Source organism: Carcharhinus amblyrhynchos, chromosome 16 (assembly GCF_965287045.1).
Source record: "Carcharhinus amblyrhynchos chromosome 16, sCarAmb.v2.hapA, whole genome shotgun sequence".
In the NCBI taxonomy this organism is placed as follows: domain Eukaryota; kingdom Metazoa; phylum Chordata; class Chondrichthyes; order Carcharhiniformes; family Carcharhinidae; genus Carcharhinus; species Carcharhinus amblyrhynchos.
In genome coordinates, this window is record NC_137339.1 from 54924836 (window position 1) to 55069014 (window position 144179).

Genomic DNA, 144179 nt, shown 5'->3' on the forward strand with positions numbered 1-144179 from the left:
TAAAGTCACATCTTCAACATCAGTACACTGTGTTTTGAGTCTTAGTATTAGCTTTAGTAGCTATACATAGCCTTGAGATGAAGCCCATATCTACAATTTGGCGCTGTGAGCAGGGTGATGTCACTGGCTTCAGATGGCAGTAAGAAGCCTCACAACACCAGGTTAAAGTCCAACAGGTTTATTTGGTAGCAAAAGCCACTAGCTTTCAGGGAGATCTTCAGGGATCAATGCTGGGACCTTTACTGTTTGTAATATATAAATAAATGATTTGGAGGAAAATGTAACTAGTTTCATTAGTAAGTTTGCGGATGACACAAAGTTTGGTGGATTTGCAGAGCCTTTGACAAAGTTCCATATGGGAGACTTATTAAGAAAGCTAATGCACATGGAATACAGGGTGATCTAGCAAGATGGCTTAGGGGTGGTGACAGGTGACTAATTTAGTGACTGGAGGCCAGTGACCGGTGGTGTAACACAGGAATCCATGCTGGGCGCCCTATTGTTTGCCAGTTGTATAAATGATATAGATGACTATGTGGAGAGGGCAGGATCAGTAAGTTTGCCAATGACACAATCATTGGCCGGATAGCAGTGAGGTTGAGTGTCTTGGGTTACAGGAAGATATAAACGAGATGGTCAAATGGGTGGATAAGTGGCAGATGGAATTTAACCCTGAAAAGTGTGAGGTGATACACTTTGGAAGAAGTAATTTGACAAGAAGTATAGTATGAAAGTCTGAAGTTCCGAAGAACAAAGAGACAATGGCTTGTTTGTCCATAGATTTCTGAAGGCGGAAAGGCAGGTAAATAGGGTGGTGAAAAATGTATAGGACTTTAGTGAGGACACAGCTGGAGTACTGTGTGCAGTTATGGTCACCACATCATAGGACGGATGTGAAAGCACTGGAATGGGTGCAGAGGAAATTCACCAGGATGTTGCCTGAGATGGAACATTTAAGTTATGAAGAAAGGTTGGACAGATTGTTTTCTCTGGAGCAGAGAAAACTGAGGGATGACCTAATTGGGGTGTTCAAGATTATGAGGGGCATAGACAGGGTGGATAGGGAGCAGTAGTTCTCCTGAATTAAAGGGTCAGTTATGAGGGGACACAAGTTAAAAGTGCGTGGGTGGAAGGTTTAGGGGGATTTGAGGAAAAACATTTTTACTCAGAGGGTGATGATGGTCTGGAATGCACTATCTGGGAGGGTGGTGAAGGCAGGATGCGTCACATCCTTTAAAAAGTACCTGGGTGAGTAGTTGGTTGGGCAGCACAGTAACAGTCGTTAACATTTCTGCCTCACAGCACCAGGGACCTGGGTTGAAATTCCAGCCTCGGTTCACTGTCTGTGCAGAGTCTGCACGTTCTCCCCGCTTAGGTTTCCTCTGGGTGCTCCAATATCCTCCCACAGTCCTAAGATTAGGTTGATTGGCCATGATAAATTGCCCCATAGTGACAGGGGGATTAGCAGGGTAAATACGTAGGGTTATGGGATAGGGTCTGCGTGGAATTGTTGTCGGTGTAGGCTAGGTTGGCCAAATGGCCTCTTTCTGCACTGTAGATTCTATGATTCTATGATAACGTTCAAGGTTATTGGGCAAGTGCTGGCTAGTGGGGTTAAGTGGGCAGATCAGGGCCTTTCAGGTCAGGGCTGAATGGCCTCTTCTGCACTGTGGTATTTTATGATTCTCCGTTGAATTCCAGGCCACAAGAAATCCCAGCATAGTAAAAAAATAACTTTAACGAAAAAATCAGGTTTGCTTGATTGAAGATCTTTCAGCATATTAAAAGTTAAAATTCTGCAGACTATTTAGCCACACTCACCTGCATTCCGGGGGCTCCATAACACTCACCTCTTGCTCCTCTTCAGAGCTGCTACGCAGATCCCGACTTTTATAGAGCAGTTATAAATGCTGCCAGCGTGACATCATGCCAGGGAAGAGGGAGACGCTGGTGGGGGGGGCGGGCAGAATTTGGTCACGAGCCCATTAATCATATGTAAAGATATGGTGAAGCATGTAAATAGCCACCACACTGATTTTCAATGCAATTCCGTTCACGCAAAAAGAAATTTGGCAGGCAGATGTGCGGAGGTCCAGCCACCCAGTGGAAAGCCCGTGAAACGGTCGCCACTGTTACCTCTTGGTCCGCTGCTCTAGCAGCGAGCTGGGAGAATCAACCCTATATTTTTTAGAACCATAGAACCCTACAGTGCAGAAAGAGGCCATTCGGCCCATCGAGTCTGCACTGACCACAATCTCACCCAGGTCCTACCCCCATGTCGCTACATGCTTATGGTATGCTAGCCTTTATAGGTAGGGGTATAGAGTACAAGAACTGGCGTCTAATGCTACAGTTGTACAGAGCGTTGGTTAGACCGCATTTGGAGTACTGTGTCCAGTTCTAGTCACCTTACTACTGGAAGGATGTAGAGACCTTGGAGAGAGTGCAGAGGAAGTTTACCAGGATGCTGCCTGGTATGGAAGGACTGCGTTATGAGGAAAGATTGAGTAAACTGGGGCTCTTTTCCTTAGAAAGATGGAGATTAAGGTGGGATTTGATAGAGGTGTATAAAATAATGAAGGGTATAGATAGAGTAAACAGTGGCAGGCTTTTTTCTAGATTGGAGACAAATATCACGAGGGGCCACGAGCTTAGGGTGAGGGGGGAGAGGTATAATTTGGATGCTAGAGGGAGGTTTTTCACACAGTGGGTCGTGGGGGTATGGAATACACTACCAAGTAAGGTGGTGGAGGCAGGCACGCTGGACTTGTTTAAGGTTTACTTAGATAGGCACATGAGTGAAACAGGGATGGAGGGTTCTGGGAGACGGTTTTAAATAAGGATCAGAGCCTCAGGACGTTCCTGGAAATCTAATGCTACATGCGTTGATGTTTTGTCTCTTTTACTCCGCAGGTGCATCAGTCCACCTTGTTGTCTAACGAGGGGCATGCACTCGGTGGGTTGTGCGTGGGCTGCTCTTGGATGTTTCGAGAGTGGCCTAGTACTTCACGTCATTTGCGTATGCTTAAAACTGGACCAGCAGATGGGCACCACAACAGCTCAGTGACTATCACTGCTAGCTGTGCAGATACATGGATTTGGGCCAGTGTCTGTGGGAGTTTGTGCATTCTCCCTGTGGTTGCGTGGGTTTCCTCCGGGTGCTCCGGTTTCCTCCCACACCCCAAAGATGTGCTCTTAGGCTGATTGGTGTAACAATTTGTCCCTAAATTATTCTCCCCTGAATCTGGTTCCAATGGGGGTACCATAAGCATAGACACAGGTCAAGGGTGGTGTAGGAAAAATACATTGTTAAGATGGTGGCACAGGCTCATTGGACTGAATGCCCTGTTTCCTGTGCTGTGTTGTTCTTTGTCCTATATTTACCCACTAATCCCTCTAACCTACGCATCCTGGGACACACTAAGGGGCAATTTTAGCATGGCCAATCAACCTAACCTACACATCTTTGGACTGTGGGAGGAAACCGGAGCACCTGGAGGAAACCCACACAGACACAAGGAGAACATGCAAACTCCACACAGACAGTGACCCGTGCCAGGAATCGAACCCAGGTCCCTGGAGCTGTGAAGCAGCAGTGCTAACCACTGTGCTACCGTATTTTTTCTTTTTCATTTTTTCCATTTTTCCTTTCTCTTTCTCTCCACTCCTACTCCATTCATTCAATCACTGGTCCTGTCATTGCTGTGCTCTTAGACTTCCCCTTCGAGAACAATTTCATAGACAATCAAATGTCTATTTGGTACTGAGTGTGTTTTTCAATGAAATGAATGGTGCAGCATCAGAGCTAATTCACTATTAGTCTCTGCTGTGCTGATGACACAGCCCCATGACATCTCTGTGATATAAATAATCCTTACCAGTGTCAGAGGACATGGTTTTTTGTTTGTAAAGAATACTCATGTTGAAAATTTATTCTTTGAATGATTGTCAAGTTTTATTTTAAGCTGACAGGACAATAAATTAGTTAGGTGTTAGCTGTCCACTCTATTGCGGCTGAAAGAAGATAATAAATGGTTTCTCTTACAGCAAGAAGAGGAGGTCATGACCATACGCAGGGGGTTGCAGTCCTTCTTTCTACCTGAAGCCACACCATTTTGAAAAGCATAAATCACAGGCGCATTTTTAAAAATTCAAGTTTCAAGCCATGTGTAATGCCAAGTTATGATATTCAGTGTTTCTTTGTTTCATTAACTATTAATTCATGAGTAGACTCATCTATTACATTGGACCAACCACCATTCTGCATGAATAATGTGCCCATTCAGCTAAGGGCTTGTTTAGTGATTTTGTTATTCAACTATCCTGAATGTGTGTCCTGATTATTTTGATATTTTCATTGTTGAAGGAAATATTACTTATTTTATTCCCTGATACATTTTGCCAGTTTCAGAGTACACATGCGATGTATTCTGATCTCTCACTTAATTTCACTTATGTTCAGGGCCAATAGGCAAAAAAAAAATTTGTGAACTGAATGAAGGGTATTGGTTAACACAAAATCAACCATTTCCGTCAACAAGTGCAAGTTACATAACGAGTGCTTAGTAGTTACCAAGCTTCTATATATGAGCTAGGTGAAGACATGTTACTCTATTATATGAAGACATTAGTCAGTGCAGTATAACTTCCAAAATTGTTCATTTTTTGAAAATTAAAATTTGGATTGAGCTTATTGGTTGGGAATCGTGTGCTTATTGCGCCTGTACTGCATGTGAATGTGTTCTGATCATGACCATTTCTTGCATACCGCAAAGAACTAGTTCTCTATTATTCACACAAAATACAACATCACTGTGTTCTTAGAACATAGAACATAGAACATAGAACATTACAGCGCAGAACAGGCCCTTCGGCCCACGATGTTGCGCCGACCAGTTAAAAAAAAAACAACAACAATGACCCACTAACCTAAACCAATCCCTTTTCGTCCATAAACCTGTCCACAGACCTCTTAAACGCCCCCAAACTAGGCGCATTTACAACTGCAGCAGGCAGGGCATTCCAATCCCTCACCACCCTCTGGGTAAAGAACCTACCCCTGACATCTGTCCTATAACTACCCCCCCTTAGTTTAAAGCCATGCCCCCTCGTGCTAGATTTTTCCATCAGAGGAAAAAGGCTATCACTATCCACCCTATCTAAACCTCTAATCATCTTATATGTTCATCTTATATCTTCATCTTAGATGCAATCCAAGTCCATTCCAAGTCTACAATGACAAGCCACCAAGTCTACGTAGACAGATGTTTCAGCCAGAACTTGTGTTTTGAAGTTTGGTGGCAGGTGCAGAAGTGAGGTGAGCTCCATTGTGGGGTGGAGAGAGGTTGGGATGACTGACCATTGCAATCTTGCATATGGATTCACAAGGAGCTCATAAATTCGAGCAGCAGGGATGGGCAGAAATTCACCAGCTTTAAAAGTTTATTTATTAGTGTCACAAGCAGGTTTACATTAACACTGTAATGAAGTTACTGTGAAAATCCCCGAGTCGCCACACTCCAGCGCCTGTTTGAGTACACTGAGGGAGAATTTAGCATCGCCAAATGAAGGTCCGGATCAAAGGTCTTGATCAGAGTGCTGAGTTGACAGGTGTGTTCTTTGGTCGGATCTACAGGTAACTGTCTGTAGTGAGAGATTTTGCCGTTGCACCTCTCTCAGACTACTCAACCACCTCATACACCAGTTTCTACAGCAAAAGCTGCATCCTGGAAACCACGATAGAATTCATATTCTCAACTTGCGCTCAGGACGCAGACCAGCTGCGGAACTCTGCCAAGCAGATGAAACAAAGAAACTTCACCATCTACATGCACACCAAGAACAGGAAACTTGAGAAACTCAGCATCACCACCAGCAACAACCAAGACTCCCCTGGCACCTCAGTAAATAACATTACCACCGCAGGGAAGTCTATTGGACTACACACTTCAACCAGATGAAGTCGAAGTTCTCAGCTGAGGGCTCATTTTTTGACCCCCCACCAAAATGGACCCCATCAGTCTTGCAGCGGACACAGAGGAATTCATCAAGCACATGAGGCTGCGGGAGTTCTTCCACAAACCCCAAGAGGCCAACAGCGAACACAATGAGACAGCCAAAGAACCGGAACAGCCAACAGAGGGATCCACAGTGCAGCAACCGAAGAGAAAAGAGTCCAATTGGACTCCTCTGGAAGGCTGCTGCCCTCAACTGGACATGTATGCCCAAGCCATCAGGAGGTGCGTCAACACCAGATTCATCAACTGCACTCAGAAGACAGCCTCGAGCATCACCCAAGCACAACGCAAGGCCATCCATGCTCTCAAGACTAACTGCAACATTGTCATCAAACTAGCAGAGAAAGGAGGGGCCATTGTCATACTGAACAGAATGGATTATGGCAAAGAAATGTACCAACAACTGAACAACGAGGGACAGTACAGACAGTTACCCGCAGATCCAACAAAGAACACACCCATCAATTCAACAATCTGACCAAGACCTTTGATCCGGACCTTCAGAGCACCCTCCATGCTCTCATCCCATGTATTCTCCGCGTTGGAGATCTCTACTGCCTCCCAAAGATACACAAGGCAAACACACTCGGCCATCCCATCGTATTGGGCAATGGGACTCTGTGTGAGAACCTCTCCAGTTACGTCGAGGGCATCTTGAAACCCATTATACAAAGAACCCCCAGCTTTTGTCACAACACTACGGACTTCTTACAGAAACTCAGCACACATGAAGCAGTTGAACCAGGGGCACTCCTCGTCACAATGGATGTCTCAGCACTCTATGCCAGCATCCCCCACGATGATGGCATTACTGCAACTGCCTCAGTACTCAACATTGACAACTGCCATTTTCCAGATGCAATTTTACAACTCATCCGCTTCATCCTGGACCCCAATGTCTTCACCTTCAACAACCAGTTCTTCATCCAGACGCATGGAACAGCCATGGGGACCAAATTCACACCTCAATATGCCAACATCTTCATGCACAGGCTCGAACAAGACTTCTTCACCACACAGGACCTTCAACTGATGCTATACACTAGATACATCAATGACATTTTCTTCCTTTGGACTCATGGTGAATCACTGAAACGACCATATGATGACATCAACAAGTTCCATCCCACCATCAGACTCACCATGGACTATTCTCCAGAATCAGTTGCATTCTTGGACACACACATCTCCATCAAGAATGGTCACCTCAGCACCTCCTATACCACAAGCCCAGAGATAACCTCACGATGCTCCACTTCTCGAGCTTCCACCCTAAACATGTTAAAGAAGCCATCCCCTAAGGACAAGCCCTCCGTATACACAGGATCTGCTCAGATGAGGAGGATCGCAACAGACACCTCCAGACACTGAAAGATAAGAACAGGATATGGCGCTCAACTCATCGATCGACAGTTCCGACGTGCCACAGCAAAAAACCATACCGACCTCCTCAGAAGACAAACACGGGACACAGTGGACAGAGTACCCTTCGTCGTCCAGTACTTCCCTGGAGCAGAGAAGCTACAACATCTTCTTTGGAGTCTTCAACATGTCATTGATGAAGATGAACATCTCGCCAGGGCCATCCCCACACCCCTACTTCTTGCCTTCAAACAACCGCACAAGCAGACCATTGTCTGCAGGAAACTGATATGGATATGCCGGCGTTGGACTGGGGTAAACACAGTAAAAAGTCTGACAACACCAGGTTTCAGTCCAACCGATGTTCACCTGATGAAGGGGCTAACCCGAAAGCTAGTGAGTTTACTATCAAATAAATTGGTTGGACTGAAACCTGGTGTTGTCAGACTTTTTACTGCAGGAAACTGCCCAGCCTTCAGGGGAACTGAGACCACAACACTACACAACCCTGCCACAGCAACCTCTGCAAGACATGCCGGATCATCGACACGGATGCCACCATCTCACGTGAAAACACCATCCAACAGGTACATAGCACATACTCTTGCAACTCGGCCAACATTGTCTACCTGATGCGCTGCAAAAAAGGATGTCCTGAGGCATGGTAATTTGGGACACCATGCAGACGCTATGACAACGGATGAATGAACACCGCTCGACAATCACCAAGCAAGACTGTTCCCTTCATGTTAGCAAGCACTTCAGCAGTCACGGGCATTCGGCCTCTGATCTTCAGGTAAACGTTCTCCAAGACGGCCTTCACGACATACGACAGCGCAAAGTCGCTGAGCAGAAACTGATAGCCAAGTTCTGCACACATGAGGATGGCTTCAACCGGGATCTTGGGTTCATGTCACACTATCTGTAACCCCCGTGACTTGCCTGGCCTTGCAACATCACACTTACTGTCCTGTCTGGAGACAATACACATTTCTTTAACCTATGCTTAATGCTATCTCCACTCACATTGTCTGCATCTTTAAGAATTGATTAGCTGTAAAGACTCGCATGCTAATCAGTATTCTGTAAACTGTTGTGCCTTTATATGTTCTGTTTGTGACCAGAACTCTCCACTCACCTGACAAAGGGGCAAACCGCAAAAGCTAGTGGGTTTACTATCAAACAAACTTCTTGGACTTTAACCTGGTGTTGTGAGACTTCTTACTGTGCTTACCCCAGTCCAATGCTGGCATCTCCACATCATAAAGAGAACCCAGACAGCCATTCACTCACTGCTGACTGGGAGCTCTGGATTCTCCGTATTACTGGCAGTATGTCCCAGAGAAGATAACACTCGGCCTCATGATTCAATGACACCTGCAGGCTCTCCTTTAGATTGTCCAGTGAAGGCACGAAGTACGTATCCTAAGGATAACAACAAAAAGCCCTGACCATGGCAGCCTGGACAGGAAGGTTAACGAAAGTTAGTGCCCATGGGCCTGGCAGGAGAACCGCCCAGCATCGTGGAAAACATTTGAACAGTCCACCACACACTGCCAGAGAAAGTTGCACCATTTTATCATTTGAAAGTGACACTGACAGGGACATCAGACAGTGTCAGTGTGCAAGTGCACAGGGATATCAGGCAGGTATTGCAAACTCAGCAGCACTTCATGCTCTCACTGGTCTATCAATGCAGGGCATCCTACTTCTAATCACAGAGTGGAGAGAGCTCAAGAATTGGCATAATGGGCAGTAATTTACTATCACGTTTTGCCCATTTTCAGCTGTGAAAAATTGATAAAGTTAGGCTTGAGGCGATTAGCATGATCTGAGTCCATTTTTGCTCTAGTTCCTACTTTCCAAGACCAAGAAACCAGCGCGATCGGGAACCCATCCAAAATATGCATGATGTCAATTTAAATACTTTTGCACGTATCTCAATTCAATTAGCGAGTTTCATGGCCCAACTTACCAGCACGCCTCCCTTTGTCACTGTGTCAGCCCTAGCCAGATCGGTCTGGAATAGACATGCTCGATAGAAGTCAGATTCCAGTGCTCTATCACTGAGGGTCATTGAGGAGGTAAGTGCCTACTGTTGGATGGCTCTGTGCTGCTCACAAGGAGTCGTTTTGTTGTGGCCAAGTTGTGTTTTGGGTAGGGAGGGCTCTGCAATTGTGTGGGGGCTGGGGGGTGGGTGGGGGTAGGGGTTTGCTAAGGGGTCTGTGCTGATCATCCTGTCCGATGTCCGATTTGTAGCACAGAACCCGGTCTCAGCACTGACCACGGTCTTGGGGATGAAGCTGGGTCCTAGTGCATGCTGCTCTTACAGGTAGGGAGGGGATGTGTATTTCAAAATGGCAGTGTTGCAGCCGCAGGACTTCTCAAGCAGCTATGTTTATGGTCACTACTGCCTGAATTCTGGGTGTGTGTTATTGTGGGGGTGGAGAATGGGGGGCTGTGTTTCTGTGGAGTGTGGGGGGCTGTGCTGCAGGAGGGCTGTGGGGGGTGGGTGGCTGTGTTGCTGGGGGGCTGTGGGGAGAGTGGGCAGGCAGCTTGGGGGGATCAGCATTAAGGTAGTCTGTGTTGCTGGATTAGGGGCAAGCAGCATTCCTTAATCTGTCCATCTGTCTCTCCCCTTCTCCAAATCCCCCCTTTTGAGATTGATGATGGTTTTTGTGATGATTGATTTGCTGTTCTTTTGGTAGCTGCTGGAGCTGAGGAGGAGGAACTGGATGATGAATTGTGGGCAGAGGAGGTCCAAGCTTTACACTCACAAGGCTAGAGGGAGACGGGCACCGGAGGCAGGATGTGGCTGCCATTTGCCCAGAGGGGAGGCACAGGATAAGGAGGGAGTGGAGACCCTGGCAATTCTGCACACGAGTGTTGTTTGAACAAATGTTGGACACTGTGTTCTGCCGACAACTCTGAAAGGAGACAGTGCAACACCTGTGCCATTTGTTGCAGGATCTGGCACTTCGGGGTGGGGGGGTGGGCGGGCGGAGGTGGGTGGGGGGGATGCGGGGGGGGTTTGGAGGGCGGCACCCATTCTCAGTGGCTGTGAAATTGACGGCCACTTTAAACTTTTATGCCACTGGCTCCTTCCAGACCCTCAGTGGAGATGTATGTGGCATTCCCAATCAGCTGCGCGTACCTGTGTGAAGGAAGTCACAGACGCCCTGTATGCACAGGCTGGCCAGTATATCAAATTTGACCTGGATCAGGCCCAGCAGGAAGCCTGGACTGCAGGATTCACAGCCATTGCAGGGATGTATAATGTGCAGGGGCTATAGACTGCACTCTCATCACCTTCAAGGCCCTGCTTTAGAATCCATGAAGACTGTCAAAAGAAAAGGTTTCCATTCCCTAAATGTGCAATTGGCTTGTGACCATAAGATGAACATCATGCATGTCTGCGCCAGATATCCCAGCAGTGTGCATAACAGTTTTATACTGAGAAGTTCTGACATACCGGAGGAGCCCAAAGTGCAGGGATAGCTCATGGGTGACATCAGGTACCTGCTATGGACTTGGTTGATGATCCCTGTGCAGAGGCCTTAAACTGATGTGGAGACCCAGTATAATGAAGCTCGATAGTGGAGAGGTAATCGAGATCCTAAAAACACAGTTCAGGTGCCTGGACCACTCTGGTGGGGCTCTGCAGTATACTCCCCTGATTTCCTCTAATATTGTGGTCGTGTGCTCTTCACAACCTGGCACAGCAGTGAGGAGACATTTTGGAGGAGGAGGACATGGAGGCTGACCAGCTGGGTATCGCTGGGGAAGAGGCTGCCCAATAGGAGGAGGAGGAAGAAGAGGACAACATTGAGCAACACCACCCAGGTGCAGACTGGCAGTAAGAATCAGGCATTCGAGGGCAGGGAGGGAGGTCCTAATCACCAGGCGCTTTGCTCACTAGGGGCCTGTGTTTCTCTAAGTGGATTCCATGTACCACCTCACTTCTCTGGAAAGTCCTACAATCTGCAATATTGTAACACCAGAGTGAAGGGCCTGGGTGCACTGTGTTAGCGAGTTTCTTTGGTAAGCAGAAGAATGATGACGACTTGCTAAGCACCATTATGATGATGCCATGGTGCAATATAGTCTGACTCCTACCCGAGCTCTGCATGTATGCTGGCACCTCAGCCTACATCTGTGTAATGGGTAAGGCATCTGTAAAACTCCATACAGGGTGGAGTGGGGGAGGGGTGGGGAGGGAAAATCTCATGGATTTGAGGAATCAAGTGTTTCATTTTCTCAGTGACACTGCTTTGGGGGGCCTCCCCAAATTATATCAACGTGAAGGATGCCTCTAGTGACCCTCAGGATTCTTCTAAGAGGTAAATCTGAGACAAATTAGTCACAGGTGGGTGGTGAAAAAACATTAATTGATGACAATAAAAGTGTCTAAATAATAAGTGCTAACATAAAAACAATGAACAAAAAAAGGTTAAGTGCTTAAAAATCTATAACTAGTGCAATTCCTTCACCTGTGCAATCTTAGTGCAACTACAACTTCCTAACCTTACATAGAACCAGAGAACCATAGAAAATTACAGCTCAGAAACAGGCCTTTTGGCCCTTTTTGTCTGTGCCGAACCATTTTTTGCTTAGTCCCACTGACCTGCACTTGAACCATATCCCTCCACACCCCTCTCATCCATGAATCCATCCAAATTTTTCATAAATGTTACAAATTTACCACTTTATCCGGCAGCTCATTCCACACTCCCACCACTCTCTGTGTGAAGAAGCCCCGCCTAATATTCCCTTTAAACTTTTCTCCTTTCACACTTAACCCATGCCCTATGTTTTTTTGCTCCCCTAGCCTCAGTGGAAAAAGCCTGCTTGCATTCATTCTATCTACACCCATCAAAATCTTATACACCTCTATCAAATCTCCCCTCGTTCTTCTACGCTCCAGGGAATAAAGTCCAAACCTATTCAATCTCTCTCTGTAACTCAGCTTCTCAAGTCCCGGCAACATCCTTGTGAACCTTCTCTGCACTCTTTCAACCTTATTTACATCCTTCCTGTAACTTGGTGACCAAAACTCAATACTCTAAGTTCGGCCTCACCAATGCCTTATGTAACCTTACCATAACCCTCCAACTTTTATACTTGATACTCCGATTTATAAAGGCCAATGTACCAAAAGCACTCTTTACAACCCTATCCACCTGTGACGTCACTTTTAGAGAATTCTTACCCATATTCCCAGATCCCTCTGTTCAACTGCACTCTTCAGAGTCCTACCATTTAGCCTGTATGTTTTACTTTGGTTTGTCCTTCCAAAGTGCAATACCTCACACTTGGTGCGTTAAATTCCATTTGCCATTTCTCAGCCCATTTTTCTAGTTGGTCCAAGTCCCTCTGCAAGCTTTGAAAACCTTCCTCATTGTCCACTACACCTCCAATCTTTGTATCATCAGCAAATTTGCTGATTCAATTTACCACATTATCATCCAGATCATTGATATAGATGACAAACAACAATGGACCCAACACCGATCCCTGCGGCACTCCAGTAGTCACAGGCCTCCACGCAGAGAAGCAATCCTCCATAAACACTGTCTGGCTTCTTCCATTGAGCCAGTGTCTAATCCAATTTACAACTTCCCCATCTATACCTAGCATGGCCTACCACTATGTGTCTCACCAAAATGTACGTCCGAGACGGAGGGGGCCAGCTGCCCACGTCATCCTGTGGCACTTGGCAAGTATGGGCCTGGACCTTGAGGGCCTTGACAGCTTCCAATTGGCTGAGATGTATCAATGGCACCCTCTTCATCCTGCTGCCCCTGAGATGTCAGGAAGGGGGGAATCAGAAGGTGTAGCCACAGCTGGAAAATTCCGGCATGGGCTGGAACCCTTATTCCTCCCTTGCGCTCCTGTGGGCCCCTGGATCACTCCATGGCAGGGTAGTGCTTCTGCAATGAGCTTCAGAAGCTCCACCATCACTGGCCCTGCCAGTCCTGAAGGACCACCTGTGTTCTACCCATGGTGGCTGAGCCCTTTGCAATGGCTACCTGAGTCAGGAGCCAGCTGTCAATGGCCACAGCAAGTACCTTCTGAGACTGTGCCATGCTCTGCAGTCCTTCAGTCATGGCCCTCAATGACTGAGTCACATTCTCAAGGGCTGCTGCTGTAGCATGCTGCTTCTCAATGCTGTCCCATTGTGTCTTGTACAAGCTCTCAAACCTCTGTGCCATTGGCCGCAGAACCTGAAGAATCGTGTTAAGTCCCTCAGCTATGGTCCGCTGAAACTCAGCCATGCCCTCTGGGACTCCGCTGTGGCCTGCTGTGATTTGGTCATCACTTGGAGCCTGGCACTCATGATGAGGATTCCCTGCCCCAGGGCTTTCCATTGAAGATGCCACCCTTCCAATGTTGGCCTGGGAACCATACAAGGTAGGCAACAGCTGGTCCACCTGAAAGCTTTGAGGCTCCTTCCAACAGTTTCACAGACAGTTCAGTGTGGCTGTCAGCATCTCTTGCATTCCCTGGCTCTGTTGCTGCACCTCCAGCAGCTGAGGGAAAAGTGATCACAGAGGGCCCTTCTGAAAGACCACTCTGGTCACCCCAACAGCGTCCAACTGGCCCTCGACTGTTAGTCGGACCTGGTGCTGCTGATCTGATCCACACAGGCCTGCTCATGGGCGGCACTCGGCCTGAATCAAAAAGAGCAGTGCCAGTTGCAAGGATTCCTTACTGGACTCATGGGGGAGTGGACAGGTGCGTCTTGCACCATCACTCCCTCAAATAATTAGATAAGTGGTGAATGGTGGCAGGAACACTAAGCTGCTGATATGAAGGTGCCCATAGCCAGCCTCAACATCAACGACAACAGTGAGCCACTCCGCAGGATCCAGAACTTCTTGATCCTCCAGGAAGGGAAGTCCAATGGATACTGGGGGGTGCGTGGTCATTCACTTCCTGCACTGCAGCAAACGACTTTCTACCAGAAAGTGTCCACCAATCTCAGCACCATCAAAAGGGGCAAATGCATCATCCATGGGGTGGACAGTGTTAGCCTTTTTCCTCGGATGGAGAAAGCTAGCACGAGGGGGCATAGCTTCAAATTAAGGGGTGGTAGTTATAGGACAGATGTCAGAGGTAGGTTCTTTACCCAGAGGGTGGTGAGGGATTGGAATGCCCTGCCTGCTGCAGTTATAAATGCGCCTAGTTTGGGGGCGTTTAAGAGATCCGTGGATAGGTTTATGGATGGAAAGGGATTGGTTTAGGTTAGAGGGTCATTGCTTTTTTAATTGGTCGGCGCAACATCGTGGGCCGAAGGGCCTGTTCTGCGCTGTAATGTTCTATGTTCTATGGGGAGGATTTCAACTACACCCTCAAGGCTCAGTACTGCACTGGCCCTGGCTGTGCACCCTGACAGTGGTGAAGTTGTTGGACCTGCTCGGGACCCACGACTTGGTGGATGTCTGGAGACATCTCCATCCTAGTTCCAAACCTTTACTTACGTGAGGCATGGAGCCGGAGCGTCCAGATTCAACCGCCTCTACATTTTGAGGGCATATGCAGCCGACATCCCGTTGGCTTCTGTGCAGCGGGTGCCATGCTAGACCACCATCCGGTGTGGGTGGGATTGTTCCGTTAGAGTTGGGGAGGTAGGGGGGTCCATGTACTGGCACTTTAACAAAAAATGTTGCTGGAGGATAGGCAGTTCCTGGACATGAGTGGGTTGGAGATGGGTGGATATAGGAGATTGTTTTAAATAAGGGTCATTAGCATTGGGGCATCCCTGGTAAGGTAAATGGGTATGGTACAATAATAATGTTTTCTTTTTTCTCTTTTTCATTCACAGGTTTTAAGTCGGTCCGCCTTGTGTCCAACGAGGGGCATACACGCGATGGGTCGTACTTGGGCTGCTCTTGGTTGTTCGAGATTGGCCGAGTGCTTCAGGTCATTAGTGTGTGCTTAAACTGGACCAGATACTGGGCAAGACGACAGCTCACTGACTATCACTGATTGCTGTGCAGACACATGGATTTGGGCCAGCGTCTGTGGGAGTTTGCGCAGTCTCCCCGTGCTTGCGTGGGTTTTCTCCGGGTGCTCCGGTTTCCTCCCACACCCCAAAGATGTGCTATTAGGCTGATTGGCAGTAATAAATTGTCCCTAAATTAGTTTCCCTCAATGTGGATGGCCATAAAACATTAGATAAGGGTCATGGGTGGAGGGGGGGACTGGTGGTGTTAAGACGGCGGCGCGGGCTCATTGGGCCGAAGGCCCTGTTTCCCGGGCTGTTTTTTTTTGTTCTTTGTTTCCCTTCCTTGAGGCTATGGTGGCATGTGGGAAAGAGACACATCCGTACCTTCTGTCAGGAACACATGAAGGGACAAAGAGGTGGAAATCTAGGGCTGAGGAGTTAGAGAGGTAGGTTTTCGACCTGGAGTCACACCTCAGTCAGCCTCATGTGGACCCGGCCCTGCGGCTGGGGTACAGGGAGAAGGGTATGCTGAGGGACCTGCAACTTGTCGGGTCTCGCAGCACGTTTGTGAGGTCGCGACTCCAGTTCTGCATGGACCTGGACCACGGCGCCCCCTTCTTTTACTTGCTGGAAAAAAGGCAGGCGACTCATCAGCAGCTCCTTATTGTGCTGGCTAACGATGGATCCCCCGTCTTGGATTTGGAGAGCATCAGGGCCATTGACTGAGATTACTACAATGCCCTTTTCTCTCCCAATCCATCCAGTGAGGATGCCCACAGACTTTTGTGAGAAGACCTGCTGTAGGTTGGCCCAGAGGGTGCTGGCAGGCTTGAGGCCACGGTAAGCCTGGATGAGCTGACTGGAGCCCTCAACAACTTCCAATGGGGCAAAGCCCTGGGCAGGACGAGCTTACCGTGGAGTTCCTCAGGGTGTTCTGGGATGTCATGGGGAACAACCAAGCGGGGGTCCTGAGGGAGAGTCTTGCAACCAGGAAGATGCCCCTGTTTTGGTGCAGGGCTATCATTGCCCTGTTGCCCAAAAGGAAGATCTTCGCCTCCTAACAAGCTGGCGTCCAGTCTCCCTCCTCAGCACGGACTATAAAATCTCCACCAGGGCACCTCAATGTGCCTTGGTTCTGTGCTGGACCAAGTGATTCACCCTGACCAGTCCTGGATGGTTCTGGGTCGTTTGATCCACAATAATCTCCATCTGGTCCAGGATCTGATCCACCATTCCCAGAAGGCTGGTCTGTCGAGCACCCTACTGTCTATTGATCAGGAGAAGGTGTTTGACAGGGTGGATCACGAGTATCTACTTGGAACTCTGCGGGCATTCGAGTTCAGGACACATTTTGTCGCCCAGATCTGATTACTGTACTCTGCCGCAGAGTGTCTCATTAAAGTTAACTGGTCCCTGATGGCACCCCTTCGCTTTGGGAGAGGAGTGCAACAGGGCTTGGGGGAGGAGAACAACAGGGCTGCCCCTCGTTCCAGCCAACTATATTTGATTTGTGTGAGGCCATTCCTGCTCCTTTTGTGGAGCAGGTTGTCGGATTTGATTCTGCATGGGCCGGACATAAGTGTGGTCCTGTTGGCTTACGCTGATGACGTGCTTCTCATGTTCGTGGACCTGGCTGACCTTTGGAAGGTGCAGAGTGTCAGGCGGTGTACTCTGCTGTGTCCTCTGCCAGGATCAACTGGGCCAAGGCATCCTGAGGCACACTGCTGGTTACAGGCCTCACTCTGGTTGCGCCGACCCGTGAAACCAATCTAAAGCCCATCTAACCTACACTATTTCAATATCATCCATGTGTTTATCCAATGACCATTTAAAGAGAGAGTGAATACAATGTCCGCAGTGAATCAGAGTGAGTGAATCAAATCTGCAGTGTGTTGCAGACAGAATGAATCAAATTTCCACAATGTACCATAGAGGTAGTGAATCTCATCAACACAGTGTATCATAGAGCGAGTGAATCCAATCTACACAGCATATCACAGAGTGAGTGAATCCAATCTACATAGTGCATCACAGAGAGAGTGAATCAAATCGAAACAGTGTATTACAGAGAGAATGAAATCTACACAGAGTATCACAGAGAGGGTGAATCAACTCTACACTGTGCATCACAGAGAGAGGTAATCAAATCCACATAGCGTATCACATGCAGAATGAATCCAATCTACACACTGTATCAAAGAGAGAGCGAATCTAATTTGCACAATGTATCATAGAAACAGTGAATCCAATCTACACAGTGTAGCACACAGCGAGTGAACCAAATCTACACAGCCTATCACAGAGACAATGAATCACATTTTTACAGTGTGTCACAGAGCGATGAATCCAATCAATACAGTGTACCAACGATTGCAGTGAATCCAATCTACACAACGTATCACAGAGACAGTGAATACAATCTGCAGAGTGTATCAGTGAGAATGAATCCAATGCACACTGCATATCACAGAATGAGTGTATCCAATCTACACAGAATCTAATCTAAAAAGTGCAAAATAGAGAGTGATTCAAACTATACAGTGCATCACAGAGAGAATGAATCAAATTTACATAGTGTATCACAGAGAGAGAATCCAATCTACACATTGTATCACAGAGAAAATGAAATCTACACAGCATTTCACAGATAGACCGAATCCAATCTACACAGCTCATCACATATAGAATGAATCCAATCTACACAGTGTATTGCAGAGAGAGTGAATCAACTCTATACAATGCATCACAGAGACAGTGAATCAAATCGACACAATGTATCACAAAGCGAGTGAACCAAACCTGCACAGGTTATCACAGAGACAGTGAATCCAAACTGCACAGTGCATCACAGATAGAGGGAATCTATCTGTTACCTACATGGACTTTAGCAAGACTTTTGACAAGGGGCCACATGGTAGGTTGTTGCATAAAGTTAAATCTCTTGGTATCCACAGTAGGGTAGCTAAATGGATACAAAACTGGCTTGATGACAGAAGCCAGAGGGTGGTTATAGAAGGTTGTCTTTCAAACTGGTGACCTGTGACCAGCGGTGTGCCTCAGGGATCGGTGCTGTGTTCACTGATATTTGTCATTTATATTCATGATTTCAATGAGAATATGGGAAACTGGTTAGTAAGTTTGCAGACGACATCAAAGATTGGAGACCTAGTGGACAGTGAAGAAGGCTATCTCAGATTGCAACAGGATCTTAATCAATTGGTTGACAAATGGCAGATGGAATTTAATTTAGATAAATATGAGGTGATGCATTTTGGTAGACTGAAACAGGGCAGGACTTACTCAGTTAATGGTGGAGCATTGAGGAGAGTTACCGAACAAAGAGATCTCAAGGCACAAGTTCATAGCTCCTTGAAAGTGGAGTCACAGGAGGACAGAGTGATGAAGAAGGCATTCAGCATGCTTGGTATCATTGGTCAGAACATTGAACGCAGAAGTTGAGACATCTTGTTGAAGTTGTACAAGACATTAGTAAGGCCACCTAATGTCTACTCTGGTCACCCAATTATAAAAAAAAATTATTAAACTGGAAAGAGTGCAGAAAAGATTAACTCAGTTGCTATCAGGACTTGATGGTTTGAGTTATAAGGAGAGGGTTGATAGACTGGGACTTTTTTCTCTGGAGCATAGAAGGCTGAGGGGTGATCTTATAGAGATCTATAAAATAATGAGGGGTATAGATCAGCTAGATAGTCAATATCATTTCCCAAAGGTAGGGAGTCTAAAACTAGAGGGCATAAGTTTAAGGGGAGAGATACAGAAGTGTCCAGAGGGGCAACTTTTTCACACAGAGGGTGGTGAGTGTCTGGAAGAAACTGTCAGAGATAGTAGTAGAGATGAGTGCAATACTGTCCTTTAAAAAGCATTTAGACAGTCACATGGGTAAGATGGGTAGAGAGGGATATGAGCCAAATGTGGGCAATTGGGATTAGCTTCGGGGTTTTAAAAAAAAAGGGCGCATGGACAAGTTGGGCCGAAGGGCTTGTTTCCATGCTGCAAACCTCCATGACTCTATGACTCTAATCCTACACAGTGTAGTACAGAGCAAGTGACTCCAATCTACGCCTTATTTCACAGATGGAGTGGGTCCAATCTGCACAGTACATTACAGAGAGAGTGAATCCAATTTACACTGTGTATCACACAGAGAATGAATCAAATCTACACAGCGTTGCACAGAGAGAGTAAATCTAATCTACACAGTGTATCAAGGAGACAGTGAATCCAATCCAATTCTAGAGTAGCTTCACCCTTTCTGTGAAACGTTGTGGAGATTTAAAACACTCTCTGCATTACTAAGAACAAAGAACAACCCAGCACGGGAAACAGGCCCTTCGGCCCAACGAGCCCGTGCCGCCAGTCCAACAAAGCATTTTCCTACACCTACCTTGCCCCGTGTGTACCCCTATTGTAACCAGTTTCAGGGGACAATAGTGTAGGGTCAATTTGGTACACCAATCAGCCTAAGAGCACATCTTTGGGGTGTGTGAGGAAACCAGAGCACCCGGAGGAAACCCACGCAACCACAGGGAGAATGCGCAAACTCCCACAGACACTGGCCCAAATCCATGTACCTGCACAGCTAGCAGTGATAGTCACTGAGCTGTTGTGGTGCCCATCTGCTGGTCCAGGTTTAAGCACACACAACAACACAAAGTACTAGGCCACTTTCGAAATATCCAAGAGCAGCCCATGCACGACCCACCGTGTGCATGCCCCTCGTTTGACAACAAGGTGGACCGACACCTGTGGATTAAAAGAGACAAAACATTAACATGTAGTATTACATTTCCAGTATCGTCCCGAGGCTCTGACCCTTTTTAAAACCGTCTTCTATAACCCTCCATCCCTGTTTCACTCATGTGCCTATCTAAGTAAACCTTAAACAAGCCCAGCGTGCCTGCCTCCACCACCTTACTTGGTAGCGCATTCCATACCCCCACGACCCTCTGTGTGAAAAATCTCCCTCTGGTATCTAAATTATACTTCTCCCCCCTCACCCTTAGATCGTGGCCTCTCGTGATAGTTGTCTCCAATCTAGGGAAAAGCCTGCCACTGTTGACTCTATCTATACCCTTCATTTTTTTTTCCACCTCTATCAGATCCCCCCTTAATCTCCGTCTTTCTAAGAAGAAGAGCCCCAGTTTTCCCAATCTTTCCTCATAACCCAGTCCTTCCATACCAGGCAGCATCCTGGTAAACCTCCTCTGCACTCTCTCCAAGGTCTCCACGTCCTTCCGGTAGTAAGGTGACCAGAACTGGACACAGTACTCCAAATGCGGCCTAACCAACGTTCTGTACAACTGAAGCATTAGACGCCAGCTCTTATACTCTATACTCCTTCCTATAAAGGCTAGCATTCCATAAGCTTTCTTCGCAACCTTCTCCACCTGGGTTGCCACCTTCAGAGACTTGTGCACTTGCACTCCCAGGTCCCTCTGCATTTCTGTATTCTTAATTGGTCTACCTTTTATCATGTAACTCCTCCCTGCATTATTCCTTCCAAAATGCATCACCTCGCATTTGTCAGGATTAAATTCCATCTGCCATCTATCTGCCCAGTATACCAGCCTATCTATATCCTGCTGTGTCACCTGGCAATCTTCCTCACTATCCGCCAATCCTGCCATCTTGGTGTCATCTGCAAACTTGCTGATCACACCACGTACGTCCTCTTCCAAGTCGTTTATATATATTACGACGAGAAGAGGTCCCAGTACTGAGCCCTGCGGCACACCACTGGTGACAGACTTCCAGCTAGAAAAGGAGCCTTCCACTACTACTCTCTATCTCCTGTTGCCTAGCCAGTTTTCAATCCATCTAGATACCTGTCCCTGTATACCCTGTGCCTAAACCTTTTCTACCAGCCTACCATGAGGGACTTTGTCAAATGCCTTACTGAAATCCATATAGATGACATCAACGGCTCGCCCATCGTCAACCGTTTTTGTCACCTCCTCAAAAAATTCTACCAGATTCGTAAGGCAAGACCTCCCCTGAACAAAGCCATGTTGCGTATCCCTAATCAGATTGCAACGCTCCAAATACATATACATCCTATCCCTAACAATTTTCTCCAACAATTTTCCTACCACCGATGTCAAACTCACTGGCCTATAATTACCAGGGTTATCCCTACTGCCCTTTTTAAATAGCGTACCACATTAGCTACCCTCCAGTCCTCTGGGACCTCACTTGTGTCCAAAGAAGAGACAAAGATTTGCGTCAGAGGCCTAGCAATTTCATCTTTCACCTCCCTAAGCAGCCTGGGATAAATGCCATCAGGCCCTGGAGCTTTATCCGTTTTTATGCTACCTAAAAACCCTAACACTTCCTCCCTTGTAATGGATATTTCCTTCAACTGATCTACAGCTCCCTCCAAGACATTACAAGACACCAAGCCCCTCTCCTTTGTGAATACCGATGCGAAGTATTCATTCAGGATCTCCCCCATTCCCTCAGACTCAATGCACAGTTCCCCTCCTTTGTCCCTAAGAGGACCTATTTTCCCTCTAACCACCCTCTTGTTCCTAATATAAGAGTAAAATGCCTTTGGATTTTCCTTAATCCTATCAGCCAAAGCCATTTCATGCCCCCTTTTCACCCTTCTTACTCCCCTTTTAAGCTCCCTCCTGCTCTCTCTATATTCCTCCAGCGCTCTCTCCGTTCCCAGTTGTTTAGACCTAACATCTGCTGCTCTCTTCTTCCTGACCAAGTCCTCAATATCCCCTGTAATCCCTGGCTCTCTGATCCTGCCTTTCCCATCCTTCCTCTTTACCGGCACATGTCTTTCTTGCAACATTATCAGTTTGCCCTTGAAAGCCTCCCACTTGCCAACCGCGGACTTGCCCGCTAACAACCTCTCCCAATCAGTGTCCTTCAGCTCCTTCCTAATCCGGCTATAGCTCGCCTTCCCCCAGTTCAGCACCCTCCCCTTCGGACAGCACTCATCCTTTTCCATTTTTATCCTAAAGTAGACAGACTTGTGGTCACTGTTAGCCACATGTTCACCTACTGCAACCTCAACCACCTGCCCCAGCTCATTACCCAAAACTAAATCCAGTATAGCCCCCTCCCTAGTTGGGCTAGTTACATACTGCTCCAAGGACCCTTCCAGCACACACTTTACAAATTCCTCCCCATCCGTACCCCCAGCTCTAGGCACCTTCCAATCCACTCCAGGAAGATTAAAGTCACCCACTACAACCACCCTATTCTTTCTGCACCTATCCAAAATGTCTTTACAAATACCTTCCTCCACTGCCCTCGGGCTGTTGGGTGGCCTATAGTACACCCCTAGCATAGTAATCGCTCCCTTCCTATTCCTCAACTCCACCCACAGTGACTCAATCCCTACCTCCTCCATTTTGTCCTCCCTCTGCACTGCTGTGATGTGCTCCTTAACTAACAGCGCCACCCCACCACCTCTCTTCAACCCTCCTCTGTCACACCTAAAACACTTATACCCTGGAACATTCAGCTGCCAATCCTGCCCTTCCTTTAACCACGTCTCCGTCACTGCCACCACATCTAAATTCCTCATGAACATCAAGGCCCTAAGCTCATCCGTATTACCCGTTACACTCCTCGCATTAAAACAGACGCAATCCAACCCTCCAGGCCCACTCGGATCCTCCTTTCCCCTGATATTATTCCTTTCACCCAAACCCACCCTGTCACCCAACTCGGTCCCGATCCCCAGTGTCTAATGAGCTATCAGTCTCATCCCCACCCCCCCTCCTCATTAGTTTAAACTCTGCCGAAACACTCCAGCTAACCTCCCAGCTAAGATATTTGTCCCCCTCCCATTCAAATGTTCCCCATCCCTCCTGTACATGTGCCCTTCTCTCACAAATGCCTCCCAGTCATCGACAAAAGTGAAGCCCTCTACCTTGCACCAATCCCTCAGCCACGCATTCAGCTGCATGATCTCATTATTCCTAGCCCTGCTGTTACTAGGCAGCAGCCAGAGAATGCCACCCTGGAGGCCCTGCTCTTCAGCTTGGCCCCCAACTCCCTAAATTGCCTCCGTATATCCCCCCTACTCTGCCTTCCTACGTCCTTTTCTCCTATGTGTATAATTACTTCAGCCTGGGTCCCCTCACCCTTCAAAGTTCCCTCTATCGTCTCTGACACGTCCTATACCCCTGCTCCAGGGAGGCAGACTACCATTCTGGAGTCACGCTTTTGCCCACAGAACCGCCTATCAATTCCTTTGGCCCTCCCATCCCCTACCACTATCTCATTGCCAGCCCCCTTCCTTCCCTCTGAGTCATTCTGGCCCTCCTGTCTTTCCTTTTGTACCCCTGTCGATGCCTTTTGGGGGGCCACTGGGGTGGTCTTTGGACCAGGACTATTCTTCTGCTTCTTCCTCCCCCTCCTAACAGTTACCCACCCATCCTGTCCCCCAGGCCCTGGGACCTCCACTTGTCCATGGTCCATAGCCATTATCTCCTCATTCGCCTTAACCAGAAATGCATCCTCTAAACGCAGCTCTAGTTGCCTGACCCGGGCCCTCAAACGCTGCAGCTCTAAACACTTGACGCAGATGTGGGCCTTCGGGAGACGTGATGCCTCCAAGAACTCCCACATGTGGCACCTAACACAGCTAAAGCATCTCCCCATAGCCCCTGCCATGTCCTGACCTCCCTTGGAATTATATATACCGAAATGGAACACAGGAAAGATGGAACCAGCAACTCACCTTGCCTAAGCCTGCTCTCGCCTAAGCCCAGCAAGCCAAAGCCCTTATAGCTCTCACTCTGCTCCCACTCACTCCGCTGCCAGCTCCCAACGCTGCCCGCTGTCTATTATTGCCTCCTTTTTATACCCCCCGCTTTCCCTTCCCGACTTGCCCCTCGCCTGACTTCCGCTACGGAAATAAGAAGTACTCACAAAAACCCCGTGAACCGGAAATGCAGTCAAAAGCTTCCAAAGTAAAGTATTCTTTCTGAGCGGGAAGAATCTCTCTACCTCTACCCTATCCATCCCCTTCATTATCTTATACGTCTCTATGAGATCCTCCCTCAGCCTTCTAAACTCCAACGAGTACAGACCTAGTCTATTTAGTCTCTCTTCATAGTCCAACCCCCTCATCTCCGGTATCAGCCTAGTGAACCTCCCCTGCACTCCCTCCAAGGCCAATATATCCTTCCACAAGTGTGGGGACCAAAACTGTACACCAGCTGCGGCCTCACCAGTACCTTATGCAGCTGCAGTAAGACCTCCCTGCTTTTATATTCTATCCCCCTCGCTATAAAGGCCAACATTCCCTTCACCTTCTTGATCACCTGCTACACCTGCAGACTCGGTTTTTGTGACTCGTGCACAAGGACTCCCAGGTCCCTCTGCACCGTAACATGTTGCAGCTTTTCGCCTTTTAAATAATAATCCCTCCTACGATTATTTCTGCCGAAGTGGACAACCTCACACTTGCCAACATTATACTCCATCTGCCAGGTCCTCGCCCACTCGCTCAGCCTATCCAGATCTCTCTGCACACTTTCCACACCCTCCACGCAATTTGCTTTTCCACTCATCTTCATGTCATCAGCAAATTTCGTCACCCTACGCTCACCCCCTCCTCCAGATCATCTATATAAATGGTAAACAATTGAGGCCCCAGCACTGATCCCTGTGGCACTCCACTAGTCACCAAATGCCAACCAGAAAAGCACCCATTGATACCAACTCTCTGCTCCCTGTTTGATAACTGATTCTCTATCCATGCTAACACCTTACCCTCAACTTCGTGCACCCTAACCTTCTGTAGCAACCTTTTATAAGGCACCATATCAAACGCCTTTTGGAAATCTAAAAACACCACATCCACCGGTTCCCCTCTGTCTACTGCACTAGTCACATCCTCATAGAAATCCAATAAATTCGTCAAACATGACTTCCCCTTAACAAATCCGTGCTGCGTCTGCTCGATCAAACCATTCTTTTCTAGGTGCCTCGCTATTTCTTCACTAAATCCAATCTACAGTGTATCACAGAGAGATTGAATCAAATCTACACACTGCATCACAGAGACAGTGAATCCAGTCGACCCAATGTATCACAGAAAGAGTGAATCCAATCTACACCTTCCATCACAGAGAGTGAACCAATCTTCGCAGCATATCACAGAGTGAATCCAATTTACACCGTGCAACATAGAGAGAGGGAATCCAATTTACAGAATGTATCACAAAGAGAATGAATCAAATCTACGCAGCGTATCACAGTCAGGAATCAAATCTAAATAATCAAATATACACAGTGTATCATGGAGTGAATCAAATTGACACAGTGTATCACAGAGACAGTGAATCCAATCCACACTGTGTATCACAGAAAGAGATAATGAAATCTACAGTGTATCACAGAGAGTGCAATTCCAATCTACAATGTTTCACAGTGAGTGTTGATCAAATCTACACAGTGTATCACAGAGTGAGTGAATCCAATTTACACTGCTTATCTCTGAGATGCTGAATCCAATCTGCACAGTTTATTGCAGAGACAGTGAATTGAACCTGCACAGTGTATCACAGACACAGTGAAGCCAATCTACACGTTGTAACACAAAGAGAGAGTAAACCAAATCTACACCATGTATCCCAGAAAGAGTGAATCAATTCTACACAGTATATCAAAACTGCACAGTGGATTGCAGTGTGAATCAAATTAACACTACCCCAGAAAGAGAGTGAATCAAATCAACACAGTGTATCACAAAGAGAGTGAATCCAATCTACCCAGTGAATCATAAGAGTCACTGTGTATCTGAGACACAGTTAATCCAATCTACACAGTATGTTACAGAGAGAGTGAATCAGATCTACATAGTGTATCACATAGTGAATCCAAACTACAGTGTATCACAAAGAGAGTGAATCCAATCTACACAGTGTATCATAAGAGTCAGTAAATCATATCTACACAGTGTATCGCTGAGAGAATAAATCAAATCTACACTTTATATCACAGAGTGAGTGAACCAAATCTACACATTGTATCACATAGAATGAAGCAATTCTACATAGTGTACCACAAAGAGGATAAATCAAATCTACACAGTGCGTCACAGAGAGAGTGAACCAAATTTACAGTGTATCACAGAGTGAGCGAATCCAATCGACAAAGTTTATCACAGTGACAGTGAATGAAATCTGCACAATGGGCGGCATGGTAGTACAGTGATTAGCACTGCTGCTTCACAGCTCCAGGACCTGGGTTCAATTCCCGGCTTGGGTCACTGTCTGTGTGGAGTTTGCACATTCTCCTTATGTCTGCATGGGTTTCCTCTGTGTGCTCCAGTTTCCTCCCACAGTCCAAAGATGTGCGGGTTAGGTTGATTGGCCATGCTAAAATTGTCCCTTAGTGTCCTGTGATGTTTAGGTTAGGGGGATTAGTAGGTAAAATATGTAGGGATATGAGGGTAGGGCCTGGGTGGGATTGTGGTCAGTGCAGACTTGATGGGCTGAATGGCGACTTTCTGTACTGTAGGGTTTCTATGGTTCTATGTATCACAGAGGGACTGTATCAAATCTACACAGTGTATCACAGAGAGAGTGAACCAAATCTACACTGTGTATCACAGAGGGAGTGAATCCAATCTACACAGTATGTTACAAAGTGAATCAGATCTCTCTCTGTAGTGTATCACAGAGTGAATCAAAATTACATCGTGGATCAGAAGGAGTGAATCCAATCTACTCAGTGTATCACAGAGAGAATGAATCAAATCTATATAGTGTATTGCTGAGAAAATGAATCAAATCTACACTCCATATCACAGAGAAAGGGAACCAAGTCTACACATTGTATCACAGACAGAGTGAATCAATTCTACACAGTGTAACACAAAGAGAGCAAACAAATCTGCAGAGTGCATCACAGTGTGAATCAAATTTACACAATGTAGCACACAGTGAATCCAATCTACATCATGTGTTACAGAGAGAGTGAACCAAACCTACACAGTGTATCACAGAGAGAGTGAATCCAATCTACACAGTGCAATGCAGAGAGCATTGAGCATAACATGGGAACAGAAACTGCCAGGGAAAGGTGGAGCTTGTTCAAAGAACAAATACTACATGTCCTTGATAAGTATGTCCCTGTCAGGCAGGGAAGAAATGGCCAAGTGAGAGAACCATGATTCACAAAAGAGGTTGAATGTCTTGTCAAGAGGAAAAAGGAAGCATATGTAAGGATGAGAAAACAAGGTTCAGTTGGGTCGCTTGAGGGTTACAAGATAGCAAGGAATCATAGAATCTCTACAGTGCAGAAATAAGCCATTTGGTCCATTGAGTCTGCACTGACAACATTCCCACACAGGTCCTACCCCTATATCCCTACATATTTGCCCACTAATCCCTCTAACCTACGTATCTCAGGACACTAAGGGGCAATTTTAACATGGCCAATCAACCTAACCCACACATCTTTGGACAGTGGGAGGAAACTGGAGCACCCGGAGGAAACCCACGCAGACACGAGAGAATGTGCAAACACCACACAGACAGTGACCCAAGCCGGGAATCGAACCCATGCCATGCCATGTGAATGAGCTAAAAAAAAGGGCTTAGGAGAGCTAGGAGGGGGCATGAGATGCCCTTGGTGGTTCGGATCAAGGAAAACCCCAAGGCTTTTTACTCTTATGTGAGAAATAAAAGAATGACCAGGGTGAGGTTAGGGCTGGTCAAGGACAGGAGTGAGAACTTCTGCATGGAGTCAGAAGAGATAGGAGAGGCGATGAATGAATACTTTACTTCAGTGTTCACCAAGGAGAGGGGCCATGTTTTTGAAGATGAGCTTGTGATACAGGCTGATAGGCTGGAGGAGGTAGATGTTCTGAGGGGAGATGTATTAGCAATTTTGAAAAACCTGAGGGTTGATAAGTCCCCTGGGCCAGATGGGGCGTATCCTCGGATTCTTTGGGAGGAAAAGGAGGAGATTGCAGAGCCTTTGGCTTTGATCTTTGGGTCCTCACTGTCAATGGGGATAGTCATGACGTGGAGATGCTGGTGTTGGACTGGGGTAAACACAGTAAGAAGTCTCACAACACCAAGTTAAATTCCAACAAGTTTATTTGATAGTGAACCCACAAGCCTTCAGAAAGCTGTTCCTTTGTCAGGTGAGTGGAAAGTTCTGATCAGAGAAGGGCTTATAAAGGCATTCACAGTTTACAGAATACTGATTAGAGTGCAAGTCTTTATAGCTAATCTGCTATTCAAGTCTTAAAGGTGCAGACAATGTGAATGGAAGTAGCATTAAGCATAGGTTAAAGAGATGTGTATTATCTCCAGACAGGACAGTAAGTGAGATGTTGCAAGTTCAGGCAAGTCATGGGGGTTACAGATAGTGTGACATGAACCCAAGGTCCCGGTTGAGGCCGTCCTCATGTGTGCGGAACTTGGCTATCAGTCTCTGCTCAGTGGTTCTGCGCAATCGCGTGTCATGAAGGCCGCCTTGGAGAATGCTTACCCGAAGATCAAAGGCCAAATGCCCATGACCGCTGAAGTGTTTGCCAACAGGAAGGGAACAGTCCTGCCTGGTGATTGTCAAGTGATGTTCATTCATCCGTTTCATTGCGACTGCATGGTCTCCCAAATGTACCATGCTTCAGGACATCCCTTCCTGCAGTGTATCAGGTAGACAACGTTGGCCAAATCGCAAGAGTATGTGCCGTGTACCTGGTGGATGGTGTTCTCACGTGAGATGATGGCACCCATATCGAGATCCAGCATGTCTTGAAGAGGTTGCTGTGGCAATGTTGTGTGGTGTTGTGGTCACTGCTCTCCTGAAGGCTGGGTAGTTTGCTGCGAACAATGGTCTGTTTGAGGTTGTGTAGTTGTTTGAAGGCAAGAAGTGGGGGTGTGGGGATGGCCCTGGCGAGATGTTCGTCTTCACCAATGACATGTTGAAGACTCCGGAGAAGATGTTTTAGCTTCTCCACTCCGGGGAAGTATTGGACGACGAAGGTTACTCTGTCCACTGTGTCCCATGTTTGTCTTCTGAGGAGGTCGGTGCGGTTTTTCGCTGTGGTGCATCGGAACTGTTGATCGATAAGTCAAGCGCCACATCCTGTTCTTATGAGGGCATCTTTCAGCGTCTGGAGATGTCCTCATCTGAGCAGATCCTGTGTATGTGGAGGGCTTCTGTAGGGGATGGCTTCTTTGACATGTTTAGGGTGGAAGCTCGAGAAGTGGAGCATCGTGAGGTTACCTGTGGGCTTGCAGTACAGTGAGGTGCTGAGATGACCATCCTTGATGGAGATGCGTGTCCAAGAATGCAACCAATTCCGGAGAATAGTCCACGGTGAATCTGATGGTGAGATGGAACTTGTTGATGTCATCATATAGTTGCTTCAGTGATTGTTCACCATGAGTCCAAAGGAAGAAAATGTCACCAATCTATTTAGTGCATAGCATCGGTTGAAAATCCTGTGCAATGAAGAAGTCTTGTTCGAGCCTGTGCATGAAGATGTTGGCATATTGAGGTGTGAATTTGGTCCCCAAGGCTGTTCCATGTGTCTGGATGAAGAACTGGTTGTTGAAGGTGAAGACATTGTGGTCCAGGATGAAGCAGATGAGTTGTAAAATTGCATCTGGAAACTGGCAGTTGTCAGCACTGAGGCAGTTGCAGCAATGCCATCGTCGTGGGGGATGCTGTGTGTGTATGCCTTTATAAGCCCTTCTCTGATCAGAACTTTCCACTCACCTGACGAAGGAACATTGTTCCAAAAACTTGTGGGTTTATCAAATAAACTTGTTGGACTTTAACCTGGTGTTGTGAGACTTCTTAATGGGGATAGTGCCAGAGGACTGGAGAGTGGTGAATGTTGTTCCTTTGTTCGAGAAAGGAAATAGGAATGACCCTGGTAACTATAGGCCAGTCAGTCTTACTTCGGTGGTTGGTAAGTTCATGGAAAGGGGCCTGAGGGATAGGATTTATGACCATTTGGGAAGATGCAGCTTAATCCGGGATAGTCAACACAGATTTGTGAAGGGTAAGTCTTGCCTCACAAATTTGATTGAATTCTTTGAAGAGGTAACTAAGTTTGTGAATGAAGGTAGAGCAGTTGATGTCATATACATGGATTTTAGTAAGGCGTTTGATAAGGTTCCCCATGGTCGGCTCCTGAAGAAAGGAAGGAAGTGTGGGATAGAGGGAAATTGGCCAATTGGATAAGTAACTGATTGTCTCATAGAAGACAGAGGGTGGTGGTGGATGGAAAATTTTCAGACTCGAGGCCAGTTACCAGTGGTGTACCACAGGGGTCAGTGCTGGGTCCTCTGCTATTTGTGATTTTTATCAATGATTTGGCGGAGAGGGCTGAAGGGTAGGTCAGTAAATTTGCTGACGACACTAAGATTGGTGGAGTAGTGGAGGGCTCTTGCAGGTTGCAAAGGGACATTGATAGGATGCAGAGCTGGACCAAAAAATGGCAGATGGCGTTTAACCCTGATAAGTATAAGGTGATTCATTTTGATAGGACAAACTTGAATGCAGATTACAGGATTAAAGGCAGGGTTCTAAGGAATGTAGAGGAACAGAGAGATCTTGGGGTTCATATCCACAGATCTCTGAAGGTTGCCACTCAAATGAATAAAGCCGTGAAGAAGGCCTATAGTGTGTTAGAACATAGAACATTACAGTGCAGTACAGGCCCTTTGGCCCTCAATGTTGTGCCGACCAGTGGAACGAATCTAATGACCCTCTAACCTAAACTATTCCAATGTTATCCATATGCCTATCCACTGACCATTTGAACGCCCTTAATGTTGGCGAGTCCACAACTGCTGCAGCCAGGGCATTCCACGCCCTTACTACCCTCTGAGTAAAGAACCTACCTCTGACATCCGTCCTATAATTACCACCCCTTAATTTAAAGCTATGTCCCCTCGTGTTAGCCATCACCATCCGAGGAAAAAGGCTCTCACTGTCCACCCTATCTAATCCTCTGATCATCTTGTGTGCCTCAATCAGGTCACCTCTTAACCTTCTTCTCTCCAAAGAAAATAACCTCAAGTCCCTCAGCCTTTCCTCATAAGACCTTCCCACCATACCAGGCAACATCCTGGTAAACCTCCTCTGCACCCTTTCCAATGCTTCCACATCTTTCTTATAATGCGCCGACCAGAACTGTATGCAATACTCCAAATGCGGCCGCACCAGAGTTTTGTACAGTTGCAACATGATCTCACGGCTTCAAAATTCAGTCCCTCTACCAATAAAAGCTAACACACCGTACGCCTTCTTAACAACCGTATCAACCTGGGTGCCAAATTTCAGGGATCTATGCACATGTACACCGAGATCTCTCTGCTCGTCGACACTTCCAAGAGTCCTTCCATTAGCCCTATATTCTGTACTCCTGTTACTTTCTCCAAAGTGAATCACCTCACACTTTTCCACATTAAACTCCATTTGCCACCTCTCAGCTCAGCTCTGCAGCTTATCTATGTCCCTCTGCAAACTATAACATCCATCCTCACTGTCTACAACTTCTCTGACTTTTGGGTCGTCAGCAAATTTACTACCCCATCCTTCTACACCCTCATCTAGGTCATTTATAAAAATGACAAATAGCAGTGGCCCCAAAGCAGATCCTTGAGGCACATCACTAGTAACTGAACTCCAGGTCGAATATTTCCCATCAACCATCACCTTCTATCAGCTAGCCAATTCCTGATCCAAACTGCTAAATCACCCTCAATCCCATGCATCTGCATCTTCTGCAGTAGCCTGCCATGGGGAACCTTATCAAACACTTTGCTAAAATCCACATACACCATGTCAACTGCCTTACCCTTATCCACCTCTTTGGTCACCTTCTCAAAGAACTTGATCAAGTTTGTGAGGCACAACCTACCCTTCACAAAACCATGCTGACTATCCCTATTCAATTTATTCCTCTCTCGATGATTATAAATCCTATTTCTTATCATTCTTTCCAAAACTTTGCCCACAACAGAAGTAAGGTTCACTGGTCTATAATTCCCAGGATGGTCCCCTTCTTGGACAAGGGGACAACATTTGCTATCCTCCAGTCTTCCGGCACTATACCTGTAGCCAATGACGACATGCAGATCAAAGCCAAAGGCTCTGCAATCTCCTCCCTAGCCTCCCAGAGAAGCCAAGGATAAATCCCATCTGGCCCAGGGGACTTGCTATTTTCATACTCTCAACAATTGCTAACACCTCCTCCTTATGTACCTCAATCCCGTCTAGTCTAAAAGCCTGTATCTCAGTATTCTCCTCAACTACATTGACTTTTTCCTGCATGAATACTGATGAAAAATATTTATTTAGTGCCTCTCCCATCTCTTCAGGCTCTACGCACAACTTCCCACTACTGTTCCTGACTAGCCCTAATCTTGCCCCAGCCAATCTTTTATTCTTGACATACCTATAGAAAGCTTTAGGATTTTCCTTGATCCTATCCACCAAAGACTTCTCATGTCCTCTTCTAGCTCTTCTTAAGCTCCTTCCTGGCTAATTTGTAACTCTCCAGTGCCCTAACTGAGCCTTCACGTCTCATCTTTACATAAGTCTCCTTCTTCCTCTTCACCAGAGATTCAACTTTAGTAAACCACGGTTCCCTCGCTCGACCACTTCCTCCCTGCCTGACAGTAGCTGCTCCTTGAACAAGCTCCACATTTCAGTTGTTCCCAGCCCCTGCAGTTTCCTACTCCAACCTATGCATCCTAAATCTCACCTAATAGCCTCATAATTACCTTTCCCCCAGCTATAACTTCTGCCCTTCAGTATATACCTATCCCTTTCTATCACTAAGGTAAACATAACCAAATTGTGGTCACTACCACCAAAGTGCTCACCTACCTCCAAGTCTAACACCTGGTCTGGTTCATTACCTAGTACCAAATCCAAGATGGCCTCACATCTTGTTGGCCTATCTACATACCGTGTCAGGAAACCTTCCTGCACACATTGGACAAAAACATGCTTGAACTATAGCTTTTCCAATCGATATTTGTCAAGTTAAAGTCCTCCATAACAACTACCCTGTTACTTTCGCTCCTATCCAGGATCATCTTTGCAATCCTTTCCTCTACATCTCTGGAACTTTTTGGAGGCCTATAAAAAACTCCCAGCAGGGTGACCTCTCCTTTCCTGTTTCTAATCTCAGCCCATACTACCTCAATAGACAGCTCCATATCAAACATCCTTTCTGCCACCGTAACACTGTCCTTGACTAACAATGCCACGCCTCCCCCTCTTCTACTGCCTTCTCTGCTCTGACTGAAACATCTGAACCCCGGCACCTGCAACAACCATTCCTGTCCCTGCTCTATCCATGTCTCTGTAATGGCCACAACATCGAAGTCCCAGGTACCAATCCAGGCTGCAAGTTCATCCACCTTATTCCGTATGCTCCTAGCATTAAAGTATACACACTTCAAACCACCCTCCCACCTGCCAATACACTGCTGCGACCTTGAAACCTTATCCATGACCTCCCTATTCTCAACCTCCTGTACATTGGAGCTACAATTCAGGTTCCCATCCCCCTTCTGAATCAGTTTAAACTCCCCCCGAATAGCATTGGCAAATTTTCCCCCAAGATATTGGTACCCCTGTGGTTCAGGTGCAGACCATCCCTTTTGTAGCGGTCCCACCTACCCCAGAATGAGCCCCAATTGTCCAGATATCTGAAACCCTCCCTCCTGCACCATCCCTTTAGCCACGAGTTCAAATGTTCTTTCTTTCTATTCTTCTCCACGCTATCCCGTGGCAGGGGTAACAAACCAGAGATAATAACTCTGTTTGTTTTAGCCCTAAGCTTCCACCCTAACTCCCTGAATTTCTGTCTTACATCCCTGTCCCTTTTCCTACCTATGTCTGGGGGCCTGCATGAACCACGACTTGGGGCTGGTTCCCCTCCCCCTTAAGGATCTCGAACACTCGATCAGAGACATCACGGACCCTGGCACCCGGGAGGCAACATACCAACTGCGAGTCTCACTCGTTCCCACAGACTCTCCTATCTGTCCCCTTAACTGTGGAATCCCCAATCACTAATCCTCTTCTTCCCCCTTCCCACCTGAGCATCAAGGACAGGCTCTACTCTTGAGACCTGTATCCCACGGCTTACCCCTGTTGAGTTGTTCCCCCCAACAGCATCCAAAACAGAGTACTTGTTAGCATTTATTAACAGGCGGTTAGTAGAGTTTAAGAGCTGTGGGGTTATGCTGCAACTGTGCAGGACCTTGGTGAGACCACATTGGAATATTGTGTGCAGTTCTGGTCACCTCACTATAAGAAGGATGTGGAAGCATTGGAGAGAGCGCAGAGGAGATTTACCAGGATGCTGCTTGGTTTGACAGGTAGATCTTATGAGGAAAGGTTGAGGGAGCTGGGGTTTTTCTCTTTAGAGTGGAGGAGGATGAGAGGCAACATAATAGAGGTTTATAAGATGATGAGGGGAATAGATAGAGTGGACAGTCAGAGATTATTTCCTTGGGTGGATGTAGCTGTTACTAGGAGGCATCACTATAAGGTTCATGATGGGAGATGGGAGGTCCGATGTAGATTCTTCACCCAGAGGGTGGTTGGGGTGTGGAATGCACTGCCTGCTGTGATAGTGGAGTCGGACACTTTAGGAACTTTCGAGCGGTTATTAAATAGGCACATGGGGCATACCAGAATGATAAAGAATGGGATAGTTCGATCTTGGTTTCGGACAAACTTGGCATAACCTTGAGGGCTGAAGGGCCTGTACTGTGCTGTACTATTCTATGCATTTTTTAGAGAGTAAATGAAAAATGCACAGTGCATCACAAATTGAGTGAAGCTAATCTACACAATGTATCACAGAGAGAGTGAATCCAATTTACACAGCATTATGTATCATATGTAGTCAGTGCCTCACATTGTGTAGAATATATCACTCATGAGTGAGTGAATCAACTCTACATATCGCATCACAGAGATAGTGAATCCAATCTACGTAGTGTATCACAGAAAGAGTGAATGAAATTTCAAAATGTATCACAGATAGAGGGAATAAAATCTGCGCAGTGCATCCCAGTGTGAATCAAACCTACGCTGTGTATCACAGAGAGACAGAATCTAATCTACATCGTATTTCACAGAGAAAGTGAACCAAATCTTCATGTGTATCACAGAGACAGTGAAACAAATCTACACACTGTATCACAGACAGAGTGAATCCAATTTACACAGTATATCACAGAGAGAATAAATCAAATTTACATAGTGTATCACAGAGAGAGCAAATGCAATTGACAAAGTTTATCACAGCGACAGTGAATGAAATCTGCACAGTGTTTCATGGACAGACTGTATCAAATCTACACAGTGTATAAAAGAGTGAGTGAAACAAATCTATACAGTATATCACAGAGAGAGTGAATGAAATCTACACTGTGTATCACAGAGGGAATCCAATTGACAGTGTATCATAGAGAGAGGGTAAGTCAATTCTACATAATGAATCACAGAGAGGGAATTAAATCTACACAATCTATCACAGAGACTGTGACTGACTTGTACTCAGTGCCTCGCAGAGAGAGTGAATCAAGTCAACACAGTGTATTATAGAGTGAACCAAACCGACAGATTGTATCACAGAGAGAATGAATCCAAACTACACAGTGTAGCACAGAGAGAGTGAATGAAATATGCACAGTGCATCACAGTCTGAGTGAATCCAATCTGCACAGTGTATCACAGAGAGAGTCCATCAAATATCCAGTGTATCACAGGGAGAGTGAACCAAATTTACACAGCATTTCACAGAGAAAATGAATCCAATCTATGCAGCATATCACACAGAGAGTAAATCAAATCTATACAATTTATCACAGAGTGTGAATCCAATGTACACATCGTATCACAGAGTGAGTGAATCAAATCTACATGTCATATAACAAAGAGAGTGAATCCAATCAACACAATATATCAAAGAGAGAGTGAACAAAATCTACAGCATGTATCACAGAGATAATCAAATCCACAATGTATCACAGAGTCAAATCTACACTGGGGTTGTGTCAGGGTATTGAGTTTAAAAATTGGCAAGTCATGTTGCAGCTTTATAGAATCTTAGTTAGGCCACACTTGGAATATAGTGTTCAATTCTGGTCACCACACTACCAGAAGGCTTTGGAGAGGGTACAGAAAAGATTTACCAGGATGTTGCCTGGTATGGAGGGCATTAGCTATGAGGAGAGGCTGGAGAAACTTGGTTTGTTCTCACTGGAGCGACAGAGGTTGAGGGGAGACCTGATGGAAGCCTACAAGATTATAAGAGGCATGACAGAGTGGATAGTCAGAAGCTTTTTCCCAGGGTGGAAGAGTCAATTACTTGTGGGCATAGGTTTAAGGTGCAAGGGGCAGGTTTAAAGGAGATGTATGAGGCAGGTTTTTTACACAGAGAGTAGTGAGTGCCTGGAACTCTTTGCCGGGGGAGGTAGTGGAAGTGGATGCGGTAGTGACTTTTAAGGGGAATCTTGACAACTACATGAATAGGATGTGAATAGAGGGATATGGTCCCCAGAAAGGCAGGGGATTTTAGTTCAGTCAGGCAGCATGGTCAGTTCAGGGTTGGAGGGACAAAGGGCCTGTTCCTGTGCTGTAATTTTCTTTGTTTTTGTTCTTACACAGTGTATCCAGGAACGAGTGAATCAAATCTACACTGTGTATCACAGAGACTGAATCCAATCTACACACGTATCACAGAATGAGTTAATAAAATCTACAAAGTGAATCGCAGAGAGAGTGAACCAAATCTACACTGTTTATCTCAAAGTGAGTGAATCAAATCTCCAGCATGTATCACAGAGAGAGTGAATCAATTTTACACTCTGTACCACAAAGAAATTGATTCAAATCTGCATAGTGTATCATAGAGAAAGTGAACCAAACCTATGTAGTGTATCACTGAGAGAGTAAAAAAAACTGCACAGTGTATCACAGAGGGAGTGTATCAAATCTACATAATGTCTAACAGAGTGAGTAAATCAAATCTCCATGGTGTATCACAGAGTTAATAAATCAAACCTACACAGTATATCACAGAGAGAGCGAATCCAATCTACACAGTGTATTGCAAAGAGAGTGTATGAATTCTGAACAGTGTATCACAGAGTGAATCAATTCTACACAGTGTATCACAGAAGGTGAATCAAATCTGCACAATGCATTATAACGTGAATCAAATTTACACAATGTATTACAGAGGGAGTGAAATAAATTTACACAGTGCAATACAAAAAGAGTGAATCCAATCTACACAGCATATCATGGAGAGAGTGTATCAAACCTAGACAGTGCATCACAGAGAGTGAATCAAATCTGCCCAGTGTATTGCAGAGTGAGTCAAACGTACACATCAAAATCTCATAAAATTCCACCCACTATCTCTTTGATGCACTGTGTAGATTTTATACTCTCTGGGTCGCGTTTTTGTGAATTTGATTCTCTGGGCGTGTGGTGTCTTGTTCGTTTTATTCTCTGGGTGTGTGTTCTTTTGGTAGTTTCATTCTCTGGGTAAGTTGTTTTTTGGTAGTTTAATTCTCTGGGTGTGTGGTGTTTTGGTAGTTTAATTCTCTGGGTGTGTGGTGTTTTGGTAGTTTAATTCTCTGGGTGTGTGGTGTTTTGGTAATTTCATTCTCTGGGTGTGTAGTGTTTTGGTAATTTCGTTCTCTGGGTGTGTGGTGTTTTGGTAGTTTCATCCTCTGAGTGTGTATGTGTTTTGGTAGTTTCATTCTCTGGGTGTGTGGTGTTTTGGTAGTTTCATTCTCTGGGTATGTGGTGTTTTGGTAATTTCATTCTCTGGGTGTGTGGTGTTTTGGTAATTTCATTCTCTGGGTGTGTGGTGTTTTGGTAATTTCATTCTCTGGGTGTGTGGTGTTTTGGTAATTTCATTCTCTGGGTGTGTGTAGTGTTTTGGTAATTTCATTCTCTGGCATGTGTGGTATTTTGGTCTGTTCGTTCTCTGGGTGTGTGTGGTGTTTTGGTAGTTTTATTTCAACACTGTTGATTGAAAACTTCTGTTTGTTTTGCTACTGTTTGGATAATGTTAATGATTTATACCTTGTTGTATCAATCTCGCAATATAAATGATTGATCCCAGTAAGATGCTCTTGAGTGTAGCTATTCTTTCTTCAATGTTGGAGCTATTTCATGCTGATTGGACATGCTGCTTTGCAATGATCTGTTTTTTAAACATCTGTTTTGTGAAGGAATATTTTCAGCTGCGATATTTTCTACCATGTCCTTTGGACACAGTTTGATGGCAAGGAGCCACCCATCAGCTCTTGTTGGAGACAAAGTTGACAGTTTAATTGAGTAATCTGTTGAAATGAAAGTTACTTTATCTTTGAACAGGTCTGAACAGTGTTAACTGTCAGCAAGTATCTTTGTCTGTTCCCTGGGGTGTTAACTCTGTCAGCAGCTGCTTGCATTATGAACTTCAAGAACAAGTTGAAAGCTTGAGGATTAATGAAGAGATGAGCAGTTTGTCAGTGACAGATGAGTCAGCTGATTGGCTAAGAGCTCTTTGTAAATGCAAATGGAATGTGCTACAGCAGAGTTACTGCTTCTCATCTACTGCACTATCCTGGCAGGATACTGAGGAAAAGTGAAGAAAACAAACCTGTGAACATGTCTCAATCACACCTTTCTTCTGCAGACAGAAGACAGGTTTACTGCCAAATCTTTGGATCTGATACTTGTGACCAAGAAAGAGAGAAGGGTGTGAGATTAGATAGATAAAACAGAATCACAGAAAACGAGGGATCATAAGGAGGGGAAATGAGAGGCAAGAAGCTTGGGGAGAGATAAGACTTAGAGGAGAGAGAGGAAAAAAGAGGCACTAAATTACATTGGAAATAATGGGGTTGAAGAGGAATGATGAGGAAGAAATGTTGAGAGAGGGCAAGACTTGCAGAGAGTAGTGCAATCCTTGGAGCCGACTGGATTTGGAGTGGGAACAGAGGATGTTGCTCCGAATTCTGTACTATGGTTAGAAAGAACAGGATGATGAGAGTTGGACATGGGTGGAGAATGGTGTGGTTCACCATGTAGGCAGATTAAGAAGGAGCAGGAGAAGAACATTAAAATAAGAACATAAGACCTAGGAGCAGGAATAGGCCATCTGGTCCCTCAAGCCTGCTCAACCCTTCAATAAGATCATGGCTGATCTTTTCGTGCACTCAGCTCCCGCCTGTTCGCTATAACCCTTAATTTACTGTTCAGAAGTGTCTCTATCCTTGCCTTAAAAACATTCAATGAGATAGTCTCAACCGCTTCAGTGGGCAGGGCATACACATTCACAACCCTCAGTCCTAAATCTGCTGCCTCTTATTTTGAGACTATGCCCCCTAAGTTCTAGTTTCACCCACCAGAGGAAACAACTTCCCTGATTTTATCTTATCTATTTCCTTTGTAATCTTACGTTTCTATAAGATCTCCCCTCATTCTTCTGAATTCCAATGAGTACACCCTCAGTTTATTCAGTCTCACCTCATTAGCCAAACCTCTCAAATCCGGAATCAACTGAGTGTATCTCCTCTGCACCCCCTCCAGTGCCAGTATAACCCTTCTCAAGTAAGGAGACCAAAGCTGTACACAGTACTCTAGTATCACAGCCTCACAGCTTTTTATTTCTGAATTTGATAAGAAGCCGAGGCAGAAATCTGATTGGAAGGAATGCTGGTATCAATGGGTGCTATTCTGATTGGCAGTTGGTGACTAGTGGAGTGCCACAGGGATCGATGCTGGGGCCTCAGCTATTTACCATTTATATAGATGATCTGGAGGAGGGAGCCGAGTGTAAGGTGTCGAAATTTGCCGATGACACAAAGATAAGTGGAACGGCAAATTGTGTGGAGGGTGTGGAAAGTCTGCAGAGCGATCTGGATAGGCTAAGCGAATGGGCGAGGACCTGGCAGATGGAGTATAATGTTAGCAAGTGTGAGGTTATCCACTTTGGTAGAAATAATAGTAGGAGGGATTACTATTTAAAGGGCGAAAAGCTGCAGCATGCTACGGTGCAGAGGGACCTGGGGGTCCTTGAGCATGAGTCGCAAAAACCCAATTTACAGGTGCAGCAGGTGATCAAGAAAGTGAATGGAATGTTGGCCTTTATAGCGAGGGGGATAGCACGCGACCTTTGTTTGAACAGAGGGGAGTACGGTAGGATGAGAGAAGAATTGGTGAATGTTGACTGGGGTAGCGTGTTGGAAGGTAGGTCTGCTGAGGAGCAGTGGAGGATCTTTAAGGAGATCTTTCTTGGTGCTCAGAAGAAATTTATTCCGATGGTTAAAAAGGACAGTAGGAGGAGAGGTAATAAGCCATGGATTATGAAGGAGGTGAAGGAAAGTGTTAAATTAAAAGCGGAGGCGTTTAGAGTAGCTAAGAGTAGTGGGCGAGAAGAGGATTGGGAGAGGTTTAAATGTCAACAAAGATTGACAAAGAAGTTGATAAAGAAGGGTAGGAGAAACTATGAAGCTGGGCTAGCGCGTAATATAAAAAAGGATAGCAAGAGTTTTTATAAATATATAAAAAGGAAGAGGCTGGCTAGGGTGAACGTTGGACCCTTACAGGACAAGAGGGGGGACTTAGTGGTAGGGGATGGGGATATGGCTGAGGTCTTGAATAACTTTTTTGTTTCGGTCTTCACGGAGGAGGACGTGAATAATTTGCCGGGTGTTAGCGATGGAAAGGTGGTAGGACTGGAGGGCCTGAATGACATTATTGTTACTAGAGAGGCGGTGCTCGACAGACTGGAGGGACTGATTGTGGACAAGTCCCCAGGACCGGATGGAATGCATCCGAGGGTTCTGAAAGAAATGGCGGAGGTGATAGTGGATACCTTGGTGGTTATTTTCCAAACGTCACTGGATTCCGGGGAAGTGCTGGAAGATTGGAAAACGGCTAATGTTACGCCGTTGTTTAAGAAGGGTGGCAGGCAAAAGGCGGGGAATTATAGGCCGGTTAGTTTAACGTCTGTTGTAGGTAAAATGTTAGAATCCGTCATCAAGGAGGAAATAGCGAGGCATCTTGAGGGGAATTGCTTGATAGAGCAGACGCAGCACGGTTTCGTTAAGGGGAAGTCGTGTCTGACAAATTTATTGGAGTTCTATGAGGATGTGTCTAGGGCGGTGGATAGAGAAGAGCCGGTGGATGTGGTCTTTCTTGATTTTCAGAAGGCGTTTGACAAGGTACCTCATAAGAGGTTATTGCAAAAGGTAAGGGGGCATGGAGTTGGGGGAAGGGTGTTAGCGTGGATAGAGGATTGGTTGTCAAATAGGAGACAGAGAGTAGGGGTTAATGGGTGCTATTCAGATTGGCGGTTGGTGACTAGTGGAGTGCCCCAGGGGTCGGTGCTGGGGCCTCAGCTATTTACCATTTATATAGATGATCTGGAGGAGGGAACTGAGTGTGTGGTGTTGAAATTTGCTGATGACACCAAGATTGGTGGAACGGCAAATTGCGCGGAGGGTGTGGAGAGTGTGCAGAAGGATCTAGATATGCTGGGTGAATGGGCCAGGAACTGGCAAATGGAATTCAATGTTAGCAAGTGCGAGGTGATCCACTTTGGTAGGAATAATGATAGGAAGGACTATTACTTATGTGGCGAAAAACTGCAGCAGGCGACGGTGCAGAGGGACCTCGGGGTCCTTGTGCATGAGTCGCAAAACCCAGCCTGCAGGTGCAGCAGGTGGTCAGGAAGGCGAATGGGATGCTGGCCTTCATAGCGAGGGGGATTGAATATAAAAGTAGGGAGGTCTTGCTGCAGCTGTATAGGGCATTGGTGAGGCCGCAGCTGGAGTACTGTGTGCAGTTTTGGTCGCTGCACTTCCGCAAGGATATTTTGGCCTTGGAGGGAGTTCAGAGGAGGTTTACTAGGCTGATACCGGAGTTGAGGGGGTTGAGCTATGAGGAGAGGCTGAATAAACTAGGCTTGTACTCGTTAGAGTTTAGAAGAATGAGGGGAGATCTCATTGAGACATATAAGATGATGAATGGGATGGATAGGATAGAGGTGGAGAGACTCTTCCTGCTCAGAAAGGACAGCAGGACTAGAGGGCACAGCCTCAAGATAAGGGGGAGAGCAGTTTAGAACGGAGTTGAGGAGGAACTTCTTCACTCAAAGGGTGGTGAATCTCTGGAATTCTCTGCCCGTTGAAGTGGTGGAGGCTACCTCGCTAAATATATTTAAGTCACGGGTAGATAGGTTTCTGATAGACATGGGAATTAAGGGTTATGGGGAGAAAGCGGGAAAGTGGAACTGATCCACTTCAGATCAGCCATGGTCTTATTGAATGGCAGGGCAGGCTCGAAGGGCTAGATGGCCTACTCCTGCTCCTATTTCTTGTGTTCTTATTTCCTTACGAATTGAACATGCAGTTCTGGGAAAGACAGCACTGAACTTGGACGTGACAACACACTCAGGGAATTTCAAAAGAAAACAGAGGTTGTGAATGTGGCAGTAGTAAGGTAAAAGGTGGGTTTTTGAAACAGGCAGTTGCTGATAAGGGCAGATTTGAAGGAAAGAGAGAGAGAGAGTATAGCTGAGCAAAGAAACCCTTCACAATATGGGCTAACCTGAGATCAGGAGCGGAGTTTGGGTGACCAGATTGAATGAAGAAGTTGAGCACTTAAGGGGGGAGAGTGGGATAGAGGGGAAACTCAAGGAAAAGAAATCACTTTAATTTCTTTCGCACCTTTAAACAAAGGGACAGCAAAGAGAACTCGAGGGAGACAGATTGCAGTGCAGAAAAGACAAACGTTCTTGATGCATTCCTGGATGAGTCTGGAAACATGGATAATTTTAGTAAACAGCAATGGGATCTGGAGACTGGAATTGGGGGTAACTTTTTGTAGAAGTGTATCCAGTAGAAAGTAGTTGGAGAGGGTTGTGGTCAAAGGGATAGCAGTACAGCAAGTGAGGAAGGGGCAGAGGAGAAGTGGGGAGGAGGGAGAGATCCCAGGTGACTATCTGCCTGCTGGAATTTGCATATTCTCCCTGTGTTTCCGTGGCTTTCCTTAATCGTGCTAAATTGCCCCTTAGTGTCAGACCATTAAGAAGATCATGGGAATCGGGCCTGGCTGGAATTGTTGATGGTACAGGCTCGATGGGCCGAATGGCATCCTTCTGTGTAGTGAGGATTTTATATGTCTATGTTTCTAGCTCAATGTTGTTCCTGTCATAGAAATCATAGAAACTCCACAGCACAGAAAGAGGCCATTTGGTCCATCGAGTCTGCACTGACCACAATCCCACCCAGGCCCTACCCCCATATCACTACATATTTACCATTAATCCCTCTAATCTATGCATCTCAGGACACCAAGGGGCAATTTTTTATAGCATGGCCAATCAACCCAACCCACACATCTTCGGACTGTGGGAGGATACCGGAGCACCCAGAGGAAACCCATGCAGACATGAGGAGACTGTGCAAACTCCACACAGACAGTGACCCAAGCCACGAATCAAACCTAGGTCCCTGGAGCTGTGAAGCAGCAGTGCTGACCATTGTGTTACCATGCCGCTGTCCTGGAAGTGTTTGATGGGGGACACTGTAGATGGAGTTTCATTCTGTATCTAATGTCAAGACTCAGGCCAGAAACTCCAAAGTGTTTTGTGAAGTTAGCCTAGACCCTCAGTTTTACATTTGATTTTGGCATGGGTGAGCATGAGGTATTTCACGCCAGGTTTGATTCAAGAGACCACTAGGAAGATTTTACAAACAAAGTTTATTAAGAACACTGTGTTCAAATTTGTTTGAGTTTTTTGAAGGGGTAACCAGCAGATAGATGAGAGCAATGCAGTTGATGTTTTCTGCATGGACTTCAGCAAGGCCTTTGACAAGGTACCACATGGTCGGTTATTGCATAAGGTTAAACCTCATAGGATCCCGGGTGAGGTAGCCAAATGGATACAAAATTGGCTTGAAGACAGAAGACAGAGGGTGGCTGTAGAGGGTTGTTTTTCAAACTGAAGCATTGATCCTGGTAAACCTCCTCTGCGCCCTTTCCAATGCTTCCACATCTTTCCTATAATGCGGCTACCAGAACTGTACGCAATACTCCAAGTGCGGACACACCAGAGTTTTGTACAACTGCAACGTGACCTCACAGCTCCGAAATTCAATCCCTTTGCCAATAAAAGCTAACACACCGTACGCCTTCTTAACAACGTTATCAACCTGGGTGCCAACTTTCAGGGATCTATACACATATACACCGAGATCTCGCTGCTCGTCGACAATACCAAGGGTCCTTCCATTAGCCCTATATTTTGTACTCCTGTTACTCTTTCCAAAGTGAATCACCTCACACTTTTCCACATTAAACTCCATTTGCCACCTCTCAGCCCAGCTCTGCAGCTTATCTATGTCCTTCTGCAAACTGTAACATCCATCCTCACTGTCTACAACTCCTCCGACTTTAGTATCATCCGCAAATTTACTAACCCATCCTTCTACACCCTCATCAAGGTCATTTATAAAAATGACAAACAGCAGTGGCCCCAAAACAGATCCCTGTGGTACACCACTAGTAACTGAACTCCAGGTTGAATATTTACCATCAATCACCACCCTCTGTCTTCTATCAGCTAGCCAATTCCTGATCCAAACTGCTAAATCACCCTCAATCCCATGCATCCATATCTTCTGCGGTAGCCTACCATGGGGAACATTATCAAATGCTTTACTGAAATCCATATACACCACATCAACTGCTTTACCCTTATCCACCTCTTTGGTCACCTTCTCAAAGAAACTAAAGTGTCTAACCCTGTACAGTACCTGTCTTGGGAGTGTTTGAGGGGGACAGTTTAGAGGGAACTTTATTCTATATCTAACTGTGTGCTGTATATGTTATGGGGTGTTTGATGGGGACAGTATAATGGGAGATTTATTCCCAATCTAACTCGTTGCTTTATCTGTCCTCGGAACAGTGTGGTGGAGTTTTATTCTATATCCAACACCATCATGCAGTTATCCTGGGAATGTTTGATAGGGACAGTATAGATGGAGCTTTATTCTTTATCTAATACTATGCAGTTCCTGTCCTGGGATTGTCTGCTATGTTCAGTGTAGGGGCAGATTTGCTCTGTACCTAGTTACGTGTTGTAACTGTCCTGGATCTTTTGACGGAGATAGTGTAGAGGAAGCTTTACTCTAAATCTAACCCCGTGCTTTACCTGTCCGGGAAGTGTTTGATGAAGACAATGTAGAAGGAGCTTTAGTTTGTATCTAACCCTGTAATGTACCTGACTTGGAAGTGTTTTATGGGAAGTTTTTTTGAGGAAGCTTCATTTGTGTGGATGAGGGAAGTACTGTTGATAGCTAATTTCAGTTTCAGCAAAGCCTTTGATAAGGTCCCAGATAGGAGAGATATGAAGAGGCAAATGCACTTGGGATTTAGGGTAATTTGATAAAGTGGATTCAAAATTGGCTCAGTTGTAGAAAACAGCAGATGATGACAGATGGCTTTAGTGACGAGAAGCCCAGTGTCTTGGGCTACAAGAAGATATGGTCAAATGGGCAGATAAATGGCAGATGAAAAGTGTGAGGTGAAACACTTTGGAAAGAGTAATTTGAGAAGGAAGTATTCAATGAATGGCATGACACGAGGAAATTCTGTGGCATGTTTGTCCATAGATCTCTGAAGATGGAAGGGAATTTTAGTAAGGTGGTGAAAAAGGCATATAAGACTCTTACCTTTATCAACTGAGGCACTGATTACAAAGGCAGTGAAGTCATGTTGGAGTTGTATAGAACTTTGCTGATGACACAGCCAGAGTACTGTGAGCAGTTCTGGTCACCATATTATGGGAAGGTTGTGATTGCACTGGAGAGGGTGCAAAGCAGATTCACCAGGATGCTGCCTGGGATGAAACATTTAAGCTATGAAGAAATGTTGGATAGACTTGGGTTGTTTTTGTTGGAGTAGAGAAGATGACCTGATTGACTTGTACAAGATCATGAGAGACATGGACAGAGTGGATAAGGAGCAGCTGTTCCCCTTATTGAGAGTCATGAGGTTCAAGGTGAGGAGCAGAAGGTTTAGGGGGAATGTGAGGAAAAACTATCGTACCCAGAAGGTGATAACAGTCTGGAATGCACTGCCTGGGAGGGTGGTAGAGGTGAGTTGCCTCACATACTTCCAAAAATATCTGATTGAGCACTTTGCACGTTGTAATGTTCAAGGCTATGGGCCAAGTGCTGATAAATGGGATTAGGTAGGTAGATCAGCTGTATCTCACTTGGAGGAGGAAACTCTGAACCTTCTGTACCGAATGATTTCATCGTTCTATGATGTAGTGGGAGCATTATTCTAAATTGAACCCGTGCTGTATCTGTGAATATTGATGGGGTAAACACAGTAAGAAGTCTCAGAACACTAGGTTAAAGTCCAACAGACTGTTTGTAACAGAACTCCCACTCACCTGATGAAGGGGCAGCGCTCCAAAAGCTAGTGCCGTTTGCTACCAAATAAACCTGTTGGACTTTAACCTGGTGTTGTGAGGCTTCTTATTGTGTTTACCCCAGTCCAATGTTGGCATCTCCACAAGATTGATGGGGACAGTGTAGAAAGAGCTTTATGCTGCATCTAACTCTGTGTAGTTCCCGTCCTGGGAGACAGGAACATGGGGACAGTGTAGAGGGGAGCTTTACTCTGCATCTAACACTGCGCTGAAGAAATGGTTGTGGATTGCCCAGTGATGATGTGGCAGGTTGAAGCTGGGTAAGTGGACTGTGGGATCTATGATGACAGAGTGGCTTTCAGTGTTGGTTACATTCTGCCATTGGGCTGGCGTGATGGGAGGCAAGCAGCAGGTGGATTGGTCAGGTCCTTTAATAATGGCAGACTTGGGTTGATGTGAACTGTTGGGACAGCGACAGGCATCATCAACAGATCTCCTGTGGACCTCATTGATTGTGAACTCCCCTACTAAATGAGTGAAGACTTGCCCAATAGGGAAGGAGCAGCAGGAGGGAGGATTTAAAACCAGTTGGCTCCACTCAGTCGACTTAGGGCTGAACTGTACACTGTAGCCGCTGAGCGGCACTTTGAGCACATAGAACATAAAACATTACAGCGCAGAACAGGCCCTTCGGCCCACGATGTTGCGCCGACCAGTTAAAAAGCAATGACCCTCTAACCTAAACCAATCCCTTTCCATCCATAAACCTATCCATGGATCTCTTAAACGCCCCCAAACTAGGCGCATTTACAACTGCAGCAGGCAGGGCATTCCAATCCCTCACCACCCTCTGGGTAAAGGACCTACCCCTGACATCCGTCCTATAACTACCCCCCCTTAATTTAAAGCTATGCCCCCTCGTGCTAGTTTTCTCCATCCGAGGAAAAAGGCTATCACTGTCCACCCTATCTAAACCTCTAATTATCTTATATGTTTCAATAAGATCCCCTCTTAGCCGCCTTCTTTCTAATGAAAACAACCCCAAATCCCTCAGTCTCTCCTCATAGGATCTCCCCTCCATACCAGGCAACATCCTGGTAAACCTCCTCTGCACCCTCTCCAAAGCCTCCACATCCTTCCTATAATGTGGGGACCAGAACTGCACACAGTACTCCAAGTGCGGCCGCACCAGAGTCTTGTACAGTTGCAACATGGCGCTGCGACTCCTAAATTCAATCCCCCTACCAATAAACGCCAAGATACCGTATGCCTTCCTAACAACCCTATCTACTTGATTCCCAACTTTCAGGGATCTATGTACACATACACCTAGATCCCTCTGTTCATCAACACTATTCAGAGTCCTACCGTTAGCCCTATACTCTACACATCTGTTATTCCTGCCAAAGTGAATTACCTCACACTTTTCCACATTAAATGTAGGGTGTTGGTGATGGAAGACTGGCCTCGGTGAGATTGTTACATTGGTGATGAGGAGTAGAGTGAATTTATTCTTCTCTCTGGACAAACTTTACCATCAAGATAAGTAATCCTCCATTCATGCCTCTTCTTGGTAAAGTTGAAACCTACGATGCAAGCATCGAAGACTGGGCCCAATATGCAGAGTGTGTGCGTTTTTCAAGCCAATAATATTGGGGGGGTTTAAATATTACAGAATCCCTCTACACTGTCCCCATCAAACACTCCCATACAGGTACAACACAGTGTTAGATACAGAGTAAAGCTCCCTCTATACTGTCCCCATCAAACACTCCCAGGACAGGTACAGCACAGGGTTAGATAGCAGTGGAGCCCAAGTCACATGACCAGGCAGTTAAAGAAAAGCAGGGGCAGCCTTCAGCCTCCTAGAAAGCATTTTCCAAAAATTTGTAGAAGCTAGACAGCAGACTACTGCAAGTGCTGAAGAAGACCACAATCCAGGCTAAGGTATGGGAATAGTCAAAGCATGAGCTATTTCAAAAATGGCCAAGACCTGTACCAGACCATTCCTCGCAGAAAAGCCCACAGTGCAGTTAAATGACATCTTCACAACAAAGATTGCCCCCATAATGGTGGAGTTGTTCAAAAATGGGCACCCATTATAACTGGAAGTGGATACAGAGGCAGTGGTCTTCTGTTCTTGGGCAGCAGACTTATAATCATTTTTGGGCTGGTATTCCTCTCCTGAACTTAGAAAGAACAAAGTCCAGGCTGGCCACCTACGTGAGGGAGTGGGGGGGTAGGAACCATTGCAGATAAAGAGCAACCATGGCGACCCTAGTGACTTACTGGCAGCTTGACTTCCACTCATTATCATATGGAGACAAGGGGACAGATTGGCTCCAACACATCAGACTGAACTGGCTGAAGATCTTCAGGTTGGACGTGGGAGTTGTGGGGTGGGGAGAGCCGGGGGCGGGGGGGTTGGTTAAAGGGGGAATGGCGCTGTACGAAGTCATCAATAAGTACCCTGAAATTTTCCAGGAAGGCCTTAGAAAACTAAGGGGATCCAAAGCTAAGATTTATATTGATTCTGATGCTATGCCTAAATTTTATGAGTGAGGCTAGTTCCATTTTCCCTATTGGAAAGTGTAGAGTCAGAGCTGGAATGCCTGGAAAAGCTGGGCATCATAAAACCCGTATAGTTTGCAGAGTGGACTGTACCTGATCTTCATGTCCTTAAAACAGATAAGTTGATCCAACTTTGTGGATGCCATAAGCTTATGGCCAATAGAGTTTCTAAGCTTGACAGATACCCCATGCCCCGGATCAAAGACCTGCACGCCAGGTTAACTGGGAGTCAAATATTTTTAAAGTTGGACATGAACCATATGTACCTCCAATTTGAAATGGATGAGCCTTCTCAAAAGCACATAACAATGAATATGTACAAAGGCTTAAATGAGTACACTGGGCTGTCCTGTGGAGTCCTGTCTGCATGTGCCAGTTTTCATGGAGAACATACTCCAAGGGTATGTGGTGTTAAGTAGTGGTGTACCTGAACAATGTCTTGGTCACAGAAACTTTGGAATGTGAACACCTAGCAAATCTGGAAGAGGTCTAGTGGCGATTTTTGGAGATTGGGGTGTGCATTGGAAGGGAATAATGTGTCTTCTAAGTAAGTGCCGTGATCTACCAGGTGGAAGGCAAAGACCCTCATTTGGTGGAGGATAAGGTGAAGACCATTAAGGAGACAGCAACTCCAGGGACTCCCACAGAATTTAAATCCTTTCTGGGGTTAGTGAATGGGTATGGGACATTTATTCCGAACATGGATTCTTTACTGGCTCCCTTGCATACTCTACTATGGAAACATCAGAAGTGGTCTTGGGGGCACCGCAGCTAGAGTATTTCAACAGAACTAAACAGAAACTTTGTCCTCTAATTTATTGGCCCATGTTGGCCCAAAATAGGACCTTGTTCTGATATATAATGCCTCTGCTAACAGGGGTTAGGACATTACAGCACACCATGGAAAGATAGGACAGAGAAGCCTATTGTGGATGCATCTAGTACCCTCTCAGATGCTGAATGGAGGTAACTCCCAGATCGCAGTTGTATAGAACGTTGGTTAGACTGCATTTGGACTGCGTCCAGTTCTGGTCGCCTTACTACCGGAAGGACGTGAAGACCCTGGAGAGAGTGCAGAGGAGGTTTACCAGGATGCTGCCTGGTATGGAAGGACTGGGCTATGAGGAAAGATTGGGCAAATTGGGGCTGTTTTCCTTAGAAAGACGGAGAATGAGGGGAAATCTAATAGAGGTGTATAAGATTATGAAGGGTATAGATAGAATAAATGGTGGTAAGCTTTTTCCTAGATTGGAAACAAATATTATGAGGGGCCATGGGCTTAGGGTAAGGGGGGGTGAGGTATAATTCAGATGTTAGAGGGAGGTTTTTCACACAGAGGGTTGGGAAAACCCATGTAACCACGGGGAGAATGCGCAAACTCCCACAGACACCGGCCCAAATCCATGTGTCTGCACAGCAAACAGTGATAGTCACTGAGCTGTCATGTTGCCCATCAGCTGGTCCAGATTAAGCACACACTAACGACGTGAAGCACTAGGCTACTCTCGAAACATCCAAGAGCAGCCCTCACACGACCCACCGCGTGTATGCCCCTTGTTGGACAACAAGGTGGACCGAATCACCTGTGAAGTAAAAGAAAAGACATCAATAAACATGCAAAACTTAGACAGACATTTACGGAATCCCCAGAAGCTCAGAAATAAAGCAAGTGAGCCATGAAATATATTGGAAGGTCCATAGGAATCAATTGATTCCCAGGGACATCCCAAGGCTTTTGATCTTTATTTAGAAAAGTCTCCTGTATCCTTCCATCTCTAGTCCGCTCATGTGCCTGTCTAAGTAAGCCTTAAACAACCCCAGCGTGCCTGCCTCCACCACCCTACTTGGCAGTGCATTCCAGGCCCCCACCACCCTCTGTGTGAAAAACCTCCCTTCTAACATCCGAGTTATACGTCGCTCCCCCGCCAAGCCCGTGGCCCCTCGTAATTATTGTATCCAACCTAGGAAAAAGCTTATCACTGTTCACCTTCTAAGGATGTCAGCCCCAATATACCCAATCTTTCCTCATGGCTCAGTCCTTCCATACCAGGCAGCATCCTGGTAAACCTCCTCTGCCTCTCTCCAGGGTCCCCACGTCCTTCCGGTAGTAAGGCGACCAGAACTGGACGCAGTCCTCTACATGCGGGCAAACCAATGTTCTATGCCAGCTTTTATACTCTATAGCCCTCTATAAAGGTAAGCATACCATAGGCCTTCTTCGTCACCTTCTCCACCTGTACTGCCACCCTCAAGGACTTGTGCACTTGAACCCCCAGGTCCCTCTGCGTGACTATACTCTTAATAGGCCGACCATTTATCATGCAACTCCCCCCTACATTATTTCTTCCAAAATGCATCACCTCGCATTTATCTGGATTAAATTCCATCTGCCATTCCTCTGCCCAGTATACCAGCCTATCTATATCCCGCTGTATTGCCTGACACTGCTCCTCACTACCAGCAAGTCCAGCCATCTTCGTGTCATCTGCAAACTTGCTGATCACACCACTTACTCCCTCTTCCAAGTCATTTATGTATATTACAAATAACAAAGGTCCCAGTACTGAGCCCTGCGGCACACCGCTAGTGACAGACCTCCAGCTAGAAAAGGACCCTTCCACTACTATTCTCTGTCTCCTATTACCAAGCCAGTTCTCAATCCATGTAGACACATGTCCTTGTATCCCATGAGCCTTAACCTTTTCCACCAATCTACCATGAGGGACTTTGTCAAACGCCTTACTGAAATCCATGTAGATGACATCCACGGCTCATCCTTCGTCGACCATTTTTGTCACCTCCTCAAAAAATTCTACCAGATTTGTAAGGCACGACCTCCCCTTTACAAATCCATGCTGCCTATCACTAATCAGATTGCCACAGTCTAAATGCTTATACATCCTATCCCTAAGAATCCTTTCCAACAACTTCCCTATCACTGACGTCAAACTCACTGGCCTATAATTACCCAGGTTATCCCTACTACCCTTTTTAAACAACGGTACCACGTTCGCTATCCTCCAGTCCTCTGGGACCTCACATGTGTCCAAAGAAGAGACAAAGCTTTGCGTCACAGGCCCAGCAATTTCAAAGAACAAAAGAAAGAACAAAGAACAAAATCAGCCCGGGAAACAGGCCCTTCGGCCCAACGAGCCCGCGCCGCCATCTCAACACCACCAGTCCACCTCCCTACCCACGACCCCTATCTAATGTTTTATGGCTATCCAGATTGAGGGAAACTAATTTAGGGACAATTTGTTCCTGCCAATCAGCCTAACAGCACATCTTTGGGGTGTGGGAGGAAACCGGAGCACCTGGAGAAAACCCACGCAAGCACGGGGAGAATGCGCAAACTCCCACAGACACCGGCCCAAATCCATGTGTCTGCACAGCAATCAGTGATAGTCACTGAGCTGTCGTCTTGCCCAGTATCTTGTCCAGTTTAGGCACACACTAACGACATGAAGCACAAGGCCAATCTCGAACAACCAAGAGCAGCCCCAGTACGACCCATCGCGTGTATGCCCCTCGTTGGACACGAGGTGGACCGACTTAAAACCTGTGAAAGAGAAAAAAAACATTATTATCATACTATACCCATTTACATTACCAGGGATGCCCCAATGCTAATGACCCTTATTTAAAACAATCTCCTATATCCACCCATCTCCAACTCAGTCATGTGCCTGTCTAAGTTACTCTTAAAGGACTCGAGCGTGTTTGCCTCCACCACCTTACTTGGCAGAGCATTCCATACCCCCACTACCCTCTGTGTGAAAAACCTCCCTCTAATATCTGTGTTGTACCGCCCCACCCCCCTCACCTTAAGTCCATGGCCCCTTGTCCTACGTGTCTCTATCATAGGAAATAGCTTACCTCTGTTTACTCTATCTATACCCTTCATAATCTTATATACCTCTATTAGATCCCCCCTCAGTCGGCGTCTTTCAAGGGAAAAGAGCCCCAATTTCTTCAATCTTTCCTCATACCCCAGTCCTTCCATACCAGGCAACATCCTGGTAAACCTCCTCTGCACTCTCCCCAGAGTCTCCACGTCCTTCTGGTAGTAAGGCAACCAGAACTGGACGCAGTACTCTAAATGTGGCCTAACCAACGTTCTGTACAACTGCAACATTAGACTCCAGCTCTTATATTCTAGACCCCTTCCTATAAAGGCTAACATACCATAGGCTTTCTTCACCACACTCTCCACTTGCACTGCCACCTTCAAAGACTTGTGCACTTGCACCCCCAGGTCTCGCTGCGACTCTATACTCCTTACGGGCTTACCCTTTATCATATAACTTCCCCCTGCATTATTCCGGCCAAAATGCATCACCTCACATTTATCCGGATTAAACTCCATTTGCCACGTATCTGCCCAATCAACCAGCCTATCAATATCCTGCTGTATTGCCAGACACTGCTCCTCACTGCCCACCAATCCAGCCATCTTGGTGTCATCAGCAAATTTGCTGATCACACCACCTACTCCCTCTTCCAAATCATTTATATACACTACAAAGAGAAGAGGTCCCAGTGCTGAGCCCTGCGGTACATCACTTGTGACAGACCTCCAGCTAGAAAAAGACCCCTCCACTACTACTCTCTGACTCCTCTTTGCAAGCCAGTTCTCTACCCATCTAGATACCTGACCACATATCCCATGAGCTTTAATCTTCAATTTAAATTTACATGTTCACCTACTGCAACCTCAACCACCTGACTTGGCTCATTTCCCAGAACTAAATCTAGTATAGCCCCCTCTTTGAAGATTAAATTTAAATTTAAATCTAATCTTCAACCCTCGTCTCCCTAAGCAGCATAGGATAAATGCCATCAGGCCCTGGAGATTTATCAGTTTTAATACTACCTAAAAACCCTAACACTTCCTCCCTGGTAATAGATATTTCCTCTAACGGGTCTACAACTCCCTCCAAGACAGTACCTGACAACAGGTCCCTCTCCTTCATGAATACTGATGCAAAGTATTCATTCAGGATCTCCTCCATTCCCTCGGACTCTAGGCATAGTTCCCCTCCTCTGTCCCTAAGAGGACCAATTTTCCCTCTGACCACCCTTTTATTCCTAACATAGAACATAGAACATTACAGCGCAGTACAGGCCCTTTAGCCCTCGATGTTGCGCTGACCAGTGGAACCAATCTAATGACCCTCTAACCTAAAATATTCCAATATTATCCATATGCCGATCCACTGACCATTTGAATGCCCTTAAGGTTGGCGAGTCCACAACTGCTGCAGGCAGGGCCTTCCACAACCTTACTACCCTCTGAGTAAAGAACCTACCTCTGACATCCGTCCTATAATTACCTAATTATAGGAGTAAAATGCTTTTGGATTTTCCTTAATCCTGTCCACCAAGACCATTTCATGCCCCCTTTTCGCCCTTCTAACTGCCCGTTTGAGATCCCTCCTACTCTCTCTGTATTCCTCCAATGCTCTCTCCGTTCCCAGTTGCTTAGACCTAACATACGCCTCTCTTTTCCTCCTAACCAAGTCCTCAATCTCTCTAGTTATTCACGGCTCTCTAATCCTACCTTTCCCATCCTTCCTCTTAATCGGCACATGTCTTTCCTGCAACCTTTTCAGTTTTCCCTTAAAAGACTCCCACACGCCGAATGTGGACTTACCCTCAAACAACCTCCCCCACTCAGTATCTATAAGTTTGTGCCTAATCCAGCTGTATCTAGCCTTCCCCCAGTTTAGCACCCTTCCCTTCGGACAGCACTCATGTTTTACCATTAGTATCCTAAAGTAGACGGAATTGTGGTCACTGTTAGCCACATGTTCACCTACTGCAACCTCAACCACCTGACCTGGCTCATTTCCCAGAACTAAATCCAGTGTAGCCCCCTCTCTAGTCAGGCTATCTATCTACATACTGCTCCAAGGACCCTTCCAGTACACATCTTACAAATTCCTTCCAGTCCGAACCCCCAGCTCTAGGCACCTACCAATCCACCCCAGGGAGATTAAAGTCTCCACTACAACAACCCTATTTTTTCTACAACTATCCAGAATTTCTTTACATATCCTTTCTTCCACTTCCTGCGGGCTATTGGGTGGCCTATAATATATCCCCAGCATAGTGATTGCTCCCTTCCTGTTTCTGAACTCCACCCACAGCAGCTCATTTCCTGACTTCTCTAAATTATCCTCGCTCTGCACTGCTGTGATGTGCTTCCTAACTAACAACGCCACTCCCCCTCCTCTTTTTGACCCTCCTCTGTCATGCCTGAAACCCAGGAATATTTAGCTGCCAGTGCTGCCCTTCCTTTAACCACGTCTCTGTCACTGCAACCACATCTAAATTCCTTGCGAACATTAAGGCCTTAGGCTCATCCATTTTACCCGTTACACTCCTCGCATTAAAACAGATGCACTCCAGACCTCCAGGCCCACTCGGATCCTCCTTCTCCCGGATGATTTTCCTCTCGTCCAATCTTACCCTGTCACCCAACTCGCTCCCAATCCCAGTGCCTACTGAGCTATCGGTCTCATCCCCAGTCCCCCTCCATATTAGTTTAAGCCCTGCTGAAACACCTCCCAGCTAACCTCCCAGCTAAGATACTCATGCCCTTGCCATTTAAATGTTCCCCATCCCTCCTTTACAGGTGCCCTTCCCTCACAAAGACTTCCCAATGACTAACAAATGTAAAACCCTCCGTCTTGCACCAATCCTCCAGCCACGCATTCAGTTGAAGGATCTCAGTATTCCTAGCCCCACCATCACTAGGCACTTGGTAGCAGCCCAGAGATTGCCACCCTGGAGGCGCTGCTCTTCAGCCTGGCCCCCAGCTCCCTAAACTGCCTACGCATTTCCCCCTGCTCTTCCTTCCTACGTCCTTCTCACCTATATGCACAATTACGTCAGCTTGGTTCCCTTCGCCCTTCAATATTCCTTCTACCCTCTCAGAAACTTCCTGTAGCCCTGCTCCAGGGAGGCAGACTATCATCCTGGAGTCTCGCTTTTGCCCACAGAACTGCCTATCAATTCCTTTAACCCTCTCATGCCCCACCACTATCTCGCCTCTAATCCCCTTCCTTCCCTCTGAGGATTTCCAGTCCTCCTGTCTTCCCTCTGGAAGATCACCTCCCCCATTTGTTACCCTTCCCTTGACGTCTTTGGAGACTACCACTGGGGTAGCCTTTGGACCATGACTTTTCTTCTTTATCCCCTTCCTATCCATTATTGCCTTGTTCTCCCTTACTAGAAATACATCCTCAAGCCCCAGCTCTAACTCCCTGACCCAGTCCCTCAGATGCTGCAGCTCCCAGTACCTAGCGCAGATGTGGACTTTCGGGAGATGAGTTGTCCCCAGAAACTCTCACATGTGACACCGAATGCAGTTAATTTGTCTCCCAGTTGAGTTTGCCATTTATCTGAGTACCTTTGGAGATCAAAACACAAACAGGGAAAAGAAGAAAGACAGCAACAGAAACACCCACCTCTCCCACGCCCGCTCTCGCCAAAGCCCGATGAGCCAAAGCCCTTACAGCTCTCACTCTGCTCCCAGCCCACTCCGCTGCCTGCTGTCTACTCTTCCCTTCATTTTATATTCTGCGCTACCTTCCCGACTACCCCCGCGCCTACTTCCGCTACGGAGAGAGAAAACAAAGTCAATGCAATACTCCCCATTGCCTCCACCCAGTTACGGCATTGGGCCTTGTTACTGGCATCTTATGAATGCCCCCTAGAGCACCGTCCTGGGACCTGGATAACTAACATGCATTGAGTCATCCACTGTTGCCCCAAACTCCAGCTTCATTACCAGCTGGGTGAGAAGTTGTGATGACTCTCAGTTTTTTGCCAGAGTCTGTAAGGCAAAGCAAGGCCTGGATACAAAAGGACCCAGTCCTATCTAAGTTAAAACATATGATACTACATATGGGATTTTCAAAGGACAGCCCTCAGATGAAATGAAACCCTACTGGACAAAGAAAAGTGAGCTCAGTGTTGAGAATGGCATCAGCCTCTGGGGTTCCCACACAGTTACCCCTCACCCAGGGAGATGACCAATACTTATACACAACAGCCGTCCTGGGATTTCAGAAATGAAAATGCTAGCCAGGAGCTACGTGTGGTGACCCGGCCTTGATGCAGATATCTGACTTGTTCAGACAGTGTGAGTCATATCAAGAGAACCAAACACTCCCTCAAACGCCCTACATCCATAGGAGTGGCCTGGCAGGCTCTGAATATGAGATTTTAACAAATAAACTTTATTTAAGAACACTATTAAAATCTTAACAAATTAGCATAGCTTTTACCAATAACAAGATTTAAACACAACACAGTATAAAACTTAACAGTTAGTTTTCTATCTAGTTCCAAGTCAAACACCATCCTGCAGACACGCACCCCTCTTTAGACTTGGCACAGAAACAAGTATGCTCATGTGATGCTGGGTTTTCAATTTTTTAACTCCTGCTGTAAGTTGGTCCTTTGGATGTTGGATTAAATCTCTGAGGTTTTCCAGTTGGGCCTGAAACCTGTGGGCCTCATAGAGTACTAACTCCCCTGGAACTTTCAGCGCACTTCTGGAGAGAGACAGAGGCAGGGATACTGCCTTCCTCCATCAGCTTCCAGCAGCAACTGAGAAAATGAACCGAAACCAGACTTTGCTGTGGAAAAAAATTGTTCCCAGGCATATCGCCTGACCTGTCAATCATCCTCAAATCAAGTTCCAAAGACCCATAAAACCCTAGAACCCTGCAATAGGCCAGATTAAAATCAACATGATATCAAATATACTGCTTCAACAGACACACATATCACAATGCCGATAACCTCCAGGGTCGACTAGAAACATCCTGCAAGTAACATGATTAAAATACATTACTTAAAGGCTTATCATCAGACTGTATCACAACTGTCAGCATCGACTCACGACGAGAAGTCGATCCTACCCTTGCCACTCTGGGTGACGAGGAATCGGACTCTGAAATAGAGACCAGCACCCCCTCTAAAGCGAGACCCCAAAAAGAGCGGCTGGATTTACAGCATTCCCTTCAGAAGTGAATGTCTCTAACCCACTTCATACCCTCTGACCAGGTCCTGCCTCCCATCAACCCCAGGCCTATCGTCAAGTGGCAGAAAAGACCCTTCCGTGGAGGGGATGCTGGGGAAGATATGGACTTGAGGGGGGATGGATATTGTATTGACCATGAGGGATCATCAATAAGATTTCCTTGTGAACCTCATAGAGTACCAAGTCCTCTACTCGGGAATAGAACATAGAACATAGAACATTACAGCGCAGTACAGGCCCTTCAGCCCTCGATGTTGCGCCGACCAGTGGAACCAATCTAATGACCCTCTAACCTAAACTATTCCAATGTTATCCATATGCCTATCCAATGACCATTTGAACGCCCTTAAAGTTGGCGAGTCCACAACTGCTGCAGGCAGGACATTCCACGACCTTACTACCCTCTGAGTAAAGAACCTACCTCTGAAATCCGTCCTATAATTATCACCCCTTAATTTAAAGCTATGTCCCCTCGTGTTAGCCATCACCATCCGAGGAAAAAGGCTCTCACTGTCCACCCTATCTAATCCTCTGATCATCTTGTATGCCTCAATTAGGTCACCTCGTAACCTTCTTCTTACTAATGAAAACAAATGAATGAAAAATTAAAAATGAAAACTAACGAATGGAGGCTCACATAATGATGTTGATGGAATACTAATGTTGTACCTGTTAATTTTCAGATACTTTTGACCAGTTTGCTTACTCCAAGGTTTTACCCCGGTGCCCTGATTTGCAAGATGGTCAAAGGACAAAAACAAGTAAAGGTTCAATAAGCTTACTGATAATAATACTATTAATCCTTAAATTACCCACATAAAACAAAAGGATACCCCAGATTCGAGTATACTACCCGCAAAGATGGTTTGGTTAAACTGCAGGCTCAATTCTGAGTCCCTCTGGTCTGTCATCATGAAAGTGAGTCTCGATGGCAGCTTCTTCCTTCCTTCCTTCTCTGGACAGTCTTCCAGATGGTCACGGTTGCCTCCCTCGTTGAGTCTTCGCTACTGGTGTATTTGAGATGTGTACCTTTATTCCCCCTGCCTGCTTGCCTTTCCAGAAACTTCTCTGGCTTCCGGCCAGTGAGGTCCCAGGAGGGGTTCCAATAGTCAGTGGGTTTCTTAATGTCTGCCTGACAGGACACCAGGGTCTGCCCTCAGGTGCCCATCTCCATGCTGTTGCTTACATGTAACCTGTTGTCAGATAAGGAACTCTTGATGACAGAAAGTCTGGCTTGATCTGGGCTTCTAACAATCGGTCTCTGCACTGATCTCCTGCTGGGTCTCAGTAGAGACATATTGGCCTGCTCGAGGTTTGTCTGTGTTTGATTTTAATATGCCCATTTCTTTAATTTAGGATATTCAATTTAATCAGCCTTAAAACTAGGCCCTGATTACATTACCACACTAGCTTTGGCGAGCTTTTTTGTTGCAATCTCCCACCTTATGTGAGCTCAGGATTGGGAGCCAGGGGAGTTTATCAGAGGATACCTGAGATGATACACTTCGTTATTTTGATATGGGTGTCTGTAAGATTGGTATGGAATGAGTTGCATCATACTGGTTATGTCAACTAGACGATGACTAGAGCAAAAATCCATCCTTATCATTCCAATGTCTAGCTGAACTCTGTTGTGTTTTAAAGCTTCGGAATGCAGATTCCCAAAATTGCTTACCATGTACTTCCCATCCCAGAGGACCGAGAAGTTCTGGAATCTGTGTTGTGCCTCTCTTCCTCTGTTGATGTTGAGACAGGTTATAAGAACATAAGAACTAGGAGCAGGCCCCTCTCACCCCTTCAGCCTGGCCCCTTGAGCCTGCTCTGCCATTCAATAAGATCATGGCTGATCTTTTTGTGGACTCAGCCCCACTTACCCGCCCACTCACCATAATCCTTAATTCCTTTACTGTTCAAAAATTCATCTATCCTTGCCTTGAAAACATTCAGTGAGGTAGCCTCAACTGCTTCACTGGGCAGGAAATTCCACAGATTCACAACCCTTCGTGGGACAATTCATATCCAGATGTCTCACTATTTTTTCCTTGATGATAGATTCAAGCATTTTCCTGACTACAGAAGTTAAGCTAACTGGCCTATAGTTACCTGCCTTTTGTCTGATTCCTATTTTAAACAGTGGTATCACATTTGCTCTTTTCCAATCTGGAGGAACCACCCCAGAGTCCAGCGAATTTTGGTAAATTACCACTAGTGCATTTGTTATTTCTCCCGCCATCGCTTTTAGTACCCTGGGATGCATTCCATCAGGACTAGGAGACTTGTCTACCTTTCTAGGTTTTCACCTGCCATAGCCCTTCTGTCATCAGTTTTAGGCATATTATTTGTGTCTTTCACTGTGAAGACTGACACAAAATACCTGTTCAATGCCTCAGCCATTTCCAGTCCCCCTTCTCGTCTTCCAAAGGACCAATGTTTACTTGCACCGCTCTTTTTCATTTTATATATTTGTAGAAACTTCTCCTATCTGTTTTTATATTCTGAGCTAATTTACTCTCAGAATCCATCAAACCTATCTTTATAGCTTTTTTCGTGGTTTTCTGTTGACCTTTAAAGATTTCCCAATCCTCTAGGTTCCCACTAATCTTTGCCACTTTGTATGCATTTTCTTTCAATTTGATATCTCCCTTTCTTTACATATATATATACAAGGTGTATTATCTCTTTTTCTACAGTTCTTCCTTATCACTAGCATATACTTTTGCTGAGCACTGTGAAAGATCATTTTGAAAGTCCTCCACTGTTCCTCAGTTGTCCCACTATAAAATTATGGACACCTTCATGTCAAAGGTATGGTGCTACCATCACCAATACCACACTTGAGTGCCCAGAGGGAGCAGGGAATGCAAGACACATTCTTCCATTCCCTCAAGAGTCCAGTGAGGAAACTTTGTAGCTGGTGCTGCTCATTACTGTCTGAATCCAGCACCACCTATGAGTAAGCACGCATGGGCCAGACCAGCAGCATCAGATCAACCAGCAGCTGAGGAATAGCTGGACTCTGTTCTGGCAATTGCAATGTGAGATTACAAAGTGTTTCATTTTCTTGACCTTTGCCTTGGGGCGCCTCGTGGTGGTGAGGAGCGGGGGAGAGGTGGTGGGGGGAGGGGGTGGTGGTGGGGACATGTTAGCAACTCTACGATCTGTGATGTCTTGCCCTCCCTTTGAGGGAAAGCGCTTTTTCTTGGGTGGGCACCTGGGCAGAGAAATCTGCACTCCGCCCCCTCCTCCCTGCTCTGAATGCCTTCTCAATGCTCTGCCCCGTAGATTTGGGTCTATTTTTAACATGACTACCAGCTCGCTGTTGCGTACCTCGCTGACACCGGACCCAGGGATTGTGCAGGGATGCCGCTGGGCCCAACTCAATGCTGAGGCATCCATGGGCCCAGTTTGCATAATGGTAATTGGCCTGGAGGCAATAAATTGTCCCTAAATTAGTCTTCCCTCAATGTGGAATGCCATAAGCATAGATAAGGGTCATGGATGGAGGGGGGGCTCGTAATGTTAAAATGGCGGCGCGGGCTCGTTGGGCCGAAGGGTCTGTTTCCCAGGCTGTTTTGTTCTTTGTTCTTTTGTTCTTTGTTCTTGGAGATGTTCGTATTCCCGAGGCGGTGATCAGTGTTTCAGGCATGTTGGGTATGGGTTTCACTCTTCTCCGCGCCTTCCGGCCACACAAACACTCTCCTTCCCGCCACCTCCAGCTAAGGTTATGGTTACTGCCAGCATGACCTCCCCTCAGGGGGAGGCAGTTGGAGTGACAATGGATGTGTGTGTAGCAGTGCCGGCTGTTGCCTCCCTGGTGTTGTCAGTGACCTCAGATATGGGGCAATTTTTGCGGATATGTCCCACTTCCTTACAGGCATGGCATTGCACACTGTCTGCAAACTATACAGTAAGTAGTCCCCCTCTTGGGGGATGTCAAAACATCCCTCCAGGCACTCCTACTGGCGTTGGAAGGAGTAGATGTGATGGAAGGAGGCTTCCCTTAGGCCCAGTGGGATCAGCACCACTCCGGACCTAACCTCCTCAAGTTGATGGAACATAAGAACACAAGAAATAGGAGCAGGAGTAGGCCATCTAGCCCTTCGAGCCTGCCCCGCCATTCAATAAGATCATGGCTGATCTGAAGTGGATCAGTTCCACTTTCCCTCTTTCTCCCCATAACCCTTAAACCCCTTGCCTATGAAAAACCTATCTACCCGCGTCTTAAATATATTTAGCGAGGTAGCCTCCACCACTTCAACGGGCAGAGAATTCCAGAGATTCACCACCCTTTGAGTGAAGAAGTTCCTCCTCAACTCCGTTCTAAACTGCCCCCCCTTATCTTGAGGCTGTGCCCTCTAGTCCTGCTGTCCTTTCTGAGCGGGAAGAATCTCTCTACCTCTACCCTATCCATCCCCTTCATTATCTTATACGTCTCTATAAGATCCCCCCTCATCCTTCTAAACTCCAATGAGTACAGACCCAGTCTATTTAGTTTCTCTTCATAGTCCAACCCCCTCATCTCCGGTATCAGCCTAGTGAACCTCCTCTGCACTCCCTCCAAGGCCAAGATATCCTTGCGCAAGTGCAGTGACCAAAACTGCACACAGTACTCCAGCTGCGGCCTCACCAGTACCCTGTACAGTTGCAGCAAGATCTCCCTGCTTTTATATTCTATCCCCCTCGCTATAAAGGCCAGCATCCCATTCGCCTTCCTGATCACCTGCTGCACCTGCAGACTGGGTTTTTGCGACTCATGCACAAGGACCCCCAGGTCTCTCTGCACCGTAGCATGCTGCAGCTTTTCGCCTTTTAAATAATAATCCCTCCTACTATTATTCCTGGAGGTGAGGGAGGAGGAGCTCAACAGGGATGAAAGGTGGAATATTGGATAAAAGATCCTCTGAGCGGTGGCCTTGAGAAGATCCATCAACAGGATGGTCCTGCCCACCATGAACCCCTTCAAACGGATCGGATGTACCCATAGGCCTTTAGAAAAACATGGCTTTGTCATACATTTTCAAGGCTGTGACAATGACCAAGGGGCCAACAAGCCTGGCCATTGCTTTGACGCAAGCCTCAATGGACAGTTTGTGATGGGTGGAGCACTTCATCCTTAGACGTTTCCAGAATAGTGACAAGGCCATGGGAGTTGGGAAGATGCCACTGTCACATAACAGGTCCAGGAAGGCCTTGCCACTGGCAAAGATGGTGATGCCACTATTTGGGCAGTGCTACACATTTCCCAGGTAAACGATGTTTTTCCAGTATTGTGGGACAGCAGAAAAGATCTCTTCCTCAGGTGTTACCACTGCTGCTGAGCAGAACAGGAGACACGGGAGGGGAAAGGAAGGGCAGGAAGAACAGGAGGGAAGGGGAAGGAAGGGCATGAGGGAGTGGGAAGGAAGGGCAGGAAGCAGAGGAGCGAGGGGGGAGGAAGAGCAGGAGGCATAGGAGTGAGGAGGAAGATGGACAGGAAGCACAGTAGAGAGGATGATGATCCAAAAACCAGGGCAGGCAGATGTTCCAAAGCTTAAAGTTTATTTCTTAGTGTCACGAATAGGCTTACATTAACACTGCAATGAAATTACTGTGAAAATCCCCTAGTCGCCATGCTCGCCTAGTCACCTGTTTGGGTACACTGAAGGAGAATTTAGCATGGTCAATGCACCTAACCAGCACATCTTTCAGACTGGAACACCCATAGGAAACCCACACAGACACGAGGAGAAAGTACAGATTGCACACAGACAGTGACCTGAGACTGGAATTGAACCGGGTTCCCTGGCGCTGAGGCAGCAGTGCTAATCACTGTGCCACCATGCCCCATATATGTCAGGTGACGAGGTTGGGGTATGGCGGGGGGGGGGGGGGGGGTGACCTGTAGAGTATTCCTTGGTCAGCAGGTGGGAAGACTTCAGGTCTTCAGACAAGAGAGGCCAGGCTAAAATATCCAAAGTTGTAACTTGGTCTAGTTGGTAGACAGTTGAAAAATGAAAAATCTTCTCCCTTCTTCCAAAAAGCAGTAATCTTCATGCCTTTGTTCAGCCTCTGTGGATATTTAGCTAGGGGCAGCAAGCCCAGATTCAGTTCTTTCCCTTCTCTCCCTCCTTGCAGCCTGTGAGGCCTCAGGCAGTTGCAGTCTCAGTCTCAGCCTCCCTCTCTCCACCCAGCAGCAGCAGTGCACACCCACTGCTCCAGCTGCAATCAATGAAGGTTTGGGCTCAGCAGTTCAAGTTGCAGGCAGTCTCTCCTCAGTAACTACTTTCCCTCTTCTTTCACCCAGGAAAAAAACAAATGAGACAAGACAATAATTTCTAGAAGCACACCACTCGAGTGCAAACACTCGAATCCTAATCAGGACAATAGTTTTACAGTCTTTTCCCAGTGTCTGCCTTATAAAGGGGAGATAGACAATGAAGCAGTCATCAAATCTCTCTCAGTTCTGCTGGGGAAACCAACTCCTTTAGATTTGCGTTGAGAAAACCCTACATACCCCACATAGTGTGATCTACAAAATACCCTCAATAATGTGATCTACAGACAACCCTCAAGAATGTGATCCACAGAACACACACAATAATGTGATCAATAGATTACCCCCAGTAGCATCACCTTAGAAAGCCCCCAATCGTGTGGTCTACAGAACATTCTCAATAGCATGATCGATAGATTACCCCCAATAGTATGATCTACAGAATATCCCCCACAGCAAGATCTATAGAATACCCCCAATAATGTGATCTACAGAATATATCCAATAGGGTGATCTATAGAATACCCCCACAAGTGTCACCTATAGATTACCCCCCAACAGTGTAATGGATAGATTAACCCCAATAATGTAATCTATAGAATATCGCTAATAGTGTGATCTATGGAATACTCACAATAATGTGATTATACAATACCCCCAGTAGTGTGATCTATAGATTACCCCCAATAATTCTGGTCGCCCTATTATAGAAAGGATATTATTGAACTAGAAAGACTGGAGAAAATATTTCCCAATAGTATGATCTATAGATTATCCCCAATTGTGTGATCTATAGAATACCTAGAATAGTGCGTCTATAGATTACCCCCAATAGTGTGATCTATAGAATACCCCCAATAGTGTGATCTATGGAATCCAAAAAAATGATGTGATCAATAGATTACCCCCAATAGTGTGATCTACAGATTACCCTCAATACTGTGATCTATAGAATACCTCCAATAGTGTGATCTATAGATGAGCCCAATAGAGGTTTATACCATATCTCCAGTAGTGCGATCTATAGCATCTCCCAATAGTGCAATCGATAGAATACTCCAGTACTGTGGTTTATAGCATACCCCTAATAGTGAGATCTATAGAATATCCCAATAGTGTGATCTATAGTATACCTTCAACAGTGTGATCTATAGAATACATCAATATGGCAATCTATAGAACACCTCATGTAGTGTGAATTATAGAACACCCCTGAATTGATCTTGATCAATTGGGCCAGTGGGCTGACAAATGGCAGATGGAGTTTAATTTCGACAAATGTGAGGTGATGCATTTTGGTAGATTGAGCCAGGGCAGGACGTACTCAGTTAATGGTAGAGTGTTGGGGAGAGTTACAGAACAAAGATCTCGGGGTACATGTTCATAGCTCCTTGAAAGTGAGTAACAGGTGGCATTCAGCATGCTTGGTTTCATTGGTCAGAACATTGAATACAGGAGTTGGGACATCTTGTTAAAGTTGCACAAGACATTGGTAAGGCCACACTTGGAATACTGTGTCAATTCTGATCACCGTATTATAGAAAGGATACTATTAAACTAGAAAGAGTGGAGAAAAGATTTACTAGGATGCTATCGGGACTTGATGGATTGTGTTATAAGGAGAGGCTGAATAGACTGGGACTTTTTTCTCTGGAGCATAGGAGGCTGTGGGGTGACCTTGTAGAGGTCAATAAAATAATGAAGGATACAGATCAGCTAGATAGTCAATATCTTTTCCGTAAGGTAGGGGAATCTAAAACTAGACGGCAAATGTTTGAGGTGAGAGGGGAGAGATAGGAAAGTGTGCAGAGGGGCAATTTTTTAACACTGACAGTGGTGAGTGTCTGGAATAAGCTGCCAGAAGTTGTATTAGATGCGAGTACAATTTTATCTTTTAAAAAGCATTTAGATAGTTACATGGGTACAATGGGTATAGAGAGATATGGGCCAAATGCAGGCAATTGGGATTAGTTTTTTAAAAAAAGGCAGCATGGACAAGTTGGGCCAAAGGGCCTATTTGAATGCTGTAAACATCTATGACTTTATGACACTAATTGTGATCTGAAGCATACCCTGACTAGTGCAATCTGTAGAATCCTCTCAACCATGTGCTCTATAGAATACCCCAATAGTGAGATCTTTAGATTACCTCCAATAGTGTGATGTATTAAATAACCCTAACAATGTGATCCATAGATGCCCTCAATTGTGTGACCTGTAAAATACACCTAACGGTGCAATCTACAGAATACTTCCAGTGGTGAAATCTCTAAAATACACCTAGTTGTGTGATTTGTAGAACACTTCCAGTATTGTAATCTATAGAATACCCTGAATAATGCGATCTATAGAATAGTCAAGCAGTGTGATATATTGTAAACTCTAAATACCATGATCAATAGAATAACTGCAACAGTTGATCTGGAATATAGCCTCACTGGTGTGATCTACAGAATACCGCCAATAGTGTGATCCATAGAATACCCCGAAAATTGTGATCTATAGCATTCCCCAGTTGTGCGGTCTATAGAATTCTCTTAATAGTGCAATCTAAAGAATGTCCCTAATAGAGCGATCTATAGTATACCCTCAACAGTGTAATTTATAGAATATCTCCAATATCGTGATTTATAGAATCTCCCCAATTAATGATGCATAGAATATCCCCAATAGAGTGATCTATAGAATCCCCCAACATTGTGATCTATAGCATACCGCCAATAGTATGAACTATAGAATACCCCCAGTATGTGATCTATAGAATACCTCAACAGTGAGATTGATAGAAACCTCCATATAGTGATATATAGAATCCCCCAATAATGTGATTTACAGCATACCTTCAATAGTGTGATCTATAGAATAGAACAAATAACATAGAACATAGAACAGTGCAGCACAGTACAGGCCCTTCGGCCCTCAATGTTGTGCTGAGCTATGTCCAGACCCAAGATCAAGCTATCCCACTCCCTATCATTCTGGTGTGCTCCATGTGCCTATCCAATAACCGCTTGAAAGTTCCTAAAGTGCCCGACTCCACTATCATATCAGGCAGTCCATTCCACACTCCAATTACTCTCTGAGTAAAGAATTTACTTCGGACATCCCTCCTATATTTCCCACTTATCACCTTATAGTTATGCCCCCTAGTAACAGCCACATCCACCTGAGGAAAAAGTCTCTGCATGTCCACTCTATCTATCACCATCATTATCTTATAAACCTCTATTAAATCACCTCTCATCCTTCTCTGTTCTAAAGAGAAAAGCCCCAGCTCCCTCAATCTTTCCTCATAAGAGCTACCCGCCAAACCAGGCAGCATCCGAGAAAATCTCCTCTGCGCTCTCTCCAATGCTTCCACATCCTTCTTATAGTGAGGTGACCAGAACTGCACACAATATTCCAAATGTGGTCTCACCAACGTCCGGTATAGTTACAGCATAACCCCACAGCTCTTAAACTCAAACCCCCTGTTAATAAACGCTAACACACTATAAACCTTCTTCACAGCTCTAGCCACTTGAGTGGCAACCTTCAGAGATCTGTGGATATGAACCCCAAGATCTCTCTGTTCCTCCACATTCCTCAGAACCCTGCCGTTGACCCAGTAATCCGCATTCAAGTTTGTCCTACCAAAATGAATCACCTCATTCTTATCAGGGTTAAACTTCATCTGCCGCTTTTTGGCCCAGCTCTGCATCCTATCAATGTCTCTTTGCAGCCTACAAGAGCACTCCACCTCATCCACCACTCCACCAATCTTGGTGTCATCAGCAAATTTACTAACCCACCCTTCAAACCCCTCTTCCAAGTCATTGATAAAAATTACAAATAGCAGAGGACCCAGCACTGACCCCTGTGGTACACCACTGGTAACTGGCCTCCAGTCTGAAAATTTTCCTTCCACCACCACCCTCTCTCTTCTATGATACAGCCAGTTACTTATCCAATCAGCCAAATTTCCTTCTATCCCACACCTCCTTATCTTCTTTATGAGCCTACCAGCGGGAACCTTATCAAATGCCTTACTAAAATCCATGTATATGACATCAACTGCTCTACCTTTGTCTACACACTTAGTTACCTCCTCAAAAAATTCAATCAAATTTGTGAGGCAGGACCTACCCCTCACGAAACTGTGCTGACTATCCCGGATTAAACTTTCCAAATGGTCATAATCCCTATCCCTCAGGACCCTTTCCATTAACTTACCGACCACCAAACCAAGACTAACTGGCCTATAATTACCAGGGTCATTCCTATTTCCCTTCTTGAAGAGAGGGACAACATTCGTCACTCCCCAGTCCTCTGGCACAAACCCTGTGGACAGTGAGGACCCAAAGATCAAAGCTAAAAGCTCCACTCTCATCCTCAAAAACATGGCCCCTCTCCTTAGTGATCACTGAAGAAAAATATTCATTCAACATCTCACCTATCTTTTCTGACTCCATGCACAAGTTCCCACTACTATCCTTGACTGGCCCTAACCTCACCCTGGTCATTATTTTATTTCTTACATAAGAGTAAAAAGCCTTGGGGTTTTCCTTGATCCAACCCACAAGGACTTCTCATGCCCCCTCCTAGCTCTCTTAAGTCCTTTTTTTTAACTCATTCCTTGCTATCTTGTAACCCTCAAGCAACCCAACTGAACCTTGTTTTTTCATCCTTGCATACGCTTCCTTTTTCCTCTTGACAAGACATTCAACCTCTTTTTGTGAACCATGGTTCCCTCACTCGACCATTTCCTCCCTGCCTGCCAGGGACATACCTATCAAGGACACGCAGTATTTGTTTCTTAAAAAAGCCCCACTTTTCATTTGTGCCCATACCTGACAGTTTCTGTTCCCATTTTATGCTCCCTAATTCTTGCCTAATCACATCATAATTTCCCCTGCCCCAATTATGAACCTTGCCCTGCTGTGTGACCCTATCCCTCTCCATTGCAATGATGAAGGACACTGAATTGTGGTCACTATCTCCGAAGTTCTCTCACACAAACAAATCTAACACTTGGCCTGGTTCATTACCCAGTACCAAGTCCAGTGTGGCCCCACCTCTTGTTGGCTTATCGACATATTGTGTCAGGAAACTCTCCTGCACACACTGTACAAAAAGTGTCCCATCTGAACTATTCGACCTATAAAGGTTCCAATCAATATTTGGAAAGTTAAAGTCACCCATGATAACTACGCTGAGACCTCCACATCTATCCATAATCTGCTTTGCCATTTCCTCCTCCACATCTCTATTACTATTTGGGGGCCTATAGAAAACTCCTAACAACATGGCAGATCCTTTCCTATTTCTAACTTCAGCTCATATTACCTCAGTAGGCAGATCACCCTCGGAATGCCTTTCAGCTGCTGTTAAATTATCCTTGATTAACAATGCTACTCCTCCACCTCTTTTACCGCCTTCCCTACTCTTAATGAAACATCTATGCCCTGGAACTGCCAACAATCATTCCTGTCCCTGTTCTAACCATGTCTCTGTAATGGCCACAACGTCATAGTCCCAAGTACCAATCCACGCTCCGAGTTCACCTACCTTATTCCTGATGCTCCTTGCATTGAAGTAGATACACATCAACCCACCATCCTGTCTGTCTGCACACTCCTGCAACCTTGATACCTTCCTCAGTACCTCACGACCCTCAACACTAGCTTTTGGACTACAGCTCATTTTCCCATCCCCCTGACAAATTAGTTTAAATTCCTCGAAGAGGCGATGCACAGTTCCCTCCCAGGATATTGGTGCCCCTCTGGTTCAGGTGCAAACCATCCTGTTTGTACAGGTCCCACCTTCCGCAGAATGTGCTCCAATTATCCAAGTAAATGAAACTCTCTCTCCTACACCATCCCTCCAGCCACATGTTAATCTGCACTGTCTCCCTGTTCCTCAACTCACTAGCACGTGGCACCGGCAACAAACCTGAGATGACAACATGCTTTGTCCTGGCTCTCAGCTTTCATCCTAACTCCCTAAATTCCTGTTTTAAATTCCCATCCCTTCTTCTACCTATGTCGTTGGTATCAATGTGCACCACGAATACTTCAAATATTGTAACCCACAGAATCCCCCCCAGTGATGTGATCTACAATCATGGCATACCCCAAATAGTGTGACCTATAGAATACATCCAGTAGTGTGATCTATAGAATTGCCCAATATTGTGATCTATAGAATACCTCAACAGTGTGATCTATAGAAGCCCCATATTGTGATCTACAGAATCCCCCTTGACTGTGATCTAAAGCATACCTTCAATAGTGTGAAGTATATAATACCCAATAAAGTGTGATCTATGGAATCCCCCAATAGTGTGATCTATAGAATGTCCCAATAGTGTGATCTATAGAATGTCCCAATAGCGTGATCTATAGAATGTCCCAATAGCGTGATCTATAGAATGTCCCAATAGCGTGATCTATAGAATGTCCCAATAGCGTGATCGATAGAATGTCCCAATAGCGTGATCTATAGAATGTCCCAGTAGTGTGATCTATAGAATGTCCCAATAGCGTGATCTATAGAATGTCCCAATAGTGCGATCTATAGAATGTCCCAATAGCGTGATCGATAGAATGTCCCAATAGCGTGATCGATAGAATGTCCCAATAGCGTGATCTATAGAATGTCCCAATAGTGTGATCTATAAAATATCTCAACATTGTGAACCATTGAAACCCCATATTGTGATCCAAAGAATCCCCCAAATAATGTGACCAATAGCATACCCTCAATAGTGTAATCTATAGAATACCTCCAATATTGTAACCCGTAGATTTCCCCCAGTGATATGATCTATAGAATCCCCCAGTAGTGTAATCTATACAATAGACCAATATTGTGATGTATTGCATACCCTCAATAGTGTGATCTATAGAGTTTCCCGACATCATAGAAATCACAGATACTCTGCAGTGCAGAAAGAGGCCATTCGGCTCATCGAGTCTACACTGACCACAATCCCACCCACGCCCTATCCCCATATCCCACATATTTACTCACTAATCCTTCTAACCTACACATCTTAAGACACTAAGGGGCAATTTCAGCATGGCCAATCAACCTAACCCGCACAACTTTGGACTGTAGGACCTTGGACTCTGGTTTGTTGCCGGTGCCATATGCTAGTGAGTTGAGGAACAGGGAGAAAGTGCAGATAAACGTGTGGCTCTAGGGATGGTGTAGGAAGGAGGGTGTCAGGTACATGAATAATTGGAGCACATTCTGGGGAAGGTGGGACCTGTACAAACAGGATGGTTTGCACCTGAACCAGAGGGGCACCAATATCCTGGGAGGGAAATTTGCATCTGCTCTTTGGCTGGGGGTGGGGGGTGGGGGGGGAGAGGGGTGGTTGGGGGGTTAAACTAATTTGTCAGGGGGATGGGAAAACGAGCTGCAGTCCAGAAGCCAGTGTTGAGTGTAGTGAGGTACTGAGGAGGGTAAGGTCGCAGAGTGTACCGGCAGACAGGAAGGTGGGTTGGTGTGTCTGCTTCATCCGGAATAAGGTAAGTGAACTTGGAGCATGGATTGGTACTACTTGGGACTACAATCTTGTGGCCATTACGGACACATGGTTAGAACAGGGACAGGAGTGGTTGTTGGAAGTTCCGGGGTATAGATGTTTCAGTAAGAGTAGGGAAATGGTAAAAGAGGTGGAGGAGTAGCATTGTTAATCAAGGATAGTTTAATGGCTGCAGAAAGGCAGTTCGAAGGTGATCTGCCAACTGAGCTAATATGGGCTGAAGTTAGAAATAGGAAAGGTGCAGTCACGTTGTTAGGAATTTTCTATCGGCCCCCAAGTAGTAATAGAGATGCAGAGGAAGAAATTGCAAAGGGGATTATGGATAGATGTGGAGGTCACAGGGTAGTTATCATGGGTGACTTTAACTTTCCAAATATTGGTTGGAACCTTTATAGGTCGAATAGTGTGGATGGGACACATTTTGTACAGTGTGTGCTGGAGAGTTTCCTGACACAAAATGTGGATAGGCCGACAAGAGGTGGGGCCACACTGGACTTGGTACTGGGTAATGAACTGGGTCAAGTGTTAGATTTGTTTGTGGGAGAGCACTTCGGAGATAGTGACCACAATTCGGTGTCCTTCATTATTGCAATGGAGAGGGATAGGGTCACACGACAGGACAAGGTTTAAAATTGGGACAGGGATAATTATGATGTGATTAGGCAAGAATTAGGGAGCATAAAATGGGAACAGAAACTGTCAGGTATGGACACAAATGAAAAGTGGAGCTTGTTCAAGGAACAAATACTGCGTGTCTTTGATAGGTATGTCCCTGGCAGGCAGGGAGGAAATGGCCAAGTGAGGGAACCATGATTCACAAAGGAGGTTGAATGTCTTGTCAAGAGGGAAAAGGAAGCATATGTAAGGATGAAAAAACAAGGTTCAGTTGGGTTGCTTGAGGGTTACAAGATAGCAAGGAATGAGTTAAAGAAAGGGCTTAGGAGAGATAGGAGGGGGCATGAAATGCCCTTGGCGGATCGGATCAAGGAAAACCCCAAGGCTTCTTACTCCTTTGTGAGAAGTAAAAGAATGACCACGGTGAGGTTAGGGCCGGTCAAGGATAGTAGTGGGAACTTGTGCATGGAGTCAGAGATAGAAGAGATGATGAATGATAAGTGTTCACCAAGGAGAGGGGCAATGTTCTTGAGGATGAGAGTGTGATACAGGCTGATAGGCTGGAGGAGGTAGATGTTCCGAGGGAAGATGTATTAGCAATTTTGAAAAACGTGAGGGTCAATAAATCCCCTGGGCCAGATGGGATACATTCTAGGATACTTTGGGAGGCAAGGGATGAGATTGCAAAACCTTTTACTTCGATCTTTGGGTCTTCACTGTCCAAGGGAGATAGTGCCAGAGGACTGGGGAGTGGCAAATGTTGTTCTTCTGTTCAAGAAAGGAAAGAGGAATGACCCTGGTAACTAAAGGCCCATCAGTGATACTTCAGTGGTCGGTAAGTTAATGGAAAAGGACCTGAGAGATAGGATTTATGACCATTTTGAAAGATGCAGCTTAATCCGGGATAGTCAGCACGGTTTCGTGAGGGGTAAGTCCTGCCTCTCAAATTTGATTGAATTCTTTGAGGAGGTAACTAAGTGTGTGGACAAAGATAGAGCACTTAATGTCATATACATGGATTTTAGTAAGGCGTTTTATAAGGTTCCCCATCGTCAGCTCTTGAAGAAAGGAAGGAGGTGTGGGATTAAGGGAAATTTGGCTGATTGGATGTGTAACCGGCTGTCTCATAGAAGACAGAGGGTGGCGGTGGATGGAAAATTTTCAGACTGGAGACCAGTTACCAGCGGTGTACCACAGGGATCAGTGCTGGCTATTTGTGATTTTTATCAATGATTTGGAGGAGGGGCTGAAGGGTGGGTTAGTAAATTTGCTGATAACACCAAGATTGGTGGAGTAGTGGATGAGATGGAGGGCTCTTGCAGGCTGCAAAGAGACATTGATAGGATGCAGAGCTGGGCAGAAAAGTGGCAGATGGAGTTTAACCCTGATAAGTGCGAGGTGATTCACTTTGGTAGGGCAAACTTGAATGTGGATTACTGGGTCAACGGCAGGGTTCTGAGGGATATGGAGGAAAAGAGAGATCTTGGGATTCGTATCTACAGATCTCTGAAGGTTGCCACTCAAGTGGATAAAGCCGTGAAGGAGGCTTATAGCGTGTTAGCGTTTATTAACTGGCGGTTAGAGTTTAAGACCCATGGGATTATGCTGTAACTGTACAGGACCTTGGTGAGACCACATTTGGAATATTGTGTACAATTCTGGTCACCTCACTATAAGGAGGACGTGGATGCATTGGAGAGTGTGCAGAGAACATTTACCAGGATGCTGCCTGGTTTGGAGGGTAGGTCTTACGAGGAAAGGTTGAGGGAGCTGGAGCTTTCCTCTTTAGAACGGAGGAGGATGACAGGTGACTTAATGGAAGTTTATAAGATGATGAGGGGGATCGATAGAGTGGATGTTCAGAGACTATTTCCTCGAGTGGATGTAGCTGTTACTAGGAGGCATAACTATAAGGTTCATAGTGGGAGATATAGGAGGAATGTCTGAGATAGATTCTTTACTCAGAGAGTGGTTGGGGTGTGGAATGCACTGCCTGCTGTGATAATGGAGTTGGACACTTTAGGAACTTTCAAGCAGTCATTGGACAGGCACATGGAGCACACCAGAATTATAGGGAGTGGGATAGCTTGATCTTGGTTTCGGACAAAGCTCGGCACAACATCGAGGGCTGAAGGCCCTGTACAGTGCTGTACTGTTCTATGAAACTGGAGCACCTGGAGGAAACCCACACAGACACGAGGAGCATGTGGAACCTCCACACAGACAGTGACCCAAGCTTGGAATTGAACCCAGGTCCTTGTAGCTCTGAAGCAGCAGTACTAACCGCTGTGCTACCATGCCACCCATAATATATTGTGTAATCTATAGAATATCCAAAATAGTGTGATCTATAGAAAGATCCAATAGTGTATAGAATGCCCCCAATAGTATGTTATATATCATACCACCAATAGTTTGATCTATAGAACCCCCCAATATTGTGATCTATAGAATATCTCAACAGCATGATCTATAGAATACCCCTATATTGTGATCTATAAAATCCTTCAATAGTGTGATCTACTGAATGCCCCCAATAGTGTAATCGATGGAATCGCCCAATAGTGTGATCTATAGAGTAGATCAGCAGTGTTATATATTATTGACAGTGAATACCATGATTATAGAATACCCACAATAATGTGATCTGCAATATAACCTTACTGTTGTGATCTATAGAATACCTCCATCAGTGTAATCTCTGGAAAACCCACAATATTGTGTTCTGTAAAATATCCAGAAAAGTGTGTTCTATGGAACACCCAATCATGGAAGAAGTGTCCTTGCTGTCAGCATTGATGTGAAGCATTCTGTGAAGAATTTCCTTGCAGTCAGCATCGCCATGAAGCAACCTATGAAAAATGTACTTACAGCCAGTATCACAGTGAAGTAGTCTGGGAATAATGACCTTGTAGACAGCATTGCTGTAAAGCGATCTGGGGAAAACATCCTTGCATCACCATGAAGCAGTCTGGCAGAAGTTTTGTTGTAGTCAGCATTGTAGTCGACATATTAAAGGTTGGTAGGAGATGAGGTCCTTAATACAATTACTGTTACTAAAGAGGGAGTGCTTGGTAGACTAATGGGACTGAAGGTAGACAAGGCCCCGGGACCGGATGGAATGCATCCCAGGGTACTGAAAGAAATGGCAGAAGTAAGAGCAGATGTGTTAGTAGTTATTTATCAAAATTCACTGGACTTGGGGGAAGTGTTAATGGATTGGAAAACAGCTACTGTTACACTGCTGTTTAAAAAAGGTAGTAGAGAAAATGTGGGTAACTACAGGCCGGTTAGTTTAACATCCAAAGTTGGGAAAATGCTAGAATCCATCATTAAAGAAGAAATAGCAGGACACCTAGAAAAGAATGGTTTGATCAAGCAGATGCAGCACGGGTTCATTAGGGGGAAGTCATGTTTAATGAATTTATTGGATTTCTATGAGGATGTGACTAGTGCGGTAGACAGAGGGGAACCGGTGGATGTAGTGTTTTTAGATTTCCAGAAGGCGTTCAATAAGGTGCCTTGCAAAAGGTTGCTGCAGAAGGTTAGGGTACACGGAGTTGGGGGTAAGGTGTTAGCATGGATTGAGGATTGATTGTCTAACAGGAAGCAGAGAGTTGGAATCAATGGGTGCTTTTCTGGTTGGCAATTGGTGACTAGTGGAGTGCCGCAGGGATCGGTGCTGGGGCCTCAACTGTTTACCATTTACATAGATGATCTGGAGGAGGGGGCTGAGTGTAGGGTAACAAAATTTGCTGATGACACAAAGATGAGTGGAAAAGCAAATTGCATGGAGGATGCGGAAAGCCTGCAGAGAGATCTGGATAGGCTGAATGAGTGGGCGAGGACCTGACAGATGGAGTATAATGTTAGCAAGTGTGAGGTTATCCACTTTGTGGATGGAATATTAAAGGGTGAAAAACACGAGCATGCTACAGTGCAGAGGGACCTGGGGGTCCTTGTGCACGAGTCGCAAAAGCTCAGTCTGCAGGTGCATCAGGTGATCAAGAAGGCGAATGAGATGTTGGCCTTTACCGCGAGGGGGATGGATTATAAAAGCAGGGAGGTCTGTATAAGGCACTGGTGAGGCCACAGCTGGAGTACTGTGTGCAATTTTGGTCCCCTTATTTGCAAAAGGATATATTGGCCTTGGAGGGAGTACAGAGAAGGTTCACCAGGCTGATACCGGAGATGAGGGGGTTAGCTTATGAGGAGAGATTGAATAGGTTGGGCCTGCACTCATTGGAGTTTAGAAGGCTGAGGGGGGATCTTATAGAGACTTACAGGATAATGAAGGGGCTAGATAGGGTAGAGGTAGAGAGATTCTTTCCACTTAGAAAGGAAACCAGAACTAGAGGGTACAGCCTCAAAATAAAGGGAGGGGGGCAGTTTAGAACAGAGTTGAGGAGGAACTTCTTCACTCAAGGGGTGGTGAATCTCTGGAATTCTCTGCCCATTGAAGTGGTGGAGGCTACCTCGCTAAATATATTTAAGTCACGGGTAGATAGATAAGGGAATTAAGGGTTATGGGGAGCAGGTGGGTAAGTGGAACTGATCCACTTCAGATCAGCCATGATCTTATTGAATGGCGGGGCAGGCTCGAAGGGCTAGATGGCCTACTCCTGCTCCTATTTCTTATGTTCTTATTGACAATGAAGGATTCTGGAAAGAGCGTCCTTGCAGTCTGCATTGCCATGAAGCAGCCTAGGAAAAGTGCACTTCCAATCAGCATCAGTCCAAGCAGTCTTAGAAGAATGATATTGAGATTAACATTTCCATAAAGCCATCTGGGAAGGGTGTCATTACAGTCAGCATCACCATGAGGTGGTCTGGAAGGAGCGTCATTGCAGTCAGCATTGCAGTAAAGGATTCTGGGAAGTGTGACATTGCAGTTGGCACTGCAGTGAAGTTGTTTGGGAAAAATGTTCTTACAGTCAGCGTCACCATTAAGCGATTTGGGACTAACAACCTTGAAGTCTGCATCGCAATGAAATAGTCTGGGAAAAATGTATCAGTAGTGACTGAAAGGACATTTTTCCCAGATTGGAAGCAGTCTGGGAAAAGTGTCCTTGGAGTGAGTATCTCTGTGAAGCAGCTTTGGAAGAGTGTGCTTGCAGTGTGCATCGCTGTGAAGCAGTCTGGGGAAAGTGTCCTTGCTGTCAGAATTGAAATGAGGAGGTCTGGGACAGGTTTTGTAGCAGTGGTCTGGAAGGAGTGTCCTTGCAGTCACCATTGCTGTGATTTGGTTTACCTAACATTTCCAAACTGAGACTTTTGGTAGCCAGTGGTATGAATAAATATGTAGCCATGGTGAGCAAAAGATTAGCCACAATTGTAATTGAATGGCCTCCTACTGTGCCTGTGATTAGCTTCACAACCAACAGGAGATTTTTCCCCTACATTACCTTAATTGTAAAATGTGCTGAGCACAGGGCCCTCTCTGCTCCAAGAAGAAATGAAAAATAATGATTATTATAGGGAATATTGACACATAGTACACAGCAGGAATGTATTAAGCTTTGATATATTCTGAGTAATAATATGCTGGTTAATGAGAGGAATGTGAATGTAAGGATTAAATAATATTAAATTACTGTTTATAGATATGAACATGAGATTTTTGACTCAAAGTAATAGTGAGCTCTATTGAGTTCACTATCTATCATCCTGATAATCACAGAATAAAGAAAATGACATTGTTGATTAATTATTGCAATTCATCTCAATGAATTTACCACAGACTCTGATAAGGACGGAAAAATCCAGTGGTGGAAATCTATTGAAGCCAGAAAGCAAATTCTAGAGACATGGGCTTGAGATATTGACCTTGGCTGACTGTGTGGAGTTAGTACATTCTCCCTGTGTCTGCATAGGATTCCTCCAGATGCTCTGGTAGTCCAAAGATGCATGGGTTAGTGGATTTGGCATGCTAAATTACCCCTTAGTGTCTAGAGATGTGTAGGTTAGAGGGGTTTAGCCATGGTAAATGTTTTATTCGGAAGAACTAGCAGGGATTTCTAAAGGAGAAAACATGTTTAACTAACTTAATGGAATTTTTTGAGGAGGTAACAGAAAGGGGCAATGAGGGTAGTGTTGTTGATGTGATGCACATGGAATTTCAGAAGACATTTGATACAGTGCCACACAATAAACTTGAGAAAAGTTATAGCTCAGAGAATAAAAGAGACAGTACCAATGCAGATACAAAATTCGTTGAATACAGAAAATGGAGAGTAACAGTGAATGGATATTTTTCAAGCTAGAGTAAGGTTTGTAGTGTTGTTCCCCAGGGGTCGGCATTGGGACTGTTGCTTTTCCTGATATATATGAATGATCTAAATCTTGGTGTGCAGGGGCAATTTCAAAGTTTGTGACGATACAAACCTTGGAAACATTGTAAATTGTGAAGAGGACAGTGTAGAACTTCAAAAGGAAATGTGCAAGTTGGTGCAGTGGGCAGATAGGTGGGAGATGACATTCAATGGGGAGAAGTGTGAAGTAATTTATTTTACTAGGAAGAACATTGAGATAGAATACAAAATAAGGAATTAAATTCTTAAAGGGGTACAGGAGCAGAAGAACCTGGGTGCATACTTTCAGATAAATGTTTAATTTTAATGGCATCAAGGAGTATGGGGAGAAAGCAGGAACAAGGCATTGAGATAGAGGATCAGCCATGATCATATGCATGGCAGACCAGATTCAAAGAGTCAAATGGCTTACTCCTGCTCCTAGTTTTCCTTTTCTATATGTACATAGATTATTGAAAGTCACAGGGTAGCAGTTACTAAAGCATATAGTATTCTGGCCTTTATTCATAGAGGCATAGAGTAAAAGAGCAAGGAGATTATTCTGAACTTATTCAAGACGCTGGTTATGTTTGTGTTTAGTTCTGGGCACACTACAGGAAGGATATGAAGGCATTGGAGACAGTGCAAAAGAGATTTACAAGAATGGTTCCAGTGATGAGAAACTTCAGTTATGAGAATAGATTGAAGAGGTTGTTCCCCTTAGAGAGATGGGAGTTTTAGATAGGGAGAAACTTCTCCCCCTCATGAAAGGATCAAGAATATGAGGGCACAGATTCAAAGTGATTTTGAAAAAGAAGCAAATGTGATGTGAGAAGTTTTTCTCACAGTGAATGGTTGGCATGCACTGTCTGGAAGTGTGGTGGAGATAAGTACAATTGAGTTATTCAAGAGGGTTTTGGATGTTTCTTTTCAAATAATCAATGTGCAGGGTACCAAGTCATGGTGCTTGTTTGGAGAGCCAATGTAGACACAATGAGCCCAGTGGTCTCTTTCTCTCTCTCCCTTTTTATGGATCACATTGAAGCTATCAATGATTCAAAGTGGTTTCCAGCCCATTATAGCAATCACTAAGACCATGCTCACTGACCTCCACTCATCTACTTTCTGCCCCCATCTCACACACACACACACGCACACATATATATATATCTTCTCTATTCTATCCCTTACACGTTCATCTTACCCTCTTATCCATACTTAAGTCCACTCATCTACTTTCTTCCCCCAACACACATATATCCCCTCTATTCTACCTGTTACACATTTATCTTATCCTCCTGCTCTTACTCAATGCCTTCTCCCCCTTTCATATTCCTCTCCCCACTGCTCTGCCATACCCCCTCCAACCTGCTGTCTTGTACACACCTGCTCTGTCAGCATTCGCTGATATTTCACTCCAGCAGTTTCTGTCTGGTTATAGTTCATCAATGCACAAAATGCGCAGGAAGCCAATAGTAAATCCCACACTGGGTAACCGGCAAGGTGGATTGTATTGGCACATACATTGGCATTGGAAAAGCTGTACTATCACTGTGTGTTAGCCATATGATTGGCAAAAACAACATCCAACTGTACCTAACACCGAAGAATTAACACTTTACACCACCCACAAGAAAAGCTTTTCGCCCTTCAATGATTGCAGACATAGACTTGCAGTGTGTTGGGGTTGTGAAGTAATATACACACTAGAATACATGTTCAAGTGTTAGTTCACTGGGGTCTTTCACATGGTAAGTGTATAACTGAGCTGTGTAATATGCAAGTTGTAAATGTAAACTGAGAGATGAGGCACATTGTTCCACATTGCCTCTGTCTACAGCAAGCTGAGAATCTCAGCTGAAAGGAATCCAGAGGAAGTGTCACTCCACAGTCTATCCGCATCAAACACAATCTTTGCTGCTATATCCATCAGTCACAATCCATTGCCACACAACTTCCTGTTGCAAAGTGTCTCATTTCCTCTGTGTCTCAATGGGGGCAAAAAAAGGGACCTTCTGTCAGCTCAAGTTCTTTGTCTTGTCAGGAAGGCTGTGAAAAGAGACAAAAATTTTAACCAAAATTGTAAAACAATAAAAGTCTCATTCCATTTTCCACAGCTAAGCTCTCCCTCATATGTAAACATGTAGGGCTGGATTCTCCAGTCCTGTTGCAGTTCACCAAGATTTGGCTGAGTGCCAATTTCTCTATTATCACTGGCAGTGGCAAAAGAGCATGAATGGCCAGAGAATTCCAGCCATAATTATCTCCGCTAGTCTAGAGGAGGAGGTCTGACAGTTTTGTGTAATCATGAGGTGGCGAAGCCAGCACTGGACTAAGGTGGGCACAGTGAGAAGTCTCACAACATCAGGTTAAAATCCAACAAGGTTATTTGGAATCATGAGCTTTCAGAGTGCTGTGATTCCAAATAAATCTGTTGGACGTGTGTAAGAAGATTATTACAGAGCTGCAGAGAGAGGATATGAAGGACAGAGTTTCTTTGGTTAGAAATAAGAAACAACAGAAGTGCACTATCAGATATATGCTACAGACCACCAACTAGTTGAAAAGGTAGAGAGGGACAGAGAATGCAAAAAAAGTCTGTACAATAGTTGTAAAGGGACTTGAATTATTCTATGTAGGTTCAGGAAATAATAGTGGAAAGAGTGGAGAGTATGTTCAGAAGAATTTGCTTGATCAGTATGTTTCGAGTCCAACAAACCTATGCCATCTAGTTTTAGACTTCCCTACCTTTGGGAAAATATATTGACTATCTAGCTGATCTATGCCCCTCATTATTTTACAGAGCTCTATTAGATCACCCTTCAGCCTCCTATGTTCCAGAGAAAAAAGTCCCAGTCTATCCAGCTTCTCTTTATAACATCATGTCCCAGTAGCATCCAGTAAATATTTTATGCACTCTTTCTAGTTTAATAATATCTTTTCTGTAATACAGTGACCAGAATTGCACACAGTATTCCAAGTGTGGCCTTACCAATGTCTTGTACAACTTCAACAAGACATTCCAACTCCTGTATTCAATGTTCTGACCAATGAAACCAAGCATGCTTAATGCCTTCTTCACTGCTCTGTCTACCTGTGACTCCACTTTCAAGGAGTTATGATCTCTTTGGTGAAGGGAATTTAATATTGTTGATGGCCTTGCCAGAATTGGATGGATATGGGGTGTAACAGCATCAAGACAGTATTATGGATGGTCAATCGATAAGACCCATCAAGCATTTTCACCAGCCAAATTGGTGATTTGTTTCTATAAATGCAGATCGTGTCTGCGTTGGTTTCCTCTGAGTGCTCCGCTTTCCTCCCACAGATCAAAGATGTGCGGTTCAGGTTAATTGGCCATGCTAAATTGCCCCTTAGTGTCAGGAGCACTAGCTAGACTAAATGCATAGGGTTATGGGGATAGTGTCTGGTCGGTGCAGACTTGATGGGCCAAATGGCTTCCTTCTGCATTGTGATTCTATGATTCTATTCCCTGTTCTTTTAAATCTTTGATTATATTGTGAGTGCCTTCAAGACCTCTGCTTTAACTGAGTATTGCCACCTAGTTGGATGCAGTGACTCTGGTATTTTAATTAATTGAATTTTTAGATACTCAGTCTCTCTTATGTTTGGCTCAGACCTTTGGGAATAAAACATAAATTCCCCCAAATTTTCCCCTTTGTTCCCAAACTATTTCCATCACCTCCACTGATCCCACTAAACTCCATGGCAGCCAAATGTCTTGGGTCACAGAGTGGTTCCTTGTCCTTTTCCCCAGACAAGGGTATTACCTACTGGCTGTAGATTGAGATTACAGAATTATGAAGAGAAAAGATAGAGTGGACATTTAAAGTTATTTTCTTTGGCGGAGAATTCCAGGACCAGGGAACACAGATTCAAGATAAACGGCAGAAGGTGTAGTGGGGACATAAGGAAGAACTCATGCAGAGTTAGCGGGTTCTTTGAATTCACCACCCGAGTTGGTATTGGAAACAGAGATCCTAAACTCGAGGATCCATAATCTTCGACCAATGCTTCCCTGATTCATACGCCTGACAAATACCCCCGACGCATAATACCTCAACCCATATCCCCTGACACATACACCCTGACCCATAGCCCCGACTTATAATGCCAGACACTTACCCAGACCCAACACAGGTCCCCCCCAAGCCATATTCCCAATCCATAGTCCCAACATATAACTCTTGACCCTTAACCCCCAACCCATTCCCAGAGCTATAATCCCCGACACATTTCCCCAACCCATACTGCCCGAACCATGCCCTGACACATAGCCCCTGACCCTTATCCCTGACCAATAACTCCTGGACCCATAACCCTGAACCATATCCTACAACCGATGACCTCTGACTCATCCCCCGATGCATAACTCCCAACTCATAACCCACCAAAGCATTTCTTAAACTTACCCCTTCTCACCTTGAATCTGTTCCCCTTGAAATTGATATATCCACCCTGGGAAAAAGCCTCTGGCTATCTACCCCTGTCTATGCCTCTCTTAATTTTGTAGACCACTATCAGGTCTCCCCTCAGCCTCCATACTTCCAGTGTTAACAATCCTAATTTACTTAACCTTTCCTCATAGTCTCCAATTGACTAGGTTGATTGACAACTAAGGTTACATAACTAGGTACAGCCATGCTTTCATAGAGAACTCAAGGCAGGCATCATTTTGGGATCTTTAGAGAGAGTTCGCTTTCTATGTATCACTTGCTTTGTCTGAAGTGGAGAATGGAATCTGCCAGGAAATTAGCCTTTTTTCTCTGAGATGCTACTATTTGAGGGTGGAGCTTTCCCTGCAAGTTGGTACATGAGAATTAGAAGTTAGGTGTCACTGGATCACTCTCCAGAGGTGTTAAAAGGACAGAAATTAAGTAGTCATGTAAACATATTTGGTTTTTGAGCTAACTGGTTCTAAAGAAGGGGGTATGTTTATGTGGGGATGCAGTAAACTGGAACAATAGAGATAGCTAGCTGTTAAGAATTATTTTTTGTCGTATTTAAGTGATTTAATTGGTAAAAGTTATGCCAGGTTTTTTTTGTTATACTATAACTGTGTTCATAAATAAAGTTTGTTTGATAAAAGCTTCTTAGTGTGTCACTTGAATCATACCTGGAGTGAAACACCTTACGCCAACACTAATATCAAAAATTAAATATAAAACTTAGGGTCCAGGCTAACTTCATAATACACTCTGGAGTTTCTGGCCTGGGACTTAACAGGAACCGTGTTCCTTATGATGATCATGAAGCCTTCCATTGTTTGCTGGGGCAGACGAGTGAAGGAGCAGAGAGACAGATAAGAAATTACCTGTTAAAAACCTGTTTAAATAAGTTTAAAGCACTTTGTAGTAAGAACTTACCTTGTAGAACTGTTTAAATCATTTAAAAGCATTTTTGCGGGCTTTTTGTATTTACCGCTTTAAGAAATCTGAGGGAGTGGTTAGAAGGGAGTTGAGGGGGAGCAGGCTTTAAATCAGCGCCAGGTTTAAAGGGGGCCCTGGTGTAGACAGCGGGCAGTGGAGTGAGTGGGAAGCAGAGTGAGCTATTAGGGCTTAAGATCAAAAGGGCTTGAGAGAAAAAGGGCCAGGTAAGTTCGTGTGGAAATTTTCAAAACTACTACAGTGAATAATGGAGGGGCATGTGATGTGTTGTTTCTGCATGATGTGGGAGCTGGTGGACCCCAGGGTCCTTCCCAGTGACCATGTCTGCAGTAAGTGCAGGTTGCTGGAGGAGCTCCAGCTCAAGGTAGATGAGCTGGCCTCTGAGCTACAGACACTGAGGCTCATCAGGGGGAGAGAGGGTGCCATTGTCAATGGGGTGCAAGTGACATCCACCCCCACTGGACTGGCTAACTCTAAGGGTCAGGAACAAGAGGGGGCTGCTGAGAGGAGGAAGGGGGGTGGGGAGCGGAGGAAGGGGGGTGGGGAGAGGAGGCCTCAGCCTCTCAATCTGCATAACAGGTTTGAGGTTCTTGCTTCCAGTCTGGACGAGGACGAGGGAGGTGAGGTCGGTGAGCAAACTGCACACGGTACAGTGATGCAGCAGGACATAGGCAAGGAGAAGGTGAAAAGGAATGTAGTAGTGATTGGGGATAGTGGGGTTAAGGGTATTGACACTGTCCTGTGTCACAATGACAAAGTGCACAGAAGGGTGTGTTGTCTGCCTGGTGCTCGGGTCCAGGATGTCGCATCTGGGCTGCAGAGGAACCTGGAGTGGGAGGGTGAGAATCCGGTCGTTGTGGTACATGTGGGTGCCAATGACGTAGGCAAAATGCGAACTGAGGATCTGGGGAGGGAGTATGAGAAGCTGGGAATGGAATTAAAAAGTAGAACCGACAAGGTGGTTGTCTCTGGGCTACTGCCTGAACCGAGTGCAGACGGGCGTAGGGTTGACAGGATTAAGGAAGTGAATGGGTGGCTCAGGGATTGGTGTGGGAGGAATGGGTTTGAATTTATGGGGCATTGGCACCAGTATTGGGGTAGGTGGGACCTGTTTGGGTGGGATGGGGTGGGTCTGAACCGTGCTGGGACCAGAGTCCTGGCGAGTCGTGTAAAGAGGACTGTAGACAGGGCTTTAAACTAATTAGAGGGGGAGAGGGTGCGAGGGTAGGTGACATTACGAGACCTAAAGTTAAGGAGAGGGTACAGGTAAGGGAAGAGGCCGAGGATGTCCCAGTAATAAAGGGAGTAGGGGGCGTGAGTATGGTTGGTGGCGTTCCGGCAAATAGGGTCCAGGTGAAGGCTGGGATGAAGGCACTGTATCTGAATGCACGAAGCATTCGGAATAAAGTGGATGAGCTGGTGGCGCAGATCAGCACAAATGGATATGATCTGGTGGCCATTACAGAGACGTGGCTGCAAGGTGACAGGGACTGGGAGCTGAATGCCCAGGGGTATCAAGTGTTTAGGAAGGATAGACGGGAGGAAAAAGGCGGGGGCGTAGCTCTGCTGATTAAGGATAGCATCAAGGTGGTAGCAAGGGATGATATTGGAGCCAAAGAGCAGAAAGTGGAATCGTTGTGGGTGGAGATTAGGAACAGCAAAGGGAGGAAGACGCTGGTGGGTGTCGTCTATAGGCCCCCAAATGATGATCTGGAGGTGGGGCGGGCTGTTAACGTGCAAATAAATGCGGCGTGCAGGAATGGGACAGCTGTAATTATGGGGGATTTCAATCTGCATATTGATTGGTCGACCCATGTTGGACGCGGTAGGCTCGAGGAGGAGTTCTTGGAATGCTGCTGGGATAGTTTCCTTGAACAGTGTGTGTTGGAGCCGACGAGGGAGCGAGCTATCTTGAATCTGGTGTTATGTAATGAGGCGGGTAGAATCAGGGACCTTGCGGTGAAGGATCCTCTTGGGGAGAGTGATCATGGTATGGTGGAGTTTCTGGTGCAGATGGAGGAGGACAAAGTGGGTTCCCGGACACGCGTCCTTTGTTTGAACAGAGGGGAGTACGGTAGGATGAGAGAAGAATTGGCGAATGTTGACTGGGGGAGCGCGTTGGAAGGTAGGTCTGCTGAGGAGCAGTGGAGGATCTTTAAGGAGGTCTTTCTTGGTGCTCAGCAGAAATTTATTCCAATGGTTAAAAAGGACAGTAGGAGGAGAGGTAATAAGCCGTGGATAACGAAGGAGGTGAAGGAAAGTGTTAAATTAAAAGCGGAGGTGTTTAGAGTAGCTAAGAGTAGTGGGCGAGAAGAGGATTGGGAGAGGTTTAAATGTCAACAAAGATTGACAAAGAAGTTGATAAAGAAGGGTAGGAGAAGCTATGAAGCTGGGCTAGCGCTTAATATAAAAAAGGATAGCAAGAGTTTTTATAAATATATAAAAAGGAAGAGGCTGGCTAGGGTGAACGTTGGACCCTTAGAGGATGAGAAGGGGGACTTAGTGGTAGGGGATGGGGATATGGCTGAGGTCTTGAATAACTTTTTTGTTTCGGTCTTCACGGAGGAGGACGTGAATAATTTGCCGGGTGTTAGAGATGGAAAGGTGGTAGGACTGAAGGGTCTCAATGACATTACTGTTACTAGAGAGGCGGTGCTCGACAGACTGGAGGGGGCTGATTGTGGACATGTCCCCAGGACCGGATGGAATGCATCCGAGGGTTCTGAAAGAAATGGCGGAGGTGATAGTGGATGCCTTGGTGGTTATTTTCCAAACGTCGCTGGATTCCGGGGAAGTGCCGGAAGATTGGAAAACGGCTAATGTTACGCCATTGTTTAAGAAGGGTGCCAGGCAAAAGGCAGGGAATTATAGGCCGGTTAGTTTAACGTCTGTTGTAGGTAAAATGTTAGAATCCGTCATCAAGGAGGAAATAGCGAGGCATCTTGAGGGGAATTGCTTGATAGAGCAGACGCAGCACGGTTTCGTTAAGGGGAAGTCGTGTCTAACAAATTTACTGGAGTTCTATGAGGATGTGTCTAGGGCGGTGGATAGAGGAGAGCCGGTGGATGTGGTCTTTCTTGATTTTCAGAAGGCGTTTGACAAGGTACCTCACAAGAGGTTATTGCAGAAGGTAAGGGGGCATGGAGTTGGGGGTAGGGTGTTAGCGTGGATAGAGGATTGGTTGTCAAATAGGAGGCAGAGAGTGGGGGTTAATGGGTGCTATTCGGATTGGCGGTTCGTGACTAGTGGAGTACCCCAGGGGTCGGTGCTGGGGCCTCAGCTATTTACCATTTATATAGATGATCTGGAGGAGGGAACTGAGTGTATTGTGTCGAAATTTGCTGATGACACCAAGATTGGTGGAACGGCAAATTGTGCGGAGGGTGTGGAGAGTCTGCAGAAGGATCTAGATAGGCTGGGCGAATGGGCCAGGAAATGGCAAATGGAATTTAATGTTGGCAAGTGTGAGGTGGTCCACTTTGGTAGGAATAATGGTCGGAAGGATTATTACTTACGTGGCAAAAAACTGCAGCAGGCGACGGTGCAGAGGGACCTCGGGGTCCTTGTGCATGAGTCGCAAAAACCCAGCTTGCAGGTGCAGCAGGTGGTCAGGAAGGCAAATGGGATGCTGGCCTTCATAGCGAGGGGGATTGAATATAAAAGTAGGGAGGTCTTGCTGCGGCTGTATAGGGCATTGGTGAGGCCGCAGCTGGAGTACTGTGTGCAGTTTTGGTCGCTGCACTTCCGCAAGGATATTTTGGCCTTGGAGGGAGTGCAGAGGAGGTTTACTAGGCTGATACCGGAGTTGAGGGGGTTGAGCTATGAGGAGAGGCTGAATAAACTAGGCTTGTACTCGTTAGAGTTTAGAAGAATGAGGGGAGATCTCATTGAGATATATGAGATGGTGAATGGGATGGATAGGATAGAGGTGGAGAGACTCTTCCCGCTCAGAAAAGACAGTGGGACTAGGGGGCACAGCCTCAAGATAAAGGGGGGGTGGTTTAGAACGGAGTTGAGGAAGAACTTCTTCACTCAAAGGGTGGTGAATCTCTGGAATTCTCTGCCCGTTGAAGTGGTGGAGGCTACGTCGCTAAATATTTTTAAGACGCGGGTTGATGGGTTTTTGATAAGAGAGGGGATTAAAGGTTATGGGGAGAGGGCGGGAATGTGGAACTGAGCCACGACAGATCAGCCATGATCTTATTGAATGGCGGGGCAGGCTCGAAGGGCTAGATGGCCTACTCCTGTTCCTATTTCTTATGTTCTTATGTTATGTTTCTCATCATAGCTGAATTCCTCCTCTTAACCAATTAAGATTAACCAATTAAGAACTCATCTTAACTAATTTCTCACTTAAGAATCATAGAACCCTACTGTGCAGAAAGAGGCCCTTCGGCCCATCGAGTATGCACTGAACACAATCCCACCCAGGCCCTACCCCCATATCCCTATATACTATACTCATTAATCCCTCAAACCTATGCATCCCTGGACACTAAGGGGCAATTTCTTAGCATGGCCAATCAATCTAACCCGCACATCTTTGGACTTAACCATAGAAACATAGAAAATAGCAGCAGGGTTAGGCTATTTGGTCCTTTTAGCCTATTCCACCTTTCATTATTATCATGGCTGGTATCCAACTTCATAGTCTCATCCTGCCCTCCACCTATCCTTCAATCCCTCTAGCCTGAAGAGCTACATCTAGCTTCTTGAAGACATGCGAGAGTGATCTAACCAAAACAGCTCTAATTTCCAAATGAGCTGGAAAACAGGAGAAAATCATATTGTATTTTTGGGTGTTAAAAATGGAATCTTACTCTGTGAAAAAAAATGAAGCAAAGTTTGGTTCCTGCCAGCAGAGGAGAGACCTAAGCTCGCTGAAAGTTGGCAGATAACAGCAGAGGGTATCACTGTGCATGTTTGGATCTCCATGTGCTGATAATTACAGCAGACCCTAGCTACTGCTGACCTCTGTGGCCAATTGCCCCTCCCCTCCAACTACTGTGGGCTTCATGGCTGATTCTACTCCCCCTCCAATGTGGAGCAATCACCCTTCTCCCACACAGGCAGTCCTCCACCCCTGTTACTGCAGGGATTCATAACAGATGCCCACTCCCACCAACCCCAACATCCTGCCCCCACCCCATGCACATGGAACACACAATCACCAGTTGCAGAATGTGCAGCATATGTCCAGCCCCCACAAAAACCATTCCCGCCCTCCCCACCCCGCCAAGGTCACTGTTGCAAAGAACAAAGAAGAGGAACAGGCCCTTCGACCCTCCGAGCCCATGCTGATCATGATGACCTAACTAAACTAAAAACAACCTTCTCCTTACTCCCTTTCTTGGTCCAACCCCTTTATTCCCTCCTATTCATGTACCCATCCAGATGCCTCTTAAGTGTTGTTAATGTGCCTGCTTTCACCACCTCCTCTGGCAATGCGTTCCAATCATCCACCAATCTGCATGAAAAACTTGTCCCCGCACATCTCCCTTAAATTTTCCCCCTCTCATCTTGAACCTGTGCCCCTATGTAATTGGCACTTCCACCCTAGGAAATAGCCTTTGAATATCCTCCCCTCTTTTAATTTTATGGGCCACTATCAGGTCTCCCCTCAGCCTCCTATTTTCCACTGGAAACAAACTTCTCCTCAGTCAACATCGTCAAAACCAGGCACCATCCTGGTGAACCTTCTTTGCACTCTCTCCAAAGCTTCTACATCCTTCTGGTAGTGTGGTGTCCAGAACTGCATGCAATACTCCAAACGTGTTCTAACCAAGATTTTATATCGCTGCAACATGATTTCCCAGCTCTTGTATTCAATGCCCCGTCTGATGAAGGCAAGCATGCCATATACCTACCTAATCATCTTGGCCACTTGTATTGCCACTTGTTACCAGTCAACTCTCCCGCTTGAAGGGGGTGATTTTACCATTTTTTTCCTAAGTGCTGGGTGAACTTGAAACTGGGAGAGCCTCAGATCCGTCTTTTGGGCATGTTTTCAGGCCCCCTCATACACACTTTACAAAATTTTGAGCAAGTCTTTTACTCACTGCAGAAGCCTGTAGGCGGGGCTTAATGAGCCCAAAAGCCTGCAGAGAGAGAGATAGTGCGCATGTGCATACTTCTGATTCTGCAAATGTGCATTAGTAGTAACAGGGGTCTGACAGAAAAGGCGGTGGGCCCCCTCTCTCTCTCTTCACCCACTGATCCCTGCAGAGTGGCAGTGGACCCCTCCCCCCATTAGCCCCTCCACTCATGGTGGCACGGTGGCACAATGGTGCCACAACTCATGGTGGCACCGCTGCCTCACACAGTGCCAGGGACCTAGGTTCTATTCCTGCACTGTCTGTGTGGAGTTGCATGTTCTATCGGTGTATGCAGTGGTTTCCTCTGGGTGCCCTGGTTTCCTCCCACAGTCCAAAAAGATGTGTGGGTAAGGTGCTTGGCCATGCTAAATTATCCCTTAGTTTCCCAGGATGCATAGGTTAAAGGGACTAGCGGGGTAAATATGTGGGGTTTGGGGATAGTGTCTAGGTGGGATTGTTGTAAGTGCAGATTCAATGGGATGAATGGCCTTCATCTGCACTGTCAGGATTCTATGACTCTATGCTCTGGTTTCCACGTCTGAAAGACATGCTGATTAGGTGCATTGACCATGCTAAATTGACCCTCAGTATAGCAAACAGGCACTAGAATGTGGCAACGAGGGGATTTTCACAGTAACTTAATTGCAGTGTACAAGTTATTGAAGTGTACAAGTAAGCCTAGTTGTGACACTAATAAATAAACTTTAAACTTAAAATTTAAACAAAATTCACACAATTTCACTCTAAACCATAGTCAGTGTAACCAGTTCCTCACCGTAACCGATTCCTCACCGTACCCAATTCCTCGCTGTACCCGATTTCTCGGTGTAACCAATTCCTCAACGTACCTGATTCCTCGCTGTAACCAATTCCTCATTGTAGGTGGGAGAAGGTAGTCAAGAAGGCATACGGCATGCTTGCCTTCATCGGCTGGGGAATTGAGTTTAAAAATTGGCAAGTCATGTTGCAGCTTTATAGAACCTTAGTTAGGCTACAGTTGGAATATGGTGTTCAATTCTGGTCACCACAGTACCAGAAGGATGTGGAGGCTGTGGACAGGGTACAGAAAAGATTTATCAAGATGTTGCCTGGTATGGAGGGCATTAGCTATGAGGACAGGTTGGAGAAACTTGGTTTGTTCTCACTGGGATGATAGAGGTTGAGGGGCAACCTGATAAAAGTCTGCAAGATTCTGAAGAATTTGGACAGAATGGATAGTCAGAAACTTTTTCTCAGGGTGAAAGAGTCATTTACAAAGGGGCATAGGTTTAAGGTGTGAGGGACAAGGTTTAAAGGAGATGTACAAGGCAAGTTTTTTACACAGAAGGTAGTGGTTTCCTGGAACTCGCTGCCAGGAAGGTAGTGGGAGCAGATACAATAGTGACTTTTAAGGGATATCTGGACTATGCACGAATAGGTTGGGAATGGAGGGATGTGGTCCCCAGAAGAGCAGGAGGTTTTAGTTCAGTTGGGCAGCATGGCCGGTGCAGGTTTGGAGGGCCGAAGGGCCCATTCCTGTGCTGTAATTCTCATTGTTCTTTGTCCAAAAGCCATTGAATTAGTTGCAAGCCATTAGCTTGTAATATCAAGCAGTAATATCATAACAGAGAGATAGATTCCCTCCCACCCCACCTCACTCAGCTCGCCCTAAATTCAAGCTCATTTGAAAAATAACTTCCTGGAAATTCAGCTACAAGTAACCTCACATAACTTCATGTAACTCTGCAACTAGGTAAGAGAGCCAAAGACAGATTCACTGAAATAAAAAAAGGTCCATGGAGGACCAGAAAGATTAAAAAGAGAGAAATTGGCTAGTTCAGCAAAACAATGGTCATGGCAGGTCAGCAAGCTGAGACCTGAACAATAAGAGGATGGAGGTATAGAGTCATAGAGGTTTTCAGCATGGAAACAGGCCCTTCGGCCCAACTTGTCCATGCCACCTTTTTTTTAAACCCCCTAAGTTAATCCCAGTTGCCCGCACTTGGTCCATATCTCTCTATATCCACCTTACCCATGTAACCATCTAAATGCTTTTTAAAAGACAAAATTGTACCCACCTCTACAACTACCTCTGGCAGCTTGTTCCAGACACTGACTACCCTCTGTGTGAAAACACTGCCCCTCTGGACACTTTTGTATCTCTCCCCTCTCACCTTAAACCTATGCCGTCTAGTTTTAGACTCTCCTACTTTTGGGAAAAGGTATTGATTATCTAGCTGATCTGAACCCACCCCCCCGCCCCTCATTATTTTGTAGACATCTATAAGATCACCCCTCAGCCTCCTACACTCCAGAGAAAGAAGTCCCAGTCTATCCAGCCTTTCCTTATCACCAAACCATCAAGTCCTGGTAGCATCCCAGTAAATCTTTTCTGCACTTTTTCTAGTTTAATAATATTCTTTCTACAATAGGGTGACCAGAACTGCACATAGGCCAAGTGTGGCCTTACCAATGTCTCGTACAACTTCAACAAGATGTCCCAACTCCCGTATTCAATGTTCTGACTGATGAAACCAAGCATGCTGAATGCCTTCTTCACCACTCTGTCCACCTGTGACTCCACTTTCAAGGAGTTATGAACATGTACCCCTAGATCTCTTTGTTCTGTAAGTTTCCCCAATGCCCTTCCATTAACTGAGTAAGTCCTACCCTGGTTCAATCTACTAAAATGCATCACCTCGCATTTGTCATTCGTCAACTCACTCGCCCAATTGATCAAGATCGCATTACAATTGAAGATAACTTTCTTCACTGTCCACTATGCCACCAATCTTGGTGTCATCTGCAAACTTACCTAACAATTCCTCCTATATTCTCATCCAAATCATTAATATAAATGACAAATGGAATGTCTGTCTTCTTACCTTTAGCAAAAGTAGTCCATTCATGCTAATTGAAAGAGTTGGTAAAGTAAATCGTCTGATAGACATCCCAGATTATGGAAAAAAGATTTGACTGTGTCCTAAAACAATACCATTGTCGGGAGGTGAATAAGAAGGAGCAGGTGTCTAAAGTGGTAAGGAGACTGAGGCAGAAGGAGATTTTGATGGTTCATCAATTAAACCTCCTGCTATGCAGTTAGCTAATTCTGAGATATTCTGGCAGTTAAACAACAGACTAGAGATGGGATAACCAGGGAGTACCAGCAGCCAAACATGATGTGGATTTGGAAAAACCTTCTATAAAACAACATGATTACTGTTTAGCTCCAGAGGAACAGGCTGAGTGGATTACAACAGATTAATGCAGTAACAGACTTCAGCACAATCCCTCATCTCAAAGACTGTATAGACAGGGTTTCCAGTGCTTTGCTCCTGACTAAGATGGATTTATTGAAAGGATATTTACCTTTTTACTGGAAGTAATTTATCATTGTGAGCTAAGAAAATATCGGCTTTTGTGACACCAAATGGGCTACAGAAGCGTCGGTTGCTGCAGATTAAAACATGCTCCAGTCACTTTCCTGACACGGTGTGCTTTACCTGGACAATGTATTGATTTCAAACACAGTTGGAAAGATCACATAGTCCTTTTTAAACAATTACAGTCAGCAGGTCTCTTAATAACCCTTCCCAAGAATGAGTTTACAAAAGTGCAAATAATTTACCTACGACAAGGGCAAAATTCACTGTTCTGATTTTTCTGATAGTGGGATCTTCACATGCCTCCACCCATTAGGGATGAAACACCATTTTCAAACCAGACATTCAACTCTCTAATCTTATTTATCCCGCGCATGATGTGGATTTGGAAAAAGCTTCTATAAAACATGATTATTGTTTAATTCTAGAGGAATGTTCACAACTCAGGAAATCATCCAGAGAATATTGATTTTATGGTTCTGCTTTTTAATTTAATTGTTCACATTCCCTCAGTAAAATGTCTTTCTTAATTCCATCCACATCATTGGAACTCTGTTGTTCATAACAAATGGATCTCAAACTGCTTCTTTATTCCATTCTATACTTCTCCTTCAGTCCAAGTTCTTGTGCAGCAGCATTAAGCACCAACACTTACCTGGCAGGGACAAAGCTAGCCCATTGCACTGGGGCTCTGCTGATGCCTGTGATCATGGTTTCCCTGAGTTAGAGTAGAATAAGCAATCAGGATAGCCAATGAGGTTAAACAGAGGCTTTACTTGGTGCCAGCTTTGCAAGCGACCTGAGCCTTTTGGCTTAGATGAAGCATTAGATCAAGCCCGGGAGGGGGTCATCCTGTCAACATGGATTTTGTTGAGCCCAAGATGGGATGTATATTCTTGTTTCATCAGCTTGGATTAGTTTGACCATCATGTGGGGACTCTGATTGGACTCAATTGGCTTTTTTGATTAGGAATAACACATCAAAAGCTACAAAAAGAGCCCCTGAGCACCTTAAACCTATTCCTCATTACATCTGCTTTCCCACTGGATATACCAGTCATTATTGACCACAGCAATCATTTCAGATAGCTAGCTGGCTATCAGTGATCCCATCATTTGTCTGAGATAGTATTGTTGCACAAGTTGATTAGTCTGTGAGTGGATCCTGCCAGGAGAGATTCAGAGAGGATCCCTGTTAGGATAGATTCAGAATGGATTCCTGCCAGGAGATATTTTGAGTGGATCCCTATCAGACAGATTCAGATTGGCTCCCTATTGGAACAGATTCAGAGTGGATCCCTGCCCAGACAAACTGCAGCAGATCAGGATTTAAACTTATCTTTTAACAACAAAAATGCATTTGGCTATTCTATTTCCACCCACTTTCACAAACATTTATACTCTGGGTTCTGTCGATCTCTGTGCACCTTCTGTTATGCCTGCAGAATCGTCCACAATCTCCGTCACTCTCCTCTGTACATACACATCGAACTCTTGGTGCACCCAAAGAGCCAATTGCTTCCTTGTTGTTTGAGCGTTTATGTCTTTGCACATTCGTTAGTCCATATGGGACAATCCGTCTGGAATTAAGATAACATAGCATTAAGGATGATGAATGTATTCACTATACCAACATGCCGAACTCTAAGCAAACAACAAAATCCCCAAAATGGTTGGATCAAAGATGTAGATAGGTCACTGTACAAAAGGTTTTAAACCTGTCTTCAAATAACTCTATCTCTATTCTCTTCCCTTCACTCCTCCTCCTGTCCAGCTCCTCCCTGTCCCCCTTTTGCTCTCCTCCTGTTCCTCTTCATTCACCATCTACCCTCCTTCCCTCTCCCTCTTCTCATTGTGTTTCCTACCCATCCCTGTATTGCGATCACAGCTGCTGTTAATATTGAACAAATCAGATCCCAGAGTGAAACCTGGCTTGATAGATCTGAACTTTGTTTTAGAATTTAGAAACATAGAAACATAGAACATTACAACTCAGTACCCTATCATTCTGGTGTGCTCCATGTGCCTATCCAAAAACCGCTTGAAAGTTCCTAAAGTGTCCGACTCCACTATCACAGCAGGCAGTCTATTCCACACCCCATCCACTCTCTGAGTGAAGAATCTACCTCGGACATCCTTCCTATGTCTCCCACAATGAACATTACAGTTATGCCCCCTAGTAACAGCTACATCCACCCAAGGAAATAGCCTCTGCACGTCTACTCTATCTGTCCCCCTCATCATCTTATAAACCTCTACTAAGTCGCCTCTCATCCTCCTCCTCTGTAAAGAAAAAAGCCCCAGCTCCTTCAACCTTTCCTCATAAGACCTACTCTCCAAACCAGGTAAATCTCCTCTTCACTCTCTCCAATGCTTCCACATCCTTCTTATAGAGATGTGGCCAGAACTGAACACAATATTCCAAATGTGGTCTCACCAAGGTCCGGTATAGTTGCAGCATCACCCCATGGCTCTTAAACTCAAAGCCCCTGTTAATAAACGCTAACACACTATAAACTGTTTTCACGGCTCTATCCACTTGAGTGGCAACCTTCAGAGATCTGTGGATATGAACATCAAGATCTATCTGCTCCTCCACATTCCTCAGAATCCTGCTGTTGACCCTGTAATCAGCAACCAAAATGAATCACCTCATTCTTATCAGTGATAAACTCCATCTGCCACTTTTCTGCCCAGCTCTGCATCCTATCAGCATCTCTTTGCAACCTGCAAGAGCCCTCCACCTCATCAACTACTCCACCAATCTTCGTGTCGTCAGCAAATTTACTAACCCACCTTTCAGCCCCCTAATTCTGAGGAATTTATGGAGGAATGTTACTGAACAAATTCACAGGATTCTGCTGATAAAATATTCATGAAGATATAAAAATGAACAACATGACTCCAGCAAAAAAGGGTGGCACGATCTCAATGCAAACACAAAAAGATGGTTCAATTTCTCAATATTTGTTTACTCATCAATATATTTACAGACACATAAATCCAATGAAGAGTTACCACTAGCTTGACACAAAGCCTCCTTGCTTGTGATTGGCACATGTAGGTTTTGCTCCTGGTCAGTTCTCCAGCAATCATTTGATGCTTCACACCCAACTCATCTCTCCCTGAGACACCCAAGATCATAAATACTCATTACTGATTCAAATACTGAACAAGCACGTGTCCCTTAAATTTAGCCTCCCAATATGTTAACAAATGCAAAATACTGCAGATGTTGGAATCTGAAACAAAAACAGAAAAATTTAGGAAAATCTCAACTGGTTAGACAGCATCTGTGGAGAGAGAATAGAGCCAACATTTCGATGAGCTGGATTTCTGACAAAGGATCATCTGCATCTCTCCATAGATGTTGTCAGACCTGCTGAGATTTTCCAGCATTTTTCATCCCAATGAAAAATTCTTCCTCGGAGAATTGAAAATCCTGGTTTTCATTCTCTGATACACATCATGGAGGTGATCTTCCATTCTCATCTCACCAATCTAAGGACAGGGCGAGCACGTCAGGTTGCGAGACAGCCAGAAAATCAGGTTCGCCTCTTGTAATTTTACTGGCACCGGATATCTGGGGAGATTAGCCTTGTGCCGAAAATAGATGTTAAATATTACAAGTGAGCCTGGAATACTATCGTTTGGGCTCACTTACCCTTACAGCCTCACTGGTGAAGGTTCTCACCGTGAAGGATTGAGTCATGATAGCTGCGTCGGTATGATTGGAGGCCATTGAGATATCTCCCCTACTGGGAGGGGGTGGAGCCTGAAGGGTGCAGGGCATAAGGTGAAGGTGGCTGGTGGGGGGAACGCTGCACTCTCTGCCAATAGGATTGGGGGAGGTTAAGGCTTCATATTCTGCAATCGGTGATTGGTAAGTCCATGCAGGGTGTGGTGGGGGGGGATGGGCGGGATTGGCCCGTGCATGGGGAGAGAGCAATTGGCCTATGCGGAGCAAGTATGGTCGAACAGCCCGTGTGGGAGGTGTGTGGGAAATCAGCTGGTCCATGCATATGTGGGGGGCAAAAATCAGCCATGGAGACCAGTGGTGATGACTGACAGATAGAAACATAGAAAGATAGAAGACAGAAGCAGAAGTAGGCCATTCAGCGGTTTGAGCCATCATTTTGATGATGACTGATCATCAAATTCAATATTCTGATCTCTCCTTCCCCCCCATATCTGTGTCCCCTATTTCTTGAACTTTCCACCAAGGGAAACAATTTCATCTGGTCCACTCTATCTCTTCCCCTCATAATTTTGTACACCTCAATCAAGTCACCCATCAGCTTACTTTCTTACAGAGAAAATAGCCCCAACCTATCCAATAGTTCCTCATAGCTACACTTTTCCAGCCCTGACAACATTCTTGTAAATCTACTCTGCACTCTCTCCAGAACAATTTCTCCTTCCTGTAATATGGTGACCAGAACGGCACACAGTACTCCAGTTATGGCCTTACCAGTGTTTTATACAATTCCAAAATTATATTCTTACTTTCATATTTTATACCTCTGCTAATGCTCTTTTATATTCCTTCTTTCCAACTTGTCTACCTAAGTTGCTGCCTTTAGGGACCTGTGTACTTGTATACTAAGATCTCGCACTTCATTTACCCCTCTTATTATATTCTCATTTATTGCATATTCTTTTTTATTGTCTGACCTCCATAAATGCATTACCTCACACTCGTCTATGTTAAAATCAATCTTTCACTTTACCGCCCACTCCACCAACCCATCAATTTTGGAGATTATAGCTATCCTCTACATTATCCACCACTCAGCCAACCTATGTGTTTCCCACTTGTGTCCCCATGTTCATGTCCAAATTGTTGAGATATAACACAAACAGTAAGGGTTCCAACACTGAGCTCTGTGGAGCACCACTTGAACCAACTTTCTATTCGCAATGGCATCCATCAACATTACCTCTTGTTTCCTGTTGCTAAGCCAACTTTTTATCCAAATTGTTATATTGCTCTGTATCCCATGGGCTTTATGGTCAGTCTGCCATGAGGCATTTGTTAAAATCCATGTATACAACATGCACTGCATTACCTTCATCAATCCTTCTTGTCACTTCCTCAAAGAATTCAATCAAATTTGTGAGGTAAGACCTTCCTTAAACAGACATATGCGGACCATCCTTGACAAGTCCATACTTTTCAGTCAAAGTCTTATTGTGGTTCATTTATACTTGCTCAAAGTGATATCTATTCATACACAATAATTCATCCTCTGCAAACAAGAGGAATCTGTTCAAGTCTTATACCGAATTTGAATTATCCAGGAACCTGTGGAGCCTATTGCTTTCTTCATAGCAACAGCTTGGCCAATCAAGGTTGATTTGCTAAACAATCAACACCCTTAGTATAAATTGTTATGATTGTTTGAAATTTGGTATTCTTGCACCTGTCCTGATAACTAGAAGATGAAAACATTGGCAACATGTCTCTTGTCCCAGCAATAAAAATATTTTGCATGATAAAATGATTGTATTAAATGTTCAAAAAATGCAAAATTTTTCATTCAATGGACAGATTCTGAAGCAGAAAAGTCCAACTCTGATTCTGAGTGGGATCCTTATGACAACACTATAGCCAAAGTAACTCAGAAGAGAGGAAATTAGATGGCCCCTGGGAGAGATGGGAATGATACAAGATAGATGGGTTACATCTGAATGAAACAGAGAGAGTTCTTCATGGGGTGTTAGTGTTATAGGGGAAGGTTTAAACTAACCAGGGAGGGGTGCGGGAACCTAGGGATAATATCAGAGAAGAACATGCAATGAATAGAATACTGGGAGACATGGATAGCATTATACTGGGAACAGGAAGTTAATAGGTGTGTCGGAGTAAGGAAGTACATTATAAAGTCTAATTTAGATTATTGTACACATATGTGAACATTGGAGTGTTTATAATTACCATGTGCAGTAATTACCAAGTCAAACAATAGCTTCCACTGTGGCTACACGGAGCTCTCTGATTCCTTTGATTTTGATTTGATTTATTATTGTCACATGTATTAACATATGGTGAAAAGTATTGTTTCTTGCATGCTATACAGACAAGGCATACTGTTCATAGAGAAGGAAATAAGAGAGTACAGAATGTAATGTTACAGTCATAGCTAGGGTGCAGAGAAAGTTCAACTTAGTGCAAGGTAAGTCAATTCAAAAGTCTGATAGCAGCAGAGAAGAAGCTATTCTTGAGCTGGTTGGTATGTGGCCTCAGACTTTTGTATCTTTTTCCCAACGGAAGAAGATGGAAGAGAGAATGTTCGGGGTGGGTGGGGTCCTTAATTATTTGCTTTGCTGAGGCAGCAGGAAGTATAGACACATAGTCGGTATGGATGGGAGGCTGGTCTGTGTAACGGTTTAGGCTACATTCGCAACCTTTTGTAGTCACTTGCGGTCTTGGGCAGAGCAGGAGCCATACCAAATTGTTTATGGTGCATCTATAAAAGTTGCTGAAGTTTGTCAGGGGGCAAACTTCAATGATGTGAGTCATTGATTGAGGTGCAGTGCAGCTGAAGTCCAGGTTCTTGCAAGGCCCCATTTGTGACGATTTGCTGCACAAAGTCTTTGACCAGTGCTGAAATGGTTGAGGAATGGGCAATGGGAACTATGATAAGAAAGTGTTTTTTAATAGTGGTGTGTTGGTTCCATTCCTCTGGCCATACAGTAACTGCTGTTATTCCTTGGCACAATGATCTTAGCCATACAGGTTGCCATGATTGAAGGTGAACAGCAGATGGATTAGTATAGCGATGGCTTAGGTTGATGTAAATCATCTAGGAGCTTTCTTGTTGCAATCTCCCTAAGTATGTGAGGGAACAGGATGTTGTTCAGACTGTGAGTCAGGGGAGTTGAGTTGATCAGCGGGTATCCAAGATTATACACATTGTTGTGTTGAGCTGGGTACCTACAAGACTGGAATGGGATGATTGTATCATACTGGTGCACAATATTCTGCAGTCAAGTAGATGATGACAAGAGCTGAGGTCCTTAAGGTTTGAACATCAGCACTGCATGAAGAACCAGCCAGTTTGTTGAGATTATTTTGTATTTTGACTTTTGCCACTATCTTGTTTAGTTGTTTTTCGTATATCGGTATTCGAGCAAGGGTAATACCAAGATAGACAGAATGTTGTCTGTTGAGTTCCTGCTTGGCACTGGCACTGGGGAGGTCAAATCTACTTATTGTTTTGTTGCTGATGGGTTGAAGGCATCATGTCTTACAGTAGTTTGTAGATTTCTATATTTTTTTTAGTGTTGGCAATAGTTTAGAAAATGTCAAGCCTGAGAGATATTGAAAGCATACGTCAATTATTGAGACAGGATTGGAGGCAGATGGTTGATATAGGAATTAAAAATGGTTAGAGTTACAACAGATCCTTTGGAAGCCCAATGGACTGATTCTTCCAGGCGTTTGTCTCATCACCCACATGCAGCCTGTACTGTCTATCTTGGAGTAATAGTTTGATGGAATCAGAAATCCACAGAGGGATGACTTCTGAGATCGTGACAACAAGACCAGTGTGCCAGACCATGTAATATACTGCAGTAATATTGAAGTTAATTTCACAGCCATTTTCAATGAAAGTGGTTAAGAAAAGCACTGATGCACAGTATTCTGCAGTCCAGTAGATGATGGCATATGCAGCACCTTAGCCAAAAGCTAGCTTATTCAGCTTTCAATATTTTCTCCACCTCTGGCTCTATCTGCTGTGGGATGAGATGCTCTAAGACCTTGCAGCACACAGAGAGCAGAGATATTGTTTGGTACCTCGAAGGTAAGTTGGAAAGGCTGATCACATTTAGATCATCCTCCTTTGCAGATAGCGATGTTAGGAATTGAGCTAACCACCAGTAGGCATGTGGGACAGATATTTGAGGAACTCAGGAAGAATACTGACATAGGCCAGCAGATCTGGGCTCGATTTTTATCGTGCATTTTCCAACTCCACTGCAGACATTTTGAGAAGCATTTGTGGGATATGGCTGGCAGTTGTTTCCCATCGTTAATTGCTCTTAAGAGTCAACAGCATCAGACTGGGACTAAAGTCCAAAGGTGTTTTACTCCTATGTCAGGAACAAAAGGGTGGTTAGAGGAAAAATCGGTCCTCTCAGGGACAGAGGAGGGGAACTGTGCTTAGAGTCCGAGGGAATGGCGGAGATCCTGAATGAATACTTTGCGTCGGTATTCACAAAGGAGAGGGGCTTGATGTCTGCTACTGTTATGGAGGGAGCTGTAGACAAACTGAAGGAACTATCCATTACGAGGGAGGAAGTGTTAGGGTTTTTAGGTGGCATTAAAACTGATAAATCTCCGGGGCCTGATGGCATTTATCCTAGGCTGCTTAGGGAGGCGAGAGATGAAATTGCTGGGCCTCTGACGCAAATCTTTGTCTCTTCCTTGGACACAGGTGAGGTCCCAGAGGACTGGAGGATAGCGAACATGGTACCGTTGTTTAAAAAGGGTAGAAGGGATAGCCCGGGTAACTATAGGCCGGTGAGTTTGACTTCAGTGGTAGGCAAGTTGATGGAGAGGATTTTTAGGGATAGGATGTATGAGCAGTTAGAGCGTTGCGATCTGATTAAGGATACACAGCATGGCTTTGTAAAGGGGAAGTCTTGCCTTACGAATCTGGTAGAATTCTTTGAGGAGGTGACAAAAACGGTCGACGAAGGACGAGCCGTTGATGTCGTCTATATGGATTTCAGTAAGGCGTTTGACAAAGTCCCTCATGGTAGGTTGGTTGAAAAGGTTAAGGCTCATGGGATACAAGGACAGGTATCTAGATGGGTTGATAACTGGCTTGGGAAAAGGAGACAGAGAGTAGTAGTGGAAGGGTCCTTTTCTAGCTCGAGGTCTGTCACTCAGTACTCAGCAGGGCTCAGTACTGGGACCTCTTCTATTTGTAATATACATAAAGGACTTGGAAGAGGGAGTAAGTGGTGTGATCAGCAAATTTGCAGATGACACAAAGATGGCTGGATTGGCGGGCAGTGAGGAGCAGTGTCAGGCAATACAATGGGATATAGATAGGCTGGTATATTGGGCAGATAAATGGCAAATGGAGTTTAACCCTGATAAATGTGAGGTGATGCATTTTGGCAGAAATAATGTAGGGGGGAGTTATACGATAAAGGGTAAGCCCATAAGGAGTATAGAAACGCAGTGGGACCTGGGGGTGCAAGTGCACAAGTCTTTGAAGATGGCAGTACAAGTGGAGACGGTTGTAAAGAAAGCCTATGGAATGCTAGCCTTTATAGGAAGGGGTATAGAGTATAACAGCTGGAGTCTAGTGTTGCATTTGTATAGAATGTTGGTTAGGCCGCTGGAGTTGTTTAAGAGTTACTTAGACAGGCACACGAGTGGGTTGGAGATGGAGGGATATGGGAGATTGTTTTAAATAAGGTTCAGGAGCCTTGGGACATCCCTGGTAATGTATAAGGATGTGGATGATACTAATGTTTTTCTCTTTTAATTCACAGGTGCTTCGGTCTGCCTTATTGTCCAACAAGGGGCATACACGTGATGGGTCATAGGAGGGCTGCTCTTGGCTGCTTCGAGAATAGCTTCATGTCGTTAGTGTGTGCTTAAACTGGACCAGATACTGGGCAAGAGACAGCTCAGTGACTGTCACGGTTTGCTGTGCAGATACATGGATTTGGGCCGGTGTCTGTGGGAGTTTGCGCATTCTCCCCGTGCTTGCGTGGGTTTTCTCCGGGTGCTCCGGTTTCCTCCCACACCCCGAAGATGTGCTATTAGGGTGATTGGTGTAATAAATTGCCCCTAAATTAGTCTTCTCTCGATGTGGAATGCCATAAGCATAGACAAGGCTCATGGGTGGAGCGGGGACTGGTAATGTTAAAATGGCGGCGCGGGCTCGTTGGGCCAAAGGGCCTGTTTCCCGGGTTGTTTTGTTCTTTGCTCTTTGTTCTAAAGTCACATGTAGGGCAGAGTTGGTAGGAACGGCTGATTTCCTTCCCTAAAGGACATGAATGAAGTAGTTAGTTTTTTTTATTCATTCATGGGACATGAGCATCGCTGGCTGGCCAGCATTTATTGCCCATCACTAGTTACCTTTGAGAAGGTGGTGGTGAGCTGCCATCTTGAATCACTGCAGTCTATGTGCTGTAGGTTGACCCACAATGCTGTTAGGGAGGGAACTCTAGGATTTTGACCCAGTGACTGCAAATAAACGGCAATATATTTCCAAGTGAGGATGGTGAGTCGCTTGGAAGGGGACTTGCAGGTGGTAAAGTTCCCATGTATCTGCTGTCTTTGTTTTTCTAGGTGGAGTTTGGAAGGAGTCTAAGGATTTTTGGTGAATTGCAAATTTGTGCTAATGAATGATAGCTTCATGGTCACCATTTGTGAGATTAGCTTTTAATTACAGATTTTTAAAAACATGCAATTTACATTCCCCTGGACTGCCATGGTGGGATTTGAACTGATGTCCCAAGCATTAGCCTGGGCTTCTGGACTATGCAGAGTCTCTATCTAGAAATATGAGAGCCCTGAGCACAATGTAACATTATGAAATATGGTTTTGTTGCAGAAAACAGAAATAGGTAATCTCTGGGATGATGGCATGTATCTAGTGGAATGCCACAGGGAATTGGAATTAAGCCCTCAGCTATTTGTAAAGATGTAGATGAGGGGAGTGAGTATGATACATCAAGTTTTACTGATGATATATAACAAGGTGGGAAATGAAGCTGTGAGACTAATGCAACAAGACAGTAAAGGGATCTGAACATGTAAACTTAATGGATAAGGAGATAGCAGGCAAAGCACCATGTGGGGAAATATGAAATCATCTACTTTGATAGGAAGAAATAAAAACAAAGGGTGTGATCTAACAACCTCATCCAGCCGGTTTTTCATGAAAGAGGGAGAAAACAGGAATTATGCCCATTTTCCCGCCAGTACAAATCTTGCCACATTGCTTTCCGGGGTGCAATGAGGACCGCACCCAGTATGGGCAAGATGTCAATTTGTATGCATTAGCAATGCATCTCAATATCATTGATGCAGTATTCTCGCAGGCACAGCAGTATCGAAGGGAAACGAGGAGATAAATCGCTCTGACCACCGGCCTCTGTGTTACAGGGCTGGGGCTGGGCAGGGGTGTGGGTCACTGAAGTAGCCATGTTGTATATTGGAGTGGGGGGAGCCTGAGAGTGGGGTGGAGGGATGACAATGATCTTGAGCTTCCAAGCTCAGGGCTTGGGATTCACTGGGGCCAGCAGTGAGGCAATTAGGGCAGCAGCAGTTGGGGGCTACACAGCTCAGAGCTGGAGGGGTTGCACAAGTTGGGGTACGGGATGGGAGTAGAGCTCGGGGGTAGATCTTGGGGATGGGGAGTATAGAGCTTGGGTTGGGATGGGGCTCAGTGCTGGCTGAGCAATTCCCCAAGGGCTCTCTTTATTAATGTGGACACCAACAGCTTTCTATCTGTTAGTTATCTGGCTGTCTGCTGATATTCTATCCCTGTAACCCAACTGATAGAAACAACAGGCAGCTGTCAGACCTGTTGCTCCAAGCAAGGGGGCACAGGTGTTAACATAACTTCTCACACAGCCAGTGCCACCCTCTATGGGAGCCAATCCTGTGATGGCACTTCAGGACACAGGGGGGACACCAGCTCCCAGTGACAGTGAGGGTCACAGCAGCCCTCAATTTTTATGCCACCGAGTCCTTGCAGACTGCCAGCGGAGACCCTTGAGGGATCTTGCAGTCCTCGGTGCACAAGTGTGTCTGCGAGGTAAGGATACCCTGTACGCACGAGCTGGCCACTACATAAATTTCTGTCTGGACCAGGTCCAACAGGAAGCCCAGGCTGCCGGATTTGCTGCCATTGTTGGGATGCCAAACGTGGAGGGGAGCTATTGATCATACACACGTCACCTTGCGGTCCCCACAATGCCAGCACCATGGTTTGTGAACAGGAAGGGTTTCCACTCTCTGAATGTTCAGTTGGTGTGCAATCACAGGATGCACATCATGCATGTATGTGCATGACACATCAGCAGTATGCATGATAGCTTCATCCTAAGGAGCACTGAGATCCCCAAAGTCTGTAAACACTAGCCCAAGCTGCTGGGATGGCTCCTGGGAGAAAAGAGATATCCACTTAGGACTTAGCTGATGATGCCAGTGCAGAGGCCAGAGACTGAGGCTGATAACTGTTATAATGAGGCTCACGCAACCAACCAGCTCATTGTGGAATGATGCATTGGACACGTAATGATGCGGTTCCACTGCCTGGACCGCTCTGACAGGACCTTCCAGCACTGCCCCCTGACAGTCTTCTGCATTGTGGTGGTCTGCTGTACACTCCACAACCTGGCGCAGCAAACAAAGAACAAAGATCAATACAGGGCAGGAACAGGCCCTTCAGTCCTCCAAGCCTGTGCCGCTCATGAGCCCAGCGAGACCATTCGTTTGTATCTCTCCATTCCCAGTCTGTTCATGTGGCTATCCAGATAAGTCTTAAACGATCCCAGCGTGTCTGCCTCACCCACCTTGCTTGGCAGTGCATTCCAGGCCCCCTCCACCCTCTGCGTAAAACATGTTCCCCTGAACCTTGCCCCCGCCCCCCTCACCTTGAACTTGTGACCCGTTGTGTTTGTCACCTCTGACCTGGGAAAAAGCTTCCCCACGCAGTGGGGAGACTTCGAGGAGAAGGACAAGGAGGGTGACCAGCTGGGTGCGCCAGTGAAGGAGGCAGCCCAGGAGGATGTGGAAGAAGAGGAGCAGGACAGCGAGGAGCAAGAGGCCGAGGAGGAACCAGGGGATGGAAGACAGGTGGCAACGAGGGTCCAGCAGAGTAGTGCGGTGAGGGAGTCCCTTATCACCACAAGGTTCTCAGGCTACAAGGCATGTGGTGTACAGATCCAAATACCCCCTCGACTCTTTTCACTCTCTCGTGCAATGGTACCACCAGGGTGATGAGCCTGGTTGGGTTCTGTTAGTAAGTTATTGGTCCAGGCAGTAGGGTGATGATGACTTGCTCTGTAGCACACTGTGATGCTGCCCTGGTGCAAAACAATTCTGACTCCTACTTGATCTTTGCATGCACAATGACATCTGGACTCACATCTAAGTGGGAGGTCAGGGACACAAGCTTCCGCTTCAGGGCTTTGGAGGGCAGGGATGGGCTTGCCCAGGGTCCGCTGGGTTCTGGGAATGCCATGGCAGCTTGTGTGACCCAATGGCCCTGCATGGCACCCACAGCTGGCATTGTTGCCTGAACACTTGGATTGCTATAGTAGTCACTGGTATACCATTGGTGTTTGGATGTGGGGATCACATTATCAGAGGGCCATAGGGCCTTCCCCACGCAGAACGACATTCAGTGCCACCGTGGGTCAGGTTGGGGTGCAGTCATCCTTGTTGGAGGATAATCACAGACATATTAGGCACAGCTATGGGGTGCAATAACATTTATTGCTGAAAGTAACAGCACAATAACATGAAGTGTTGATACTTAACAGTGCTATATAGCAGGTGGATGTGATCGTCGATACTGTCTAATTCCCTAAACCTAATCATGCAGTCCTTCACACGTTCACTCTTGGTGACTCTACAACTTCTTTATCTTGCATGGCCTAGTGCTACGTCAACCTGTCCCCATGAGATGGAGACAGTTAGCTGTGTTCCATGCTCCATAGCAGGATGCCCATGGCAGGCGTTCATTTGAGGGCCGGTACCTGGAGAGTTCAGATAACTTTCTGGTGGTGTGGATGTGTCCATGCCATCCTGTTTATCCTGCTATCCTTGAGATGCACTGGTGTCATGAAGGGGAAGTCAGAAGGTCATGTGATGGTCAGAGTCTCCTGGATGGAAGACCTCTGCTCTTCCTCCTACCTCTGGGTGCCAATGGACATCTGGGTCACTCCATCAGACAGCAGAGAAGTTGGACAGAGCTCCAGAAGCCCTAGCATCTGTCACCTGGTCCTGCCAGTCCTGGAGGCCCAACTGCATTCACCAAGTGTGTGAGCCCTTGGCGATGGCCTTCGGAGTCTGAGCAAGGCTCTTGATGCCCACAGCAAATTCTCCCTGAGACTGGACCAAAGTCTGTGGCCCGCTGCCATGTCCTGCCGTGAGTGGGCCATTCTCTCGAGGCCCATAGCCATAGCCTGCTGTGTCTCAACCATGGCCCGTTGCTCCTGCATCCCTAACCATGGACTGCTAGGGGTGCAGGAGAAGTGTACTGAGGCCTTCAGTTGTGGTCCACAGGTGACCATGACTTGCCGTGACTTGGCCATGACTTAGAGCCTGCCACCTGCGGTGACCATTTTCTTCTCCAAGTTTCCCACTGCGGATACCACTCTTGCAGTGTTGGCCTGGGTACCATGCAATACTGGCATCACCTCCTGCACCTGAAAGCTATGGGACTCCTCCCAACAGGCTCGCAGTTGCTACAGTGTTTATGATATCCCTTCCTGCATTCTCCAACTCTGCTGCTGCATCTCCAGCAGCTAAGGGAGAACTATTCACAGAGACCCAGCATGTGGCCTGGAGCCAGCTGAATCTTCATCTCTGGCAGGCCTCTGCTTGATGTGGAGATGCCGGCTGCCAGACACCTCAGACATACCTTCCTCCAGCCGATGTACATCAACGGCTGTATCCTGCACACCAAGCAGTGATCCTGAAGCCTCACCACTAACCTGTCCCACTCCAGTGATTGCACTGGTGGATTGTGTGGTGGAAGCCTATGTTGACTGACTGGTGCTGGCCTCAGGTATTTCCTCAGGCCCTTCCTCAGAGCTTCCTCCAAGCAGCCTTGGATCATTTTGGTAGGAGCAGCAGGGGGAGGATGGTGATGCTGAATGGTCTGGGGGCATTGGTGTTGTTTCCTGCAACAAAGGACACAAGGTTGAGTGCAAGGAGGGAACAGATAGCTGGGATAGATCAGACAAATGAAGGATTGACGAATGCTCACTTCTATGTTGCAGCCCGACCTGGCTATCAGCCATGGTCCTGTCCTCACCCACCAGTTCCAGGGTTCTCTCCTCCAAAGGAGTAAAGATTCTCAGCTCAGGTATCCCACCCCCTACCTTCCCCCACTCCTGGCAGCTTTGGGTCATCTTCTCCTGTGTGGACTGAAGAAGTCATTGAAAGCCTGGTGGCTGGAAGGGCACAGGTCATCTGGTGATGGGGGAGGAGGGTTTCTTTCAGGAGTGTGGGTGTAGGAACGGTTGTTTGGGGTATGTCAGGACTGGGTCTCAGTGGGCAAGGGTTATGAGAGGAATGGGGGGAATTGCCATAGGAGTTGGAGGCAGATGCTAGGGGTCAAGGGCTAGAAGGCCACGAGGTATTGGGTGGGTGGTGAGGTGGGGTGGTGGAGAGAGAGCTGGACATTGCAAATTGACACATGGGATCAATGTCAAGGTTGACACTCACACTTGCTGCCTGCAATAGGTCATTAATCACCTTGCGGTATTGGTATTAGATCCTATGTTCCAGTGTATGGGCACTGACTGCCACCATCACTGTCTCTCAGGCTGCTCTGGCTTGACACCCGTCTCATCCACCACATCTAGGGGACGGCCCAGCATTCTCTCCGTAAATCTCAGAACAGTTCTTTGAGGTTTATTATTTATTTGTTTATTATTTATTAATGTCACAAGTAGGCTTACATTAACACTGCAATGAAGTCATTGTGAAAATCCCCTAGTCACTCTGGCACCTGTTTGGGTACACTGATGGAGTATTTAGCATGGCCAATGCACCTAACCAGCATGCCTTTCAGACTGTGGGAGAAAACTGGAGCACCTGGACGAAATCCACACTGACAAGACTCTGCATAGAAAGTGACCCAAGCGAGAATCGAACCTGCATCCCTGGCAGTGTGAAGCAGCAGTGCTAACCATTTGGCCACCATGCCACCTGAGATGCCATCTTCCTAGCATGACTGCCTGTGTGTCCACCGTCAGATCTTATATGGAGCTCTCCCTTGTTAAGAGAGTTCAGCTGCAGGCAGTTTGGATGTTAAGTTATTCCAGTGAGAGTGGCTGCTTTGTTGTAATAACTGGGGAAGCAAGAGGAGCCTTACAGGGGGACTGATGTTGGGGGTGGGGAGGATTCTGCAACTGTGGTGATTGGGGTGGATGGGTGTTAAAGGGGTAATTGGGAGGAGGTGGGTGAGAGGAGAGCTCTGCAACTGGAGAGGGTGGGTGAGAGAGGAGATGTGCATTGGTGGTTATCGGGGGGGGGGGGGGTGATTGTGCGTAGGGGGGTGAACGGTAGGAACTCTGCAGGGGTGGGGCAGGGCTATGTCCATGGGGACGACATTAAGTGGGGATGTGGATGACATCCGTGAGGGGTGCCAATGTCTTTGGAGAGGCAGGAGGTGCCTATGTTTGCGGCTGGTGAGTTGGGGGGGTGGTGGTAGGGTTGCTGGCAGGAATGCTTACGCTACACTGGCAGTTTGGCACCATTCAAGCTAATCAATCAATTTACCAGTTGAGCTTAGTTCCCAAACCCCCATCCCCTGCCACCCCGCTGGTGAGAATCAGATTGTGGCTCTTTCTTTTCAACTAAGTATCATAAGGTTGAATTTTTTCTCTTGCTGAAAAAAATGGGTCTGAAACTTGTTTTACCACTCGTTTAACACTTATAATTTTTCTCGTACGATCACTCCCAAAATCCTTTATGAACAGTGAGAAATTGTGGTTTTCTGAGAGATTTAGATGTCCTTGTACAAGAATCACAGAAAGTTCATATGCAAGAACAACAAACAAATAGTACGTAAAATATTGTTTCAAGAGACAAGAATCATAGTGTGAGATTTTCCAGCCGTGCTCGCCCCAAACTGGAGAATCCCACCCAAGGTCAACAGATGTTTGCGTGGTCAGCACCCCCTGGTGGGCAGAATGGGAAATTGCCCCTTTAGAGTCATAGAGTGCAGAAAAGGCCATTTGGCCCATTGAGTCCATACCAACAATAATACCAATAAAATCGCACAAATCCATTTTCCTGCACTTGTACCATACCCTTGAATGTTATGATGTTTCAAGTGCTCATCCAAATTATTACATACATTTCAAGATGAAGGCATGTAAAATTTCAGCACCAATGCATGCCCCCGCCTCCACTTCCCCAATGAACTCAATCCATTCTATGCCCATTTTGAGCAAAAGGTCAGCAAGAGCATGCTCTCCACCCCGGAAGCTTTGCAGATGACAGCGCAGCTTTCTCAAAGTCAACCTACTGGAAAGTGACTGGCCCGGATGGGGTACTTGGACAAGCACTCAGATCCTGCACAGACCAGCTAGCGGGGGTACTCACAAACACTTTCAACCTCTCTTTACACCAATCTGATGTCCCTACCTGCTTCAAGAAGACGACAATCATCCCAGTACCAAGAAAAAGTCAGGCAGCGTGTCTTAATGACTATCGTTCGGTGGCTTTGACATCCATCATTATGAAGTGCTTTGAAAGGTTAGTCATGGCACGAATCAATTCCAGCCTCCCAGATGCCTTGGTCCACTACAGTTAATCTACCACCACAGCAGGTCCACAGCAAATATCATCTCGCTGGCCCTACACTCAACCTTAGAACACTTGGATAACAAAGGCACCTATATCAGACTCCTATTTATTGACTACAGCTTAGCCTTCAGGATCATTATTTGTACAGAACTCATCTCCAAACTCCTTGGCCTAGGGCTTGGTTCCTCCTTCCTTCCTCTGTGACCGGACTTCCTAACCCACAGACTGCAATTAGTAAGGGTAGGCAAAACATCTTCTCCGTGATCATCCTCAACACCGGTGCCCCGCAAGGCTGTGTTCTCAGCCCCTTATTATACTTCTTATACACCTACGAATGTGTGGCCAACTTCCTTTCAACTTGATTTTCAAGTTTGCTGATGACACCACCATAAATCTCAAACAATGATGACTCAGAGTACAGGAATGAGTTAGAGAATCTGGTGAACCGGTGCAACAACAATAATCTCTCCCTCAATGTCAACAAACAAAGGACATGCTCCTGTCTACATCAACAGTAACAAAGGTGAGAAGGTGAGAGGGCATGGGATCCAAGGGGCTGTTGCCTTGTGGATCCAGAACTGGCTTGCCTGCAGAAGGCAGAGAGTGGTTGTGGATGGGTCTTTTTCTGCATGGAGGTCAGTCACCAGTGGAGTGCCCCAGGGATCCATTCTAGGACCCTTGCTGTTTGTTATTTTCATAAATGACCTAGATGAGGAAGTGGAGGGATGGGTTAGTAAGTTCACCGATGATACGAAGGTTGGTGGTGTTGTGGATGGCCTGGAGGGATGTCAGAAGTTGCAGCGTGACATAGATAGGATGCAAGGCTGGGCAGAGAAGTGGCAGATGGACTTCAACGCCGATAAATGTGTAGTGGTCCGTTCTGGCAGGACCAACAGGATGCAGGAGTACAATATCAAGGGTAGGAGTCTTAGCTGGGTTGAAGAGCAGAAGGATCTTGGGGTCCGGGTCCACAGGACTCTTAAATCGGCCTTGCAGGTGGAGGATGTGGTCAAGAAGGCGTATGGTGTACTGGCCTTCATTAACCGAGGGATTGAGTTTAGGAGTCGGGAGGTAATGCTGCAACTTTATAAGACCCTTGTCAGACCCCACTTGGAGTACTGTGTGCAGTTATGGTTGCCTCACTACCGGAAGGATGTGGAAGCTATTGAGAGGGTGCAGAGGAGATTTACAAGGATGTTGCCTGGATTGGGAGGCATGCCTTATGAAGATAGGTTGAGGGAACTAGGTTTCTTCTCCCTGGAGAGACGAAGGTTGAGAGGCAACCTGATAGAGGTTTATAAAATGTTGAGAGGAAAGATAGGGTGGATTCTCAGAGGCTATTTCCCAGGGTTGAAATGGTTGCTACGAGAGGACACAGCTTTAAGATGCTGGGAAGCAAGTACAGAGGAGATGTTAGGGGAAAGTTTTTCACCCAGAGGATGGTGAGTGAGTGGAATCGGCTGCCGTCGGTGGTGGTAGAGGCGAACTCGCTGGGGTCTTTTAAAAGACTTCTGGATGAGTATATGGGATCTAATGACATTGGGAGTTACAGATAGTTCTATGGCTTGGTAGGTATAGATGTGACCAGCGCAACTTGTGGGCCGAAGGGCCTGTTTGTGCTGTAGTGTTCTATGTTCTATGTTCTAAAGTGGAAATGGAGCTTCATGTTTCCAGGTGTCCACATCGCAAACAACCTATCCTCATCCCTCCATGTCGATGTTATAATTAAGAAAGCCCACCAATGCCTCTACTTTCACAGGAGGCTAAGGAAATTTGGCACATGCTACAAATCTCAGCAACTTTTACAGATGGACCATAAAAAGCATTCTTTCCGGTTGTATCACAGCTTTGGTTCTTGCTCTGTCCAAAACCGCAAAAAACTATAACAAAGCCCAGTCCATCATGCAAACCAGCCTCCCATTCAAAGACTCTGTCTATACTTTGCACTGCCTCGGAAAAGCAGCCAGCATAATTAAAAACCTATGCACTACTTTCTTCCACCTTCTTCCATCAGAAAAAAGATACAAAAGTCTGAGGACACGTACCAACCAACTCAAGAACAGCTTCTTTCCTGTTGCCATCACACGTCCCTCAACCTATCCTCATAAGGCATGCTCCCCAATCCAGGCAACATCCTTGTAAATCTCCTCTGCACCCTTTCAATAGCTTCCACATCCTTCCTGTAATGAGGCGATGAGAACTGAGCACAGTACTCCAAGTGGGATCTGACTAGGGTCTCATAAAGCTGCAGCATTATCTCCTGACTCGTAAACACAATCCCTCGATTGATGAAGGCCAGTACACCATACGCCTTCTTGACCACATCCTCTACTTGTGAGGCCGATTTAAGAGTCGTATGGACCCGGACCCCAAGGTCCTTCTGATCCTCAACACTGTTAAGTGCCCTACCCTTGATTTTGGACATTATTCATATCTTCCCTTGTGAAGACAGAAGGAAATTATGAATTTAGTTCCTTCGCCATTTCTTTGTTCCCCATTATATCTCCTGTTTCTAACTGTAAAGGACTTTCATTCATTTTTGTCAATTTTTTTCTCTGTACGTACCTGTAGAAACTTTTATAATCAGTTTTCATGTTCCCCAATAGTTTACCTTCATGCTCTATTTCACCCTTCTGAATCAATCCTTTGGTTGTCCTTTGCTGAATTTTAAATGACCGTCAATTCTTGTGTTTATTGCTTTTTCTTGCTAATTTGTATGCTTCTTCCTTGAATCTAATAATATCTCTAATTTCCCTTGTAAGCCATGGTTTGGCTACAGTCCCCTTTCTACTCTTGCACCAAAAAGGAATAAACAACTTTTGGAGTTATTGAAGAACGAAGAAGCATGTGGACCGCCTGAGGAGAAGAGAAACGTGCACAGACCAAGTAAGCAGTCTGTCCCAGCTATGCCTGTTAGTGTGCTCCAGCACTTACAGCTGCAACCGAATCCAACCACCCTGAGGAGGAGTTGAGTAACATTGTGGTGGGAATTGGAGAGGTTGCCAGCACTAGAGCATCTTAGGAAACAGGAAACCTTCTTGCTGTTGTTTAAACTACATTGAATGTTGAAGCACCCATTAAAGAATTGTGATGCTCTGAGCAAATTAGAGAAACATGCGTGTTGAGACACTGTGATAACTTTTCCCCTTTGCCGCCTTTACTGTGTAATATTGTAAATAGTTTTATTGTATGGGAAAACATCGTTTAAAAAATTGAAGGTGGGTGGTGACATGCCCCTTTGTGGAGGGGGTTTTCGGGGGTTTCATGATCCATCGGACCAACTGAGGTAAAGCGATTGGCAGTTTTGAGTCCGGGAGTTGTTGAGTTTATAGGCTTTCTTCTGACTCTCTTATGTATATCATTGTTTTTCCAAAATATTATGGTTCAAGTCAGAAGCTCCAAGGTGCTGTATGGGGCCCATCCGGGTTAAAAGTTTTGCATCTTGAATTTGGCTCGGATAAGCATGAGATGTTTCACTTCAGGCATGATTCAAATGACTCAGTAGGGAGCTTTTATCAAACAAAGTTCATTTAAGAACATAGTTAAAATGTATTGCAATAAAATTGGCAAGAACTTGTATCAATTATGAACAAGAAATAAACAATCATGATAATAGTCCATTTTGTGTTATTCCTACCAAAATGGATGATTTCACATTTATCAATATCGTTTCCATGGAGGTATCCATGGGGCGGGAGTCACATTAAAGTAGCAAAGAGGGTGGGTTGACAATAGCCAGCAGGGTAATCATCAACTGGCTGGAATCTTACAACTCATGATCAATGAAAAGGATTGTGTGCAGGATAACCTGTACACAATCAGCTCAAACTGATCTACTTACTGTGGTGAATTCATCCAGATGACATCCAGGTGACAGTAGTACACACACTCCTTATCCTTGAATGAGTAGCAGGAGCAACGTTTAACCCTTGGCCTGGCTGGCACTACCAAATCAGCGACTTCCAAAGCATTAATCCCTGGATGAGCAGGTGCATGTGGAACTGCCTCCGTAATTCGGGCACGCTGGAAGGGCCCTCCACCACGGACTCCTGCAAAGACAAAACATGGGGTGGGGGTCAACCACTTAGGCAGAAAGCATCAGCTGTGTAACACACCAAGAATGAATCAACAAACAACATCATCCCAGCCCACTAAATAACCTCAAAATCCATTCAGGAAATAACCTCCTGAATCCACCAATAATAGATCCACTGTGATCTAAAAGAGAGGAGAATACAGTGAAGATAAAGGGATGATGGAGACACTGAGAAAGAGTGAGAGAGAGGAGAGCACAGTGAGGATAAAAAGATGATGGAATGAATGAGAGAGAAACTGAGAGAGCGCAGAGAGAACAGAGAGGATAAAAAATGATAGACTGAGTGAGAGGAAGGGTGGGAAGCAAAGATAAAGAAATAATGGAGGAATTGAAAGAGAGAGCAGGAGAGAAGAATCCAGTGAATCTCTTGAAGGAGGTATTGAATGAATGAAGTGTCCAGTGAATTAAGCGTCCAATGAATAAAACGTCCAGTGAATTAAACTTCCACTGAAGGAAAATCCATTGAATGAAGTATCCAGTGAAGGAATTATCAAATGGATGTAGTGTCCAGTGGATGAAGTGTCTTGTGAAGGAAGTATCCAGTGATAAAGAATCCAGTGATGGAATTATCTAGTGTACTAGTTATCCAGTAATTGAAGCACCCAGTGAAAGAAGTATCCAGTGAAAGATATATCCAGTGAGGGATATCCAGTGAGCGAAGCATCTAGTGAAGGAATTCTCCAGTGTACTAGGTATTCAGTCTGTAGTAACTAGTAAATTAAGCATCCAGTGAAGAATGTGTCCTATGAATAAAGTATCTACTGAAGTTAGTCATCAGTGAATGAAGCATGCTGTGAAGGAAATATCCAGTGAATTAGCTGTCTAGTGAATGAAGTATCCAGTGAATGATAGATAAGAGTGCTGGTTTCCAGGGGTCAATACTAGGATTAATTTTTAGACTTGTGTATAGGAGGTGTAGTTGAGGTATAATAAAGGAATCGATTGGGCAGACAGATCCAATTTAATGCAGAGAAGTGTGAATTGATCCATTTAGGCCTGGAGTATGAGGAACCATAGTTCTATTTGAGCATGGAAGGCCAATCAGTCCATTGACTCAAGCCAGCAGAGAAATCCAGTCAGACCCACTGCACTGCTTAATTCCCCCTAACCCTGCAACTTAATTTTCTACTAATGCTGGTCTCATTTCCTTTGAAATCATTGGCCGTGACTCTCCTATCAGAATCTGCAACTTTTCTAGCAGGTCGCGGTGGGAGATGCGCAGCGCCAGCCTTTTACCGGGATTTGAGCAAGCACCAGGAATGCATGCACATCTCCCAGAGCCGGCGAGCAGTCGCTGCTCAGGCCACACTGGAACCCGACAGGAAGGCAGGTAAGTAATTTGAATCTTTTTAAAGTGTATTTTAAATACACTTAGCAGGTCATTATCAGGAACTTTCAAGTAGCAATCAAATCTCTCACCCTGCCAGGAGTACTTTGTTCTGGCGGGGTTTAGACTAGCTCCCCACGTTCGGTGAACTAGCGGCAGATCCCACCAGAATGAAGGTGTGGCAATTAGCGCCGCCAGTGGGTCAGGCAGCAGGGGATAGTACCCCTTGGGCATGGGCACCCTGGCAGTGCCAGCCTGGGCAACCTGGCACTGTCCAAGTGGCAAAGTGCCCATGCCCAGAGGGCACCTTGGCACTGCCCATCAGGCATTAGGCAGTGCCAATGGGAGTGGGGCCTATTATGGGCAAGGCCTCAAGGCAATCGGTGGGGGTGGGGATTCCCGCTGCTACATTGCGGACAGGATCGGTCTGGGCTGGAGGGAGGGCAGTGATTGGGGTGGGCTGAGGGCAGGGTGGTCCGCGGGAGGGGGGGAACCTGCCTCCTGGGGTGGCATCTGACCCTGGGGGGGAGGGGAGGTCAGCAGGGGGCGGATCTGCTGGGGGGATTGTCACTGCTGGGCAGGATGGGCTGTGCATCGGGGCGCTCCAGGAGGTGGGGGTCAGGGATGCACAGGGATTGCAGTGGGGACCACGATTGGGCCATGGGAGGGGCTGGAGGGGCAGCACTGCAGTGATCCTGGGCTAGCAAGCAAACAGGGAGTCTGACAAATCAGGACAACTGTGCAGGTACAGAGTTCCCCAGCGCAAATTGGCCCCACTCCCCTGGGTTTTTAATGAGATTCACAACTCGGACCTCTGCAGTGTACAGTATGTGGAGATTCAGGTGAGAAGCTAAACTGACAAAACAGTCGGGATCTAGGACAGTTTTCCTGCCAATTCAGCACTTTTGGGACAATCGCAGCCACTGTTTCCACTCTCTGGTGGGCAGTGAGTTCCAGTTCATTATCATTCTGTGTAAAAATGTTCTTATTCGCATTCCCCCCTGTATCTCTGATCCAAAACCTTAACCCTGTGCTCCCTTGTTCTTGTACCATCAGGCAATAACAACAGCTTTTCCTTGTCTACCTGAACCAAACCTGTTCTAATCTTGTCCACCTCGTTCAAACCTCTCCTCAATCCCCTTTACTCCAAAGAGAACAACTCCAGCTTCTCCAGCCTTACCTTAGAGCTAAAATCCCTCATTCCTGCAGCCAGTCTGTTAAATCTCCTCTACATTCTCTCAATGGCCCTCACATCCTTCCTAAAGCACGGTGACCAGAACTGGAACCAATACATTGAGACTAACCAGAGTTTTATAAAGATTCAACATACTCACTACCTTTGTTTATGAAGCCCAAGATCCCAAATACTTCACTGACCACTCTGTCAATGTATCCTGCCACCATCAAAAAACAACGCATGTTTTCTGTTTATGCTCTCTCATCTTGTGGGAATATGAATTATTCGAAGTTTAACGGCGGCTTGGGAACAGAGAGATAGTGGGGGGGAGGGGGGGTGGAGATGTACATTTGAAGTTGTTGGGATAATTTGAGGATTATTTAGAATGCACAAGGCTGTTTGGTTTTATAAATGCTGTACAGTATAGAAAGTACAGCAGTGGTTCAGAGGAAATCTAATCAAGGTGTTCAAAATGATGAAGATTTCACTGGAAGGGGTATTTCCAGTATTATTGAAATAGGAAAAGAATCAGAAGGGTAACATGTTCCGGAATGTTCTGTCTGAAAAAATGTGGAAGCAGATTCAACAGTCATTTTAAAAAGAGAATCAGCTGTATACTGAAATGCGAAGTGTCCTGGGCAGTGAAGTGCAGAGAAGGTTAGAGACACATTCCTCTATCATTTAATCAGCTCACTCTCTCTCACCGTCCTCTTTTCTCTCTTGCTTTCTCAGTTACTATCTCACTCAGCCCTTTTCACATTTTCTCACTACATTTTTCCTCTCAAGCCCTTTCCCCTCTCACACTCTCATTCCTTATTTCTCTTCCTCCTCTCTCAATCGCTTGCAACTTTCTTTTGTCTCTCATTTCAGCTTCAGATCTCTATCTCTCCATTCTCTCTTCCTCTCTCCCATGAGCTCCAACACTCTGTCTGGATGGTGAGCATTCATGATGTGGAAATGCCAGCGTTGGACTGGGGTACACACAGTAAGAAGTCTTACAACACCTGGTTAAAGTCTAACAGGTTTATTTGGTTGCAAACGCCACTAGCTTTCGGAGCACTGCTCCTTTGTCAGGTGAGTGGGAGATCTTTTCACAGTCTCCTGTCCCTTCCACTTCCTCGTTTTTAACTATTTTCTCTCGCTCTATCAGAAACATAATTCTCTCACACCATTCCCCCTTCCCTGTCCCTTATCCCGGGGAGATTCCTGCCCCTATCCTGGGGGATTTCCTATCCTGGGGGATTGTCTATCCCGGGTTGGGGGGATTCCCTGTTTCGGGCCGTGGGGGATTCCCTGTCCCAGGGAAGGGGTTCCAGGGAAGATTCCTGTCCCTATCCTGGGGAATTCCTGTCCCTATCCCAGGGGATTTCCTATCCCAGGGGAGATTGTCTATCCCGGGGGGAATTGTCTATCCGGGCGGGGGGGGGGTGGTCCCTGTCCTGGGGGATTGCCTATCCTGGGGAATTCCTGTCCCTATCCCAGGGGAATTCCTGTCCCTATCCCAGGGGAATTCCTGTCCCTATCCCAGGAAGGGGACTGTCTATGGCGGGATGGGGATGGTGGTCCCTGTCCTGAGGGGGGATCCCTGTCCCGGGGGATTGCCTATCCCGGGGTGGGGGATTCCTGTCCCTATCCCGGGGGGGATTCCCATCTCTGGAGAATCCCGTTCCTTACCGGCCCGCGGAAGAGCCCCGAGCAGCAGCAGCAGCAGCAGAATCCACATTGCGGAGACGGATGGTCCCGGTCCCGATGCGGATCTCAGCCTCACTCTCTCTGTCTTTGCTCCGTCTCCAGTTTCTCTTCCTAAACATTCAGGAGGCGCCGCCCCCAAAGCCCGGAGCTGAGCGGGGAGGATTCCAGGGAGACCACCGCCCCCCTCCACTCAGAGCCGGGGAGAGACCCCCAGAGCTGGGAGAGATCCCCCCAGACCCGGGAGAGACTCCCCCAGAGCCGGGGAGAGACCCCCAGACCCGGGAGAGACCCCCCCAGAGCCGGGGAGAGACCCCCAGACCCGGGAGAGACCCCCCCAGAGCCGGGGAGAGACCCCCAGAGCCGGGAGAGATCCCCAGAGCCAGGGAGAGACTCCTCCAGAGCCGGGAGAGACTCCCCCAGAGCCGGGGAGAGACCCCCAGACCCGGGAGAGACCCCCCCAGAGCCGGGGAGAGACCCCCAGAGCCGGGAGAGATCCCCAGAGCCAGGGAGAGACTCCTCCAGAGCCGGAAGAGATCCCCAGAGCCAGGGAGAGACTCCTCCAGAGCCGGGAGAGACTCCCCCTGAGCCGGGGAGAGACCCCCAGAGCCCGGGAGAGACCCCCAGAGCCGAGAGAGACGCCCCCCTCCCCCCCCACTCCCAGAGCCGGGAGAGATTGTCCCAGGGGCAGGGAGAGACTCCCAGCGCTGGGGACAGAGCCCCCAGGGCCAGGGGAGACTCCCCCAGAGCTGGAAGAGATCCCCCCATAGCCGGGAAGAGACCTCCAGAGCTGGGAACAGACCCCCCCAAGACAGGGAGAGATCCCCCAGAGCTGGAGAGAGACCCCAAGAGCCAGGGACAGAACCCTCAGGAAGAGGAGAGATCCCTCAAGGCCAGGGTGGGGTGGGGGGGAGGTGGGGAGAGACCCCCAGAACGGAGGACAGACCTCCCAGGGCAGGGAGAGATCCCCCAAGGCCGGGGAGAGACCCCCAGAGCTGGGGAAAGGTCAAATTCAGATAGGAAATATACAGTAGATGGCAGAACCCTTAAGAATATTGATAGGCAAAGGGATCTGGGTATATAGGTACACAGGTCACTGAAAGTGGCAACGCAGGTGGAGAAGGTAGTCAGGAAGGCATACAGCACGCTTGCCTTCATCGGCTGGGGTATTGAGTTTAAAAATCAGCAAGTCATGTTGCAGCTTTATAGGAACTTAGTTAGACGGCACTTGGAATATAGTGTTCAATTCTGGTCACCACACTACCAGAAGGGTGTGGAGGCTTTGTGGAGAGGGTACAGAAAAGATTTATGAGGAGAGGTTGGAGAAACTTGGTTTGGTCTCACTGGAGCGACGGAAGTTGAGGGAGACCTGATAGAAGTCTACAAGATTATGAGAGGCATGGACAGAGTGGATAGTCAGAAGCTTTTTCCCAGGGTGGAAGAGTCAATCCCTAGGGGGCATAGGATTAAGGTGCAAGGGGCAAGGTTTAAAGGAGATGAACGAGGCAGATTTTTTACACAGAGAGTGGTGGGTGCCTGGAACTTATTGCCGGGGAAGGTAGTGGAAGCGGATATGGTAGTGACTTTTAAGGGTGTCTTTGCAAGTACATGAATAAGCTGGGAATGGAGGGATATGGTCCCCGGAAAGGTAGGGAGTTTTAGTTCAGTCGGGCAGCATGGTCGGTACAGGCTTAGAGGGTTGAAAGGCCTGTTCCTGTGCTGTAATTTTCTTTGTTCTTTCTTTTTCTTTTCTTTGAAAGATCCCCCCCCAGAGAAAGGGACAGACTCTAAGAGCCAAGGACAGACCTCCTCAGGACCGGGAGAGATCCACCAAGGTCGGGGAGAGACTTCCAGAGCCAAGGACAGACCCCCCCCACAAGGGCTGGGAGACTGGGCTCCACCATTCAATTTGATCATGACTGATCATCAAATTCATTATCCTGATTTCCCCCTTCCCCCATATCCCTTGATCACACAATACTTTGTCCTCACCTAAATTATGTGGCAGTGAATTCCACGCATTCACCACCATCTGGGTGAAGAAATTTCTCCTCAACTTAGTTTTAAAAGGATTGTCCCTTATCTTCCAAACTATGACCCATAGTTCTGGACTCCCCGGAACATTCTTTCTGAACCTACCCTGTTGGAATTTTATAGGTTTCTATGAGACCCTGTCTCACTCTTTGAAACTCCAGTGAATATAAACCAAACTGACTTAGCCTCTCCTCATATTACAGACCTGCCATCCCAGGAATCAGCCTAGTAAACCTTCACTGTATTCATTTTATAGCAAGGACAACCTTCCTCAGATAAGGCCACTAAAACTGCACATAATACTCGAGGTGTGGCCTCATCAACTTCCTATACAATTGCAGCAAAACATCCCTATCCTTATACTCAAATCTGCTCACTATGAAGGCCATTTGCCTTCTTTACTTCCTGCTGTACCTGTGTGCTTACTCTTAGCGATTGATGCATGTGGAAGGAGAGAGAAAATGGAGAATTATAGGCCGGTTGGCCTGACATCAGTGGTGGGAAAATGCTGGAATCAATTATTAGATTCGTAGAGAAACAGGCCCTTCGGCCTAACTTGTCCATGCCGTGTAGTTTTTACCATTAAGCTAGTCCCATTTGCCGGCATTTGGCCCGTGTCTGTCTATATCAATCTTACCCATGTAACTGTCTAAATGCTTTTTAAAAGTCATAATTGTGCCTGCCTCTACTATTACCTCTGGCACTCACAATCCTCTGTGTGAAAAAATTGCCCCTCTGGACCAATTTGTATCACTCCCCTCTCACCTTAAACCTATGCCCTCTAGTTTTAGACTCCCCTACCTTTGGGAAAGGATGTTGACTTTGTCTATGCCTCTCATCATTTTACAGATCTCTATACGATCACCCCTAAGTCTCCTACGCTCAAGGGAAAAAAGTCCCAGTCTATCCAACCTCTCCTTATAACTCAAACTATCAAGTCCTAGTAACATCTAGTAAATATTTTCTGCATTCTTTCTAGTTTAATAATATCCTTTCTATAATAGGGTGACCAGAACTGTGCACAGTATTCCAAGTGTGACCTTACCAATGTCTTGTACAACTTCAACAAGACATCCCAAGTCTTGCATTCAATTCTCTGATTAATGAAACCAAGCATGCCGAATGCCTTCTTCACCACCCTTCCAACTATGACTCCACTTTCAAGTAGCTATGAACCTATACCTCTAGATCTCTTTATTCTGTAACTCTCCCCAATGCCCTACCGTTAACTGAATAAGTTCTGCCCTGTTTCGATTGACCAAAATGCGTCACCTCGCATTTACCTAAATTAAACTCCTTTTGCCACTCATCAGCCCACTAGCCTAATTGATTAAGATCCCATTGCAATTCTAGATAACATCTTCATTTTCCACTATGCCACCAATTTTGGTGTCATCTACAAACTTACTGATGATGCCTCTTAAATTCCCATCAAAATCATTCATATAAATGACAGATAATCGTGGACCCACACCAATCCCTGAGGCACACTGCTGGTCACATGCCTCCAGTTTGAAAAATAACTGTCTACAACCACCCTGTGTCTTCTGTCATCAAGCCAATTTTGTGTCCATTTGGCTACTTCACCCTGGATCCCATGAGATTTAATCTTGTGTAATAACCTACCATGCGGTACCTTGTCAAAGGCCTTGCTAAAATCCATGTAGACAACATCACCTACAGCTCTCATCCACCTTCTTGGTTACCCCTTCAAAAAACTTAATCATCTTTGTGAGAAATTATTTTCTACTCACAAAACCATAGAAACATAGAAACATAGAACATTACAGCGCAGAACAGGCCCTTCGGCCCACGATGTTGCGCCGACCAGTTACAAAACAATGACCCACTAACCTAAACCAATCCCTTCTCGTCCATAAACCTATCCACGGATCTCTTAAATGCCCCCAAACTAGGCGCATTTACAACTGCAGCAGGCAGGGCATTCCAATCCCTCACCACCCTCTGGGTAAAGAACCTACGTACAGTTGCAACATGACGCTGCGACTCCTAAATTCAATCCCCCTACCAATAAACGCCAAGACACCGTATGCCATCTTAACAACCTTATCTACTTGACTCCCAACTTTCAGGGATCTATGTACACATACACCTAGATCCCTCTGCTCATCCACACTATTCAAAGTCCTCCCGTTAGCCCTATACTCAACACATCTGTTATTCCTACCAAAGTGAATTACCTCACACTTCTCCGCATTAAACTCCATCTGCCACCTCTCGGCCCAGCTCTGCAACCTGTCTAAGTCTTCCTGCAAACTATGACACCCTTCATCACTATCTACCGTACCTCCGACTTTGGTGTCATCAGCAAACTTACTAATCCACCCAACTATACCCTCATCCAGATCATTAATAAAAATTACAAACAGCAGTGGCCCCAAAACAGATCCCTGAGGCACACCACTCGAAACCGAACTCCATGATGAATATTTACCATCAACCACCACCCTCTGTCTCCTATCCGCTAGCCAATTCCTGATCCAATTCCCTAGATCACCCCCAATCCCATACATCTGCATTTTCTGCAGAAGCCTACCATGGTGAACCTTATCAAACGCCTTACTAAAATCCATATACACCACGTCCACTGCCTTACCCCCATCCACCTCTGACTGTTCCTCTCAAAATTCTGTAGGTCCTATCTTTCAGAATACTTTCTAACAACTTACTCACTACAGACATTAGGCTCACCGGCACACCAGGCTTTTCCATGTAGGAAGTAATAACTGAGGATGTCAGGGGTAGGTTCTTTACCCAGAGGGTGGTGAGGGATTGGAATGCCCTGCCTGCTGCAGTTGTAAATGCGCCTAGTTTGGGGGCGTTTAAGAGATCCATGGATAGGTTTATGGATGGAAAGGGTTTGGTTTAGGTTAGAGGGTCATTGCTTTTTAACTGGTCGGTGCAACATCGTGGGCCGAAGGGCCTGTTCTACGCTGTAATGTTCTATGTTCTATGTTCTATTTGGAAAGGATTGGTCCAAGTCAGCATGGATTCACTAAAGGGAAATCGTGCTTGACAAATCTTCTGGAATTTTTTGAGGATGTGACCACTAGAGTGGATAAGGATGAACCAGTGGATGTTCTGTATCTGGACTTTCAAAAGGCTTTTAACAAGGTCCCACACAAGAGATTAGTGAGCAAAATTAAAGCTCATGGTATTGTGGGTAATGTATTGACATGGGTAGAGAACTGATTTACAGATAGAGAGAAGAGTGGCAATCGAAGTCATAGAAAAGTGATAGAAACCACACAGTGCAGAAGGAGGCCATTTGGCCCATCGAGTCTGCACCGATACAATCCCACCAAGGCCCTACCCCCACATCCCTACATATTTACCCGCCAATCCCTCTAACCTATGCATCTCAGGAATCTAAGGGGCAATTTTTTTAGCATGGCCAATCAACCTAACCCACACATCTTTGGACTGTGGGAGGAAACTGGAGCACCTGGAGGAAACCCACGTAGACACGAGGAGAGTGTGCAAACTCCACACAGACAGGACCCAAGCCAGGAATCGAACCCAGGCAATAAACAGGTCCTTTTCAGATACATGACAAATAACAGTGGATCCAGCACCCATCTCTGAGGCACACTCAGGGTCTAATGCAGTGACTAATGGAGTATCACAGGGTTCAGTGCTAGGACCCCAGCTATTCACAATATATATTAATGATTTGGACAAAGGAATTGAATGTAATGTCTTCAAATTTGCGGATGACACTAAGCTAGATGGCAGTGTATGCTGTGAGGAGGATGCTAAGAGGCTGCAGCTTGACTCGGACAGGTTGGTTGAGTGGGAAATACAATATAACATGGATAAATGTGAGGTTATCTACTTTGGTGGTAAAAACAGGAAGGAAGATTATTGTCTGAATGGGTATCGTGGTGGAATAGTCACTGAAATTTGGCATCAAGGTACAGCAGGCAACGAGGAAGTGTGATGGCATGTTGGCCTTCATAGCAAGAGGACTGAGTATAAGAGTAAGTATGTCTTGCTGCAGTTAGTTGTACAGGGCTTTGGTATTCAGGGTTACACACCTTGAGTATTGTGTGCAGTTTTGGTCTCCTAGTCTAAGGAAGGAAATTCTTGCTATTGAGGATGATTAAATATTGAATTCAATATGCTATTGAATGGAAGAACTGACATTTGAAGAGAGGCTGGATTGACTAGGCTTGTACTCATTGGAATTTGGAAGAATGATAGGGGATATGTAAATACTACCTGTCCCTTTACAAAGATATGTAGAGGGACGTGTAGTATTGAGGGAGCAGGGGGGCTGTAGAAGGACTTGGACAGGTTAGGAGAGTGGGCAAAGAAGTGGCAGATGGAATTCAATGCGGAAAAGTGTGAGGTTATACAATTTGAAAGGGAGAATGGAGACATGGACTATATTCTAAATGGAAAAATGCTTAGGAAAGCAGAAACACAAAGGGACTTGGGAGTCATTGTACAAAATTCTCTTAAGGTTAATGTACAGGTTCACTTGGCAGCTTGGAAGGCAAATGCAATGTTATCATTCATGTCAAGAGGGCTACAATACAAGAGCAGGGATGTACTTCTGAGGCTGTATAAGGCTCTGGTCAGACTCCATCTGGAGAATTGTGAACAGTTTTGGGCCCCATATCTAAAGAAGGATGTGCTGGCCTTGGAAAGGGTCCAGAGGAGGTTCACAAGAATGATCTCTGGAATGAAGAGCTTGTCGTGTGAGGAATAGTTGAAGTCTCTGTATTCTTTAGAGTTTAAAAGGTTAAAGGGGGATCTTATTGAAGCTTACAGGATACTGCAAGGCCTGCATAGAATGGATGTGGAGAGGATGTTTCTACTAAAAAAACTAGAACCAGAGGGCACAAATTCAGGCTAAAGGCACGATCCTTTAAAACAGAAATGAGGAGGAATTTCTTCAGCTAGGGAGTGGTGAATCTGTGGAACTCTGCCACAGAAGGCTGTGGAGGCCAGGTCATTGAGTGTCTTTAAGACAGAGATAAAGAGGTCTTGATTAATAAGGGGATCAAGGGTTATAGGGAAAAGGCAGGACAATGGGGATGAGAAAAAAATCAGCCATGATTGAATGGCGGAGCAGACTCGATGGGCCAAAAGGCCTAATTCAGCTCCTATGTTTTAGATCTCATAGAAACATATAGAATCCTGATGGGACTGGACAGGCTAGATGCCGGAAGAATTTTCCCAATGTTGGGGAAGTGTAGAACGAGGGGTCACAGTCTAAGAATAAGAGGTAAGCCATTCAGGACTGAGTTTAGAAAGAATTTATTCACTCAGAGAGTTGTGAACCTATGGAATTCTCTACCACAGAAAACTGTTGAGGCCAGTTTGTTAGATATGTTCAGGAGAGAGCTGGATGTGGCCCTTGTGGCTAACGGGATCAAGGTGTACGGAGAGAAAGCGTGAGTGGGATGTTTGAGCCTCTCAGTTGCAGTCCAGTAAACGAAATGCAAGTATTGCTTCTTCATAAACTCTCTTTATTCTTTAATTCAACTCCACATTCACATCAACAACTAGTGCCACCAGTAACTTCTTTATATATACTTCTATTAAATGATTAACATCCAATTTAGTACTTGAGTAGAAGGTAACTGTTAACTCATTCCTGACAGCCTCCCCTTCTTTACAGTCTCCCCTTTAAAAAAAAATTGATATTGTTTCCACACAAAACACACCCTATCTCCCCTTGCCCCTTTTTTCATATACATCCCTTGAAGAGAAAAAAACATACGTTCATAGAAAGATACAACCTTCCTTGATAATGTCCAAAAGTTTCTTTGAACTAGCTCCTCTTTTTGTAAAGCAATCAGACAATTGATAACTACTATCAACCCACTTTATTTTTGATATCTCATGTTGTCCAATATTTGCTTTAAGCTGGCTGTGTCTATCCTCAACCTTTTCTCATTTACACTGTTTTGTGGAGTGCACATTTTCCCAAAGAGAATTACTGTCAATGTGACACTCAATAGGCATTTTACCCAAATACCCTAACCCCAAAATTTCTGTCAATATTTGGGATATGAAAAAGGCCATATACTGCTTCTACAAGGATTAGTATCTCAGTGGCCAATATGCTCTTTACCACTCTCTTCATTTTCTTTCTTTCCCATACAGTGGATAACATTGAACATTTTCTCTCAAAAAAAGATTATAAATCCTCCTGCACTTGAAAACCCACCACACTGCATTTTTAGTTTAACCAACATTTTGTTTGCTCTCATTATGTCTCCCACTGTAGGATTATTCATTTTTGTACTCAACTCTAGGACATCAAAACTAGCATCGGATCTGGTCTGTCTGCCTAGCTAATTCAGTTGCCCAATCAAACTTCAGAGTTCCTCCTTTTTGTCTTAGAAACCACTGTGTTCTTTTGTGAAGCCCTACTGTTGCTAATTGCCCTACAATTGCTATTGGGCTGATACTCTCCAAATAAGATTGCAGACGTAAAGTGACCCCTGACTCAGTCTGTCCAGTTTCCAGTCCAATATATTTGAAATCCCCTGAAGACTGACTTCCAACCCTGAATTCCTTCTACAGCCCAGAAATCACAACAGCTTCAAAATCACTACCACTTCTTGCATTAGCTACCCTTCAATCTGTAGGAACCAGCCCAAAGAATTATGGAAAATAAACACCAATGAATCTACTATTTTCAGTGCCACTTCTTTAAGTATTCCCTCATTAACCCTCTGTGTCAGCCTTATTAAACCCCCGTCACACACATTAACCTCCCTGTCACCCTCATTAACCTCCCTGTCACCCTCATTAACTCTCCCCATCACCCTCATTAACCCTCCCCATCACCCTCATTAACCCTCCCTGTCACCCTCATTAACCCTCCCCATCACCCTCATTAACCCTCCCTTTCACCCTCATTAACCCTCCCCATCACCCTCATTAACCCTCCCTGTCACCCTCATTAACCCTCCCTAACACCCTCATTAACCCTCCCTATCACCCTCCTTAACCCTCCCTGTCACCCTCATTAACCCTCCCTACACCCTCATTAAGCCTCCCTGTCACCCTCATTAACCCTCCCCATCACCCTCATTAACCCTCCCTTTCACCCTCATTAACCCTCCCCATCACCCTCATTAACCCTCCCTGTCACCCTCATTAACCCTCCCTGTCACCCTCATTAACCCTCCCTAACACCCTCATTAACTCTCCCTATCACCCTCATTAACCCTCCCTGTCACCCTCATTAACCCTCCCTACACCCTCATTAAGCCTCCCTGTCACCCTCATTAACCCTCCCTATCACCCTCATTAACCCTCCCTTTCACCCTCATTAACCCTCCCTGTCACCCTCATTAACCCTCCCTGTCACCCTCATTAACCCTCCCTACACCCTCATTAACCCTCCCTAACACCCTCATTAACCCTCCCTAACAACCTCATTAACCCTCCCTGTCACCCTCATTAACCCTCCCTGTCACCCTCATTAACCCTCCCTATCACCCTCATTAACCCTCCATATCACCCTCATTAACCTCCCTATCACCCTCATTAACCCTCCCTAACACCCTCACTAACCTCCCTATCACCCTCATTAACCTCCCTATCACCCTCATTAACCCTCCCTAACACCCTCACTAACCTCCCTATCACCCTCACCTCAATCAAGTTAACAAAGGACAATTTGAATAAATTCCTGTAGCAAGTGACTGGATTATTGTTTGTGAAATCCTTTTTCACAGACTGAGGGTGTCAGTTCCTTGTTAGTATAGTGGTTAGTAACCTTGCCTGTCACCTGGGAGACCGGCGTTCAATTCCCTGATAGGGAGTTTGTCCCAATTTTGGGCAGCATGGTCGCACAGTGGTCAGCACTGCTGCATCACACCTCCAGGGACCTGGGTTCAATCCCGGCTTGGGTCACTGTTAGTGTGGTGTTTGCACATTCTCCTCGTGTCTGTGTGGATTTCCTCTGGGTGCTCCGGTTTTCTCCCACAGTCCAAAGATGTGTAGGTTAGGTTGATTGGCCATGCTAAAATTGCCCCTTCGTGCCCTGGGATAGAACATAGAACATAGAACACTACAGCACAAACAGGCCCTTCGGCCCACAAGTTGCGCCGATCACATCACCTACCAACCTACAGACCTATCTATAACCCTCAATCTCATTAAACCCCATATACTCATCCAGAAGTCTTTTAAAAGACCCCAGCGAGTTCGCCTCCACCACCACTGACGGCAGCCGATTCCATTCACTCACCACCCTCTGAGTGAAAAACTTACCCCTAACATCACTTCTGAACCTCCCTCCCCGCACCTTAAATCTGTGTCCTCTCGTAGCGACCATTTCAACCCGGGGAAATAGCCTCTGAGAGTCCACCCTATCCATTCCTTTCAACATTTTGTAAACTTCTATCAGGTCGCCTCTCAACCTTCGTCTCTCCAGGGAAAAGAGTCCCAGCTCCCTCAACCTAACTTCATAAGGCATGCCTCCCAGTCCAGGCAACATCCTTGTAAATCTCCTCTGCACCCTTTCAATAGCTTCTACATCTTTCCTATAGTGAGGCGACCAGAACTGCGCACAATACTCCAAATGAGGCCTGACAAGGGTCTTATAAAGTTCCAGCATTACCTCCCGACTCCTAAACTCAATCCCTCGATTAATGAAGGCCAGTACACCATACGCCTTCTTGACCACCTCCTCCACCTGCGAGGCCGATTTAAGAGTCCTGTGGACCCGGACCCCAAGATCCTTCTGCTCCTCAACACTACTCAGACTTCTGCCCTTGATAGTGCACTCGTTCATCCCGTTGGTTCTGCCAAAATGGACGACTACACATTTATCCGCGTTGAAGTCCATCTGCCACTTCTCCGCCCAGTCCTGCATCCTATCTATGTCCTGCTGCAACTTTTGCCATCCTTCCAGATCATCCACAACACCACCGACCTTCGTGTCATCAGCGAACTTACTTACCCATCCCTCCACTTCCTCATCCAGGTCATTTATGAAAATGACAAACAACAAGGGTCCCAGAACAGATCCTTGAGGCACTCCACTGGTGACTGACCTCCATTCAGAAAAAGCCCCATCCACAACCACTCTCTGCCTACTGCAGGCAAGCCAGTTCTGGATCCACAAGGCCAAAGGCCCTTGGATCCCATGCCCTCTCACCTTCTCAAGAAGTCTTGCATGGGGGACCTTATCAAACGCCTTGCTGAAGTCCATGTACACTACGTCCACGGCACTTCCTTCGTCAATGTGTGCAGTCACATTATCGAAGAACTCAACTAGGCTTGTAAGGCACGACCTGCCCTTGACAAATCCATGCTGACTATTCCTGATCATGTCAAACCTCTCCAAATGTTCGTAAATCTTGTCCCTCAGAAGCCTCTCCATCAGCTTACCAACCACTGAGGTCAGACTCACCGGTCGGTAATTTCCCGGGCTATCTCTGTTCCCTTTCTTAAAAATAGGAACTACATCCGCAATCCTCCAATCCTCTGGGATGCGTAGGTTAGAGGGATTAGTGAGTAGATGAGGGATATGAGGTTAGGGCCTGGGTGGGATTGTGGTCGGTGCAGACTCGATGGGCTGAATGGCCTCTTTCTGTATTGTAGGGATTCTAATATTTTACAATCTTTCCCACACCAGTTTAACTGATTGATCGCTAGTTGTCCTTCCACCATTTTGTGAAGCAGCATGTAATATTTGTAATTTGACAGTCCTCTGGCATCCAATTATGAAAAATTGATTGGAAAGTTATGGTCAAGACTACTGCAATTTCCACCCTTCTTTGCCTAATTATCCTTAAATGCATTTCATCCAGCGTCCCGATGCCTTATTAACTTTAAGTATAAGCAACCTAACCAATACATTTTCTTTATCAATTATTATCCTATCTATGTCTCCAGTACCTCTTTTAGTGTGATTTGAGCAACATTTTCTTCCTTGGTAAGTACAGATGCAAAGTATAAACTTCAAACCTCAGTCATGCCCTCTACGTCCCACTTGGTCTCTCTAATTGCCCTCACTCCTCATTTTACTACTCTTTTACTAATTGTATGCCTACAAAAGATTTTTGGATTTCCTCTTATGTTGGTTACCAGCCTCTTATATTTTATCCTTTTATTTCTTTTATCATTTCCTCGCTATACTTTTTACATTCAGCATGCATCTCATATGTATCATCCATCTAACAAGCCTCCCATCCATTGACTCAGCCTACACTTCCTGCTGCCTTGTAAAAGTAGCCAGCATCATCAAGGACCCCACGCATGCCAACCATGCTCTTCTCCACTTTCTTCCATCAGGAAAAAGATACAAAAATCTGAGGTCACGTACCAACTGACTCCAGAACAACTTCTTCCCATTTTCCATCAGACTCTTGAATGGACCTACTATATATAGTTGATCTTACTATAGTCTGCACCCTTTCCTTCTCGATGAATGGTATGCTTTGTCTGTAAAGTGCACACGAAACAATACTTTTCACAATATCCGAATATATGTGACAATAATAAATCAAACCAAATCAAATCAAATCTAACATAACATTTGTTTAATGTTTCATCTTATTCTTTATGTATTTGACCACCAGTGTACTCTGGCCTTGTTTGCCCCATTTATTGCTTCATTAGAATGTAACTCGACTGTTGCTGATTGATCTTCTCCTAAAAGGCATTGTTGAGTTATAGCTTTGCCTGGCAATTTTTCATTCCACTTTATCTGGGACAGACTGATACTCAATCCCCTCAAATTAGCTCTCCTCCAATTACCTATTCTTACTTTAGTTTTCTACTGTCCTTCTTCAGAGCAAAAGTAAACCTTGTGAAAAATAATGAGATCCTGTAGCTGAATGCGTGGCTGAGGGATTGGGGCAGGACAGAGGGTTTTAGTTTTGTAGACCATTGGGAAGCCTTTGCAAAGGAAGGGCACTTCTATACAAGGGATAGGGAGCATTTAAATGGGAAGGGTACACATATTTTAGCTGGGAGGTTGGCTGGAGTGTTCCGGCAGGGTTTAAACTAATATGGAGGGGGGTTGGGGAGGAGAGAGACAGCTCAGGCACTGGGAGTGAGAGTGAGTTGGAGGTCAGGGTAAGTCCAGGTGATAGGAAAATCTCCCAGGAGAAGGAGGATCCGAGTGGGCCTGAGGGTCTTCAGTGCATCTGTTTTAATGTGAGGAGTGTGACGGGTAAGACAGATGAACTTAGGGCCTTGATGTTCACGAGGAATTTAGATGTGGTGGCAGTGACAGAGACGTGGTTAAAGGAGTGACAGGACTGGCAGCTAAATATTCCAGGGTATAAGTGTTTTAGGTGTGATAGAGGAGGGTTGAAAAGAGGAGGGGGAGTGGCGCTCTTAGTTAGGGAGCAGATCGCAGCGGTGCAGGGGGAGGATAACATGGAGGGGTTGGGAATTGAGTCTCTGTGGGTGTAGTTGAGGAATAGGAAGGGGGCCATTACTATGCTAGGAGTGTACTATAGGCCACCCGATAGCCCGCGGGCAGTGGAAGAGGGTATATGTAGGGACAGTTCTTATGTTCTTATGTTCTTAAGAATAGAATTGTTGTATGGGAGATTTTAATCTCCCTGGGGTGGATTGGAAGGTGCCTAGTGCTGGGGGATCAGACGGGGAGGAATTCATAAGATGTGTATTGGAAGGATCCTTGCAACAGTATATAGATAGCCTGACTAGAGAGGGGGCGATACTGGATTTAGTTCTGGGCAATGAGCCGGGTCAGCAGGTTGAGGTTCGGTAGGTGAACATGTGGCTAATAGTGACCACAATTCCATCTACTTCAGGATACGAATGGAAAAAGATGAGAGCTGTCCTAAGGGGAGGGTGCTAAATTGGGGGAAGGCTAGATACAGCCAGATTAGGCAGGAGCTCAGGGATACAGACTGGGATAGGCTGTTGGAAGGCAAGACCACGTTAGGCATGTGGGAGTCTTTCAAGGGAAAACTGCAATGGGTGCAGGAAAGGCATGTGCTGGTTAGGAGAAAGGATGGGAAAGGTAGGATTAGGGAACCGTGGATTACTAGAGATATAGAAGACCTGGTTAGGAAGAAACGAGAGGCGTATGTCAGGTCCAAGCAGCTGGGAACGGAGAGAGCGTTGGAGGAATACAGAGAGAGCAGGAGGGATCTCAAAAGGGGAGTTAGGAGAGCAAAGAGGGGGCATGAGATGGCTTTGGCAGGTAGGATTAAGGAGAATCCAAAGGCGGTTTACTCCTATCTTAAGAGCAAAAGGGTGGCTAGGGGTAAAATCGATCCTCTCAGGGACAGACGTGGGGAATTGTGCTTAGAGGCAGAGGGAATGGGGGAGATCCTGAACGAATACTTTGCGTCGGTATTCATGAAGGAGAGGGGCTTGATGTCTGGTATAGTCATTGAGGGAACGGTAGACCAATTGAAAGATCTATCGATTACGAGGGAAGAAGTGTTAGGGCTTTTATGCAGCATTAAAACCGATAAATCTCTGGGGCCCGATTGCATTTATCCTAGGCTACTTAGGGAGGCGAGGGATGAGACTGCTGGGCCTCTGACGCAAATCTTTGTCTCTTCTTTGGACACAGGTGAGGTCCCAGAGGACTGGAGGATAGCGAACGTGGTACCGTTGTTTAAAAAGGGTAGGAGGGATAGCCCGGGTAACTATAGGCGAGTGAGTTTAACGTCAGTGGTAGGCAAGTTGATGGAGAGGATTCTTAGGGATAGGATGTATGAGCACTTAGAGCGTTGCGATCTGATTAAGGATACGCAGCATGGCTTTGTAAAGGGGAAGTCTTGCCTTACGAATCTGGTAGAATTCTTTGAGGAGGTGACAAAAACGGTCGACGAAGGACGAGCCGTTGATGTCGTCTGTATGGATTTCAGTAAGGCGTTTGACAAAGTCCCTCATGGTAGGTTGGTAGAGAAGATTAAAGCTCATGGGATATGTGGCCAGGTATCTAGATGGGTAGAGAACTGGCTTGCAAAGAGGAGTCAGAGAGTAGTAGTGGAGGGGTCTTTTTCTAGCTGGAGGTCTGTCACTAGTGGTGTGCCGCAGGGCTCAGTACTGGGACCTCTTCGCTTTGTAGTGTATATAAATGATTTGGAAGAGGGAGTAGGTGGTGTGATCAGCAAATTTGCTGATGACACCAAGATGGCTGGATTGGCGGGCAGTGTGGAGCAGTGTCTGGCAATACAACAGGATATTGATAGGCTGGTATATTGGGCAGATACATGGCAAATGGAGTTTAATCCAGATAAATGTGAGGTGATGCATTTTGGCCGGAATAATGTAGGGGGGAGTTATATGGTAAAGGGTAAGCCCATAAGGAGTATAGAATCACAGTGAGACCTGGGGGTGCAAGTGCACAAGTCTTTGAAGGTGGCAGCGCAAGTGGAGAGTGTGGTGAAGAAAGCCTATAGTATGTTAGCCTTTGTAGGAAGGGGTATAGAATATAAGAGCTGGAGTCTAATGTTGCAGTTGTACAGAACGTTGGTTAGGCCGCATTTAGAGTATTGCATCCAGTTCTGTTCGCCTTACTACTAGAAGGGAGTGGAGACTCTGGAGAGAGTGCAGAGGAGGTTTACCAGGATGTTGCCTGGTATAGAAGGACTGGGGTATGAGGAAAGATTGAAGAAATTGGGGCTCTTTTCCCTTGAAAGACAGCGACTGAGGGGGGATCTAATAGAGGTATATAAGATTATGAAGGGTATAGATAGAGTAAACAGAGGTAAGCTATTTCCTGTGATAAAGACACATAGGACAAGGGGCCATGGACTTAAGGTGAGGGGGGAGAGGTATAACACAGATATTAGAGGGAGGTTTTTCACACAGAGGGTCGTGGGGGTATGGAATGCTCTGCCAAGTAAGTTGGTGGAGGCAAACACGCTAGAGTTGTTTAAGAGAAACTTAGACAGGCACATGAGTGGGTTGGAGATGGGTGGATTGTTTTAAATAAGGGTCATTAGCATTGGGGCGTCCCTGGTAAGGTAAATGGATATGGTACAATAATAATGTTTTTTTTTCTTTTCGTTCACAGGTTTTAAGTCGGTCTGCCTTGTGTCCAACGAGGGGCATACACGTGATGGGTCGTACTTGGGCTGCTCTTGGTTGTTCGAGATTGGCCGAGTGCTTCAGGTCATTAGTGTGTTCTTAAACTGGACCAGATACTGGGCAAGACGACAGCTCACTGACTATCACTGATTGCTGTGCAGACACATGGATTTGGGCCAGTGTCTGTGGGAGTTTGCGCATTCTCCCCATGCTTGCGTGGGTTTTCTCCGGGTGCTCCGGTTTCCTCCCACACCCCAAAGATGTGCTATTAGGCTGATTGGCAGTAATAAATTGTCCCTAAATTAGTTTCTCTCAATGTGGATGGCCATAAAAAAATAGATAAGGGTCATGGGTGGAGGGGGGCACTGGTAGTGTTAAAATGGTGGCACGGGTTCGTTGGGCCGAAGGGCCTGTTTCCTGGGCTGTTTTGTTCTTTGCTCTTTGATATTGTGATGACTGTTCCCTGGATATTTCCCCATTGTGACTTGACTCTTCATATTTCCTAGAACCAGAACCAGCCACACCTCCTTCATTGTTGAATTGGAAATGTGCTGATGCATAAAACTCTACTGAATGTACTTATAGAAACTCTACCCTTCACTTCAAAATTCCTATTAACTACTACTGTGCCAGTCTATGTTAAGATAAAGTCTTATTTGTAATTTCCCTGAAAGTTTCTTCCTCTATCTTTCCCACTAATTGATGACCTATAGCATGCACCCAATCATTCCTTAGCTCAAACTAAATAGATTTTGTCCTTGATCCCCTGGAATATCCTCTCTCGATGTGGAGATGCTGGTGTTGGACTGGGGTAAACACAGTGAGAAGTCTCACAACACCAGGTTAAAGTCCAACAGGTTTATTCGGTAGTAAACGCCACTAGCTTTCGAAATGCTGTTCCTTTGTCAGGTGAGTGGAGAGTGGAGAGAACTCTTTTTTTGATTTTGATTCCCCCCTTTATAATGGTAACATATTTTCCCTAAATCTTCAGTTTGAAGTATTCTTAATGTTCTTCATTTCAATGGTGGGCAATTTCTAGAAAACAATTACTCAGCATAGAATTAGTAATGACATGGAAAAATATGTATTGATTAGGAAGAGCCAGAGTGGATTTTTAAAGGGGAAATCATGTTGGATTGCTAGAGTTTCTCAGGAGGTAACAGAGAGTGTTAACCAGGGTAATAGATGTAAACAAGTATCATATAGTTGGCATTACGGAAACATGGCTACAGGATGGCCGGGATGGAAACATCCAGAGGTATTCAGTATTTTGGAAGGACAGACAAAAAGATAAAGGCTGTAGAGTGGCATTGCTAGTCAAAGAGAAAATTAACACAATAGGCAGGAAGGATATTAGTTCTGATGATGTGGAATCTGTACGGGTAGAACTGAGAAATACTAAGGGGCAAAAAATGTTAATGGTGTTGTACATAGACCTCCAAAAGGTAGTGGTGATGTTGGAAATGCCATTAAACAGGAAATTAGAGCCAAATGTGACAAAGGAATATCTGTAATTATGGGTAATTTTGATGTGCATATAGCTTGTACAAATCAAATTAGTAACAATATCATAGAGGAAGAATTCCTGGAGTGTATATGGGATGGTTTTCTGGACCAATACATTGAGGAATCAACTCGAGAAGAACATCCATCCTACATTAGGTATGTGTAATATATGTTTCCTCTGTGACTAACACATGGCACTGGTTGTAATCCTGAGATAACTTTGAGGTCCTACTTCTCAGCTTTCTTCCTAATGCCCTATATTCTGCTGTTAGGACCTCGTGACTTTTTATACCCATGTTATTAGTACCAATGTGCACCATGGCCACTAGCTGTTCACCCTCCTCCTCCATAATGCTCTGTAACTACTCTGAAACACCTTTGGCCCTAGCACTAAGAAGATAGCATACAATCCTGGAGTATCATTTGTGGCCCCAGAAACATCTATCAATTCCCCTTACAATTGAATCCGCTATAACTATTGCATCGCACACTTTTTACTCCTCTCCGATGCCACAGATCTAACCATAATGCAATGAATTTGCCTGCTGCTGCCTTCCCTGAAGAGGCCATTCCTCTCAAAAGCATTCAACGCAGTATATCTGTTTTGCAGGGGAATAGCCACAGCAGATTCCTGCACTAACTACCTAATCCTCTTGCTCTGCCTGCTGGTCATCCATTCCCTTCCTGCCTGTGGAGTCCAAACCTGCAGTGTGACCACGTCTCCCTACATGCTGATGACAATACTCTTGGATGCTCCACAGTGTCCCCAGCCACTGCTCCAGCTCTGAAACACAAGACCTGCAGCTAAAGACAATTCATACGCACATGCTGGCCATGAGCACTGGAAATATTCCAGGCATCCCACATAGAGCAAGAAGACCACAGGTAAGGTAAATATAGTATAATGTGGGAAAGTGCAAACTTGACCACTTTTGTAGGAAGAATAAAAAAAAATATTCACTCTAAATGGAGAGTGCAGAACTCAGTGCTACAGAGAGAACAGAAGGGTCAGTCATGAGGGGACACATGTTTAAGGTGAGGTTTAGGAGGAATGTGAGGAAAAACCTTTTACCCAGAATGTGGTGACGATCTGAAATGCACTGCCTGGGAGGGTGATAGAGGCGAGTTGCCTCACATCATTTAAAAAATACCTAGATAAGCACTTGACATGTCATAACATTCAAGGCTATGGTCCAAGTGCTGGTAAATGGGATTAATTAGGATGTCAGGTTTTTCTTATAGGATGGTGCAGAGTCAATGGGCCAAAGGGCTTCTTCTGTGCTGTATGATTTTATGATACTTTAATCTAGATGTCCTGGTGGATTAATAACAAAAGCTAATACAATAAGCGGCATAGTGGATCGCATGGCTGCCTCATAGCGCCAAGGATGAGGGTTCAATTCCCGGATTGGGTCACTGTCTGTGCAGCGTCTGCACATTCTCCCCGTGTCTGCGTGGGTTTCCTCTGGGTACTCAGCTTTCCTCTCATAGTCCGAAAGATATGCTGGTTAGGTGCATTGGCTATGCTAAATTCTCCCTCAGTGTACCCAAACAGGTGCCAGAGTGTGGTGACTAGGGGATTTTCACCGTAACTTCATTACAGTGTTAATGTAAGCCTACTTGTGACACTAATAAATAAACTTTACAGCAAGTGACTGGATAACTGGAAAGTTGGACAGGAGAGAGGCAAACTGAATCTTTTTATCCTCTCTCAATCTGTCCATAAGCGGAAGGTGTGTTTGAATTGTTGTAAGATTGCTGTGGCTTTTATGTGATTCTAGAGAATGGGTCAGTTCTAGAGGTGATGGTAGAAAATCTTCCAGCTAAGACAGGCTTTGAGGAGTAAGCTGGTGTTCAGCCTAGTGTCAAAGAACAAAGAACAAAATCAGCCCGGGAAACAGACCCTTCGGCCCAACGAGCCCGCGCCGCCATCTCAACACCGCCAGTCCCCCTCTCCACCCACGACCCTTGTCTAATGTTTTATGGCCATCCAGATTGAGGGAAACTGATTTAGGGACAATTTATTCCTGCCAATCAGCCTAACAGCACATCTTTGGGGTGTGGGAGGAAACCGGAGCACCCGGAGAAAACCCACGCAAGCACGGGGAGAATGCGCAAACTCCCGCAGACACCGGCCCAAATCCATGTGTCTGCACAGCAAACAGTGATAGTCACTGAGCTGTCGTCTTGCCCAGTATCTTGTCCAGTTTAGGCACACACTAACGACATGAAGCACTAGGCCAATCTCGAACAACCAAGAGCAGCCCAAGTACGACCTATCACGTGTATGCCCCTTGTTGGACAGAAGGCGAGGTTTAGGTTTATTTCATGTCCAATGGATATGTGATAGTGGATACTGGGAGAATGTCTTCTCTTGATGTGGGGACTCGAAATGGGGGATACATTATAAGAATAAGGATCTACAATCTGAGACAGAGATGAGGAGAATTTTGTTCTTTCAAAAAGAAGTGTATAAGATCATGAGAGGCATGGGTAGGGTGAATGCACTCAGTCTTTTTCCCAGGTTTGGGAATTAAGAACTAGAGGGCATAGGTTTAAGTTAAGATGGGAAAGGATTAATGGGAACCTGAAGAGCAATTTTTTTACACAGAGGATGGTACAAACGTGGAATGAGCTGCCAGAGAAAACGATTGAGGCAGGGACATTGACAACATTTAAAAGGCATTTGGATGGATATATGGATAAGAAAAATTTAGAGGGATATGAATCAAATGAAGGCAAATGGGGTTGGCTTAGATGGGCATTTTGGGCACATGGACCAGTTTGCGCCAAGAGGCTTGTCTCCATTCTGTACATTCTATGAGTCTAAAAGGTGGTTAATATTTTGAATTTTGTTCACCAGAAAGCAATGGAGACTAGTTCCTAGAATTTATTCAAGGCAGACTTAGACAAAGATCAAGGGGCAGATGACAAAATGGAGTTGAGACCGCAGTTATATCAACCAAAATTTTATTGAATGATGAAGCAGACCGGAAGGGCCAAATGGCCTACTCTTGCTCCTATGTTCTAAGTTCAGCCACATACCCTGATGTGAGAAAGCTGCCTTCACCTCCTTTGAGGTCCTGAGGGGTGAACTGTATATAAATAGACAAGTTCTGAAAACTCTGAGTGTGGCACTGTTGTGTATTCTTTATGTCTGTGACAAATCTTTTCCTCTCTGTAAATTGTATAAATAATATTTCATCTCGATGTTTGGAACTCCATGATGGAAAAGTGAACTGAAGGAATGAGAGAGATAATGGGATCCTTGAGAACGAGGATAACTCCTCTGGGCAGATGTGCTTCTTCATTGGCTTGAATTCCATGCATGTGTCAGCACAGTATCACTACCTCCCTCCCATGTCAATCTGACTAAGAGAGGCTGGGTGAACATTCAGGGATTCCTGACATTCCTATCAGCTCTGCATGTCCTATCCATCTGTTTGTGCAGAAACTGCCTCCCTGTCCACTGTCATCTCTCTCCACCTCCAATTTCTCCTCCACTCTCATCTCACACTCTTCCTCCAATAAGCTATCTCCTTCCAGGGTTTCACAGTCTTCCATGTCCAGAGCCCTCTAGGGAGCCATGTTATGGTGAGCATGGCAGAACATCCCACTGACTAAGAGCCTTGTACAAAGGTACTAGGGGTAGCACCCAGCCACTCCAGGCACGGGAGTACAAGTTCAGAAGATGCATAGCCGTCTCAATCCTTGTCCAATTGTGAAGATGGCTTTGTGATGAATTCTGTCTGGGGTTCCTCCACAAGAGTCAGTACATCTCTTGGGGAGTTGGAGTGAGGGTTTGGGGCAGTCTGGATTAGTGGTGGCTAAAGGGGTTATGGTAGCTGTCAGCAAATTATCACATAGATGGTGGAAGGTCTTGCTGTGGTCACAGATAAGTTGGACATTGAGAGAATGGATACCCTGCCTGTTGATGGATTTAAATGGCTGGTCACTGGTACCTTGATGTTCAGATGGCTACAATCAATGTGCCCTTCACCTGTGGGAATCCAGCAATGGCAGTGAATCCCAATGCCTCTGCTTCCACAAGGCTGTGCCCACCATTAAATGAATGTGGTGCCCAAATCTGACCAAAGGGGCATCAGTGAGCATGGAGATACTGTGCTGCCATTTACCAGCTGCCTGTCAGATCCATAGCTGATCCATACAGTGAGTTTGATAGCCACTGGCAGATCACGGTGGCTCGTGTGATGAGGTGAAATGTCTTTGGTAATGAGAGCACAGATGCCAGTGCCCAACCACCTGGGAGAGTTGTAGTCTGTTGGCACTGGGTCCCTATCATCTCCAGTGAGTTTCATCTTGATCAGCGGAGCCTATGTTGAAGTTTTAACCTCTGTGACTTCTCTACACCTCTTTTCCATTTGGATTTTTGGGGCTCCATTGGGATTCACTACTATTGCTGGATTCCTGCAGGTGAAGGGCACATTGATTGCAGCCATTGGCCGTCAGGCTACCAGTGACCAGCCATTTAGATCCATCAACAGGCAGGTATCCATTCCCTCAAGTCATTATGGAAGCCATTTCCTCTAAAATTATAGATGTAAAAGTGTGTAGGAGAGTAATGCTGGTATGTATGCAATAATGTGTGCAAATGTTAAATCTGTTGGAATGTAGACAAAGTATTCACTTGCCAAAGCATAAGATTATCAGTGAAATTTTAGAAGTACTCATAGCAAAATTTGTTTCTTTTTCTTAATAAAGTTGGTTTGAATCTATATATTTGCTTCAAGTTTGTTCAGTTTTCTTCATTTCATCCCTACAGTAAGTTTGTTTCCTTTTCCCTGTGCACTCTATATCTAAAGGGAAAAGTAATAGCAAAGTAAGATGCAGTATATCTGCAACTTGCATTGTAATTTCAGATTCTATTCTCTAAACCATGTTGTAATAAAAAGCAGTAAGAACTTTATTCTTACTTTAGAGTGAATACTTTTATCTTATCATTTAAAAAAATGCTAAACAAATTGATATCTAAATCTGGTAGTTTAGTTTAACCATTGTGAATTGCTCAACTGCCAAACAAACATTGCGGATCGTCCAGATAAAGGTAACAATTGGGAGTAATTACAATTGGTTTATTCTGCAAATTTTCTGAAGACAAACATGGAGTTTGGATACTCAACAGGCAGCTGCTGAAGAAACTTAAGCAAGTTTCTAGATGGAAAATAGCTATCTAATTGTGCTATAAAACTTGGCAGATTAGCAATTATAGTTACAATGATTTTGAACCAGTGGCTTGGTAAGGGACAAATGCATTTTATCATTTTCTAAATTAACACATGAAATAAGTAAGGACTGACATTTAGAGATTTGCATTCTGCAGCTTCCAGTTTACACATTAAATACTCTCAAATTTCTAGACAGGTCAAATTTGTATTTTTTTAAAATCTATGATCAGCAGCTGCTGTGAGGCAACACCTGGACAGGCCAAACACTTGAATTTTCATTAATACAGCGCACAGCTTACAATTTCCCCCAACTATATATCAGCTTACATTAAGCCGTCCTGCTTTTATCCAACTATTACCAAAATTTTTAACCTCCCTTCTCTTTCTAAAGAGGAAAATAAAATACAGAAATCAATTAATTATTGAATTCTACTGAATATTGAAAAAAACATTTTTCTCTATCTCTGCCACTGTGATCATCTTTACCGAGGGTTGGGGACAGCTGTGATGGGGCTTGGGAGGATGTGCAAACAGATCACGCAATAAACATTAGAGATGCGAAGTAGAACTGAACTTGGTTACTCTTCCTCACTCTGAACTTAGGGATCCTTGTGGCCTAACTTTGCTACCACTCTTGTTGAAACCATTTTGGATTCACATTATAAGAGCAAATGTGCTGAAATATTCTTGCCAATTCATGAAGATGAGAGTAAGTAAGATTTTACCTTGTATGAGGGAGCGATAAAGAAAGGAGCTCCTGGCTTCAGGAACAAGAACCTTATGTGAAAGCAGTTGGCATTGATGTTTTGCGTGTGTGGTGTAGTCACAAGTTCCAAAAAGTATAACTTCCAGTTTTAAATTGAACATCCATTTTAGCCACAACTTTCAATGTGGCTGGCTCCAGTTCAGTTTTTGTATATCCCTAACAGATTATTGTGACACTCACTGACTTGACAAGATGTGTGATGTGACAGAAAGTTTGAAACCATTGCTTTAACAAAGACTAAGTTTCTTTTTTTCTAGTCAATACTTATACTAGATGTAGGAATGGGCTCAGAACCAGACTTTCAAAAGCTGTAATCTCTCACGTACTGTGAAACATTTATAGTGCAATTATTACTACAAAGAAGAAGATTTTTGGTGTCTAACATTATGTAGTTTGCATACTATTTTTAATAGTATTTTTGCAGTAGTGCTCATAGTGCATCGGTTTGCTAAATAGGTATATATTGTTTGCTTAGTGTTCAGGTTTCTGCACGCTTTGCATTTTTCAAAAATTGAAGTTCTTTTTGCTGGCCGGCTGAGAACTTTGTGCTTTTCTTTCCTGTCAATTAGAATTATTAACATTGCGTTTTGCACCATCAACTAGAATGAAACATTATGTTGATTTTATTCCCTGGTTCTTGAGTGGTAGAAATTGTGCAGAGCAAAGAAACTTGGGAAAAGAAGAGAAAGATCCATTAGAGATCACAAGCTGAGATAAAGATTAAAAAAAAACAAATTTCATGTGGTTCAGTTGAAGCATTTCTGCATGAATTTGGAAATGTCAAAGAACCTAAATTAACAAACTCTTCCTGGTCTCTTGCAATTCCAGTAAAAAGCCTGACTACGCCAGGTTTCAGTCCAACCGATTTATTTGATAGTAAATTCACTAGCTTTCA

At 45.5% G+C, this 144179-nt stretch overlaps 1 protein-coding gene across 1 annotated transcript; it reads right to left on the bottom strand.

Annotated features, from left to right (window-relative positions):
• Window positions 1-80238: 80238 nt before the first annotated feature.
• LOC145353734 (endothelin-3-like) lies at window positions 80239-119837 on the bottom strand. The gene is made up of 4 exons (XM_080204504.1): window positions 119756-119837; window positions 115323-115530; window positions 95382-95534; window positions 80239-81138 (listed from the first exon to the last, which is right to left on the bottom strand). The coding sequence occupies exons 1-4, from the start codon at window positions 119802-119804 to the stop codon at window positions 81108-81110; spliced, it is 441 nt and encodes a 146-aa protein (XP_080060630.1). The 5' UTR covers window positions 119805-119837; the 3' UTR covers window positions 80239-81107.
• Between the last annotated feature and the right edge of the window lie 24342 nt (window positions 119838-144179).

Bases quoted from the DNA above. Each gene is read 5' to 3' on its own strand.
- LOC145353734 (XM_080204504.1), bottom strand. From the start codon at position 119,804: ATGTGGATTCTGCTGCTGCTGCTGCTGCTCGGGGCTCTTCCGCGGGCC. The intron at 95,535-115,322 runs GTAAGTAGATCA...TCTTAATTCCAG, and splicing joins ATCTGGATGAATTCACCACA to ACGGATTGTCCCATATGGAC. The intron at 81,139-95,381 runs GTGCACAGAGAT...CTCTTTTCACAG, and splicing joins TTCTGCAGGCATAACAGAAG to CCTTCCTGACAAGACAAAGA.